The sequence below is a fragment of the Parasteatoda tepidariorum genome, chromosome 1 (genome assembly GCF_982258835.1).
Source record: "Parasteatoda tepidariorum strain Cologne lab strain chromosome 1, Ptep-v5.0, whole genome shotgun sequence".
NCBI lineage: Eukaryota > Metazoa > Arthropoda > Arachnida > Araneae > Theridiidae > Parasteatoda > Parasteatoda tepidariorum.
The window spans coordinates 106,873,445-107,017,623 of record NC_141755.1 but is presented as its reverse complement, the minus strand read 5'-3'; the positions used below and the strand labels follow the sequence as shown (position 1 = coordinate 107,017,623).

The 144,179-nt window shown below is 29.5% G+C and overlaps 6 protein-coding genes and 1 long non-coding RNA gene across 10 annotated transcripts in view; 5 read left to right on the top strand and 2 right to left on the bottom strand.

The window, feature by feature from the left end:
• The window catches only part of LOC107443922 (uncharacterized), a 6,451-nt gene extending 5,941 nt beyond the window's left edge, over positions 1-510 (top strand). The window contains exon 4 of the mRNA XM_087150243.1: positions 358-510. The gene's annotated coding sequence lies outside the window, so the exon portion shown is untranslated. The remainder of the gene's footprint in view (positions 1-357) is intronic.
• Positions 511-9,584: 9,074 nt separating this feature from the next.
• On the top strand, positions 9,585-17,745 carry LOC107444028 (uncharacterized). 2 transcript variants are annotated; one of them, XM_087150224.1, is made up of 3 exons: positions 9,585-9,712; positions 13,030-13,145; positions 15,750-17,550. In XM_087150224.1, the coding sequence occupies exon 3, from the start codon at positions 15,765-15,767 to the stop codon at positions 16,344-16,346; it is 582 nt and encodes a 193-aa protein (XP_087006350.1). In that variant the 5' UTR covers positions 9,585-9,712; positions 13,030-13,145; positions 15,750-15,764; the 3' UTR covers positions 16,347-17,550. The 2 variants fall into 2 exon arrangements, with proteins under 2 accessions (XP_087006350.1, XP_087006358.1); XM_087150232.1 differs by lacking the exon at positions 9,585-9,712 and adding an exon at positions 10,478-10,678 and having other exon boundaries at positions 15,750-17,745.
• Positions 17,746-22,407: 4,662 nt separating this feature from the next.
• Positions 22,408-34,912, bottom strand: LOC107444019 (astacin-like metalloprotease toxin 5). The gene is made up of 6 exons (XM_016058069.4): positions 34,757-34,912; positions 26,559-26,629; positions 25,783-25,870; positions 24,939-25,047; positions 24,064-24,239; positions 22,408-22,681 (listed from the first exon to the last, which is right to left on the bottom strand). The coding sequence occupies exons 1-6, from the start codon at positions 34,827-34,829 to the stop codon at positions 22,455-22,457; spliced, it is 744 nt and encodes a 247-aa protein (XP_015913555.1). The 5' UTR covers positions 34,830-34,912; the 3' UTR covers positions 22,408-22,454.
• LOC147816679 (uncharacterized) lies at positions 26,978-31,355 on the top strand. Its single transcript, XR_015428727.1, has 2 exons — positions 26,978-27,440; positions 28,807-31,355. It is a non-coding gene; the product is annotated as an uncharacterized LOC147816679 (long non-coding RNA).
• A 1,662-nt stretch (positions 34,913-36,574) lies between the features above and the next one.
• Positions 36,575-47,908, bottom strand: PheRS-m (Phenylalanyl-tRNA synthetase, mitochondrial). Its single transcript, XM_043041351.3, has 5 exons — positions 47,175-47,908; positions 46,304-46,463; positions 42,851-42,982; positions 41,899-42,059; positions 36,575-36,913 (listed from the first exon to the last, which is right to left on the bottom strand). The coding sequence occupies exons 1-5, from the start codon at positions 47,778-47,780 to the stop codon at positions 36,629-36,631; spliced, it is 1,344 nt and encodes a 447-aa protein (XP_042897285.2). The 5' UTR covers positions 47,781-47,908; the 3' UTR covers positions 36,575-36,628.
• A 171-nt stretch (positions 47,909-48,079) lies between these two features.
• bcn92 (LYR motif-containing protein bcn92) lies at positions 48,080-53,158 on the top strand. Its single transcript, XM_087150199.1, has 3 exons — positions 48,080-48,216; positions 50,151-50,271; positions 52,958-53,158. Exons 1-3 carry the CDS (start codon positions 48,134-48,136, stop codon positions 53,033-53,035), a joined length of 282 nt encoding a protein of 93 aa, XP_087006325.1. The 5' UTR covers positions 48,080-48,133; the 3' UTR covers positions 53,036-53,158.
• A 12,337-nt stretch (positions 53,159-65,495) lies between these two features.
• Positions 65,496-136,851, top strand: LOC107443975 (glycogen-binding subunit 76A). Of its 3 annotated transcripts, none has more exons than XM_087150210.1 (3): positions 65,496-65,812; positions 113,858-115,131; positions 134,598-136,279. In XM_087150210.1, the coding sequence occupies exons 1-2, from the start codon at positions 65,758-65,760 to the stop codon at positions 114,904-114,906; spliced, it is 1,104 nt and encodes a 367-aa protein (XP_087006336.1). In that variant the 5' UTR covers positions 65,496-65,757; the 3' UTR covers positions 114,907-115,131; positions 134,598-136,279. The 3 variants fall into 3 exon arrangements, with proteins under 3 accessions (XP_087006336.1, XP_015913493.1, XP_042897284.1); XM_016058007.5 differs by lacking the exon at positions 65,496-65,812 and adding an exon at positions 81,848-82,474 and having other exon boundaries at positions 134,598-136,851; XM_043041350.3 differs by lacking the exon at positions 65,496-65,812 and adding an exon at positions 108,276-108,424.
• The last annotated feature ends 7,328 nt before the right edge of the window (positions 136,852-144,179 follow it).

The following is a 144,179-nucleotide window of genomic DNA, read 5'->3' as shown; positions in this document are numbered from 1 at the left end:
TGATTTTAGTTTTCATTTCAACTAAAACTGAATCACCCATTTTAACGAAAAACGATCGTGGAAATCAACGCGGAGAAAAAGGTAAACGCGGAGATTCCTGATAGCCCAGATTGGCTGATGGAATTATTCAAACTCCAAATATTTAGGAGTGCTGATGAATCATTAAAGGCTTTAAAAGTTCGATCCCATGCATGTTAGAGCGTTCTTAACCATTCTTTGCTTTTTTGTTTATTTTTTACAAACCGCATAATAGAATATAAAGATTAGAAAAAAGTTTAGTAATAATTATTGTAAATATTATTTAAATTACTCTGTAATAATAAAAATTAATAATTAATTCTTAATTTTTTTTTACAGTCTAAGAAGACTTGCAGTCTGAGAAGACATTTGTATATATGTTGATTTTTATTATTATATTTATTCTTATATTTATTCTTATTTATTCATATATATCCTGAGTTGCACTGTGCGCCCAAAATTTTTTGTACATAATAAAACCCTTTCGGCCAATTGATTTTGTTTTTCTTAGAACTTGGTGTGATATTTGTTTTTTTCTACTTTTTTAAAGTAATTCATATTTCTTCCTCAAAGAGGGTTCGTATAATGTACCTGGAAAAAATTAAAAAGTGACAGTAATATTCATATACTTTATTTTAAATATTTTGTTTGCAGCTACCAGAATATTTTATTTTCTCTAAGTAAATATATATAGATCCGAAGGTGGCGGATCTGCAATTTTGATGCGACAGTCAAAGCTAATATTAAGAAATTTTTAGTTTTTCTGTAACGAAATTGATACCAGTTATTTATTTTTTCCAGGCAAGTACGAATCCTTTCAAATAGTATAACTTTCACAATTCCTAAAATAGATGGAAATGAAATATTGGCTTAAAAAAAAAATCGTAGTTTTATACTACAATTGTTGTGTCCGATTCATGACTTGCGTTTTTTGTGTCCGATTTCATAACTTAGGACATCGTCTGCACTAATTAATTAGCACATTTGAGATTACCTCTTTAAACCATTAAGATTGAGTACTAGGACTATCATTAGATCAAAAGTTCCTCAATGGCACGCTGTATAGATTTAACTTCAAAAATCTCAAGTTTCTGATCCTCACAATAGAATGTGGTCAGAGAAAAGGTCGAATGTTAAATTGTTAGCAATGGTTTTTATTCTAAATTTTAAGTTAATTTCAACCTATTGTACAGCCCCCGGTCAAATTATTAGATTCACTATCAGATTCTATACAAAATCTTAATTATCATGTGATACTCTATACAGCTTTATGATTTTGACGCGACTCTTTGCACTTGCTTACGTTCGTGTATCAATTGGTGAAATTAGACGATATATAATATAAATTTGACGATATATAATATAAATTTGACGATATATTACATAAATATAGAATATTTATTATATCAGGTATTATATTAGTATATTATAATAATTAGACAAAATTATTTGGAGTCCTGTAGTGTTTTAATAATGACGTGTTTTGCACGAGTTTATATGCAATACTTTAATATTTAAATATACGTGTAATGGGGTTTTATTCAGGAGATTTTTATATACTTCCCATTTGCATATATTTTTAACACATTGCATTACATTGTTAACCAACTGACACACGAACGTAAGCAAGTGCAAACCGGTTTCAGTCGCGTAAGAACAATAAAGCTGTATAGTACCACCTGATAATTAAGATTTTACATAGAATCTTAGAGTACGTCTAATATTTTGGCGAAGAACTGTATTGCAAAATTATTAAAAAAATTAAAATTTTAAATAAGTTCATAGTTTTTAAGAATATCTATTGATATTTTGAGCAATAGGATTACAAGGGGCCGGGATAGCCTAGTCGGTAGGGTGCTGGGCCCATATCCAAGAGGTCGTGGGTTCGATCCTCGCCGGCCAAAGACTCCCCGTGTAGTAAATGGTGACTGATGCACGTTAAATCTGTCGAGTCTCAAAGTCCTCCATGTTCCCACAACAAATCAATACCTCTGGGGGTACTGATCCAGGAGTTTCCTTGTCTTCTGGATTGGTTCAAAATTACAAGGCTACGGAGTTGAACGTTAGTAGTCGTAAACCCATGAACTTGGGTCGGCTGTTCAACGACGGTTATAAAATAAAATAAAATAGGATTACAAATTTAGGTTTTCGCTTCTAGCCAGTTTCAAAAATTAGCCTATAAATCGACGATTTATAAATCGCGTCATGCGTCTAGTACGCTGCGATACAGAGTACGAAATTTAAACTATCATAAAATTTTATTTTGAATCAATTTTTCTGAGTGTATGTTTCTCTTTTTCTCTTGTTGTTAAAGAAAAAATTCTAAATAAAAAAATGTAACATGTTTTTATATATCTTAATAAATAAAATTTCTGAGATGATTTTATTTATTCATTTTATGAATATTATTTCTTTTTCTGAGAAATGAATTTTCGTATTTTTCGAAGTTATAGAAGTTATTTCATTGCTATTAACCATGCAACATTTAATTTCCTTCCTTTAAATTTATTCATGGCGAGGAATATAGAGGAAAAAAATAAACGAGACTTTGTTAGTTTTAAAATGATACGAGTATCAAAGATTTTTGCTGTAAATTGTAATGAATATTACGGATTGAAAGATCTCTTCCACGCTCATCTGTGCTGTTCACTTTAATATTTCTGTTTTTTATTCAATTCCTTCTATTAGTTCACCCTTTCCCTATTATCTTGTTCACATTTTCAATCTTTAATAAAATATTTTTTATTCATTCACTCAAGGTCAAATACATTTTTTTTAAACTTGTAGTGAAGGACACTTGATGTTAATACAGTTTATCGAAATATTAATTCATTCATTAAATTTAATTAAATAATTTTTGTTTTATATGAGAGAAAAATTTTAATTATTTAATAAATAATAACTAAAATAAAATGTTTCTTTGTTGATTTAAGTAGAAATTGATTTAATTTTTTTTTTTTTTTTTTTACATTACTTGTTTTAACAACAGAAAATAATTAAAAGTAATTGTATATTTTAGTGATTGCCTTCCAAAGCATTAAAATTAACGAGTTAATATCTTTTTTTGTGTTAATTTCCGGATCGTCTATAACAGGGGTGGCGAACCTTTATACACCAACGTGCCATTTTCTCTAAAAAATTGCTTAATGAGGTCATAGACGTGCCGTCAAATAATTTTGACTTCGTGATTATTGGGAAAATGATAATACTAAATACTATCAACTCAAAACTCTTTATTTACATTGAAAAAAAAATACCTTTTGCAATGTTTCAGTTATACAAGTAATTCAACTGAAAGTAACATCAATGTGACTTCTGTTGTTGCAGATTAGATGACCAATAACTTATATTAGGTTCTAAGATGTTAGTTTAAGCAGGACTGTTGATTTTATTTGCTAGTTATTTCTTGTTAGCTTGTTTTTTACGGTTATTAATTGTTTTTTCGCATTAATTTTTTATTTTTTTTATTAATAATTGTTTAATATTTTGTTTGTTTTTTGTGAATTTTAATTTAATTGTTACACATGCTTCATAGCGTAATAACATTTGTGTAATAACAATTCATAGTGTAACAACAATTGTGATCAGTGGAGAGCCCAAAATATTGTGTCCCGTGCCATAAATGGCACGCGTGCCATGGGTTCGCCATCCCTGGTCTATAAGATAATTTTTTATGGATAAATATATTTTTTATAGAAAATTTAAGAAAAACTAAATTACTTTTTATCTGTTTTATTTTCGTAACAATGAAATCTTTACACCTATGCCACTTTTACACGCATAAACATATAATAATAATAATAATAATAAAGCAAATTAATTGATAGAACACAAAAAAATCTATACTTTAAGAGATATATAATTAAAAAAATATATAATTTATGACTCCTTTCCGCACATATTTAATATGATCCGCATATAAATTAATTTCTTATAAAATATCTAGTTGCAATTAAATAAATCTTTAATTACATTAAACTTGGGCTCAACGGCCTGAATGAAATTTTTCCTTAATTTTAAATTAATTTTTAAATCGAGTAACACATCACCACTTTATGTGCAAATTTTTGCAAGGAATTTTTCTTTCTTTTTTTACAACGTATGATTTTTTTGCACAATGTTTTATCTTCTGAAAATAATAATTTTCAAAAATTTCTAACTGTGAATATAACTATTTAACTCTAAGTAAGTTAGATTAACTCTTATCCGCCTTGGGGGGGGGGGGACGAGCGTTAATCTAACTTACTTAGATTAACTTACAAGCACCCTTACTCTTAAGTATGGGCTACCTTCATAAAAATTGTTTTAAAAAAGAGATCTCTGATATTACTGATGCATGAGCCTATAGTAATTTTTAAACCCATGATTACAAATCTATTTTATCAAAATTTATACAATTTTATAAAAATAATAAATTTTAAAAAAGTGGCATTGAAAAATTTTTGAAATGTCAAGAAAGATTCAGGACTCCATCTATGATTTTGAGAAATCTAAAAATCCATGAAACAAATTGAAAAAAAAATTAATAAAATTAAAACATAAAAAATAAATAAATAAAAAGATAAGCAAGAGTGAAAAATCCCTCTTTTTACATCAGAGCATTAATGCATAGCCACCGAGAGTCAAGGCCTCTCAGTAGATTTGTGACGTCATCCTCTGAGGGGCTAGTGAAGCATAAGATAACGCGGTATTCAGATTTGTATTGAGAGAAAACTAAAGTAAATACTTCAAACTTTTGAGCCACGTAATATATTTTTGCTTTAGCTAATTTAATAGCACTTAAAAAAAATGTAAGTGGTGAATTTTTAGCTTTTTAAGATATGTTTAAAGTTATAATTCTATAAAATGAACATGTAGGACTTCTTGATGCTTTTCAATAGAAATGAATGAATAGAAATGAAGAAATGAAATTTAATAAGAAATTTTATACTTTTAATTTTAAAATCTTGATTCCTCATAACTATTTTTAATATCAAAAGAATAAACCTTATTTAAGTATATAATTTATTATTTTCTAATGTGAAATTATACATTAGATTTAATCATATTTGAAAATAAGAAATGATACATTTTAATCATGAAACGGATGCGAGACAAATAAAAATATGTTATATCATGGCAGAAAAGAGACAAATAAAGAAATAATAGTTTTATTGGCACATTTATAAAATTTTTTATTTTACATACACTCTTCCAGACTTATAAAATAAACATAAAAATGGGAATAAAATGAGAATAGTACATATAATCTGGAGCAAACTCAAAATTTATTTATCCATAAGATTGCAAAAATCTAAATTTAAATTTTATTTTATTAATTATTTTTTTTTTTTTTAAAAAAAGAATGTTTTATGTTTAGTTTTAGTATAGATCATTATATGGTAGTTCAAAAAATTAAAAGGAAAATAATAACATAATAATTTAATAATATTTTTTTTGTTGCCAGATTTGTACAAAAATATATTACAAGGAGGAAATATTGATTGGATAATTATAGGGAAAAATAACATATTCTAAGAAAATAGAGAAGATTCTTTAATATGGACGAACTACATTGAATATTAATTAAAAAGTTGTCTCCTTATTATTTTTCAAAATATACACACTCGCAAGTAATGGCAGATTTTTAGGTTGGTTAGCTTCGTGGATAAAATTCAAATGTCCGGGTTATATATATATGTAATTAATATTTACCAAAATTTATACTAACTTTATACGTAAATTTATCAAAACATAATATATTTGAAGAAGAAAATTTTTTTTAGCATTTTTATGCATATCTTTATTGAATATTAGTCTTACTTCAAAGCACCTAGTTTTCTTTTTTTCTGTTTTTGCAAACGAAACTACTTTTTCATTTACATTACACACATAGTCAAATGAAAAATCAATTAATTTTCAAAAATTAACAATATTGCTCAAATGTTTTAAAAAATTAAAAAATTTTATACAATTTTCCCAATTTTTAAAATTGCAAGTTTCAGCAACATTTTAAAAAATTATTATCAGCACAATATTTACTACCGTAAATCTGTGCAATAAATCTGATCGAATCTATTAAAACGATTTCTACGGTTATGTGCAAAACCGAAAAAAAATATACATATATATATATATCGAATGCACGCATGTAACATGCTTTGAAAGGTTTAATAATTTTCAAAACGCCCTATTGTATAAAGTAAATTAGGCTGATACTAAAAAAAAACTATTACCTTAACAGAACTAGGATTCAAATAACATGCAAACACCAAAAAAGCATGTACGTGAAAAAGTTTTCGTTTTTGCTTTAAAAATTACAGTCTTTTTGTCAAAAAATGCACATTAATTTATAAAAATTGTAGTCAAGGATAAATATTTTTCAGAGTGTTATTTGAAAATTTTATTCAAGCAATAAATTATTTTTCAACACTTTTGGCAATCTTTGGGTAATGTGACGCATTAAAATTAAATTACAATATTTAATAACAAATTATAAAATAGTAAAAAAAAAATATGTAAGGCAACAGCATAAGATAACACGAAAACAATTCATCTGTATTCCAAAGATTCATAACATATTTAGCATGAACATACAAAACTTAAAATGGCTAACAATGAATTAAATTCCTTTTTTATTAATATAATCTAATGTATCGGAGTTTTTTTGCCTTCAAGTATGAATATTTATGAAATTTTACTCATGATCGTAAGCTATCGTTAAGAATAAATAAGCTTCAAATGCCAATCCACATTGTTATGAATTTTTCTTTATTTTAAAAGTATAACTAAAGCTTTTTTGCTGTTTTTTTTAAATAATACAAATGTTAACTCTTAATGACATCTTATATTTGTTTATATATACATTTAAATACGACAAATGATGTTTAAATTTGTTTTATTTCACGTCTAAGAGTTTTGCAAAAGTACGAATATATTGCTAGTTTCATATTCTAAATTTTGCTAACAATAAACAATACCTTAAGCAATATAATTCTTAAATACAACTTATTTCATTATTTAGTTAAAAAGCTTATTATTAAGTCTGCAAAAAGGAATATTAAAACATGAATGCTAAATAACACTTACTCGACTATTTACGGTTATTTGATAACTGTCTCGTTTGATGGAATTAATCCATTTTTTTTAAATTTCCTCACATTTTGGAAACCTAAATACGGATACTTTAGGCCCATTTTTGTAATTCCCTTTACATCTTGGAACTACACACGTAAGGTGCATTGTTAAAAGCTGTAAAATAATGCAACATATATTTTTTTTGAAATCGTTTAAAACGACACACCCGGCGAGCAAACGATACTGCTATTTAATGAAGAACAAATATTTGAAATTGGCGGCTAATCGCATATCCCCACAGTATGTGACGTCACTAAAAGACCTTGATGATCTCAGCGGCCTTATAGACAGGGACAGTGATGACGTATTTCATGACGTCAAACGACGCGTCCTTCCAATCTCCGTTCCAAACATTCTGTTGAACGATCCATTTAAATGGCATTTCCTATGTTAATTTAAGACGGCAAGATTTTTAATTGTTTATTGACATAAATAAAATTATTTAGCGCTTTTAAGAGACTTATTCCTAATTTATGTAGTTTTCTTTATACGGGGTATCAGTAGGTTTTACGAGTTAAGTGCATTAAATGCTATAAAAAAAGTTTCAAAATGGTCAAGTTATCTTTAATTTTGATGTATAAAAATTTAAGCGTCAATATTTTTAACTCTTGTTTCATGTTTATAATAATGTCTTATTTTATTTAGAATTTGTTACATATTCTTTATCTACATCTAATTTTTTTCTTTAGTTATGGATAGGCATGCATTGTTTTTAAAAACGTTTTGTAATTTTTAATCTATAATTAGATTGTATTTATCAATACTAATGTCTGTTTATTTAATTAAGTCTGATGATTAAATTTGTAGTTATTGTAAACTTTGTTTGCTTAAGATTTTCTGATTATTGCTGCTAATTCTCATTAGCTTTAGTTTTTAACTACTAAATAGGAATAAATTATGTTACTAACTTATTGTTAAATGTGCAGAGTTTTAGTTTAAACTGAGATTTATTTTGACTTGGGATTTTTTCTTGTTATATTTGTCAACATCATCATTAAATAGTTTTTAACAATAATTTTATGCATTAATTTTTTGAGAAAATTAAGATACCTTATTATTAGATAATTAATATTAGATTATTCTTAACGTTACTAGTGTAATGCTAAGTTAATGTGTAGTGTTATGATAGTGCAGTGTAGTGTTATGTTAAAAGGGTCAATACTATGTTTAGTTTCCAGAATTTTAATATATAGAATAGCTAAATTATTTTAAAATTTTTTTTAATTTTCATTTTAAAATGCGAGAGGAACAATTTTTGTAGGTGTTATATATGAATTTATCTTAAAATCTCAGATTCCTATTTTATTCGATAAGAAAGTGCAACATGAATTTTTTAGAATTCTTTAAAACATACTTATCCCATACATAAACTTTTATTTAACATTCATATTTATTAATCTATGTATTCACATAGGTGTTTAAATTTTACTTATATAATAATATTAATTTCGCATGCATTTCAAATAAATATAATTCAAATTTTTAAGAAATTTTTTAATTTAGAAACTTAACTCTTTAATGCATGTATACATATTTAGTTATACAGCTTTTATATTTGGCAAATGTTACTGTTATCACTTTTTAGAAAATAAAATTTGCATTTAACAGTCTAAATCAAAATTTTTTAAATTACCTTCATAGTAATATTTTATTTGTTACAGTGAACGTAATATTCAAGTCATCCAAATTTATTTCATAATTTGGTTGTAAATATGTTTTAAGATCTGTCAACGTCTGTGTTAAGATCTTGTTTACATAATTTTTTTTTTTTTTACTTCCTATCATTTTAGCTCAAATTTATTGGTAAATTTACTATTTTAAAAACGTGTATCTTAAATGCTTTATAATTTTCACTAACTTATCTGACTTTATTCATGCTCCTTACATAACTTTTTAATTTGTTTTTAAATTTTCATTATTATTTACAATTAATAAGTTGTCTCAATATTATAAAAAAAAAATTTATTTAATATAATATACATATTTTAAGAAAAATTAAACATAAATTAGAAATAACATTTTTCAAATAATAAGATTCACAAATTTCCGATTTCCAGATTATAACTACAATTTATATGGTAAATATTAAATACTAATTCTCCCAATCATACATACAAAAAGTTTTCACAATCATTTACAATTAATAAGCTACTCCAATTAATATCATAAAAGGAGATTAACGTAATATTAATATATGCAACACTTTTTCTTGCCCTTTCAGTGGTTAAATTCGACTCTATATTAATAAATTCAAAGATTTAGTTGACCCACTTTTAACTACATGAGAAACGCCATATTGTTTGCTCCGTTCGAAACTTTGTTTGGAACGGGGAGAGCTAGTGACGTCGTTGATGACGTAGGACTAACCCTGTCTATTTCTCGGTGGCTATGATTAATGACGTCAAGACAGAGCTATAATACGATTGGCTCCCAAGAGATAGAATTTCATTGGCCGAGATCGACATTGTGTTTACATCGCACACGGAGCCGCCGAGAGTCAAAACTTAATACAGGAGTTAGTGTCAAAAAACCTTAATTTTTGTTCAATTCTGTCTTTAATATCAAGAATCTTTCATCAGTAAGTAAATATTTTACAACTTTTATTTTATACGCCAAATTTGTATTTCATATACGTGTGTTGTAATTGAAAACTCAAATGTTAGTTACATACACGTGCTTGTTATCATATTGTCATAAAGTGTAATGTCGATTTTTTATCCGTAAACTATCGTTAAAGCTTTAATTATTTCAAGTATTTGATTGATCATGTCGTTTTATTTACATATTAATTTCATTTCTTGTTACTCAAATTAATGATTTAAGATTAAAGTTGGTAGCACGTGGATGATAATTTATTCACAACACATGTTGTGTATATTTATAATAAATACTTATAAATTGTTATACTCGTTTTCGAATTTTTCATTATATACTTATCATAAAACGATATGCATCAATGTTTTTCTACTATTTCTGTGATTTTCTTGTTACTGTCAACAGTACTTTAACGATAGATTTGACAGGTGTAAAAACGAAACCGGAAGTTTTGTTTTCATCTTGTCACTTAGCACGTGGTTAGTGTTGGAAATTATTAAATTAGTGTTGCTTTGTTAATTTATTTTAAATTCACTTGCGATTATATTTTTATGAGCTCAAATTCAACTGTTTCGCACTGAATTTCTAATCACGTTATAATTACGATTTTAATGAACTTAGCCATCTAATAGCTTTCTCCTGCTCTGTGTATTTTGGCGGTGAATTTGGCTATGGTAGCGTTTTGACTTGGCATCATCGCGTTAATTTCGGCAAACCTACTCGTTGCTGCTTGCTATCCTGTCTCTGAGCTTTTTTCTATTAAACTTGACAACTAGTTTGGAGTATTTTTCTACTTTTTTGGCGCAATTTTCGAGTTAAAATATTTTAATTTGTAGAAAAAAATTGGCTTTGTATATAATAAGAAATGAAGCTCTGTCAAATTCCTTACTCTTTTTTTTAATTGTAAATTTTATTCATTACTATTTGACTAAAATATTTATATTTCCTAGTAAGTATTCTTTTAAAATATAGAAATAAATTAAAATTTTACATGTTATAATGCATAAGTAATTAACTTTTCCATTTTGCATTGTGAAACGAAAATTGTAAAAATGAAATGAAAACAAGGTTTTATCTAAATATAAATGTGCTTTATTTTAATTTTCTTGTGTCAAACTATTTTGTACCTGATTGTGTTGTAAAATTTTGAATTGAATTATATTAGAATTTAGCTATTTGTTTATTAAACCGTTTTAATGTTTTTTACAAACTTAACTTGAAGGGCAATGAATGGTTTGAACTTATAAACACATTAAATAACTTACAATTTAGTTTATTCTCTCTTCCTGTCTACAATTTTGAATATATGGTAGTCATTTAGCTTATTTTTTATTTAATTTTTAATAAAATTGTCATAAAAGATAAGCTACATTAGCCTGATATATTTTCATACAAATTCAAATCGTATTAGAAATCGTTCAGTAAACCAAATTTTTTCACTCCTTCATAAAGCTTATGCTCTTTAATAAGTTGAAAAGGTTTATAAATTTTCTTTTTCAATTATTGTGAAATTGAGAAAATGTTTGAAAAGAAAATAAAGAAAAATGTTCTGTGGAAAATTAATAAGAAAAATTCGCATTTTGTTCATTTAACAGAGTTTTATCTTAAATTATATGTAGAGTCTGGACTGAAGAAATTTGGAAAATTTACTATAAAAATATTGCATACATTGAAGAATGACAATTTTAAACAAAGGAAATTTGGTTTTTGTATACGCTAAAAGACAGTTTAGTTTTGTATACACTGCAAAGCAATTTTATAACAGGTGGTTACGTGGAGTACTAAACAAATATAAATTTTTGCACTGATTTGTAAATTTTGGCATGTTCACCGGATTTTATTCTTTTAGAACCGGATTTTGTCTTTGCGATATACAAAGTTTGCTAAGTATAAAATTTTTTAAGCATAACCTTTATTAAAAAATTATATTTTTGTGGTATTCTATAATAGTGGTTTTATAACTTTATTTCAGCATGAACAAAGTTTATTGATTGAATTAAAAATTCAATAATTATTTAAAATTTATTCGGTCATTCACTGATTGACAGTTGCTATGTGATTTTGTTAATTTTTTGCATATTAATCGTGCTATTTTTAGCTATTCAGTAAAGTAATCTTATAATAATTTTTTTTTGGATATTTTATTTGTGTAATACACCAACTTATTTAAATTATTATTTAAAAAAGTAGTTATTGCTGAATTTCAAATATTCAGAAAAAGTTCAGCTTGGTAATATATTAAAATTGACTCCCATCCCTATGGCAGAATTTTTTCTGGCTTTCTGCATCAAACTTCCCAAGCATTAATATCTGTCTTTAAGATCTCTTTCTTTAAATTATAATAATTGTTAATATAAAGTAACAGAAATGTTTTATTTACAAAATGAAGTATAGAATAAAAGAATTTTTATTGTAAAAGTAATATTTTTAATTCTAATATTATAGGCGCTTTCTCGCATTTTGTAGGCGGAAAAATGCACTAATTATTTCCTCTTTTGAATTTTGTAAATCATTACAAAAATTAAAATTCGTAAACAAATGTAACGATAATAAATTGTAATTTGTGCAAAAATTAAAAAATCGTAAATCCGTGCAGTAACTCCAAAATAAAGATCAGTAACAAAATCACGTGAATATGATTCTTTAAAAGAATATACTCATATAAGTGTGTGTAAAACATAATGTTCTTTGTTTAAAAAATGAAAGAACATCATTTTTAGAGCGAACTATCTTTTTTCATAGTTTCTGAATTTTTTATTTTATATTATTAATTTGAAATTCCAGCTGAAGCTATTCATCGCGGATTTTATTTAAATCCCAAATGAGCCTAGAAAAATCATTTCCTCTTTGATGTGCGAGATAAACATCATTGAAAAAAAATTCTGCAGAAAAAAAGATTTTGCGGAAAATTATGCAGAAATTAAAACCCAAAATTTTTCCTTCCCAAATGAAAAATCTTTCTGCGAAAGACTTCGTAACGTTCTGCTACAGTGTCGCCGCAATTATGCCACGGGGGCGCCTGTCTGTTTGTCACTAGGTGGTTCTTCATCCCTGTACCTGCTATGACATCCGCAATCATACTTTAAAAGCATGTGAACAATTTAAATTTTACCATCAAGATCAAAACTCTTAAGAAGTAGATTAAGTATATAATTTATGATGTGTTTTTTTTATAAGACATATTGATGGTTTCGATTATATTGAGAAATAATTAAGTTATCAACTTTTGAATTTATATTTTTTTGTACTTTTCTATTATTTTAATGCTACTTCACTTTCATGTTAAATATTTGTTTATAGGTCAATCCATTATGCAAGAACTTGGTTGCTAGCTCAAAGTTTAGGCGTCAAAGCAATCAGAATCGGTGATTCAAGAAAGTTTTGAGATAAATATTTTATATTTACACCAGCTGCAGGTATATCAAATTTTAACTTACTACTTTATTCCTATTAAATTTTTTAGACTTTTTTTTTCATTCAATGCAATCAATTCCATTTTAATATCAATCATATAAAAATCAATATAAATTTTTTCTTCATATCAATGCGAATCTTTTACTGTCTGGTCCTGTTGGTAAATGTTAAATTAAAAATGCGTGATATGAATTAGGGATGTAACGGTCCTTTTGCCAAATATTCAGAAGTATTTTTTTATTTTTTTTCGGAAAAGTATTTGATAAAAGAAAAATTTTGGAATTTCATGAGTTTTGAGACATATCTGTTAAATAAGTTCTACAACTTGCTCACGTCTTGCAAATGTATGTTCTGAAAGGCAATTGAAAACACGAAATCTAAATAATTGTAACTACTAAACCACGTGTTTTGTACTGCTGATTATTTTTTTTTTAAATTATATTCAAACAAGTCAATTTACTCATTTTTTAACCATTTTTGAAAATTATGAATATTTTATTTTTGTTCTGTTTTTATTATAGTGCAGCTTTTTGACAGAACATTTCTAACTTTATTCTTTTCAAATTTTTTTTCTGTTTCTCTTTTGCTTTTTTTTATTAACTTTTCTTTTTATTTATTTTTTCTCATTTAAGATTGCTTTTTATTTTTTACCTTTGAGCATAATCTTATTTTTATGATAGCACTGCACTTTTAAAAGTTTTTCTGGCAGACTATATTTCTTTTAATGTTTTATGGATTCCTTTATTCTTGAATTTTTTTTTTTTAAATTTCTATTTCCATTCTTTCTATATTTTTATTTATTTATTTTTCCAGTTTTACAACTTCAGTTTTTCAATTTATCTAATGGATGACTATTATGGTTTTCTTTTCTTTTACCCCATACCAATAATATAACTTTTGATTAATTCTCACTAGTGACTAAACTTATTTATATATAAAAAAACATTTAAGAATAATTTGCTCTTAGGCAGTTGAATACTCGTCAGATTTTTTTTTGCGAAATATTTGGTGTTCAGCCAAATCGCTATTCCTTATATCCTTAGTGAAAATAGATGTTTTGATTGATTGATTTGTATTTACAAGTTTAGTGGTTAGGTTTTGTGTAGATTTTCGCATCTAAACTTCCATTCTTTCAAATGATATAATAGTTTGTATGGCTTAAAATTCGAAACTTTTAAGTAATAAATAATTTTTAAAAATTATATTTTTGCGTAATCGTTGATTGTGCATAATTTTATAATTTTGTGTAAAAAAAATTTCAAATCGCTTAAAAAGTTCTTAAGGTATGATGGACACAAAAGTAAAATTTACCTAAAGTAGTGCAAACATTTGACCTTTTTTCCTTATTTATCACAAGATGCCAAAAATTGGCGCCACTTATCTGTAGTATTTTCATCTGAATCATAATGTTTTCAAGGATATTTTCATCCCAATTTTCTGCTGTTATTAATACTATGAATTTGCCATCATTTGAAAATTTATCCATAAAAAGATTCATTTGAAATCTGCACGAATGTTATTTCTCATTGTCTGTCTTAGTTATTTGAATGCCAAATTTATTTCAACTTATTAATGATTTGAATATGTAATAAAATGATAGAATCTAAGGCAAAAGTTAGATTTTTAAAAAAGTTTGTGTTTTTAAAAAACCAATGCTGCGATTTATATTCACACGATTTTAGAATCCAATATAACGATTTAAGGAAAGAAAAAGTTTTTATTGAATTATTTACTATCAAGGTGTGATATTCTTCATTAGTAAGTAATTTATTTAAAAATGTTAATTCTAAAAATATGTTAAATGTGAAACATGTATGGCTCAGAAATTGGTATCGATTTTGTAGGCATACAATTTTCATGGTTTTTCACTTTGTGTCATGGTTACCCCTCATTGACTTATCCTGCTTTGTGCTCCAATCGCAGTTGGCAAGGTTTAGGACAGAATGGATTAATCCACGGTTGAAACCAAGGTTTAAACTGTCTTGTCCAAAACTTAAACTGTTGTATACCCTTTTATTCAAATTTTGTCACAATTTTAAAAAAAAATTTGGAAAAATAAAAGGTTAATTTTTGAACAAGAAACATCACAAGTTTTCATTTTATTAAAAAAGTTTATTTTTAATATTGCATTTATTTATCCTTATGCCAAAACATAATTTATCAGTATAAAAACATATTTATTCTTATTTAAGGGATAAGGTATTCACTTTTGTTGTTCAATGAATTATAGAGTACAAAAGTTATAAATCTTTTCTTATTATATCATATTATTTTCCTTTAAGAAGTTAAAACAAATTGAATAAAAATTATCAAATATTTATTAATATATGTAATTTGTATCTGTGCAATGGTTACACAAATAGAATTTTTGCCTTTTACCAATGCATTTGGTTTTGAACACTTTGAGACAGTTTTAGTCAGTTTCAGACAGTTAAACCCACACGTAATTGTCCAAAGCCAGTTTAGGACGTCCAAAACCCCAACCCTGGTTCCGATTTTTGTTTTTTACAAGTTGGCAGCTTTGTATTTATGGATTTAATAATAAATAAATATTTTGAACTGTTTTTCATCTGTAATTTAGTAATATGCTAATTTTTCATTTGCAGGATAACACGTAAACAATGTCATCAGCATCATCTAGTAGTGAAAATAGTGAATCCCCTAGTATGCGTCCTCGTAAAAGAAGATGCAATCACCCAAAAGCTACCACAGAATATTTGATACGCTGGGTGAGAGACCACATTGTAGAACCCTATCCAACTGAAGAGGAAAAGACCTCTTTAAGTCAAAAGGTCAATTTGACTCCAAAACAACTTGAAGATTGGTTTACCAACCTTCGTCGTCGTAAGCTGGAGAAAATAAGAAAAGATATGGGGATAGATCTATATTCAGTTGCTCATCAAATGCCTACAAAGAAACGCCATTCCGCAAGACAGTTTGAGAATTACTCCAGACCGCACATCAAAAAACATTCTCCGATTAAAAGACAAAGCACCTCCAGTGAGTACTTAGGGAATAACAGGACAGAATCATCACATATCGATGAAGTCGCATGTTCTAATCAACCCGGTGTATCTCTCATTAAGAGATCAAATTCCCTTTCAAGCCTTAATGAATCTTCAAATGATATGAATACAAGTTCCTTTGTGGAAAATGATAGTAACTTAAGGTTGCTGTGCTGGGTAGCTTTGAATAGTTCTTAATGCCATCTTTTAAATGGTGACGTGTCTTTCAAAAGATTCATCTCAGGGTTGCCACTCCACAGGGAAAACCTGGAAAATATTTTAAAATCTGCTAAAATAACGGGAAATGCAGGGAATTTTAAAATTTTCCTTACAAACTGAGGGGAAAGCAGGGAATTTTATTTCTTATTTTTGTCTTTTAAAAAGTGCAAATCTATAAATGGGATATTTAAGGATAATAGTCAGCTGTATTATATTATTTCATTTATTATAGCATTATTTGTTTTATGGTGAGCTGTTTCTTATTTCTCCCAAGTTTTTACAGCGACTAAAACTAGCATCTTTATCCTAAGATAGTTCACAAGAGCACAGTGAATGCTTAGTTGCCAACTCTACTGGATTTTGCCAGTTTCTCCTGGTCTACTGGTTTAATAAAAGTTTTCCTGGTTTTGTACATTTTAGAAAGTTCCCTAAAATTGTGTAAGTTCCTTAAAAAAATTCCCTTGCAGATTATTGCTTGTCTGAATATTTAAATACGTGGCACTGATACATGATAAAGCGAGCCTCCTTTATAAAATTCTGTTAACTATCTTTGATAAAATAAATACCTATTACTATTCAAAATAATGAGTAAACATAATACATAGCATTTCAAGATCATTTAATGTGAAATCATAGCTGGAAAATATTGCAGTTTTTCTATTTTGATGACTTTAAAAATCCCTAAATGTAAAATATTTAGTATATTTAGCAACAATTATCTTGACATTTATTTAATTTCGTAAAATCTACTGGATTTTTCCCTATCTGTGTTGGCAACTATGTGTATTGTGTATAATATGTGCAGGGAATTTTTTTTACAGATATGAGTGGCAACCCTGCATCTTCTTTTCGCATTGGAAGTCTTATTCATATCATTACATATCCAAGGTAGGAAGTTCAAATACGCCTGAAGTGTTCATTCTCAAAAGATTCGTCTTTTTAAACTGTACAAACTCATTACACATTAGTATTCCATTTGTTTTTAAATATTTCTTGATCATTTAAAGGATTTTGTGTAAAAGAATAGATTTTAAGGACAGTGTTTGCCAAGGCCTGTTACATGAGATTTCTCTTGACATCTCTTCTTGATGCAATTGCTCTGCAGTTTATATTATGTAGAATAAAAGATCAGTACAAAACGCAGAATAAGAACATCTAAATATTTTATAAAGCCAATTAAAAATAATTAACCTTAAAAACTGTTTAATTTTTATTTTGAAAATTAGGGCTCTTAAGGGTACTGAATTTTCAGTATCACTATAGTTCATAGAAGCAATTTTTCAGTTTTCAACTGAATAGATGGTGCATGTCGTCAACAATGAAGTATAAAAACTAGTTCTTCTAACTATTTTTTCAAAGTTTTTCCTAAATTTATTTAGGACAAATTTTTTATGTTTTAAAAACTTAATTTATTTAATATATATTTTAATTATGTTAAAAACAGAGAAAAAAATTCTAATGCTTACTCAATTTAATGTAATCATTAAAAATGGTATATGAATTACTTTCGTAGATGTTATTAACCCTTAACAATCTGGAATTATTTCCAGTTTTCTTCTCACGATTATAATATTTATTATTTTAAAACACTATAATTAAGTCTATTTTAAATAAGTTATTGATTTTTGCTATCATTAATGTGGCATAGGAAGCAGTAAATAAATATATAAAGTTAATTTATAAAATATATTTTAGAGTTCAATAAAATTTTCAAGATACATAAATAATTTCATTTCATGGAAACTGATAATTTTTCATAAATGAAGCAGTTTGATTTAAGTATAATGTAATTCACTGTAATTAGCCTAGATATTTTTTTTTTTTTTTAAAAATTTCGTATACGTAATGAAATTTTATTTATAAAATCTATAATAATAATTTAAATGAAAAAATATTCGTAAGAATTTAGGAGTCCCTCTATCAAGAACAGATGCTTCTCTTTTCCATAATTAAAGGCATGTCAGTGTGTTTTTTAAACAAGTTGAATGCATCAAGTTAAATTATCTTCCATTATTTGCAATTCTTGTTCAAAGGACAATAATTCAAATTTATTTTGATTTTGAACCAAAACTTATTGATAATAAATTTTGAAAGAAAAAAACCACTTTAGAAAAAGTAGGTTTCTTCATGTGGGCCCACCTGAAGATACCCGCCCAGGTTCGCTAAGTTGCCTGGGCCTACTTATGCGAACCCTGGATAAATACTGTTATATGAGTACTTGCATTATACTAGAAATTTTTTTTAGAGAAAAGTAAATAATTGTTTTTATGGGTGTATGTATATTGAGTGATAAACTGCTGTACTATTGAACCCTGAGTTAGATAGCCTTGATTCTGGTAACATGACAGAGACAATTTGTAGACTAGAAATATCTCTACTCTAGACAAAGTATTAACCTTTTTTTAATTTAATTTATAACACAATTGATTTTTTTTTATTGCAAAAAAGACTTTTATTACATATTTAATGAACAAATACTTGGCAAACTTTCATGCTATGACAATCGCTATCTGTCATTGTCTTTTAAGTGAAATATATATATATTTTATTATGCTGATTGAAAAAATGTAATCTCTTTTAACTTTTCATTTTATATGACTAATGTTTTTTCCTTTCTCTCTTTTTTTTAAATCTCTGTTTATTTTAATGTATTAAATTGAGTGTTTGATGTACTTTCACCTGTTCTTTCGTGCTATTCTGTGAGAAAGTTGTATGTTTTTAGGAAAGGTCAAAAAATGTAAACTTTTTTGTGGTAGTGTTGGAAAATAAACAGCTACCATCATTAAAGAGTATGCAGTTTCTTTATAACCATGAATCAATGTGACCAAAGTTATGATTTAAAAGATTAAGATTCAGAAAATTGTAGATTTTGCTGGTCAGCTCACGATAGGATATAAAACTTGCCATTGCTTAGCAGAAGTATCTGTACAAAATTTCTGATTTTCAACTTAATAGTACAGTAGGGAACCGATTATCCGGAACGATCGGGACCATCGATATTCCGGATAACTGATTTTTCCGGTTTTCTGAATCGCTACAAAATACCGTTTTTTTATAGTTAAATCCAACTAAAAAAAAAAAACAAATAATCTTAAAAAGAAGAAAAAACGATGAAGTAATGATTATTCCAAAATGATGGAAAGGTAAACATCTTTCAAAAAAGAACGAAAAATCCTAAAATCTGATGAGGAAAAAAAATAATTTTTTTTTAAAAATGGCGGGAAAACTAATCGAATTTCGTTCCGGTTTTTTGGTCTTCCGGTTTTCAGATTTCTGGATAACGGGTTCTGTACTGTATCTACTTCACGTCAATGATTGAAAAAGTACTAAAGTATCAAAATATAGTTTCCTTCGACATACTAGTTTTATTTAAACATGTGCTGCCAATTTCATCTAGTTTTCGACTGTCATATTTTAGGTTTTCTGAATCAATTTTGTTTCAAAATAGTCTTTAATTTCCGTATCAATATATTTACGTATTTGAAAATTGATTTGAATTTGTGATTGAAGTAAAAAAAATTATTTTTATTTTCTTAAAGGAATTTAAAAATTTATAATCAAAATATTTATTTACTACTGTTTCCGAATTGTAGGTTATGAGTCAAAACCCATTGTATTGTGATATTTTTTTATTGTGTGTAGATGTAGTCAGTATTATGTTTTATGTAAATAAAATTTATGCCATAAACATGTTTTCATTTTTGTCAGCAATAACAACGCCAAAGAGAAACTAAATTTCCATTTGATAAACACAATACACTTCTGAAATATAGGAGTGCACAACCCGCAGATGCCTCTGAATAAAAAATAAAAAAAAATTCCAATTAAAAACAATTTTGAATTCCACATTTGAGTCATTACTTATTGAGGCATACAATTTGCACTTTGTAAATCTATGTTTTTCGATCCTTTTTTCAACATTTTGTTATAAAATCCCTCATGGTTTAAAAAAAAAAATAATATTTTTATTACAATGCCCGAATTTTGTATTTGAGTAATCACTTTTTTCTGGAGCTCTTGCTTACTGACAACGTCAGCTTATTATTTTCATTTTTTAATTTTCTTTGTTTACAGTTTGTTATTGATTACAATTTTCTTGTGGAATTTCTGCTACATTGCGCAGAAATAGTGTAAAAAAGTTGTATTTAATAACTTTTTTTTTACATGAATTTTGATCTCTTTTTACTACCCGATATTACCCTATTTTCCCCTATGTAGTATATAGTTTAAGACTCTTTACTATCCCTCTCTATTATAATTCAATATTTCAAATTTTATGATAATGATTACACAAATATACTAAGATTTAATATACAACACAAACGTGCAAATAACTGGATAGAAAAAGATGTACAAATAATCGCATTTATTACAGCCCCCTTTTTTGCCTACACCACAAGTTATGAATCTTGCGAACAACCTGTTTCTATATTGCTCATTTTTTTACCAGGTAGCTGAATAATACAGAATTTTTGCTGAGTACATAAGGTGAATAATCTATAGCCTATTGTGTACACATATTAAATGAATTATATATTCAAATCTCTAAAAAAAGAAGGCTTATATTAACCGTGTAATCAGTTGAAATCTATTCCACAAAGACTGTATTTTAATAATTATTAAATTAGCTAAGAAAATGTAAAGAGTCATGTTACTAAGGCCTATTGATGTATAGAAAAATCTGACCCTTTGTAAGGTCAATCTAACAACCGTATAAAAGTTCTATACTAATATCAATTTCCGTGTATATCTTAACTTAAACTGCTGACTACAGTTAAAAATTAAACTGTCAATGACTTCAAAGTTTAGCGTGCACGGGGTGGACAAAATAATGGAAACACTTCTAGACTCATATTTCTGAAGAAATTACTAACAGAATCATTTTAAAACTGCTGAGGACATCAACACGTGGTTTCTCACGCAGGGTACGTAGCGGTTTTAAAAAGTGCTACTAAAAATTTTTTTTTTATTTGCTGTGTCGACTGTTGTTTGTTCTCAATTACAACAAATGCATGATTTCCACAAAGTTCTCTGCAATATTTTTCAGAAACTATGTATTTTATCATTTTTATGTAGCTCTTGAAAATTTTTTTGAATTTTATTGATTTTATGTTTATAAATTAAGAACTTTGAAAGACAGAGAAAAAAAATTTTTTATTAGTGCACAGATGCTAATTATGATTTTTTTTTTGTTTGAAAAGTTATTAATAATATTTTTAAAGTGCTTATTTTTTGTAGAAAAATATGGCTACGCACCCTGTCACAATTATCAATGAAGTTTTAAGCTTTTAGAGGTTTGAAGGACTGACACTAAGTTACGAACCGAAAATAGTACTATCGAACACTTTAGGCAAAAACATTTGTAACTTTTAACTATTATTTTGGTTATTCTATGCAATATTTGCACAACAGTTTTTTAGGCATAGGAAGCAACAATTTGCTAGACCTGAGGGTCCGGAGTTCGACCCCCATTAATGGTCAATGTTTTAAAAATTATATTTTATATATATATATTTTTTTAATATTGTAACGTAAATAAAATATTCCTTTTCCTTAAATTTTCTTTTCTTTTCTATAAGAACGATTAATTGCTCCCAATAGTTTACCCAGATGAGCTGTCTAAAGTTTGGATCCCTTAATGTTAATTTTATTTTTTGAGTATTTCGCCATATCTCGAAAACCTTTTTAGCGAATTGCAGAATTTTTACACACAATTACAAAATTTCTTTATCCAAACGTAGCTCTATTCTTTAAAAAAAAAATTTCTATTTATTATTAATTTATTTAAGGATAATCAAATAAACTTTAATTTGCAAATTTGTACATGATTTTAATGTATGTATTTTTAGATGAAAAAAAAAATTGAGTGCTATAGGTCGAATAGTTCGTGTGAAATCGAATTTTGAAAATATGACTCTTTTTAAAATACTATACGATTATTCAAAAAGTTATTCCAATCAGAACCTTTTTTATGCATATTTCATCATGTTTTGCTTTTAATGTCAGTTTTTCTTAAATTATATTGGAGAGTTTATTAGCATTTTTATTCTTTTGTAGTCATTTTTTATTCGATTACATTTGGAGAGTTTATTTGCACTTGTACAACATGTTTATTCTTTTGATGTCAGTCTTGCTTAGATTATACTTGACGACAACTTCTGGTAATAATCTTCCTCCTTTTCCTTCCATTGTCTTCAGATTCTTACGGTCTTTGGAGAAAGTGTACGAACCGTACAACATGATGGAATCGTAATCAAACTCAGTCAACAACTGATTCTCTTCAGGTTTTAGTTTGAAAAATTGATCTTCGAGTCCTGCAGAATAATAGGATGTAATTTAGTCATTATTTTATTTTATAACCGATCCAATTTTTTGAGTTTAACTACCAATGTGCAACCTTGTAATTTCGTACCCAATCCAGAAGGCAAGGCAACTCCTGGATCAAGCATTGGGAGAAATTTTGCCTTCGTGGCCGACTTTTTTGATGGAGCTAACCCGCATTTGCGTTACATGGAGAGGAAGACCACGAGAACATCCCACGGTTCGCCTCGTGACAAAGGGACTCTAACCCATGATCCGTCTACCACTGAGGATATTCACTGTGGTCGGTGCAAGCTGGATGCGGAATTCGTATCTACCAGCCATCGCTGGGATCAGACCCCGGTTCACCTCATTGGAAGGCGAACGCTCTATCCCCTGAGCCATCGCGACTCAATCAGTCATTATGTCAGATTTAAACAATCGGAAACGTACTTAAGTCCACATTCTCATGTCACAAGTCTCAAGACATAGAAAGACGACTCGAGACATAGAGTTCAAACGAAAACTCCCTGTACCCCACCCAATTTTCACTTTAAAATATATTTCGATATTTTGCGAATCCTCTTTTTTTTTTCATTTTTTAATCTTTTCTCGCAATAAACACAAATCTTAGAAATACGGAACTACTATTCTGCTTTTTTGGAACGGTGGAAAAAAAAAGCACGATTTATTATTACTTTATAATCTAAGTACGAAACGTCGGGTTTTAAAAAAAGCAGAGCTCAAAATACATATTTGGCGAATATCAGGAGAGAGCCACAAAGTTAAGAATTCAGACGCGGTTTTTATGTCTAAAAAATAGCACTTCGTCTATATATTATTATAATGAGCCACCAAGAGCCGGGATGGCTCAGGGGATAGTGCGTTCGTTTTCCAATGAGGTGATCCTGTTTCGAATCCCAGCGATGTCTGGTCGATACGAATTCCGCATCTGTCTTGCACCGACCACTGCTGATGTAAAATATCCTCAGTGGTAGACGGATCTTGGGTTAGAGCCCCTTGCCGTCAGGCTCACCGTGGGGAGTTTTCGTGGTTTCCCTCTCCATGTAACGCAAATGCGGGTTAGTTCCATCAAAAAGTCCTCCACGAAGAAAAATTTCTTCCGATACTTGATCCAGGAGTTCCCATGTCTTCTGGATTGGGTTCAAAATTACAAGGCTACGGAGTTGAACATTAGTACACGTAATCCCAAAAAATTGGGTCGGCTGCTCAACGACGGTTATAAAATAAAAATATAATTATACAATGAGCCACCAAGTGGTCATTTCATAAAAGATTTCTACCACTATGATTTGAACTTATATACACACTAAAAGTTGAATGATGTGTTTTAGCTCAAATATGCAAATGAATTAATAACAAACAGTGACTTGACCTTCTTTAATATTTTTCCAGTATATGACTAGATAGTCGTCTCTATCAGATCTGTTCTGTTCGTGGAAAAATCCTATAGCATGTCCTAGTTCATGAACAATGGTTGCCGTAAAGCCACATCCATGACCGAGAGAAAGAGGCTGAGCACCACCTGTTCTTCCAACGTGAGAATAACATCTGCAAAAGGAACCGTTAACTCAATAACATTTAACTTTCTTTCTACATAAAACGATTTTTAAAAAAATAAGTTTCCTTAACATAGCATAATCAACGCCTTTAATAATGTCCATTTCTATAATCCCTGGAAAATGAAGTCTAAAATTATACATAAATCAAAACTTTATGTTAAAACGAGTACGTAAAGAAAATGCTATCTAACAATAACTATAGTTTGTCTAAAACAAGAACTCCTCTAGACGTTCGTCTGAACCTGTGGCGGTGACTATGGTAACCAGGTATGACTATTTCAAGTAGGAGTGCGGGGTCACTGTTTTGGAGTGGTTTCGTTTTGGGGTGGCGATAGAGAAAGGGAATATCTTTCTTCGGTCTATTGTGTTAGTCCTAGAGTGCAGCTACCATCCCTAAAATGCACCATTCTTTTTTCCATAGCATCAGACTCTGTGACGGGAGGAGTTCTTAGCTTAGACAAACTATACTGTAACTTCCTTCAGTGAAATTTGTCTGCTTGCTGAAGGAATTAGAGATAAGTTGAAAGGCAAAGAGTTTATTCTGAATCTTACCTTCCTCAATAGGGATTTTTTAAAATTTTTATCTTGGTTTTGCTATATTATTTTTAACGTGGTAATGCATAATTTTTCATCAAAAATATCATTGTGTATCAGTGTTATCGCAAAGTAAGTAGAATAAAAAACTTACCCTTCTCCAGGGAATAGTCTTAGATAATCTTTCTCAGTTGTTCGTTTAATAAAACGAATGCAGGTATTTTTCTCATATTGTTCAATTGCACCTTCCAATCTCAGAAAAACTAAGGATAATTTAAAAAAAAAAAAAAAAGAAAGAAAAAATCAAGCTTAGAAGTAGTTGAAATTAATTCCGTGCTGCCTGTAGACTCCTTATTATACATTTTTAGAATTCTCGCAGAAAATTAAAATCACATCTGAGCTACAAATTAAAATTTAATCGTTCTAGAATCCTTACCGAAAATGAAAAACAAAAAATCATATTATAACTCCTTAAAAAATGAATTAAAATAAATAAATGAAAAATAAATCTCTATAAAAAATCACAATAGAGTTTTAGAATCCTCGCAGAAAATAAAAATGAATCAAAAATCACATTATAGACCAAAATTAATATTTTACCCATTTTTCGAAAATTTCATCTTCCTCAATTATCTTTTTAAAATCCTCGCCGAAAAATAAATTTAAAAAAAAACCTCACATTAGAACTCCAAATTAAAACTTAATCGTTTGAGAGTCCTTGCCTTAAAAGAAATTTAAAAAAAATCGCATCTTAACTCCAAAATAAAATTTAACTCAGAAGAAAGTCTTTCTCGAAATCAAACGAGTATCTATAAAGAAACAGAGAAGAGATGAAATTCGATTATTAAAAACAGTTCTTCAAGCTATAAAACAGTTTTTAAAGTTTTTCATCTCATCTTCCTCAATAATGATTCAACAGTTTTTTATAGCATTTGTGTTTCATCATAACTGACTATTTACTAAATATGTATATTTTGCTGTTTAATTAAATTACTTACACACTGTTTCTCTCAGACTTGGATCTTCAACATATGGCACAACGCCATTTGGCCACAAATATTCAGGATGTACAGTAGCGCTTCTATCCTAAAGGAAAAGTAAACAAATCTAGATTCAAACAACATAGTCGTTTTATTTAGTTATCAAATTACATGAATATGCTTTCAAAACAATCTAAAAGCTTTTAAACTCGCCTCACAGAAATTTAATCAGTGCTATCTCTTACGATATATAACATAGAATTATTAAACAAAAAGATTATAGTAGTTTCGCAGCCTTACTGGAACCCTAAACTTGGCGACATATTTCCATAAATAAAGAGAACATTCGTTCTTGAGAAAAAAAACAACTATATGACGACACTTGAGTATTGGATTTGATTGGATCTCTAAGAATGGCGCGTCTTATGGTGACATGCCGTTATCAAATCAAGAACGTGACCATTTGTCAGTTTGATATTTCACATATCTGTTAAGCGTATACACAATAATAAACAAAATTCTTTTCATTTTTTAAAAAAAAATAATGCATTTCATTTGTTACCTTTTATAAAAAATAATTTCTGAAACTACGGAGGTTCCGTAATAGTTGGAGGGTATTGCCAAGTGATTTTATAATTTAAATTCTTGTGGAAAAAAAACTTTATAAAACTAATGAAATAGTTAAGATAAGAAATTATTCATAAATTTTCCACCTCCTTCATATTTATTCTTTTCCTTCACCTTAAGATCGTCAGATCGAAATTAAAAAAAGTTCTTATTAAAAAGATTCTTACGAAGTCTGGAATTCCAAGGATATCACCACCCAACAAATCTGGATTTTCCAAAGGTAGGTTTCCAAGATGCGCTTCAAGAATAAAAGAAAAATCATTAGATTTCCGTTTCAGTAATAAAGTATTAGAAAGCAAGTTGTATATAATTTAAGAATTTATTGAGAGATAAGTTAAGCTACGTTTCTTGTAGAAAAAACCTACACCGCCTCTCAAAGATTTTTTTTAAAAAGTTAGTAGGGGAAAAATACGTCTTTATTATTACAATAGGAATAATTTTTCGTTTTTCTAAATTTGATAACAAATGAGATCTATGTATTTATCTTGCAATTGTTATACTCTCATGTTTATGCTTGTTTAAGAGAGCGTTTATAACGGAGTAGATAGAAGAGTGTTTTAACCTTACCCAATTATAAATGTTTACTGCTCTTCCCAGGTAGCAAAAAGATATGATCTAATATTAGAAAAATGCAATATAATACTGCCCTGCTAGAAAACGCAACGCTCTTGAATCCTATCTTCTAATTTTAGAACTAATATTATATAAAATTAAATATTATTCGATCTAACATTCGAACTTTCAAAATAATCATCTATTTCATTACTTTTGGTACAGCGTCACATTTTTGCGAAAGGTTATCCCATATTATTAATAAATAAACATTTATTTATGAAAGAAAACAATAAATTAAATATTACTTAAAATGTCATTTTTAGCCAATGCAAAGAAAGCGAAAAATAATATTAGTAGTAGTTTGCGAACGATTGAACTCAAAAAACTTTTTCAACTGTTGAATCTTGTCCCCCTTCTTCCTCGTTGGCTTCTTCTGTTCGTTTGTTTACGGCGCCATTGTTAGAACTTAGCTGCTTTCTTTTCAATTACATAAGGTATTTATAATTTAGTAATTATTTGAAAACTTTATACATTTCAATGATAGTTACATGAAACGTTAAAGAAGTATTGTAAGTAATGTTTTTGCTTTAGTTAAAAATCATGTATCAAATAAAGTCAGTTTATATTATGAATTGTGATCATTATTGTTCGCACATAGTAGTTGACTTCTGTGTTAAGTTATTGTTTAGCTATAAATAATAAGTAATGTAATTAGTTCAAAATATGCTTGTAAAAGAACGTTTGCTAAGTAATTCGACTGTAACAAAGTTTTTCTGCAACAGTGGAAAAGATAAAAATAATTGTCTGTAAACAAATTAGCCAAGTTAAAACAATTAGAAAATTAATGATCTGCTACTTTTAGCTCAGTTTAAACCATTACATTCTAGAATGTTTAACGTTCAATACAAGCAATATTGTTACCGTATTAAAATTTCATGTCTAAAATATTGTAAAACAAAGAATTAAACATTTTTATTTAAATTTCTTGGGGATATTTCAGTATCGTGATCTGTCCCGCCAAGTGCAATCACCAAATAGATTTTAAACTTGTAACTTTTTTAAACAAAAATATGTATATGTTTGCCTGGGGTTGTACCTTTCGAGTTTGTCCTATTCTGTAATGTTTCTTTTAGTTTAATAAATATTTATTAAATAATTATTATGATAATTAGTCTAATAAATAATTATTGTTTAATAAAGTTTTTAAATAAATTTCTATTGCATATAATCTGAGACTAAAAATTTAATTAAGCAATAAAAAAATAAGTGTTATGCATACTGACTTTTAAATGTAATGTAAATATATTTGGGGGGAGGGACAATATATATATATTACAACTTTGAAATATGTGAATTGTTAAAGAATTCTCCGAAATGGTTTTTTCAACCATAAATTGATGAATTTGAATTCTTATTGTATCTTTTTATATTGATGTACTTATACGAATTTTAAAATAAGCATTTGTTTATTTAATATTTTTCGGCACTCTTTTTGTTGATTTGCCACATAGCGAGTAGTTATTTTCTGGTATAATAAAAGAAGTTAAAAGGTTTTGCAATTTTATTTTATTTTTAAATATCTGAGAGTTTACTTGGGAGTGCTTATGAGCTAAATTCTTTTAGTTGATCTTCTTCCCTCTGTGTTATTTTTTGTGTGACACTAACGAAATTTTTTTTACGCTTGTATCGATACCGAAATTTATCATTTAATTTCATTGTAAAGGATATTTCAATTTCTTAAAATCATTTTCAAATTAAATAATTAAAGTTTCAAATAAATATTCAATGTTAAATAGTTTTAAATGTGTTTTTTTTTTTTTTTCATTTCAAAATCTAATTTCTTTTCTTTTTAAATTTCAGTATATATAGCTTTTCATCTTCAAGAAAATCTACTATTTTTAAAATAAGCAGTGGACGAAAGTAAGCAATTGTTTATTTCACACTTTTTTTGTTGATAGCTTGCCACATAGTGAGTATTTATTTTCAGGTCTAATAAAAGGGGTTAAAGAGTTTTGTAGTTTGAATTTTTTTTTATTTTTTTAAACATATGATAGTTTGCTTGAGAGTGTTTATGAGCTAAACTCTTTTGTTAATCTCCTTCCCACTATGTTACTTTCTGCTTTTCGTGTGGCTCTACCAAGATTTTTTGATGCAAGTATTGATACTGCAATTTACTCATTGAATTTCATTGTAAAAGATATTAAAAATTTTTAAAAACATTTTCAAATTGCATAATTTAAGTTTAAAATAAATATTCATTGTTTAAGAATTTTAAATTTGGTTTTTCCATTGTAAATTTAATTTTCCTTTACAATTTCAGATATAGCTCTTCATCTTCAAGAAATTTTAATTAAAATTTCATGTTTGAAATATTGTACAACAATGAATTAAACATTTTTATTTAAATATAGACTGATTTTTATTTGAATGTTTTTGATGCATCATTATTCATATTAATTTGTAAATGATTAAAAAATAAACAATAATATGGTCTATTCAAAATGGTGATTATGGTGAATGTAGAGCTTTGATTAAATTGTATTTTTTAAATAAATTCCTATTAGAAATAATCTAATGCTGTAAAAATTTGTTAAACTATAAGAAAAAAGATATTTGACAAATGTTGGGTATGCATACTGACTTTTAAAGAATGCTATGTAAAATATTTGGGGGAAGGGGCGAACTATATTTAATATATATTTACAACTTTGAAATATGTGAATTGTTAGAGAATTCTCCTTCTATATGATTTTTTCATCCATGAATTGATGATTTTAAATTCTCATAGTATCTTTTTACATTGATGTTCTTTTACATTAATCAAATTTTAAAATAAGCAATGGAAAAAATTAGCAATTGTTTATTTAACACTTTTCGCCACTTTTTTTGTTGGCTTGTCACAAAAGAGTTTTGCAGTTTGAATTTTTTTTCATTGCAACGATAAAGATAAAAATAAATTTTTTGTAAACAAGTTTGCCATGTTTAAATAATTATTAATTAATCAATTACTTTTTAGTTAAAACCATTGCATTTTAGAATGTTTGAAATTTTATTCACAAGTTGAACACTGTTGTTACATTTTTTGAATTTCCTGTTTATGTATTGTAAAATGGTGAGTTAAATATCTTTATTTTCATTTCATGAATTAGACAGATGTTTTTGATATGATTAATTATATTAATTTATAAATGATAGCAAATAGTTAAAAAATAAGCAACAATATGGTCTATTCAAAGTATGTTAACGTTAAATGAAGAACAGTGCTTAAAAGGTGTTAAAATTTTTATTTATGAAGTTCTTAAAAAAAATGTGAACATTTCCTATTGGCTCTATGAGCTTATACAATGTACAAAAATATTTTAACAGTTAAGTGTCATTGTACTTAATCTTTAAAAAAAATTAAAAAGTATTGAATTTGATATATTTTTGTATCTGTATATATACTTGAATATTCACTTCAATTGAAAAGAGCTTAAGCGTTTTGACCTATAATTTCTTCTTTTTTAAAAAAATAATAATTAAGAAAAAATAAAATTATTATTTGAAGGCCGTTATAAGTGAAATAATTTTCTATTCTTGCTTGGTGATACTGAGATTTTTTGGTGCAGGTATTGTTACGGAAATCTACCCATTAAATTGTAAACATTTTCAAATAAAATGATTTAAGTTTTAAAGAAATATTCAATGCTTAATAGTTTTAAATTTACTTTAACTAATTTAATGTTTTCAATATAAAGTAATATAGAGGTTTAAGTTTAGTGTTTTCAATGTAAAGTTAACTTTTTTCTCCTATAATTTTAGCTTCGTCTGCTGGATAAACAAGCTTATCTACCAGGAAGGAGCCATTCATTTTTGAGCTTGGGTGCTGTACAATGCAAATGGAAATTAATTTCTGGTAGAAAACTAGGAGCCATATGTCCGATCCTGACAGAAAACAAAACAAATGGAGGCTCTCTTTAAATCTGCCGGAGCTGAAAGTTTGAAGAAAGGTGCATCCCTGTGCGATTCGTTTGTGTGATATGCAAAGATGCTGCTGACCAATTTATAAAATCTTTCAGTAAAGCAAAGATTTTCAGTTTATTGCTCTGAAATATAGTTCAGTAGCACAAAAACAAAAAATTGAATTGAAGAAAAACTTTAAACTGCATGAAATGACTGTAATGTTTTGAAATTTTTTTAAATTTAAAAATAATAATAATTAAAATGATAACACATGGTCCTGCTGTTGCTTTTAGAAAAAAATTTTATTTTATTTAATTGCAAATACGTGTTCTTAACTTATATTTTAACAAAAGAATATTGATGAGCTTATATTAAACAATGATGGTAAGAATGTATTGCTTTTATTGTTTAGTGAAGTTATATTTATATTGTGTTTTGTTTTAAAATAAAACAATTAAGTAGTGAAATGTTTGTCATGATTTGATTTGATTTATTTTTTTATTCTTAACTACTGCATTGTGTAATTTATTCTAGTCATTATAGTTATTTTTAAGTATTATGAAAATTCGAGAAATTTTGAAGATATCAGAAGCAATTTTATTTTAACATCATTGTTAAACATTAACTCTAACTTATGAGCAAATATACTACTAGCATTGTATTTATTAACTTCAATTTTGCAGTTCAAATTTGAGATAAGAAGTGTATATAGATTTTTATGATTTTATAGATTTTTGCAAAGATTTAAATTAATGTAATTGTAAAATAATGATAATAGCAAAAAATTTCTTAGGCTTAATATTTAAAATTTAGCAGAACATTTATTCACATTATTGTAAAAACAGAAAATTTAAATCAACTTAAAGAAGAATCTTGTTTAAATTTTTATACATAAAATTCTTTGCAAAAGCAACTCTTTTAAATGCATAATATATGTTTTTTTTAGGCTAATTCTTCATAACGCATACTATATAATCAGAGAAAAACGATTTTGATCACTAATACTAAAGGCAACTTTTAAAAGATAATGCAAAAAAATTTATTATTTTTTCGTCTCATTCTTGTATGCAATTATATGTTTGTGCAAATTTAATTTAGATAACATGATATTTACTGACAGTTTTGAAATTAAAATGTTATGTTAATTTTTTGCAAAGATTGTTAGTTTAATAGAACATAACACCTTTAAATAATTATCGAATTGATGAAAATTCCTGAAGTTATTCTAACATTATTTTAAAAAAATATTAGCAATTTTCGTGATATTAGTTGCTTTCCTGGTTTCATTCCCTGGAAAAATTTCTACCTTGCGTTTGAGTTTTGTTTTTAGGTGTTTTGCTAAATAAAATTTCAAATACTAAAAGAATAAAGTTACGTAAGTATTTCTCCATTTAGCAATTCCAGTGAAAAAAGAAGGGGAAAAAATATGTGTAAATTTGTTGAAGTAAGTAATTTGAATATTTTTAAATTTTTTTCTTTATTGTGCCAATTATTACAAAAAATGTCCACTTAAAAATTGAACAATTGTAAGGGGAAAAAATTTTAAGTTTAAATTTCCACTCAGTTCAAATGTAAATATATAACTTTATAATTATATAGTGTGGTTTTTATTATATAATTTCAGAATATAAATAATGAATGATAATTGTGAAACCATTTAAAAAAAAATATATATTACAAACTAACAAATTAAACTAAGATTTTAATAAAATAAACCCAGTTTTTTTAAAAAGAAAATTAAGAGTACATTTTAAAATTAAAGACTTGAAAATTATTAATGATATAAAATTTGTCAGAAAACCCATTGTATGAATAAAAGAAAAAAATATCAATAAAAGTTGCAATAAAATATTTCCTAATTTAAATATTCGAAAAAATCAGCTGAACATAAGATATACTTTGGAGTAAGGAGGAGAAAAATGGAAGGTAGCAGAATTCGCTAATATAATTTTATTTAGTATTTCTGTATTGCTAAGTAAATAATGCATGGAATGACATAAAACTACTGTTCTATGTTTTACTGCTTCACAACAATACAGAAAATTAAGTAAAATTGTATCGTCGAATTATTCTACTACCATCCATATTTTCCTCTTGCTTACTCCAAAAAAATAAAAAGCAGAATAATAACAGAAAATACAAAATCTAATATTATATAGCATCAAAACTAACGCAAAAGAATATTATGGCGAACGCTAGATAATATTAGTTTGCATTGAATCTAATATTATAAAAGGCTGAGCAAACAGCGACCTTTTATATCTTTCTAATATTACAAGTTGTGTAATATAACGTTAGATTTTGCCGCTTTTCTGATATTATCTAATGTTATGTGCTACTTGGGTTGTTAACAATAAATCCTACATGAGCCGCGATGGCTCAGGGGATAGAGCGTTCGCCTGGGTTCGAATCCCAGTCGATACGAATTCCGGATCCGGTTTGCACCGACCACAGTGCTGACGTGAAATATCCTCAGTGGTAGACGGATCGTGGGTTTGATTACCGTCAGGCTAATCGCGGGAGGTTCTCATGGTCATCCTCTCCATGTAACGCAAATGCGGCTTAGCTCCATCAAAAAGTCCTCCACGAAGGCAAATTTCTCCCAATACTCGATCCAAGAGTTCCCTTTGTCTTCTGGATTGGGTTCAAAATTACAAGGCTACGTAGTTGAATATTAGTAGTCGTAAACCCATAAAATTGGGTGGTCGGCTGTACAACGACGGTTGTAAAGTAAAATAAAATAAATTCTACATTAAATGTGCAAAAGAATAATTATAATAACCTTGAATAACTTCATCTTCACGTTCTGCTTAGATTATCTTTGGAGAGTTTCATAGCCTTTGTAGAGAGCGCAAAAATAAATAAAAAAACGAACCACCATAAGTAACTTCTGATCTAATGATGGGATCTTCCTCTTCTAGCACTTCATCTTAATGGTTCGAGGGGTATGACCTCAAATATCTGAATTAATTAGGGAAAACGATATTTTAAGTTAAGGAATCAGACACAAAAACGTACTTTCTCTGAATAAGCAAACCTTTTTTTCGACGGATTTGGATTTCTGACTTCCAATTTATAGAGGCAGCCACAATCTGGGAAATAAGGTCCTAATAGTTTGGTCAGGAGAGCCGTCCAAAGTTTGGATCCCTTAATGTTATTTTTACTTTTTGCAATTTTCACCATATCTCGAAATCTTCTTTAGAAAATTGTAAAATTTCTGCACACAATTATAAAATTCGTTTATGTAAAGATAAATTTCTCTAAAAAAATAAATTTCAATAAATATTTATCATTTTATTTAAAACTAATCAAAAAAATTTATAATTATCAGGTGTGCAATTTTTTACGTAATTTTAAATCATCTAATTTCGCTTGGTAAGATACAAAATTTGAACGAAATTGGTTGAATTGTTCCTGAGAAATTGAATTTTAAATAATATAATTTTAGTGTTGGGGACACGGGCAGGTGTAGATAATAACGGGTATACTCAATTTTTATGTTTAAGAGTTCCATTGCCCGGTATTCACTACACTGATTTTCCCCCCTAATCTATTGGGTATCTATTAAAATATCTAATAAATGTTAAGATATTACAGAATAAATTAACATCAATTATATTAAAGGTTGGTTGCCTGTGTAAACCAAAATATGTCATGTTTCTAAGTGTTGATGAAATTGAGTACTAAATTTACTACTAAATTTGCATAAAAGATTGTAATACTTGTCCCTTAATGACAAAATAATAATAAATATTGTCACGTTAACGACAGGCAGTGAATGAGACAAAAACAATTTCAAAAAAATTGGCTTTTTACGTAACTATAAATGATTAAACAAACATTTTAACGCAACATTTTGAAAACTTACGGGATGGAAATCCAAAACTTCTACAGAATAAAGATAAGAAAATCGCCACTATTTTTGGAAAGAGCATTTTCATCAAACGGCTGGTATGGAAATCAATTGAAATGCAGTAGCATAATTATCACTACACTCTGATTTCATATTAAAAAATAACAGGTGCTATTTTTCTCAGAAAATCAAGAAGCATTAAAGACGATTACAAAAAATGTATATTGCGCAAAATAAAACGGAATAACTAAACAATTTCTTATTTAAGGACTGTGTTTTTAAATAATCAATTCTGCCCTTTAATACTAATTTTAATTTATATATATATATATATTCAAAGCAACTTTCTAACTCGCACATATTTGCATATGGTGATTGGCAACGCAATAGATGTTAAAAGAGTCTATTAAAAATTATTGTAAAATGAAAGATCAATACTATGATTTAGAGAGTTAACTTCAGAATGATTTTTTTTCTTTCTAATATTCTATTGATACAAAAATAATGGATAAGAATCTTTTAAAAATGAGAGTATTTAAGAAACCTTACCATATACCTACTACAAGTGAACTTCAAGGTCGGAATAGCCAGGGCGCTGGACTCACGTTCGTGAGAACGGGAGTTCGAATCCAACCAAGACTCCCCTTGTAGTAAATGGTGTACGTTAAATCTGTCGGGTTACACAGTCCTCCATGTTCCCAAAACAAATTATACCTCTGGGGGTACTGAATCGGAGATTAGTTGTTCTCTGGTTCAGGTCAAAATTACTATCTGTGGATCTATGAATAGGTCCACCCTATAAACGGGTGTGACAGAAGTCGAATTCTTGGCCACAGATGGCGCCACTGGAAAACAAGAACCCTCTGCCTTAAAGGCCGACGACAGCAACAACAAAAAGTGAACTACAGAGCAATGTGACAGAAGTAATTTCTTTCCTTGCAGCAACGATTATTGCTTTGTTTCATAAGAAGATTGATTGTGTGAAACAACTTACATTTTTTTCAAAAAAATTGAGCTGTTACAAGTTTAAGTTTTTCATCACAAGTTCAAGTTTTTTCATTTGAGTAAAGTTATATTGTTTGCATTATATCATCCATTGTGGCTACTGAAAACTTTTACTCATTATCTAAAGGTTAGAAGTCAAGCAGTGGTCAGGAAAGAAGGGGTCAAGCAGGCAACCAATCCAGGCTTTCGTTCAATAAGAGGTCATCCATTTCATGCAATTGAAAGACTTTAAAGTTATAATTATTCTTATTGTTTATCATTTTTTTTAATCAGATAGTATTATTTCCAAACAAAGTTTAATTTTTTTTAAGCAGATAGTATTATTTTCAAACAAAGTTTAATTTTTTTTAAGCAGATAGTATTATTTCCAAACAAAGTTAAAAAAAATTTTCTGGGAGGGGCCACAAATAATGCTTAATAAAATTGAAATGTTGTTTACATTTAAAGAAAGAAAATATAAATATTTTTTCATTAACAATTAGATTTTTACCATTTCCACTTGTAAAAAAAGCAATTTAACCGGTTTTTAACAATTGACTCCGGTTTTTATTTTTGTATATATATATATATATATATATATATATATATATATATAACTTTTTTTTATTTCATTTCATTAAAGAAAATTTTTGTCTCCTCAAGTGGTAACATTTCTTTTACAGGGGCATACGATTGCTCAATTTGCTTACAGAATACACCAAATTTTTTATGCCACTGCAGTAAAGAAACCACACGATGTGCTAATGGACTTAAAATATCATCTTATATTGTAATGAATAAAACTCGTTCAATGTTTATAAAGCTATTTAGTAAATGAACACAACCGTAAACAATATTAAAACACACTTTTATTAAACCTAAACATCAGTCGCTACAAATATTTCACCTTATTTCTACTTTCAATAATTTTACAGCGGCAACTTCAATTTCTTTGTGAATTGCATTCACTTCTTTCTGCGTAAGTGTGCGTTCCATGTGTCTGTATACAATGCGGTAGCAGAAACTCTGCCTCTTGTGTTTGGGGTGGAAGAACTCATCCACTTTGTAGACTTGTTCAATAATTTCTCCTCCGACGCTCCTCGCAATGTCATAAAAGTCATTCGGGTGATAGTCTTTAGGTACCCAAAATGATATGTCATTGGTGCATTGGGGGTATTTGCTGACTTCCTGCAACGAAATCATATTAAGTCTTTAAAAAAAGTTTAGGGAAGAAGAATAAAATTTTATAAATATGAAACATATTAAAGATAAATGAGAATGTCATATTGAAACCAGTGTGATTAACTTTTTTCTCTCCTTTAAATCTCACCTGAAGTTCCATTCATTAAAATCTGATAATTTGTGGGTTGCTAGTATTTTTAAACAATTTATATCAGATAATTTTGATGCCAATTTTACTTCTCTCAGAAATATATTATTATTTTATATTACAAAAATTTAGCCCAAAAATTAACTTAGAAATTATACAAACTTACCCAAAAATATAAATTTGGCAAAAAGCATAGTATTTTTTGGATCAATTTCAGACACAGCTAATTACATAAGTTTCAAATTACGTTCAAATGCTAATTAGCTGTTATAATTTGGTTTACACAGAGAAGCAGTCACATCGCTGTCATTTGTTCAAAACTAGTTTATTTATTTTTTGCTCCACAACTAACTTTTTATGGTGTAAAACATTTTATTTCATTTTATATCCGTTAGTTTAATAACATATGCTTGAATAAAAGAAAGTGAGAAGTTTAATGTTTCTTCTGCAAAATTTTTAAATATAGTTTAAACTGGTTTTGAAATAACTAGTATAGAAATTATACTAAAATTTAATTTTAATTTTGAATTAATTGATTTTAAATTGAATTTTCTTTATTTAGTTGAATTGAATATCTAGCATAAAATATAGGTGGGTAAATTTGACAATAAAAGTATGTTAAATTAACATAATGTAAATATGTATGTAAATTACATAAACATTATTTTTGTATATCAGTTAATAACTTACTTCTTTCTTATAGTTAAATTGAATACATAACATATTTTGTATTACTTTTTACTAATGCATGATTACCTATATACATATAAAAATATTACTAATTTGTTTATAAATTTTTTTAGTGAGAAGTCTATCATAAATTTGAACATATTTAACACAAAATTATATATATTTTTTTATTAAAACTAAAGCTTTGCTGTTTTATATAATAAAAAAATATTGCTATCATACATAGTTTAATATAATATTAAATCATGAATTAAATATGGTAAAAAGTGGTTAAAATTATTTTGGTATTATTTCAACTCAAGAAAATAACTATCCAAGAAAAAAGTAAGATCTGTGTAAGAGCATATTATTATTATTATTTTAAATCAGCAATGTTTGTTCAAACAATACTTAAAGTACATAGTTGAATATTTATTTAAAAATTAGTAATTCATATGTAAATTTAAATTATAATTCTTGGAATCATCAATTTTAGAGATTTATAAACTAGACCTGGAGGTAGCCAGAACTTTTTAATGTAAAAATTTTAGTGTGGAGGTACAAATTCAGAAAGAAAAAATTTCATGAGTTTCTAGATTAACTTTATCAAAGATGCAAGTTTTATTATTTTTGTACCTTGATGCATAGATTCCTTTTTAAAATTTTTAATCATGTCTTAATCTTACACATGAAATACATTATAAAACATTTAACTTACTACTGAACTTGAAAATTAATCTTTTTTGAAAAAAGAATGTGAAAGATTCAGGTAGATAGCTATACAGAGATATAGTGTACCACAAACAAATTTCACACTGCTGCTATTTATTGCAAATAATAAGAAATCTGTCGTAGCTATAAGTAATTTTTAGTCAGATGGGAAACATTTGGGGTCAGTTTGTATAAATGTCCATAACAATTTACTGTTTTCATTACACTGAAGACAAAGAGTTTTGATTAGTCAGTGTTGGAATAAATTTTCCTTAAAAAATATTGATAAAAATTTTATATTATTTTATAAATTCTAAAAATATAAATGCATTAATAAAACAAAAACTTTTAGTATAGATATCTATTTATTGATATAAATTAAGCAAAAATTTAACGTCAGAAAAAATCTTTCAAAATTTGCTGAATTGTTTAATTAAAACATTTTCTAATGTGTGTAACTTTTAGCTAAAAAAATTATTGATAAAATTTTTATATAATTTTATTAATACAATAAACACAAATGCTTAAATAAGTCAAATACTTTTAATAGTTATCTATCATTGATATAGATTAAACCTAAAATGAGCTCCAGAAAATATCTGCAGAATTTGTAAAATTTTTTGTTTGCAATGCTTTCAAATGAATGTTAAATTAACTTTTTGTTAAAGAAGTATTGATTATAATCTTATAAAATTTTATAAATGCATAATGCATTAATAAGACAAAAAAATGTTTTAGTAGGTATCTATTTATTGATATAGATTTAACTAAAATCGGGCATCAGAAAATATTTTTAATAATTTGCAACAACTTAGGCAACAAATAGGATTTTTAGGTACAATAGGCAACAAATATGATTTTTTTGCAACAAATAGGATTTTTAGGTACTTTTAACTCAAATTTGGGCATTTCAATTAAATTCCTTGTCATTTTTAAGTGTACAAATTTCGCCAATCCCTTTTCACTCCGATTTCCCTGTTCAGTGGTTAACCTGGATCATGGGTGCAAGTTTGATAAAAGGCCAAGACTGAAAATTTTTTGACTGAAATACCTAACATACACGATACCCCCTCGACATATGCAAACTATCTAAGAAAGCTTTACCATAATACATCAAGTTTAAATACTGCACAAAAAATATTTATTCATCTGTCTTTTGATAAAATAACAACAGGACATAAGAAAGTAGACCAATAACGTAGACCTAAAAAAATATTTTTATGGACAGAAAAAAAAAAAAATTCCGATTTCCGTCTTCGAGTCAGTCTTGTTTCCGTCTTACTTCCGTCCGCGGACATTTTCAAAAGACGGAAATCCGTCCTGGGGACGGAAGACTTGCACCCATGACCTGGATTTATTAACTTTATAATTTGCATTTATAAGTATCAGTTTTAAACATTTTATGCAGTTAAAATTGCTTTATACTTTACTAAAATTCTTGCTATGCATTATTTCTAATAAGTGAAACTCTAGTATAGGGAAACCAGAGTACAAATAGTTAAGACGATTAGCTTTATTTGTTTTTCTTTCTCTAAAAAGAAAGTAATGTCAGTGCAACTTCTTTTTTTTTTTTTTTAATCAAAGTTACTTTTAAATTAGGCTAGGAAATCTGACACAGTATCAAAATTTTAAATAATTAATTAACTAATTAAATAATGTTAATATTAATTAATTTTACAAATTTATAATGCTAATCAATTAAATTATGCTAATTAAATTAATTAACACTTTTTCCAAAGTAACTTTTGTATTTTATTGAACTTCACTCAATTCAATTCATTGAACTTTAATATTTTTTTCCTAAAGTACATACGTCCAAAGGAAATTCTTAAAATGTTATAATTAATTAATATATTTTTTAAAATTTTAAATAAATTATTTGAAAAATTTGATATTTATTAAATCATTTGATTAATACTATTTTTTTCATTTTTTTTTTGACAAATTTTATTTTCGTATCGCGAGTGTCCTTGAAATAAAGGCTCACATACCTGGTAGTGAACAAAATAAAAAGTCGGGACAAAATATTTTTAGAAACATCAGGTCATTTTTTGGAACATATACAAGTCTACTTATAAAAAGGCCAGAAAATAAAACAAAGAAAACATAAAGTTTGGTCTACTTAAGTATAATAAATACAAATTTTTCCTCAAAAGTATATTATTTTTCATTTCAGAATATATATTACTGTTTAATGGAGAAAATTTAAACACTTTCTAGAATAACTTTAATAATGTAGCACTAAACAATTCATAATAGTTTGAGATAAATATATAGAAAATTTTTATAGACCAGTTCATTAAATAACCATAAATTACTTAATATTTCCTCATACAAATATTTAAATTTTTTCAATTGAGTTTTTTAATTACATTATTTAAAAGTAGGGCTTCAATAATCTTGAAATAAAAATAACTGAAGCAAAAACATACTGAATATTTTACTAAACATTTTTTTAGAAAAGAAAATTAGTAGATAATCCATACATTCACAATTTAGAAATTTCATGATATATTCACTGTATTGTTGATTGAAATTTTTAAAAAAAAGAAGAATGAGATGAATCAATAATTGTGAAACTACAAAACTCTACCCTACTAGATTTGTTACTGCATTTACTGAAAATAGTAAATAAGCAGATGGTCCTTGAATTCATCAACATTAAAATTTGATAATGTAAAATTGTTAAATGAGTTTCTTGTTCATAAAATGTCTGAATTCCTAAAAAGTTGGAAAACAATGAATCTTGTGTAAATGTATGTCTGAGCTATGTATATAGTTAGTGGATCCTCAAATTTGAACTATCAAATATGGAGTTTTTCATATGGATTATTTTAAAATTCGCGATTGTGATCATGGAAAATGGGATATACTAAACACACACAATAATCAGAACAAAAAACTAAAATTCAGGATAAATAAGGTCAAAATATCTTTGATAAGGAAAATCATGGCAATTACAACCCCTAAACTCTTAATTGAAAATAAAATTGTTTTTTATTTCCCTAATTTAATACATAGATTATTTATGGAATTCCTAATTGTTGCACCACCTAATTCTAGGAATGATCAACATGTACGAAAAATAACAAATCTACTTGAACAATCAACCTGAACAACAAACCTATTTGAATTATATTACAAAATAATATTAAATAAGAAGTACACAATAAAAATTCCACAATGGATTATATCAGTAAAGTTTAAACATTAAACAAAAGTCTAAATAATTTTTCTATTCATAAACTAGAATATTTTATGAATAGAATATTTATAAGGGCAAATTATTATCTCATTAATAATTTTTATATCACAAAAACAATCAACTTTTTTATAACTAAAAAAGTAAACAATTTTTAAAATTTTCATTAAATTTTAAGTGTACATAAACTCAAATAAACTAAATATTAAAAAAGTAAAAATAAATTGAATAAAATTATAAGAAATTGAAACTTATTCTAACTTTGTACTGAATAGGAGTATCTATCTCTTTCACGTCAAATTGTGATAAAAATCCAGAATCTTGACTCCAGAAAAGTCTGACATCTGGTATGCCATACAGTCTCATGGCCAATCTTTCCAGACCGATTCCAAATGCCCATCCAATTTTTTCTGTTGCTCCGGCTAAAAATAATTAGTTGTTTATTATTTTTTCCTGTTAAAAAATATGTTGAAATTAAATTATGCTTAGTTAATTTAATGAATCTTTAACAGCAAACAATATATATAATAATACTATATTAAATAACTTATTGCAACAAACTAATAATTCAATAATTTATTGTAACAAGTTGATGGTAACACAAGGCTATAGGGCAAAAATAGGAAGTTTTGCTACAGGCCAGAGTTGGTCATTTTAACAGTGGCTACTTTTAAAAATATTTGGCCACTTCTAAAAAGAAGGAAAATTTTAAATGATTGAAAAAACTGTTGATAATAATTATCAGCAGTTTTTTAATGAATGTAAAGAACTTTAATAGTATTTCTAAAAATTAAGAAAATTGTTTAGAAACAAGCAGTTATAAAGTAATTTTCAGAATATTATAAAATGTTCGTAGTTTCACATTTATTAAAAAAAACAATAATAAAATGCACACTGAAATTGCATTTTCAATTTAAAAAAAAAGGGGTTAATCAAGTGGTGACTGACAGACAATTTGGTAATTACCATTTTTTATGTTTAGTCCCCTTGTGGTAGTTGCTAATTTTACTATTTACTAAGAAGACAAATTTTTTTACAGAAAAAAAATTATAACCTAGGATAATAAATTGAGTTAAGAACTATAAAAAAAATTTTGATATTAAAAATTGTGAGAAAACAACACTGTTTAACGGAATATTAAATCATAAAATAATATTAATAAAATAATAATATATTTAAAAGAAAGGACAGACTAACAAATGTAACTATGTACCCTTGTTCAGAATTTCTTGTTCCATTATTCCACAGCCAAGAATTTCTAGCCATTCCCCATCATGCAATATTTCAAGTTCCCAGGAAGGATGTGTAAAAGGGAAATATGACTCTGTCCATTTATACTCAATATCTGAAAATAAACAGTAATTTTCATATGAAATGAATAATCCTAAAAAAATAGAGCAAAAATTTAGTTTAAAGGTAAAAAAAAAAAAAAAAACTTTTGTGTTTTACATTTAATAATAATACAAACATTTAATATGATAAATTCCTAATCTTTTTTGGATCACAGTCTAATTTTCAAGACAAGAATTTTCAATCCTCTTCGAAATAAAACAATTAATTGTTCAACATTCTCAATAAGATCGATCAATATTAATCAATATATTAATCAAATATATTCATATTATTAATTTTTTTCCAGCAGTTTTTATAAAGATAACCAATATTTAAAAGTATTTGCACAAAAATAAACTCAACCTTGCAATTCAAATTAAACAATAAAACATTTTTATAAGATAAAAATAAATATTAATTAGAATAGAGTACCATGAGGATAAAGAATCATTATTACGTTTTAAATAGAAATGGGTAAGGAACAATTAGAAAGGGTATTATTTTATAAATGTAAAGAATTGAATACCTCTTAAGTAATCATTACACACTTTGAATTAAGTTAGAATAATAAGGTGATAATAATAACGTGAATATCTCTTAAGAAATCATTACAAATGGTCCAAACTATTGTAACACTATGGTAGTGGATCAAAAATTAAAATAACTTTAAATTAATTTATTAAAATATCTAAAATGGTAATTTGCATTTTAAAGTAAGTATTTGTAAGAAATTGGTTAACATTCTTTTTTCTCAAGAAACTGTAACATTAATAACTGCTTTAATTGCTTCTGATATGTGTGAAATTAAAAATGCAAATGATTTTCTTATAGAAAAAAAATTATATTAATTTTAAAGTATATACACTATGACATTTATTAGTTTGCATTATTTCAAGTTCTTATTGATATGATTGTATTGTCCATTACAACAAATGCTTCCTTACAAAAGCTGAAAGGAATCAGATACGTAACAGATAAGTATTACCTCCGCTTTTAAAACTGAAACACATATCATTAATCAGGGAGATATTAGAGTTAATGTACTAAATTTGGAATCATTCATTACTAATTCAATAATGAAATTTCCAACAATAATTCAGGAGGTTACTGCAGAGTTAAGAATCTTTTCTTTTACTCAAATGATTAAATTGGAGAGAAAACATTAAATGAAAATGCATCAAATTGATCTGAAGAGCCAGGATTATTCAAAACAAATTGCAAATAATTCAACTTTGTTTTTACAGTTGCACAAAAGTAAAATGTGAATCTTTATTTTTATACAGTTTTCTTTGAATCTTGATCAATATAATTTTAATGTATTATTAAGATTAAATAAATATTATGTATGTATTATTTTAAATAAATATTATGTATGTATTATTTTAAGTAAATAATATTTAGTTCAGAGCATTAGTTTTGTCAACTAACAAGTCCTGCTCTTAAACAGGCAAGTCTCCTATGCAAACAGCTTTCCAGTTGCACCAATGTAAAATGTCAATTTTTATTTTTATACAGTTTTCTTTGAATCTTAAACAATGCGACATTATGAATTAAGTATACATAAATATTATATAGTAGGTATTATTTTAAATAAATATTATGCAGTATTTTAAATAAATATTATGTAGTTTCAAGTATTAGTTTTGTCAATTAACATGTTCCGCCCTTAAGCAGACAACTTTTCAATGCATGTAACTTTCTTGGACATGAAGATGTCCGCTTACTAAAGTCTCACTTTATTTTGGAACTAGATGCATATTTTCCTGTAAATACGATTTGAGATCATACATATTATATAACATTTATACATAAAAATATAATGAATGTTTTTGAAATTTAAAAATTATAATTTTACTTTAAGTTTTAAATATGGCTGCAATAACTATTGAAACAAAAACAGTGTCTTCGTTTTAGACATTAAAAATATGTATTTTCATTCCTACCATACTTTAAAGCATTTCCCCCCGTGAAAATAGCTTACTTGATGAGGCATGCAATACTAAAATGTGAAGCAATATTTGAGGATGTAATATTTGAATCAGCATACAATACCAAATATATGATGATGTAATACTTGAATCGGCATACAATACTTTATTACACAATGCGTTTATACTCTATAATATTTGATGATACAATACTTGAATCATTACACTATATTTTGTTGTATGATGTTTTTATATTACATTTTTCTATTAAAACAGGCTAATCTTATTAAAAAAAATTAGCTCATATTTTAACATCTAAGATAGATAGTAAATATAATAGAATGGATAATAAATCTAGCCAAAATTGAAGAAACAATTTTAAATACCTAGTATGAATTTATATCTTCTCATAACATCATTGCTACAAAATTAACTAGAATTTTAAAAGATAAATGGTAATAATCAAAGTTAACAATAGCAGATTTCAAAATAACACTTTAGCAATGTATATTTATTTTATTATTACTAGAGTACAGATTTTTCATTTTAAATTTGTGTATATTTTATACACTATAACTAATATATAATGTATTATACTATTACTAGCACATATTCATTGTGTGCAAAGAGCTTATCATATTTTTTTGCTAATTGCAAAGTAATTTATTTTTAAATAATTAATTGAATCTGGGAGAACTAGAACAGTAATGAAAATTGAGATATAGTCACATTGTTTCCTTCTTAATATTTTGCCATTCTAGGATTTGGTTCTGTGAACAGAATTTTTCTAGCATTATCAAAATTATTTCCATAAACTAATAAAAAATAAAATATTTACTATCCGTTTGAATTTTTAGTAAAGCAGTTAATAAATCATAATTTAATGCAAACTTTAATTTTCAAAAAAGGAAAATAAAAAAATCCGATACATGGGAAATAGCTATAATTAATTAAAACAAGTTATGCCTTTAAAATCATGGAACAGTAAAATTTAAACAAAAGTCAAATTAAAAAAACAGTTGATGGTCCAATTGTTAGCGATAATTTATGTGTTTAAAATAAAAATATATTTCAAATCTGATACACTATAAAAGTTACTCTTCTAATTTAAGAATAATATTAATATTAATGTATGGTATTTTCAAAACTATAAAATAATTAAAAATAATCATGAAAGTTTTGTTCACATAAATTCCATACACACAGACAATCTTTTTAAAAGTTTACTATAAAAATTACATTTACAAATTCTGACAATAAATATAAGTGAAACTCAGACAGGCAAAAATTTTAAATAGCATATATTATAGTATACAAGCAAATTTTTTTTATTTTTTTTTATAAAAAACATAATTTATTGGTTGGAAATTTTAAACACATTGAAACACACAAAAAAGGATACAAACCTTTCCCAAAGAATTTTTTTACTAAGCCAGATAAACAGTCCTTCAGGTCTTTTTCCATTACTTTAACAGCTTCCAAAGTATGACACCCTTGTTTAATAGAATCTCTAGAAACATTTTCAAATATCTTTAATTGTTCACCACCAGGCACTTTATTGAATACCTGTTTTTAAGAAAAAATAATGAACATTACACGGAATTCATAAAGCTATAAAAATGCAAATAAATACATACAACAAATTTTATAAAATATTGACTATTTGAAAAATCAATTCATCTCAATAAATATTAAAAAGTCATGTGAATTTCAACAAAAGCAAGAACAAAAGCTAAATTATCTATTCAGAACTACAACAGTTATAAAAATAAAATATCAATACACAACTGACAAATCCTTTGAAAAAACATCCTTAAGCTATTTAAATTGTGAATTAAGATGTTAGAATAAAATAACAACAAAATTCATAATTTTTGGTATCTTAAATTCCTTATGTTACCTGCCTGCATTCCCCCCCCCCACTTAAGTTCTATCTTACACAATAAAAATATTGCCCAGTTTTTTATTGCAAAGCAAAACATAAATTGCTTCTAAAAATTAATAGTTTAAATATAACTTTAGGAACATTTCTGTATTGGTACCTGTTCAAGTCAACTACTTTCAAAGCTCTAAAGTTTTTTTTAGTTGGCAAAAATTAAAAATAAAATGGGAAGTGGTTTCCAAGGGGGTGGATTAAAAATATCATTCAAGTTTGTCCCCTTCTGTGATGTTTTTAAGGTGCCACATCTTGGTTGCTACAAAATTTCAGCGTAGGTACCCCTTACAGAAATCTTCCCATTAGTTTTCAAATTTAAAAAACAAAATTGATAACAAAACCTCATGAGATGATAATAGGCGAACACCTTCACATTGATGAAAAACAGGGTAATGTTTTGAGTCAATTTCATCTCTTCTATAAACATCTCCGATAACTAAAAAATGATCTAGTCCTGATTTTATTAACTCATGCTGGTGAGCAGACGTATGAGGTCGCAAAAGAAAATTAGAATTTAAATAATACGAATCACTTTTACTTCTACTTGGATGTCCTGGAGGAACTAACAATGAGTCAAAATTCTGTTCTATGGTGACGACTGGAAGCAGACGATCGTAAACAGAGAAAAGTGGAGTACCTCTCCAATTTACATAATTTCCGTACATATAACGAATTATTCTCTGTTTGATTAAATGCAAAGGATGGTTTTTAATATGATGCAAGTCTTTTGAAAGAAACGAAAGAATATGAGAAGTAACGTTTGTAAATTCATCTCCTTTATATGAGTTTCCGAACACAGATATAATATCGTTTTTTGCTGCTGTTGCAGTATTTGACAATTTGGTAGAATCGTTTGTAACATTTCTAATATTTAATTTTACTAATCGTAAGAGTAAAAATGAGTCCTTGTGAACTTTACAAAGTGAAGACACGAATGAAGACAACATAATTAATGACAGATTCTATCTTAAAATAGCTTACATCAGGAAAATTAATTAAAAGAAAACTTTCTTTTCTGTTTCAATCAACTACCGAACCATAGAATAAACAAAAACCAAAACACACAAATGAAAGTGAAAGTGACTTAGGAATTTTTGAAAGGAAATTATTTTTATAAATTATTTATTGGAAACTATAGATTGTGGTTGGTGATCAGAAGCATATTTTTATAAAAAATATTTAAAATTGAAAAAGATTTTTGGTGTAGAAACAAAAAAATATATATATATATATATAATATATACAACTATCAGCACTTTACAAATATGGCAACAAAATTTTTGTTTACAATTTGAATTGAATGGCGTCGCGCAGGATGGAAGTGTTACGATTATATAAAAATTTATTAAGAGAAGCCGGAAAATTTTCTAGTTATATGTATAGGTTTGACATAAATTTTTTTTATTTATTTGTAGTTGTAATATTATACTATTTTATCATTTCATTAATCCAACTGTTAGTGTGAAAATCATACCGAGATTTCTTCTGCGATTTAAGAATGAAATATTTATTGCCTATTGTTTCTTGTGTTTAATTTAATTTCTTTATTCTTGATTTATAGTTTGATACCATGAGCATCTTCTTTTTGACACCTTAATGATATTCTCAAATTAGACAAAAACAATCTTTTTGTAGCTAATATTTTGTTTATTTACCCGTGTTTTAAGTTGGAAAATAATTTTCTTACATATTATATACAAGTAAAAGTGTCAAATTACGTTACTTAAATGTTGAGATTTTGAAACATTTTATTCACTCTTTTTAAATTGAAAAATTTGGGCTATGATTTGATTTCAATAGCATTACTTTTTTATTCTTTTTATTTTAGCTACTTATTTCATTTCATTTCGTTGCTATCTTAATTAAGTAAATTTAAAGTTAAATTTTAATTATTTTTCATCACTTTTGCAGCATTTCTAAGGGATAGGAAAAATATAGACTTTTTTTCAATCATTATTAATATCTTTTGAAAAGTAAGATGGTAATATCTTGGTGATAAAATGAATTGTTTAAAGACTCTCATAATTTATGAGATTCTTTAAGCAATAGGAATGTTTTAAGACTCTGTTAAATATAAGAGACCTATTCATAAAGTACTCTTACTATAAGAATTATTAACTATGAATATTACTAGTATAAGAATTATTAGTTACAGAGCCAGGATAAATTTTGCCTGGCGCGTCAGTCTGTTTGAAACCTTCCAAATCATTTATGCATGTATCAGTCGTCTGTAATTAGCCATATTGTTTTCTTGAATTTTGTGTTATAATATATAGTCTTATTATAAACATTAATCACAGAAATCTGGGCATATTCTTTAAAAAAATATCAGGTATTTAATTTTTTTGGAAAAAGGAATTTAAATATTGCTTTAAAATAACTGAGCTTTATGGAAGGAGATAAAAATTTTAGGTACTTATCTATTAGCAGATACCAGATAAAACTGGGTGATTTTTCTTAAACTTTTCCAACATTAATTTGAGTTTATTGTTATAATATTTGTAACTAGAATACATTTAATGAATTTAAAGTTAAATTAGTAATAATATTCCTGGTTATATTTACTTAACTACCTTTTTTCGCAAAACTTTAAAACTTTTATGTCGTGCCTAAGATTTTTCATCTGGTATATAGCTAACTGAAAAGTACCAAATTAAGTTTAACGCATATTAAAAATATTTTTTTAAAGATCTTAAATTGTTCATTAAGCATTAATCAAACTATTAAAATGAAATAGTTTTGTTTTGAACCTTATAACTGAATAACGTACATTTTGCCAAAAATATTTCAAGATTTAAATATTTAGCTTACAATATGTTGTAGCATTTAGTGGTAAAGATATCTCTTCTATACCAAGGAGAATTTCAAATTTTATGGATACCTAACTGGAACCAATATTCTTTTAAAAAATACCTAAATAGATTATTATTTTCCAAAAATATCATGCTAATTCAATTTATGATTTGGGAGTAGCTAACAGAAAAGGATATTGTTTCCTTCATATTTTTTTTAACCTTTTCATTCAAGATTAATTTCCTTATGCCTAAGGGACAATGGAATAGAAATGATATTTTCTTTTTTGGTTAAAATTTTATAATTTATATTATAAAATATATAATGACTATTATAATGCTTGCATATTATAATGACTAACTTTATTTGTATAAATTTAATATTTATTTTCTTTTAAAATTATAATTTATTTGTTATTGATATTATTTTAGTTATTTTTCGCGCATAATCTTTATTGTGTTTAAATTTATTAAATATTAAGTTTAATAAGTTCAAGTACTTAAAAATGCATTATTCTTTTATAGAACTTACTCTTTACGTCGAATCAAAGATGCTTTCAAGGATTACAAAGATGTCACAGATCAAGAGAAATTAGCTGATTTAATTACATATGGCAAGAGTAATCTAGAAATAATTAAAAGACAGGTTTGTTTTCGTACTGCATTTTGTTTGTTTTTGATTTATGTTTGCCACTATAAAATTTTGATTCTACATTACTTAAGTAAATTATTTATTAGGGGTGCACAACCTGTGGCATATCAATGTTTTGATGGGTGAGTATCGGTCCCCTTAACTACACATGACTGAGTCTTGTGCCAGTGCATGGACTCTTCCTACAGAAGAATCTTTCATCGTAACTTTTACAAACAAATCGAGAGAGAGCGAAGTCTGACTAAGTCTCGACCTTTTAAACATTGAGATTCGGTGTCATTGAACTATTGAGAGTATAAAAACTGAGCCGTACGCGGAAGGTTAATGTGTTTTTCTTGTTTAATTTGATTCTATGAAATTGCGTCTTTCCTTGTGAGTATTTTTTAGATATTATGGATAAAAAAATTATTGTTATAAAAATAGAACATTTTCACAACAATCTCTGAATTTATGTCTTTAAAATAAAGTTGCAAAACAAATTGGTATGGTTCAAGTTCAGGCTTGCTCTGAAATAATCTGTAAGCAAATGAGCAGATGACCAGTATAAAAGTACTAGACAGCTTAACTTTCTGATGTAACAGTATTTTTTTTTCCCTCCAAGGTTAAAAAATAGAAAGATTTTTTTATTACTTTTAATGTTCTTCTTTAAATAACATTCTTATTTATTTAAGATTGTTCAGAAAACAAGTTAAAAGGCTACAAGTTCCTTTTTAGACCAAGTTTAGTTAATGTAAAGTGGCTTAATTTATATTTTCCATTTTTTTTAATTATTGGTTTGAATTGATTTTTTTATTGATTTTCATACACTTAATATTTATTGTAAGTATATCAGGATTTCTAAAAAGCATGATTTTTGTTAAGAAAAATAAAAACAGTTTGATTTTTTATAGTTTAAATCTGATTTCTTTATTTTTTATAAGACATCTAGTAATTTTTAAGAATATAAAATTTTTTCTGAGAGTGAAACATGTAGTTTAAATGTAAAATGTTAAATATGGATAAATAAATGTTATGTACTTAAGAATGTTAAATGTAATTGAAATAGTTGTGTACAATTTTAAATATTACTTAAAGTCCTTAGTATAAATATTTTTTCACATATGTATGCAATAAAACAATTTAAAAATCAAACTATTAAATTAACTATCTGGAAATATAAATTATTGTTCAATTTATGAAAATAAAATACACATTTATTCATTTACTGTTCATCACAAATTTAAGAATGCAAACATATTCAGAAAAGAAAAAAAAAAGTCATTAAGATGAGTTTAAACAACTAGAAAAGAGATTTTTCACAAAAAAATAAAAATAATATGAAAAAAGTTTACCGATTTACACATGCTTTTGTAATATTGATTAAACATAATGAAAACTTTAAAAAAAATAATAAAAATAGATGCTGTAGTAATACATTTAAAATTTTCTAAAAATAACTAAGGCAGGGACTTTCTATGCAACAACTTTACATTGCCAGTTAATTTCTAATATTAAATTAACTGATTTATGTGTAGAAAATAAAAAATAAATGTCTCATAAGGAGAGACATTTAGTAAAACTGCTGCTTTATTTTTTCTTCTGTTGCTTCATAAAAATAAGAATGTCAAATATGTCTTCTACCATTCCGAGGAAGATTTTTGAGATTCAACACCATCCTCAAATATATTCATGGAAAGGATCTTCACCAGCTATAAATTAATGTTATGAAATTACTAGAATATTACTTCTTACCACAGTCAAAAGCTTTCCTATCAGTTATGATATACAGTCGGACTTCTATTTAATGAACTTCCATTTTGCGATTTTATTCGAGGAACCAATAACATTTTGAAAATTTAGTCGTAAAATAGCTTCCAAATAGCGAAATGAATTTTCTATTTAACGAACTTTTCTTTTAAATCCACTTTCCCTATTTCCTACAATATTTCAGAGCATTTCAAACTTGTTAATGCATTTAATGGGGGAAATGACCTTGAATTGATTTTTGCAGCCACATAACTTTTAAGATAAGCTGTAAAATCCCTTTCCCTTTTTGTTTGCATTTCATACGGATATTCTTTTAATTCGTAGTTTTAAAACTTCAAAATTACAATTTATTTTAACATTGCAAGCATATTTCTCTATCTTAAGAATAGTTTTTTCCCTTTTTTTTTTTAAATAAATTAAGTTAGTTAAGTTTTTCTAATTTCTAAATCTAGAAATATTTGTAAACCTACAATAAAGTAAAGATGTAAGAAAACATTCTTTATTTTGTCTTTTCAAATTTAAAAAATTAAAATTTTTCTGTTGCAGTTGATACATTTCTATTGCATTTTCAATTCTCTTGAATCATGCATTTACATGAATTGTGTCTTACTGTAAAACAATTTGTAATGCAATAACTATGTTACTTGTTTTTATGTTAAAAATTTATTGTTATGTTTTATTTGTAATAATCTAATTATAATTGTGTTTATAAAATTTACCTATTTATGAACTTAAGTTTTCAAAATATCTTCAAAAAATTCAAAAATCCGATTCAAATCAAATGAATCAACAAAATATTTTTTTAAATTCGCGAAAACGCTACTAGTCTATGTATGACATTAGCGGCTTGATTAATGAATGCACTTTTTATCTAGATTTTGAAACCTATAAACATCTCATTATAACAGCTATCATTGTTATTTTCTTATTTTAGGTCATAATTAGTCAACTTTTCAAGGATCCTGAAAATGTAATTGAAAAACATTTGAAGGACAAGAAAACACAAACCTGATCGATTTTTGAAGACCTTTTCTCAAAATATTAATGTATATGAGTTAGTTTGTTGCAAAGATATGCATAATTTGTTTCACTCTTTCAAAAACTCTTATTAAATTTAATATTTTTAAAGTAGAGTCATCTACTGCGCCATGTCTTCCGCTTGCTGATCATTGTATATATGTGTGTATATATTTTATTTTAATTTAATCGTGTATGATGTATTTTCATTTGAAAATTCATTAAATGATTATATTTAATTTAATTATTGGTTTAAGCATTCAAAACGTGTATTTGTATTAATATTCATCTTATCTTTAGTGTTTTATCATCCCATATAAAACGTTTTAAGTATTTAAAAATTCATTAAAATATTTTAATCAAAAATATATTTCCTGATGTAAAAAATATTTCTCTGGTTATTCTAAGAATATTTATCTAGTTATTTGAGTACATATTTAATTTCACTTAAAATAACTGTTTTTTTTTTCTGTTGAAATATATATATATATATAAATGTATTAAAAAAGATATTTTACTCACTTAGTTATAATAATTCAAGATTTATTTCTTTTTAAAAGTTCAGGATTGTTTAGATTAATAATTAGATGAATATCTGGACAGGGCTACTTTAATTTGAGAGTGAAATTCGTACTATATTTTGTGTACAACAATTTAGAGTTTTTGCAATAAGAGTATTAAATTTTCTGACCTTTTTGATAATTTTTTTTGAAAGTTAATTGAAAATTTGTATTTTTTTTTTTTAAAGAAAAAGTTCTGATCATTTGTATATAGAACCATTAATAGATATCTTTTTTAAAATCTATGATCAGATGTTTCAAATTTAATATTAAGTGGAAGTTGAACAGCTTAAAGTTTCTTTGATGTTTTTACCCAACTTATTTAAGTTTTTTTTACATATTTTAGTTTAAAATAAACATTACATTCACTTGATTACAATTATTAAGGGAAAATATTTTGGTAAGAGAAAATTTAGCTGTAGTTTTTGTCTTATAATTTATAGCTTATACCTCCACACAAACATCTCCTCTGTCTAACACCAAAGGACTTTTCGTCCCCTGTAGCTGAAATCTTGTAATTTCAGTATTTTTTCTCTCCCCCTTCTTCTTGAAGAATGTTTCTCATTAAGTACTTCAGAATTCAGTTTACTATATCAAAATTAAACTAATTTTTTTTTAACAAAGTAAATTTAAATAAACATTAACAGTTTTTAAAATTGAAAAATGAAATTTTTGAGGAACTAAGAGATAACCAGATTGATAATAACCAGATAGTTTAACTGTGATAGGTTAAAACACACATTTACTCACCTTTACGTTTTTATGCATATCATTATACCACATTTAATAATTCCAACATTGTTATAATCTGTTTAAATTTTAGGAGGTTAGAACAATGATAACTGGTTAAAAAAAAATTTTATTAAAATCTAATAAAAATTACACAATAATATTTTCATTTTAATAGTTTTCTTTTGACTAGATTTAAAGAAGAAAATTAGATTTATGTAATATTGAATTTTGTTTTAGTTGCATACAAACTTTTGATGATAGTGTATTAAAATGTGGTGAATTAAGAGCTACTTAAAAAATCTTAACATGTCCAAGTTTTTATTTAAAATTAATGTTTTGTTAGAGAAGGAATTTTGTAGCCTATAAATAAAATGATAATTTTATGCATGCCTTTATAAAATAATAACAGTAATAAATATTTGATATGAAATAAAAATTTATACAAATATATTTTATATTTTTAAAATTATTCTTCCTAATGTTATGGGGATAATAATTGAAATTCCCTTGAGGGTTTATTTTTTCCACCTGCATAAAATAGAGTTTTGAAAATAACTTTTTTTTTCTTATAGAAACATTTAAAGATTTGCAATTGATCATTAACATTATAAGTTATTAAAACCAGGGTTCGTTGATTTAAATCAGCTTGATTTAAATCACGATTTAAATCATGATTTAAATCAAATGATTTTTTTTTTAAAAATCATTGATTTAAATCAACCGATTAATATCAATTTTAAAATCAATATATATATATTGATTTTTTAAATTAAAAAACAGTGTTTTAAATTATTGATACTTTTCTTTCTTTCTTTCCTTAGTTTTAAAATTTCTTTTAAATAAATTGCTACGTTAATTAATTTTAGTTAACGAAATTACTTTCTTTCTTGGTGTGTGTTAAATTCCAACACATATGAAATTACATTTTTAAAAATCTTTTGATTCTTGAGATTGAAAGTACAGATTAAAGTACACATTTAATGCTGTCTTATTATAGACTTGCATAGCTGTAGAAAGTAATTAATAGACATAAATTTTGAAAAAAAAATTCAAATCCTAATTAAAATTCTACCTTTTGATTGAAACAGCATGGAGTTAAAATCTACATTTTATTTCATTGGTGGAAAATGTATATTTCTAAAGCTTGAGGTCATATTAAAAAGAAATTACCCTAATATGCCAAAAATAGAAAAAAAAAGGCTAATGAATTCAGATATTTTTTCCTGATATAGTGTCATTCTTCCCTTTCAAAGTCTATTTGAGGCAGTAGAGTTATTAACTGGTAACTGGTATTTTTTTCTCATAATATGTTTACAGTATCTTTGACATTATCAGATTTTCTATTAAGAAATTTTGTGAAAAAAAAATTCCAATGAGTGCATAGATTTTTGAAAATTTTTTTTTAGCTGATCTATTTTGATATAGAATTAAAAATGAATATTTTAATATAAAAATATATCGATTAAATATTTATTTTTTGATGAATGACTACATTTATAAACACAATCAGTTACATTTATTTTGTCATATTAAAAATCAAGAGAGATAAAAAACACAATTTTAAATTACAATTATGGTTTGCTAAATGAAACTTTAATTTAATAAGCCAAATTTGCTACTGCTTAGGGTACCTTTACAAATTCAACTTTAGGAAAAATAATAGTTTCACAAAATACTTTTTTTTTTAAATTTTATATTTGTGTTTCGCAAGAAACGAATAAATCCATTTTATTGTGCTGATTTTTTAACATTATTTTTAATTTTCACAAATTATGTCTAAATTTTCACAAAATAAATGCCTCTCAGAAAAACTTAGACAGACCACTTTCATTAAATTCTCTATTTCATCTAGTCTTCAAATTTTAATTATGCATTTGTTTCAAAATGATTGCTATGCATTCAAAGCTATGTATTGTAATGAAAAATTATGTTAGTAGGTTAGAGCTTCTAAAATATTCTTATAATATTGTTTTATTATTAAGTTTATTTTGATTAAACATTTATAAAGTATTTTTAATCATAAATTAAAGTTCTTACAATGTGTTTGAATAAAAAAAAAAAAATCTGATTTAAATAAAAAAAATCACGAACCCTGACTAAAACTATACAATATCTTTCAGCTCAATTAAAGGCATTTAAACAAAGCTTATATAATGCCTCTTTCCAGAGGTAATATAAAGTCCAGAATATAAAGTCCCTGTAACCTCCCAAAGATTTACACCATTCAGCAAATTTTTCCTGACCTTTCGGCATGTTTATGAAAATTCATTTCTCTTATTTTATTTAGAAAACACAAATGAAATTATGAAGTACTACTCATTTGATTTTTTTGATGAAAACAAGAATTCATAAATATCGCTGTAGGTATCCATTTGTCAGTTTGGCTGTGGTAGCCCAATGGTTATAGAATCGGGCTTCGGTCCAAAGTGTCTTGGGTTCAATTATCGACTTCGCTTACACCCACTGAGTACATGCTCGTAAAATCTGTGGCATAGAAAGTCCTGTGGTTGGTCGCTGAGCAGTATTATGGATACAGGGGTCTGAAGAAAATTTCCTTCCCCTTCAGATCTATTTTTTTCCTGGGGAAAGGTCTGAGGACCAGAAAATACTGGATTCTTTGCTGGTTGTTTATACGAAAATTGGTAAACTCTACTAAAGATCGAATTGCAGTCACTCAAAAAGTAATAATTTCTACCATAAAATGAAAAAATTAATTCACTAATTTTTCTTTTATATACTTTATTTATAACATTCATTCAGCTAATAATCTCTTAAACAAATTCTGCATTTCCATATTCACTATTTCCAACAATGCTATTGTCATATGCTAAAAAATAATTTTTCAAAGAATTTGGATATAGTGAACTACTGTTTATAGTGAACTTGTTGCTGGATCCGCAGACAGTTCACTGCGACCATGTTTAACTGCATTAATTTGTGCACCCTTATGTGTATTTTCTTTTTCTTCATATTTGATTAGAATTTTAAAAGTATATATAAAAAGTAATCATTCCCAAAAAAATTTTACATATTAAGGGCAGTAATTAAGAAACATCATGTAAATATCTAGGTGACTCTGTGAGGTTTTTTAAAATTAAGTTTTGTGTCACCCTAATGAGTCTCAGAAAGAGACAACAGAGGAGACAATTGTCTTTGAACTAAAATCTGACCTCTTTTGTGAGAGGTGTGAGGGAAGCATTCAGGAACTTAACTCGGTGTCGATAGTAGTCTTGAAAATCTGAGAAAGCTCACCTTTTTTTAAAATATGTGATGTTTGTTCCACACTTTTGCAACATACATCACGATAGTGGTGATGTTACAATTTATTCCAATCGGTCTGAAGATAGAGCCCTAGTAAGGGGCTTGGTGTAATAAGAATCGTACCCCCACCCTCCACAGTGGCAGAACAATGTCCTACGTGTTCAATAATAATAATATAATTATGATTATAATTTTAGCACTTTTATTTGGGATTGTTTTGGCTCTCCGATCCCCCCTCCAAAAAAAATTAATAAATAAAGCATTGTAAAATAAAGATCTTTGATATATTTTAGAATTTTTGTTTTTGTATTCGATAACAAGAAGGATTTTTTTTTTTTTTTTACGGTGTCCTGGAATAAAACTTTAGTCGATTTTAAGTAGCCCAATAAGCGGACACAAAATCACCTCACTGGCGGTGGGGTTCTAGTATATATTTGAATTATAACTTTGAAAGTATTCAGCAAAATTTAACAATATTTTCGGAGCACTTTAAAATTATTTACAAAATTATTGTTTTAAAATTAGAAAAGCATTGTTAAATAAATGTGCAAGATATGAGTATTTAAAGTAATTATCTGGTACTGCTCCTGCACTAAACAAATTAAAAATTATTTCTTAATTTTGTAGTGAAATAGTATTTGGCAAAGTGAAGAAAGTCTGATTTGAATATCATACAAATTTAAAAAAGTTTCAAGCAATTTTCTAAGTAGTTTCTAAAAGAAGGCTGAAAACGATAAGGGTTTTTTCACAAATTATATTTTGTGCTATCAAACAAGATTGATTAAAAACGACACTGGCATTGAAGGGAGATCTTCCATCAGAAAATCATGTTTTTTTTCTTATCTTATACCACACATTTACGTGTACGGACAATTACTGTAAGGTATTATCATTTGTCATTAAATTTTGTCTTATGGTACACCGTGAAATATGTGAAAAACATCTTATCAATTAGAGCTTTCTTTTAAAAATTACAAAAACTACTTAGAAAACGCTTGCAACTTTTTAAATTTTAAGATATTCAAATCAGACTCTTTTAATTAGTTGCCAAATACGATTCACTTCAAAAAGATGAGAATAAAACATTTTTTTCATAATTTTTCTGCTCATGCGCATTATAAAAGAAGTACTATCTTACTCAGTTTTTGAAGAATATTTTTCAAATTTGAAAACAATGATTTTGTCCATAATTTAAAATTGTTCCAAAAATATTGTTAAATTATATTGAATATTTTGTTTGTATATTGAGTTGTTTAAAAAAAAAAAAAACGTAATAGGAAAAAATTAATTGTTTACAAAAATGTCTATATCTCCGTAAATATTTAAGCTAGGTTTACGAAATTTTATCCTGTTATTGTAACTAATCAAAGTAATCGATGCGAGTTACAAACTTATTGTTTGATTTTCTGGCATAGGTTGTTCAAAAATACTTGTTTTTTTTCGTAATTATTGTCGGTCCTTCAAATCTCTGAAAGTTTTGAACCTTATTGCTAAGTATGAAAAATCACATCACTCTAAAAATACAAATAAATTCTCTAAGTATAGCTTGAGAGATTTTAGAAAATGTCAAAAACTGAAAGTGTCTATTCTATTATTGTAGGGTAGTGTATTTTGTAAAATGTTCAGATCTCTACTTTAAAAAATTTAAAAGATCCCCCTCCCTCTCTTCCCCACTCCAAAAATATTAATACATAATTACCTCAAATTTCGTAAAATTACCAAATTAATTTAACGGTAATTGCTTATATTATAGAAATGTGTATTATTTAAATTGAATATAAATTTTCTTAAAAAATGTTTAAAAAAAATCGAATTTTATATGAAAAACAAAATTAATTAAATCCAAAAGACAATGTATCTTTAACAAAAAAAATTTAGAAAAAGAAGTGTGGCATAACTACCACTATAAATATTAAATACCAATTCACTAGTATAGCAGTAGTTATCAACTGGCGGCCCGCGAATTAAAATATATTAATTGTCATTTTTTGCGGATAATTTTCGTAAAAAATCTATATATCTTTAGAATACTTTTCTTTCGTTAAAAAAAAAAAAAAAAAAAACTATTTCTCCGTTTCTATGAAATTTAACATACCAACGGTGCAAAAAGAAATTTTATCAGGTTTTGCATCCAAGAAAATACTTATTCAAGTACAAAAATAATCGTGTTGCAAAATAACACTTTTGTTTTGTACAACTTGATAAAAATCTAACTGTAATATTTAATGTTCCTTCAAACTTAAAAAAGTCCTATATAAAATTTTGATAAAGTTGCGGCCCGCCTTTTGACCGGTGTTTTTAATTTCCGCCCCCGGCCTCATATAAGTTAGAAACCCCTGTTCTAGAGGTACCTTTGGATAGATGAAGGCTGACAAAGTCGATAATTAAATCTCCTCAATTGTGACCTGTGGACGTGATAAGATGTAGGATGTAATGTGGCGTAACTACCACTATAAATATTAAATACCAATTCACTAGTATATATGACATGTTAACTTGATTCCATCTAGAGGTACCTTTAAATAGATGAAGGTTGACATAATCGATAGTTAAATCCTCGTCGAAGGATGCATGATGTATGTATATGTCACGGGCAATGTAAATAATTGGGCATTGTTTATAATGCCCGGGCAATTTAAAAAGTGCGCAAATGGATATGACAAAAAGATAAATTATGTTGCAATTATTACATTGCCCGGTCATTATGTATAATGCTAAAAGTCAAGTGGGCAATTTGTGACACACACATCCACAGGGTGTCTTGAGATATTCATCCACTTTTAGATGCGCCTGGATAATTTTTTTCCCGCACATGCGCTGTATAAAGCAATTACTTCAATTACTCTTATCTGGCGCAGTTTTTATAGTTTTTTTTTAAATTTTAATGCAATAATTTCGGTATCATTTTAAAATTGATTCAAACGCTTTGTTTAATTTTTTTTAAATATTTAAGCTATAGCAAAAGTGGCACTAGACTTAGTATGTATTTCGGACATTTACCAAAGGTCTAGTCATACTAGGTCTGGTTAAGTGCCGTTGCCCGGTATATCCTACACTGATGTTTTTTTAAGACCAAGTGCCACTGCCCGGTATACCCTACACCAGGGGTGCCAAACTCAAAAGCTAACTTGGGCCAAATAAACAATGCTTAACTTTAGGTGGGCCGCAAAAAAAAAATCAATCTTCATAGACACAAATATTTTTATTTTGAATAGTACATTGTAATAAACATATATAAAGTTAAATTATTGTTTGATACTTGACATCTCTTCTCTGCTACTATCTCTCCTATGTCGGGAGAAATTTTATTGGCCGAGACTACTTTCGAAATTGACCCAACGTGAGCGTTATTAATACGGTTTCGGACAGGAGATTTATTTCCATTCATAACAGAAAATAATTGCTCACACTGATAAGTACTTCCAAACATGGAAATAATTTCATATGCGACTTTTCAAGTATTTTCTAACCTTGCCGGTAAATATTTGTAAAATTTAGGTACACCCACTTCAATGAATTTTGCCTTCAAATTTGAGTCGCACTGAATCTCAATCACTCCGTTTGCATACAACTGGGTACTGAGCCTATATTTACTGACAAAATCGAAGAGAACAAACAAAATTTGACTTCCAAAAATTAAAATCTTTAAACCTTGTTTCAAATTCTGTTCTAAGATTTGAATTCTTTTCTGCGCATTTTTGATACGATGCAGTATCCCTGGAAGGGCAGGTGCCGCAAGCCAATTAGAATTTTAAATTTTCGAGTGTACAATTTAAAATGATCCGAATAGTTTATAAATAAAGTATATTATAATTTTATATGCTAGTTTCCTTTCTAATTCACATTTCTATTTTATTTTGACTTTGCATCGGGTATATTGACTGGGCCACAAATATGTTCATCTCGGGTCGCGAGTTTGACACCCCTGCCCTACACTGATGTTTTTTTAAGGTTCAGTGCCACTGTCCGGTATACATTTGCCCGGTATACCCTACACTGATGTTTTTTTAAGGTCAAGTGCCACTGCCCGGCATACCCTACACTGATATTTTTTTAAAGTCAAGTGCCATTGCCCGGTATATATTTGCCCGATACTCCAAACACTGATGTTTGTTCTAATCTATCATCAGTAAGTATTAAAATATCGAATAAATGTAATTATATCCACGAATAATTTAGTATCAAATTGGATGTAATAAATATTTCGGACATTCACCAAAGCGACTAATTTGATTGTCAACATTCACCGGTGAACATTGGCCAGCCAGAATCACACCACACGCACGTGGTTGTCCCATTGCTGTCAAAGTGCCCAAAGAAATAATAGCGGTATTTATAATGACCGGGCAATGTGAGAAATTATCGTAAAGTAATTCAAATTTATCAAATTGCCCAATTTTAATGGTCATTATTCATAATAACTAAGCATTATGAATAATGACCTAAATAATTACATTGCCCGTAACATACAGATATAGAGAGAGAGAGTTGAGACGCAGAATTCTCTATAATCTTAAAATCTAAATATGTTGGCCATTCAATCGGAATCTACTGAAAAAATTAATTTTTAAAATGTCAGTAGTTTACAATGAAGAATCATACCGGCTGTCCACTTCCTTTCAGTTCAAGGACGTCTTATTACCTATTTTAATATTAATTAATTTTACCTTCCTTCATGATTCTCATAAAAGACTGATATATTGATGGGATTTCATTATATAATGAAAGCATTAAGGAATTTTCCATTACTTAATAATATATTTTTGCGCATTATTGAACATCAATTCATGATTCCAACTCATGATTTTCCTGTCATAATTTCTTAGTCAGCCTCCCTCCATAAGAAATAGTAATAGAATATAATAACTAATATAATAGAATAATAACTTATATTCTGATTCATAATGGTTAAACTTAAAAGTGCTAATGAAAGCCAACTGTTTAATATAGCAGTGAAATCAGTTCTAATATAGCAGTGAAATCAGCAGTGAGTACTTTCTCTAAATAAAATTTTTTCCCCTCCTCAGTTTAAGATTTTTAACCATTAAAATAAAAGGGGTGGGGGTGGAATTGTGACAATCTGAAATATTTTTTTTAAACGCAGACAGGAAGCTATCGAAAGTTTGGTCATCTTTAGCTTTATGTTAATTTCACTCTTTCTTTTTTGCGTATTTTGCCAATACATTAAATAAAAAACTTAGTTATCCAAAGAAAATTCGACGCAAAAATAATTTTTTTTATTAATTTATTCTAAAACAGTCGGGAAAAAAATTAAACTGGTAAGAATACGTATTTTTATAGAATTCTATAATAATTATATACCTCAAAAGTGGGAATTTAAATTTTATAATGAAGAAAATTTTTGACCAATTTCATTAAATTTTATTTTATTTAAAATCACCTGTTTTTTACGCACATTCCCATTTAAAACTTTTCTCGCCATTATTACATAAAATAATAAGTATAGTTATATTTAAAAAAAAAACATTTTTTTGTATGAAATAATCTTTGTATAAATGAGTTTTATAATTGTGCGCAAAATTCTTTTGATACGTTTAAATAGTTACAGAGATACAGTGTAAAACTCAAGCATTTAAATTAACATAAAAGGCACCAAACTTCAGACCACTCTCCTATTCCATATATTGGGATAAATAGCGATTGCTTCTCACATTTTAAATGTTGAAATTGTCAAATCTGTCGAAAACAGGGAGCGTTAAGAAACTATACGTTGTTTTGTCTAATTTTTGGAACTATATTAATCAATGGTTTGTATGTATTGTATAATTATGTTAGAATATTTGAGGTAAATTCTTTGGACCAAGATTGCCTATTAGTACATTGAAAATCCTATCACGAGAATTAAAGGTATTCTGCATGGTTTATTTTATTTTATTTATATTAATTTTTTGGTGAGAAACAGGGATAACTCTATACAATATATTCATTTTTTAAAATAGTATTTTACAGGTATTGCTTTATTCTCAATGCAAATTGAATCTCTAATTATGGATTCAAAATTTTTTTTTTAATAAAAATTAATAGGGTATCAAAATGCTGCATTTCGTCCTAGAGTAAAAAAATGCACTCCTAGGACGAATATGTTCATAAATGAAATGTTGGCAGTTAAAAAGAAATATTCAATTTCGGAAGCGAAAACATTTAAGAGTTATTTTTCAAGACTGAAATTGTAAAGCTTTCAAGAGTCCTAGAGTCCTTAAATCTTTTTCTCCTTTGATAAAAAATTAAAAGTAAACACAACATTAAGAATTTAGCATAAACCTGCTGATTTCTCCGGTTCTTTCTTTAAACTTATTTCTCTTGGGATCTATCTGACTACTTAACTCGAATTGTTCAACAAAAAAAAAATGTGAAAAAAAGACGCCATCTTTTGCATCGTGATTCAGAAGTGGCAAACGATATTTTTAGTCAAGTTTCAAGTCGAAAATGGCTCCCAAAGTCGTACGATGTTTCCAGACTTTTCTTTGTTTGTTGGCTTGCAATAAAGTTTTGTTATGCAATATCGTCAACTGGTGCTTAATGAAATGACTAAATCCCAACTCACCTCTTGGCGAATGTTTCATTTGCCTTAGTGGAGCCATGAATTAATTTAGAATTTTAGCTTCAGAGCAATAGAGATAAAAAAAAAACTGAAAAATTCTTTCCTTTGAGGAGAGATAAAAAAAAAAATTCCCATGTTTCAAAAAGTGTTGTGCTATGCCATTAGATTTCGATTGCATTTTTGTTTTATTTTAATTACTTATTTATTACTTTTATTCATTTAATTTACTTAATTGTTTATTTTACTTAATTATTTATTTATTTTACTTATTTATTTATTTTACTTATTTATTTATTCCATTTATTTATTTTACTTATTTATTTATTTATTGCTCATATTTGTACTAAAGTCTTAACATGAAAAAAACTACTGGAAGACTTCGATGTTAAATTCCTCGTTTTTGAAGACAAAGCGTTTTAAAGAAATTAAAATTAAAACGTTTATATTCCCCACTGTCTGTTAAAAAATAAAAAGCAATTGATGTCAATCAATTTTATTCTAAATGAATTGTTTTTATGTTGTACTATTGAATTAATGAAACAGTAAAATTCTCAAGTTTCTTACCTACTTTTGAGTTATTTTAAAAGGATAGTTCTCTTTTTCAAGAGCAAAAAGCGGTGAGTAAAGATTTTCAATGTTAGTATTTATTTTGCTAAGACAAGACAGTTTCACCGTCTATCACATTATATTAATTATGTACCTAAAGTAAACGGACAGTGTCTTTGTTAAAGGGCCGGATTACCCACTAGGCCAGGCCTGGGGCCCCCAATGATTAGGGACCACCTTAGAATGGATAAAAATTTAATCTAAGGGCCCCAAAAATTTGAATGGCCTAGGGTTCCGCGTCTTAATTCGGCCCTGCTTTGTAAGCTAAATAACTGAAAGTATAAACAAAATAATATATATGCTGCAAGAATACATGAGTTGTCTAATATTTGAAGACTGATTTTAACACATTTAAATTTTGTAAGTTTAAAGTTTGTTTAAGAGAACTTTAAAATTAGGGTAATTAATTAAAATGAATTTAGAATATTCTTCTTCTCGGACTCAAAGACGTGCCCTTGAATATCGTTAGAATATTTGTTAAAAATCTGCCCATTTAATATTTTTTTATTTATTTATTTTAAGTTACTAAGCAAATGCTTTCAAAGTAATTTTCAAGAAGTTCCAGAAGAATTTTCTTTTATTGTCTTGTCTTCGCTCTTTTCGAAATCTTATTTTAGATAGAAAGAAGTTGAGGAAAGTCAAGGCCGAGAACTCTTTAGGGTAGAATTCAAATTAGACAAGTAAACATCGATGCCAGGCACGTTCATTACTCCTGTTAAACACGTGGTCGAAACGAGTTCTTTTTAAAATGGAATCAAAAGATTGAAAAATTCTAATAATATCATCTGCTATCAAAATGATTAGTAAATTTGGAAAGTAGAATAAAATAGTCATGTTCATTGTTATCGCAAAAACATTAAATATTATCTAATCATCGCATTGTATCGGGGAATATAGTTTATTTATGATTTCATTAATGAGACGATGTGACAGTGCGTCGGGGAAATTTTTCTTTAAAATTTTCTTAAGAATGTGGTGACAACGCGAAATAATAGAATGATTCGTAAGCCTCTCATCCTCATCACGAAATGCAGTCATGACGCTACACATGGTAGGTTTGTTTCATCATCCATTTACATCTTTAAGAAATGGTAATAGAATTTTTTATTGATTTCGTCTTCAGATATAGAAGATGAACAGTTATATTTTTTCGTAAAATTTAGCTTCAATGCATATAATTTTTATTCCCATTTTAAACTGAAGTCTAAAAACTTATGGATTGAAAATTCTAAAATTGTCGTCTGCTATTAGAATTGGAAAGTAGAATAAAACAGTCACGGTCATTGTTATGGCTGAAACTTTAAAATATGAATCTCATTGTGTATAAGAAAGTGTTTTTACTTAACCTGGTTTGAAACCACTGAAATATAGTCTGATAGGTAATAAATTTTCAAAATATTTTTAAGAATATGGCGAAATAATAGAGTGATTGTCAAACCTCTAATTCTCATCTCAAAATGCAGTTGTGATGCAGTTTCGTCATCAATTTACATTTTTAAGAAATGCTACTTGGAATTATTTATCGATTTTGACATCAGAAATAGAAGATAGACAAGTTTTTCTTTTCTTTTCTTAATCTTCGGTTTCAATATAAGTTTTTTGCATCCCAGTTGAAAATGAATTTTAAAAATATTTAGATTGGAAATTCTAAAAATGTCGTCTGTAATCAGTATTATAAGTAAATTTGTTTTAAAAATATTGAACAAGACATCGTTTCCTAAATGCAATTACGTCAGCTTAAATTTTTTTTTTTCAATTTCGTTAACAGTTATGCATGAAACAAATTCAAGGTGAATTTCTCGAAATAAAAAAAAAGAATGCCAAGAAGATCCGTAGACATTCTTAAGTGCAGGTCATTCACACCTTTTGCTCTTTTAATTCAAGATCACGACATTCTCTCTACTTTGGTAGTTATATATAGCTCGTTCACCAAGAAACGAACGATGTGTTTTGTTGTTAACAGAAAAGTAAACGAACCTGAAAATGTTTTGCTATTTTTTGACAGGAATGTGTGTTTATAGATTAAAAAAATAACAGTAAAATCTAATCAACAAGGTAAATATGAGGAAAAATCTCTTAAATCCAGTAACCTAAAACCAGCGTTCCTTTCTCTTACGGGACAAAACTAGAAAATCTTGTGCCTGTCCGGTGGCCATTTGTAGCATTTATAACAGCGAACACTGTTTTTCAAAGTTAAAAATTTTAAACAGTTTTTTTAATTATAAATTTAAAAATTGTAGTAGTGACACATTAATTCGACCCTGTATGAAACGATTTGTAGCGATTATTTTCCGTTTTTATTTGATTCTTTGGATTTTTCTCTTTTCGCCAGTTATAGCGAATGAATTTTCGCTAAGTCATAGCAAATGAATTCTAAACAACAAATCAGTAGTTACCTATGATTAATTTTTCTCCGTTTACAAAGTCACAGCAAATGAATTCTAAACTGCAAATCATTAGTTACCCATGATTAATATTTTTCCATTCACTAAGTCATAGCAAATTAATTCTAAACAAAAAATCATTAATTACCTATGATTTATTTTTCCCCGTTTACAAAGTCATAGCAAATGAATTCTAAACTACAAATCATTAGTTACCTATGATTAATTTTTCTCCATTCACAAAGTCATAGCAAATAAATTCTAAACTGCAAATCATTAGTTACCTATGATTAATTTTTCTCCATTCACAAAGTCATAGCAAATGCATTCCATTCCATGAATCATTATGTATATTAAAAAAAAAAAAAAAAAGATATGAACAAAATATTAATTTTTCTTAATTCGCAAAAAGTCAAAACAAAAGATTTTTAATCTACGAATCTTCTCTTATTTATCAATTATTAATTTTTTCAAATAAATAACAGAAAATAAAAAATAGGTAAAAATTCTAAGTTAAAAAAAAAAAAAAAAAAGATATTCGAGAAAGAAACATAATACTATTGTCTAGAGCAGGGGTTGCCAAACTTTTTTGATCATCGACCCCTACATAATTTTTCGAAATCTCCATCGATCCTCATAAAAGTAGTTTTCTGTTAATTAAAATAAAACTCTATTAGATACTGTGTTTGTACATTTATTTTATGATTTTGAACATTTATTAAAGTAATAGTACATAGTGTAACAATAGTTTATGAAAAATATATTAATGTTGAAATATAAATATTTATGAAATAACAAGTAATTATAAGTAAGTAGAAATAATAAGTAAAGTAACTACGAATTTATTGCTTCTTAATCAATGATATTGCTTTTTATTTTTTAACAGACAGTGGGGAAGATAAACGTTTTGATTTTAATTTCTTTAAAACGCTTTGTCTTCAAAAACGAGGAATTTCACATCGAAGTCTTCCAGTAGTTTTTTTCATGTTAAGACTTTAGTACAAATATGAGCAATAATTATCAATGAGCAATGAATGGTGTGCCTGGGATTTTTTTTTTTTACAAGGTTCGTTATATTGGGTTCAAAATTGGTCAATTTTAATCTTAAATCCTCTCGAAATTCCACATTTAATTTATTTCTGTTCTTAGTTAAGATTGAATTTACGTGACTGAAACCGGCTTCAACCATATAGGAACTTGGAAATGCTATCATAAATGGCTGAGCTATTTCGTAAAGTCTTACACATTTTTGCATTAAATTTATTTTTGTCCAACATTTGCTTATTGTTAAATTTTTAAAAAGCGTCTTAGCTTCAAGATCCGATAATAATTCAGCAAACTCATCTTGCAGGTTGATGTCCACGTTTTCAATTTGAGCTGAAAATGGCACAATAATCCAATCAGGAATGTCAATGTTTTCCAAATCAACAAAACGCAGTTTAAAATCGTCGCTCAATTTTTGAAGATTACCTGTATAGATTTCCAAGTCTTCTTCTTTTATTTCTAATTGTCAAATATCAGAAAAATACTGATAATCTTTTGACCAATCGACCCTTCCGGTTCGGATCGACCCCCATTCGACCCCCTGGCTCAGATCGACCCCCGCTTATGTTAAATAGACCCCTGGGGGTCTATATAGACCACTTTGGCGACCTCTGGTCTAGAGAAAAGAGAGTTCTATAAAATAAATAAATAAAAAGCAAAGTTTGGAACTAAATAGTTAAAATCGTTCTATTTTTAGTGCATGCGTTTAACCAGGAAATTTTTTAAATGTAGTAGCAATAATAAGATGACTTTCTAAAATTTAATGCATTTGTGGCTATCACAACATATTACTTTTCAAATTAAATATATCTATATAAAAAAATCTTCCTTTTCAGATCTCTAAATGCTAAATTGGTTTCTTAAAAAAAGATAACTATAAACTTTATCTTAAGAAAAAACTGGAAATAGAACAGTTTTACGACTAATGCTTCCTTTTACGAGTAAATTATAATTTAAAAGAACTAAAATCTTCAAATCCTAAAAATGGCGAAGAGCTTCCAAATAGCTGATGTCCCTTTCAGGTTCAAACACTTTTAAAAGTCAATTAAAAAATTATAACGTCTTTAAATTTAGAAAGCACAAAGGATTTTTTTTATTATTATTTAAGTTCGATATAATATTTAATTCTTGAGAAATGCAGCGGTTAATTGATCTTTCAAAGTTAAAATCAAAAGATTTATTATTCTACTTCTCACCCAGCATTGTCATGTCAGACTTGACGTTGGACTGTAGAAGGTTGGCAAATTTTTTTGGGACATATACGACGTAAGCTAATTGGAAAAACCGGCTATTTGCTGTCAATTTTGAAAAAATTATTAAGTTAATTGGAAAAGTTTTAGAAACTAATTGGAAAAGTCTCAAGAATCTTTTTTTTTTCTTACTCAACCTAGCACTTTTCTGGCATATTGCAACGGAATTATATAATTTAGTCTAAACGGAAAATATATATCATTCCTTGCTTAATCAGTCTGATTAATTAAGGCCATTTGCTAATGAGTCCAGATATTTTTACGCTTATCAGAAAAAAATATCAATCAATCTTGAATTTATCTGATTCGCTAAACTCTTTTATTCAAAGCGTCAGTAATGATACGCATCACATTGTAATATGCAAAACTAATTCCAACTGATTGTGGAAATCTTCATAAATTTCTAATTAGCCTAAAGGCATCCTGGCTTATTGTAATAAGCATGATAATCAGGCTGAATAGAAAACTAATAGAGAATTTTCCAATTAGTTTGATGCACTAGAAAATGTCATCGATATTAGCAAGGAGTCCCGCAGTTGACTGATCATTAAGACACGGTTCCTAGCAGATCACCGAAGTCAAGTATCACTGGCTGCAGTCAGTGTGCGGGTGGGTGATCACTTGGATCAGTTTGCGTAGGGACCGAGGGTGTGCGGTGTTGGTCCTTGTTAAACTGTTCCACCGTGAAGTGCTCGACTTCGCGTGCAGGTCGTCGGGCTACCGAAGCGGGGGTGCCATCCCCTCTGCGGAGGATCAAAATTGTGATGGCATGTCTTCGGATCATCCCCAGGGAGGTTTCCCAGACCGTCGCCAATAGCCCATTGTGCAGCTGTAGTGCGACGCAAATGAACAAAACAAATAAAATATTTGCAAGGAGTCAGATTTTTCTATTAGATTGTGTCATACACGGTAAAATTATATTTAGAGGTGCCCCTTGGCGAAAACTGGCAATTTTTTAATAATTGGAGCCAAATAAAATGAAGCCAAGAGCAAAAATTAATTAAAATTTATATATATGGCAGAAATATGTATCAAAATGCATTTTATTTAATATGTGCAGTAAAATAGGAAATATCAATTTACCTTAAAGGTACTGTACAGGTTACCATAAATGAAACAAATTGCTCATCTAATTGACCAACTTGGCGAGAGTTCAAGAGGCTCGTCAAAATATAAATTAACAGTCTTACGCATTTCGAAAACGATGGGTAAAACTTTGGTAAAGTTAAGTTAAAATATTTTGCTGAACTTTTTCGAATGCGTTTCTAACCTTCAGTGTTTATTTCATGAGCCTATTTTTTTATTTGTTTAATGGAGGGAATTTATTTTTATAACTTTTCCTAATTTAAATCGTGAAAGTGGAGAGAAAAAAAATCCACCCTTGAGTCAAAACTGGCGATGTTAAGGGAAATTCTATTTCAGAGAGCTTCGGTGGTCATAACATCACCTGGAACGAAGCATGTAGAATAATTTTGAAATCAAAAAAGGACTGACTAATTAAAATTAGTATTATCTAAAAAAATACATGCGTTTAAATGTCTTTCTTAAGGAGTTTAACGCTTCGAATAGTGAACAAAACATGTAAGTTTTCATCATTTTTTACTATTGGTAATAATTGCCATTTTTAGTTATTGGCTAAAGTCTTCTATAGTTAACTTATAAACTCAAAAAACTAAAAATAACTTGAAAAATAAATTAAAAATGATTTTAATTGATTTTCTATAACGGGAGTTAAACATTACAAACAATTAAGGGGCCGTTCAAAAAGTACGTACACGAAAATCCCCCCCCCTTCGAACATTACCGAGAAATTCCCCCCCCCCTTCGTACATTACCGTAAATAAGGTCTTACTTCCCCCCTCTTAGAGTACGTACATTTTATTAGTCTACCCCCTTTTTCATAAAAATTAAAATAATTATGTTTTAAATAAAATTAAATATTTATTTAAAATAATTTATTCATCAAAGTCAAATTTAAATTTGGTGTATGCTTATAATGTACGTACTTTGTATAATGTCTCCCCCCTACCCATCGTACAAAACCGTACAAAAGAGTAAATCCCTCCCCCCCCCTTCGGGATGTGCGTACTTTTTGAACGGCCCCAGTACATAATGCAAGATTTAACTCTTATGGTTAGTAACAAAAACTAAAATTAATATTAGATAAAAAAAAATTACATCCTCAAATGTCTATTTAAAAATATTTCTTTTTATAAATATTGTACTAATTGTATAAGTTTTTTCATTAACGTAGTTAATGGAAAACCAGTGTGCTTAACCAGCATTGGTTAGTATAGCGTATGATAATATTAAATAATAAAAAAAATAGCATTAACTAGACGCAAAATGTGTGTTTAGATGTTTTTGTAAGGAATTCGCTACAAATAGTGATTGTCTTTGTTCAAGATTTTAACCCTTTATTTATTGATGACATTTTGACTCATGAACATCTAAATTTTCATGCTGCTCTGTTTTGTGAAAGGTGTAAGACATATTTAAAACGAAATGAATAATTTTTTTCTCTTTAGCTACTGCTTAAAGGATTTTTCGTATGATTTATATTAAATGTTTATTTCAAATATGTTGAAGTGGATACAATGCTTCACTCAACTAAGAGAAATAATAATAAGGGTACAATCAATCGGACTGGAAATTCATGATGGTCCGTTAAACCGAGTCATAAAATAATTATCAATGGTCTAGCAATCAATGTGAAGTATAATGTTATACTGTTTCAATTCCATATTTTGATCTGTGTTTTTGGTTGCGATATTACACCTTGATTCGGATTAAGTTCATTATACATTTGATTTCATAACCGTCGTTGAACAGCCGACTCAATTTTTGTGTTTATGGCTACTAATGTACAACTCCGTAGCCTTGTAATTTTGAACCCAATCCAGAAGACAAGGGAACTCCTGGATCGAGTATTGGGAGAAATTTGCCTTCGTTTAGTACTTTTTGATGGAACAAACCCTCATTCGCGTTACATGGAGAGGAAGACTACGAGATCTCCCACGGTTAGCCTGGCGTCGAGGGGAGTCTGACCCATGATTCGTCTTCCTCTGAGGATATTTCACTTCAGCACTGTGGTCCATGCAAGCCGGATGCGGAATTCGTATCGACCAACCATCACCGGGATCGAACCCCGGTTCACCTCATTGGAAGGCAAGCGCTCGATCCCCTGAGCCATCGCAGCTCGGATTAAGTTCATTAACATTTTTTTAAAGCCTTCTAATAGCGACATACACGGACAAGTAAAAATGTGTATAGTTTGTCTAAGGTAAGTACTCCCCAAGCCATTCGTCTGGATCCGTGGCGGTGACTATAGTAACGAGGTATAACTATTTCAAGTAGGAGTGTGGGATCATTGCTTAGGACAGGTTTTGGCTTCGGTTGGCGAGAGAAAGGGAATCTTTTTCTTCGGTCTATTGTGTGAGCCCTAGAGTGAAGAGAAGCTACCTTCCCTGAAATGCGATATTCTTGTTTCCATAGCAGCAGACGGCCTCAGACTTAGTGGCCGGGGGAGTTCCTACCGTAGACAAACTATACCGATTATAGACTTCTGACCAGAGAATGAGTTTTTAGTAATTTCTACCCCTGATGCCACTATTTAAATAAAAGAAAAGGAAACTTGTTTACTCTAAGATCTCCAAAAATTATTTTTCTTAGATATGTTTTATTCGTCGTCTTTTTAAATAAAAACAATTGAATGTATTTTTAACGCTCTGACGCAGAATTGTTTATTACACACAATTTTCATATTTTTTTTAATATTTTATTATTTTGTATTAATGTAGGTCAGAACAAAAGAAAATATATTTAACATTATAACAATTTATGTTTATGAAATACAGCATGAAACACCCCTGTCTTTTGTAAGCACGTATAGATTTTAAATTAAGAATGGCAACAGTGGTTATGTTTTGTTTGGTTTGCAATATAAAAATTTTTAGAACTTGGATACGAAACGTACGTGAATGTCGCACGTTACGAGTACGCTTATACTGTCAATAAATATTTGTTTCTGTTTCTAAAAAAATTTAATAAAGCTAAATTAATTACATAAAAAGCCAACACTTTTTCCTCGTTAATGGTAAAATCTTAACAACACGACTCACTTCCTAACAATAATTTTTCCGCACTTATTTGCGATTACTTAGATCTAAGAGAAAAACTTATTCATCAATGAAATTTCTTTAATTTATAAAATCAATTATTAAAAATTCTTTGATTGTTGTTGTTGTTTATTTACGTCGCACTAGAGCTGCACAATGGGCTATTGGCGAATGTCTGAAAACATTCCATGAGAATGATTCGAAAACATGCCATCACAATTTTGATCCTCTGCAGAGGGGATGGCACCCCCTCTTCGTTAGCCCAACGACCTGCAGGCGAAGTCGAGTACTTCACGGTCGAACAGTTTAACGAGGTTCAATACCCCACACCCTCGGTCCCTACGCAGACTTACCCAAGTGGTCACCCACCCGCACAGGTAAATTTTTGAATATCAATCAAAAAAAATTTCAAACTACTTTTTTGGATTTTATATTTCGGTATAAAGCTAATTTAAATATAATATTAGTACAAATATGATCTGGCAGATTTTATTAGTAATTATTAGACTGTTTTTTATTATTAATAAATACAAAAATATTTTTTTGCTTGTAATTAGAGTGTAAGATATATATATATATTTATCTATATTTACCAATCTATTTACCACAAACTTTTTCGTATCACTTTTCCGAAAATAAATACAAAACTTAAGTAGTAAGCAAGTTTAAGAACTTCCGCAATTCTTTTTTTCAGAATGTACTACATGAATATATAGGAGAGCATGTATAAAAATCAATAGAATAATTAGAAAACTGGCGTCTTATTTCTCCGCCTGACGGCGTGGTTGTAAACGATAAATCCATAGTATCTTCTATCAGAAAACATCTCTTTGCAATATGATTCTTTAGAAATGCTTAGTTTGTCTTTATTGCTACTCCAGAAAACATTTTAAGGAAAAGTGTTCTCTTTCCAGCAATTTAGCAATGAAATGACCAAAAATGCTTCTCTTCCTGGAGATTAAATCTTTCTAAATTTATTTTCCTCTCTGGTACAAACATTTTGATAAATTTTACTGATGTAAAGGAGCATCTATAAATTATGATACTTAGTTCTTTTCTTTTGATGTTTTCAATATTTTGAACAATATATGGTTTTTACTTTTTCCCCTTTTATGTTGTAAGATGAAATGTAATTTTAAATAAAACACCTCTAATCGAACATAAAAAAAATTTAATTAGTATCTAAGGGGGCTAGACCAATACCTCCTAGAAAAGAGAAGGCCTCAACACGGGTTACCATAAAGAAGAAATTTGATCCTTTAGTAGTCCAAACGTAATGATACCTTTCCCATTTACAACCACTGCGCAACTTAGTAGTTCGAACATAGTGACATCTTTCTTATTTTCATCCACTGCGCAGTTTATGTTCGTGAAGTCGAACTGCTAAATTAATCCTTCTGGAACAGGGACGGGCAAACAACGGCCGCGGGCCAACTGTGGCCCACCGGAAGGTTTTATCCGGCCCGGATTGAATTTTAACTTGCCGATCCGTGGTGAATATAAACAATATACATCCATTTTCTTGTCTACTTTGTTTAAAGCTATTTTTGTTCTTTCTTTTTTAACAAAGTGCTGATAACCTTTTTTATATAGAATAATTATATATTAGAAGATACAGAATGGCTTTCAGAGTTTGTATTTTTAACAGATCTTCTTTGTTACATGAACAACTTGAATGTTAAGCTGCAAGGGAAAAATTAATTCATGGATGATATTTGGGCCCATCTCAAAGCTTTTAAACTGAATTTTAATCTGTTTGCTGGCAGCTAGCTAATAACGACTTGTCTCATTTCTCGAGGTTAAATTCAATACCCTCAGTAAATAAGGAATCTCTTAAAATTATGAAGATGGCTTGAAAAAACTCCATTTTGAATTTGAACGCAGATTTCAAGATTTCAGCGCCATTCAATCAGAATTAGGTATTTTTTTACCATGCCTTTCAACGTAAATTGTGAAACAGTGAGGTCGGATTTGCAGCCTGAATTAATTGAGTTGCAATCTAACAATTATCTGAAGCAGTTGTTTCTAAATATGCCAAAGTTTGAGTTTTACAAACCACTACCAAAAGCTAGTTTCCTAAATTTAATATCTCATGCCCAGAAAAACAGTGCTATGTTTGCTTCAGTGATATGTTGCGTTCCTTAAAATAAGTAGGGGAGAGACGGGTAGCCCAGCTCACTTAAGGAGTATTGCTTATATTTCTGTATAATATTGAGTAATAATCAATATTTTTGTATGTTTATATTGTTTTATCATCTAATTAAATAATGCAAGAAGAATAAACCAAAAAAGAATAGTTTAACTTAAAAAAATAGAAATTAATTTTCAGCTCTCTTCAAAATGTGTCGGGTAGCCCCGCCCAGTTACAAAAATTATGTTTTTAACTGTTTTTTCAGGTGTAAATAAAAATGACCAATGTATTGACAATAGGCAAACCTCGTTTATCATTTTTATCCCAAAATTATTTTATTTATTACTTATTTATATACTTTTAGTGAATTCTATCATTTAAAAACAATCATTTAATAACAACAATATTTGTTGCTAAAAATGCATATAACATTCAAATTTGAAGCAATAAAATAATAATCTTTGCAACCGTACATTTATCGACGAAATAAAATTGGTCGTTGATACCCGACATTCATTTGAGCGGGACTACCCGAAATCCAATTTTTTTGTAAATTTGTAAATACTCGAACAATTTTTCACATATAGACTTCTTTCTTTGTGCAAATTAAACTTAAGACAACATACTTTAATGCTGTATGTATAGAAAAAATTATTTTTTTAGTATTAAAATGAAGTTTAATCGAAACATTCAACCAATTTTTCTTAATTTCATGACTACTGTATTCAACATATTTTCAAAACTATTGTTTACCATGTTAACAGCTGCATAAGTACTTGAAACTTTGAAAATAATCTTTTTTTAATATAACAATTAATGTCCGATGGCCCATTGACTTGAAAAAATATTCTATACATATGAAATTGACAGTGGGCGGGGCTACCCAACTCTACCCTACATCTCACTTCGAAGCTCAATGTATAATCAACTTTTAAAAATGAGATCGCAATTTCATTCAACTCATTAAATATTTAAAATAAAATTTGTACCTAATTTTTTTTTTATTTTACAAGTTTTTACTTGGCCCACCAAACTTTTTTTTCTTCGATTCTTTGCCCTCGACCAAAATAGTTTGCCCTTTCCTTTTCTAGGAGGTGTTAGAGCAGGCAGTTTTTATAAATTTACCAAGAAAGTTTAAAAATTCTTTTAAACATTATTGTTTTTTTTTAATTAAAATTTAACATTCGTCTATATTTTGAATGTTAGATAAGCTAACTTGGATGTACAGTTTTTAAATAATCTTTGTTTTTATTTGTTTCCGTCAGACTAACTCCTTGTCAATGGACTAGTGGGACACGTCTAAATCTATTATTTAATCCTTTGTAATTTATAAAAAAAGCAAATAAAACAAAAACTTAACTAATTCTAAAATTCGAAATTAAAGTCTGTGTAAATTATCTTAAAATTCTTTATAATAATTGTTACTGCTGGTAAAAGCATAAATACCAATTTCTCTTAATTTATCTGGGGATTTTTATTGAATATTTAAAGTGGTAGAAAATGTTACGCGACTGGCTGAGGGTGATTGTTGACAAGTTATCTTAAAGAGTCCTGTGATATTCTTATGAAATTAAAATCAGTTATATTAAAACGCATGGCTCAGGGGATAAAGCTTTCGCCTTCCAATGAGGTGAACTGGGTTCGAATCCCAGCACTGGTTGGTCGATACGAGTTCCGCACCCGGCTCGCCCCGACCACATTGCTGACGTAAAATATCCTCAGTGGTAGCTGGATCTTGGGTTAGGGGTCCTCTTGCCTTCAGTGGGAGGTTTTCGTGGTTTTCCTCTCCATGTAACGCAAATGCAAGTGAGTTGCGCCAAAAAAAGTCCTCCACGGAGGCAAACTTCTCCCAATACTTGATCCAGGAGTTCCTTTGTCTTCTGCATAGGGTTCGAAATTACAAGACTACGGAATTAGACATAGGTAGTCGTAAACCCAAAATAGAGTCGGCGGTTCATTGCCGGTTATAAAATCAATTATATTCTTCTTTCAAATAAACATGGCGCACAATTTCACCTTAATAAGTTTTATATACTCTTTTATTTAATTAATATATATATTTTTTTAAAAAAATAATAAAATAAATAACTAAACAAAATGTCATACTTTAAAGAGAATTAAGGTTAAAACTTTCTTCGCACCCTTTTCTTCCTTCCTATAAATATCAATTTTCCTACAGTTAAATTATAAATTAAAACTGCCTGAATTGATTGTTAAATATGTCTGACCTAGATGCCTGTACGTGACTGAAACATTGAAAGGTCACAGTTTTGCCCTATAATATTCATCATTTTCTCAAGACCTATAAAAAAATATGTAGTTCAATATTTAAATTGATAATATTTAGTTGATTACTTAATTAAAGCTGAAAGGTGATGTATTGAGTTCATTTACATGCAAAATACTAAAATTTTTACGTGGGAGCTACTTAGAAAAAAATGACTAAATAAAAGTAAAAATATAAATTCATTGGTTCGTAGGAATTTTCAATAAAATGATTATCTGATTAAAAGAGCATGATATCAAAATGTTTAGTTTTATTTTTCTTTAATTTCTTTTTTTTCCCTTTTTTTAAAAATTCTTTAATAAACTCTTTTAAAAGAAATTTTTGCATAGGGGGAGTTAAAAATTTTTTTGACTTGCTATGTGAATGGTGAGTTAATAAAAAAGGTTGGGAAACTTAGCCTAAAAACTATGCCATGGCATAAAAATCATTTATTCGGTTAAATTTTCTTTTCAGTTTTTCATTTTAGTTTATAACCGTCGTTGAACAGCCGACCCAATTTTGGGTTTACGACTTCTAATGTTAAACTCTGTAGTCTTGTAATTTTGAACCCAATCCAGAAGACAAAGGAACTCCCGGATCTGTACCCCCAGAGGTATGATTTGTTATAGGGACAGGGAGGACTTTGTGACCCGACAGATTTAACGTGCATCAGTCACCATTTACTACAAGGGGGAAGTCTGCGGGCGGCGAGATTGAACCCGCGACCTCTTGGACATGAACCCAGTGCCCTAATATCCAGGCTGTCCCGGCACCTTTTCAGTTTCGTATTTTTTACTAAATGCTAAATGTGTGGTCATAAGAACTATAATTTTGATTACTAAAATTTCTAGTGAACCGTTAAGATCTGAACGGGAAAATTACAAATGAAGGGTTTAAATATTTTGGTTTTTATTAACCAAAATTATGTGGTTTCCTTCCTTGCTTACCAGAAATGTCAAACGCATTTATGTTAAATGACTGAAGGGTGATTACAGTACGGTAATTTTAACTGAATTTTTTCCTACACGTTGTGTAAACGAAAACGCCATTTTATGAATTTTGGCCACCAATGAATGTTTATTTGTAAAGAAAAGATATCCCATTGAAAATATGTATAACAAGGCCTCTGAACTTTAAAATATGGTAGGAAACCTCTGCTAGCATTAACTTAAATTTACTAGCACAAAAAAACTCTATTACTATTCACTTGTCCTCTTTAACCACACAATTATGTGTCAACATTAGTACAGTGGAGTAATTAGTTCGTTTAAACTCATTATTGTTTAATTAATAAAATACAAATCAAGTGTAATAAATATAGGTAATAAGCATATTAAAGAGAAAGAAAGAAAGAAATGAATAAAGTTGTTGTTGTAATTCATTTACGTCGCACTAGAGCTGCACAATGGGCTATTGGCGACGGGCTGGGAAGTATTACTCATTATGATCCGAAGACATGCCATCACAATTTTGATCCTCTGCAGAGGTAGTGGCTCCCTTGTTTTGGTAGCCCGACGACCTACTTGCGAAGTAGAGCTCTTTACGGTAGAACACTTTAACGAGGACAGATACCGCACACCCTCGGTTCCTACGCAGACTGATTCAAGTGGTCACCCACCCGCACTCTGACCGCAGTCAATGATGCTTGACTTCGGTGATCAGCTGGGAACCGTGTCTTAATGATCAGTCCACTGCGGGACAAATGACTAAAGCAGGGAACCGTGTTTAATAAATTGAGTTTAACTAAGATTTTATTTAGTAATAAGATAAATATTTTCCTAGTATTCGGGGAAAATTTTGATGGGGCGACTTTCAAAAGCGTATGGATTTGGAGTCGAATGTTTAAACTACTGCAGCTCTTGATTAAACTAATAATAAAATAAAAAAAAGAAACATGAAACTTTTTATAAAGTTAAAATAAAAAGAGAAAGGCAGTATTTCTAAAAACGAAAAAAAGAAATGGAGATGAATAAAGTAAGGAACAATTGTTCACAGTTTAAATTATTTCATCCACTCACTACTGATTTCAAAAATGTTTCAACCTTTCGCCAATCCAACCAAGTGTTTAGTCCATAAATAAAGAAGCGACGGCGTAAGTAATGAACGACATAAGTATGTTTATGGCCTGAGCGTCTGCAAATTTTTGCTGTTTTGTCATAAGACATGTCACCTTTCCCATTATATTCAAAACTGCCAAGAACGAGAGAAGAATATGAACTCGATGAAGAATTCTAGAACAGAATTCTTTCTTCAGAATGGAGACCATAAAATAAATCCCGTTCGAGCGTTATGGTTGTAAATTGAAAATTTAGTATTCATAAGACGTACAGGAATTAAAGCCGGCAAATAATTTTTGATTAAAATGCCTTGGTGTGAAAGCACTGTTGAAATAATTAAGAATGGCGTGACACTAGTCTCGATTGCTGTCTTTGGCGACGACTTTTTAAATGAATAAATCAGGGCCCGCACTAAGGATTTCAAATTATTAGCCAGTAAATTAGCCAAATATCAAAAGTCTTAATTGCCAAATATTAAAAGCCAAATACAAATCTTAACAATTTTTCATGATAAATTTTTTTCCCATAGAAAATTATTTTAAGGTAGTTTGCTTCAGGCTTATATTATTTGGAGCCAATTCTAATTGGTTATGCAGTGCATCTATCGAAAATTACTGTAATCGAATAAAAAATACTGATTTGTTTAGAAAAATTCATTTTGTCGTAATTTTGAGGATCGAGTTAAATATATATTTTTCTTTCCAGTGGAAAAAATCATGCGCCAAAACGCAATTATATTCGTCAAATTTACGATTTTATCGCATTTGGCGAGGTGGCGAACAAATTAAAATAAGCTGTTTTCGCAGAAGAACTGATATAAAAATTGTCATCAGAGAAACATAGCTCTTTATTCCTGAATTTTTTTCAATATTTTTATTTAGATATTGCATTATTTTTCATAGTTAATGAAATACATTGTTATTGAAATTTTTTTTTTTAAACGAGCAAGCTCCTTTTTGCAAAACCCTGACTTTATCAGTAAAGTTTATTAGCACCAGCTATGAATATACCACCGAAAGAAAGATATTTATTGTTAAAAAAAATATTGCCATCTTTCTATGAATTAAAATTATGATTATACCTCATTATTACGGCTTAAAATTATGCCGCACTGTTAAATTCACTCTGAAATGACGTCTAAATTTGATGCTCTTGTTGTAAGCATAAGAACGAATTAAAATAAGCTAAATAATAGTTTTAAAAAAAGAATTGTTATAAACGTCAAAAATGGTTATCAGAGAAACGTAGCTAGCTCTCTGTTCTTGAATTTGGTTGTTTTTAGATAATTCATAGTTACTAAAATACATTGTTATTGAAGAAAAATATTTAAAAAAAAAGGAATTGTTATTTCTTTTATTATTGGCTTTTTATTTAATTTTAAACAAGTAACCAAAATATGAACTAAATATTTGGATATTATTGATTGGATACAACTATAATTACAGGTTAGAAAAAGAATAAAAATGACCCTTCCATGGTTCCCAAGGGTTCCACAGAACACCTTTTAAGAACAGCAAATTCAAACTATTTATTAAAAAAAAAAAATTTAAAAAAAATCCTTGCAAAGTATTTAAATTATTGTCTCATAGCAATTCGTTTGCCCATTTGTGAGTTATTGATTGGTGCAGTCCCTCATATTAGATAATAATTGATCAAACAATAAAGGATATTTTGCCTTTTCATTTATTATCAATTTGTGTAAAACCGTTTATCAACGATATGAATTATTCCCATACTTTAATAATGGAATTGATTCGCCCGCCTTTATTCGATTCCACTGCCACCAAAGAAGAACCTTTCGCGCAGTCCGAGAGAGGGCGCTGCCCTACCATCCAAGGACATTTGACGGTCACCCACATGGCTAGGACAGGAGAACCGCACCGATAGATCACGATGCCGTATCTGCGACGAAGAGATCGCCGGCACGTGTAAACAAAGTCGCACCGGTACTCTCGAGGAATGATGCTCGCTCTTCCTTTTTGTCAGCCTTGAAGGCGGCAAAAGAAGAGTTATCATGAGACTCTAATTATAGCCTAATTCTCATGCCCGTGCCGGGTTTCAGAGAGCATTGGGCTATGTCGTGTAGCCTGAATCTGGCTAGCTGCCGCCTGAGAGCTGAAGCTCTCGCCAGACAATTGCACTCTAACCTGTGGAGTCCCCGGTCCGCACACGGCTCCCCCGGTGACAGTGGTTGTGTGTCCCCGTGTTTTGGGTTGCCCCCCGCAGCCGCTGCTCTGGTCATCGACAGGGCACCCAATAAATTGCACCCCGATTGGAGGATGTCCAGTCTAGATGATGAAGAAGAGCAAGAGCAACTGATGTCCTCCCCCGCATCCCTGAAAGGGGATGTTGGAGGGAATAACGGGGGAATGGAGGCTTGTGCCTCCCCCTCTCATATATCTCCTCCTTATAGCCCCTTGGAAAAGATGGGCCTTTTGCCAAAAAATGGAGCAGGAATTTACGGTAATTAGTCACATGTTTAATCTTGTTTTGCATATTAACACAAACACATTGTTTTGATAGTTTATGTGTACTCAGATACGGTGATTTAGTCGCATGTTTATCTAGTTTGCTTGCACATGCACGTACAATGTTTGATTGTTAATGCGAATACATATTCGATAATAGTCACACATGTTCATCTAGTTTGCATGCTTTTGCACAAACATGACTTGTAATACACATATACGATAATTAGCCTCACTCATAGATAGCGATTTATTAATCAATTAACGAGAGTATGTAAACTTTTTGAGGAAGATTTTTTTTTCTCATTAATAGTTAAACTTATTCTTTACCATTTTGTATTTGGAGAACTTTAAATTTACCAGTTAAATTAAGTTTCAGTTAAAAAGTTTAAAATACATAATTCTATCCTCGTTACCTAAAGCCACCATCCTTCATAGCTGATTTTTGTGGAGGTGTAAAATAAGTTCTTACTACTTTCAATTATAAACTATTCATCTCTCATTATTTATGGAACAACCCTATATATATATATATATATATATATATCATAACTGTTTAAGAAAAAACTTGGTAGTCATGGATGTTGTAAACTTTCTCCGAGCAATCCAGAGGAAAATATTTTTTTAATTGTTTTTTTCTTCTTTGTCCGGGAATGCATATATTTATTATCAGTTCTATATATATTTAATTATCTCAGAAATTTACATAAAACGTAATTTTTGAAACAAATTAAAGTAACAACTAAAAAAAGTTCATAAAAATCAATGATACATCTGCTATTATTTTGTTTTTCTTCAAAAATTGAAAATATCTTGCAAAAACTAAAATTTTCTGACGGAAAATAAATAAATAAAAAATGTCAAAAAATTTGATAATAAGCCTGACGAAAGCTTAATAATGATTTGCATCAATATGCATGGATGTTTTATATACGAATTCATTTATATATACGAATATATTTATGTATACGAATAATTTTACAAATCTATATTTTTCTCAATTTTACTACCACTAAATATTTTTTTCCAGATCGTGACAGCTCTTTTGTTTAACAACTTAGAATAAATGTTTATGGTCAGTTGCTGCGATTTTTTTTAAAACATAAAAGCCGTAAAATCCATTTTGCTTGATCATACACTATGAACCAATTTATATTTAATAATGATAAACTATAAAAACAAATTTTATCATGAAGTATGTGAGATAATGTAAAATGAGATGCAAAGTTTCTAAATACAAACAGTATATGTATTTCATTTTTTTCTGGTATATTTACAAACTTTTGTCTCGTGTATATAATACTAAGCTTGTCAAAGAATAAGTTTTGTTCTTAGTTATTTTTTGTTCATTTATTTTTATTAAGTTATTTTCATTTAGTTATTTATTGTATTTTTATTACGTTAATTTGCTTACAAAATGAAAAAAATACTGTATATTATCAAATAATTACATGACTGTAAGATATTATGTATTATTACAGGATACTATTTAATAACTATATTATATATACATAGCACAATATAGACAAAAAAGTTGAAAACTTTTTTCTTTTTCTCTTTTAAAAAAATCTTTGTATTTTTTCCCCCATGTTTTCTTTACATTTTTAATGTGTATATGTTACCGAGAATGTCCGAAATCGGGAGAATGATGACTTTTGCCGGTGAATGTCAACAATCACATAGTCGCTTTGGTGAATGTCCGAAATATTTATTACATCCGATTTGATATTAATTTATTCGTTTATTTGCAGTTTTATTGTTATCCTTCATCTATAAATATACATACTTCTAATGGTAAAAAAATTCTGACTCTTAAGCCTGCTTTTTTTTTCTGTTTCGTATTTTCTTTGATAGCTGTTTTAAAGAAAAATCCTTTTTGTTTTATTTGATTGTTAAAATTTATTTGAATAAATTTCATCTGTTTAATCATTTACTTAGGATTTGCGTATTCTAAATGAATACCTAAAAAGAGACACTAAGTGTGAGTTTGCACAATTTTGTGCTAAGTACAAAATGTACGAAGTACTAACTTTTGTGCAAAGGGCAAATTACAAAGTTTCGTGCATAGTGCAATTTTGTATAAAAAGAAAATCATTACTTATTTATTGTTTATACTCTTTTTCAAAATTTATTTGAAATTTTTTAGGTGAGTTATTCATATTTTAGATATTTTAAATAAGTCATGCCTTCTGAATTGTTTTGTGTGATATAATTTTGCAAAATATAAGATGTTTTATTATTTTTTATATTTATTTTAAAGATTTTTAACCATTTAATTATTCAAATTAGGTATTTCACATGAAATTACAACTAACAGATGTGATGCATTTAAGATTATACTATATAGTGCGATTTTATGAGACGTAAGGTTGTTTTTTTCTTGTTTATTGAATTTTGAAAGAATTATTTGAATTATTTTTAAATGTATGATCATGTGATTTAAGTGACTAATTTAAAATATCCTAGGTGTATTAAAAGACGCCCGATGGCTGAGCGGTAGCGATTCGCGCTGTCGTGCCACAGACTCCTGGTTCTATCCTCGGGCCGGGCAAGGTTGACTCAGCCTTTCATCCCTTCAGTGGGTCGATAAATGAGTACCAAGCATGCTTGGGAACTAAACACTGGGGATTCCACGTTCGGCTGACCACCTGACCGGAACATTTGCTCCAGCACCCCAGAGCCCAAGGTCAAGAAAACTGAGATGGGCACAGTTGGCCTTGGCCCTCTATGGGCTGTCGCGCCACTGAGTTTAGTTTAGGTGTATTAAAAACTAGTCATAAGAGACTCTGTGTATTTGCAATTAATCTATACGGTACAATTATTTAGAAAGTTGAAATCCATTATAACAGATTTAAAGTAAGGTCATATATAATTATTGTATATTTGATCGCATATTGTATATACATACCCTCCAACTTATGAGGAAACTTTTCATTGCTGTCCTGCCTAAATTGTTGAAATTCTATTTCCGAAATGGCGACTATAATACAATATATTTTAATAACCAAAAATCCAAATTAAAAAAAAGCAAATAAAAAGAAGAGAAGAAGAAAAAAAGATTTGTACAATTTTAGAAAATTTGTTTTGTGTTTGATTTTGTAACTTGAAATATTATCTGCTGTAAAAATAGAATACTTCAGTTTAAGTCTTCGAAACGTTAATATTTCATCTTAGTAGTTGACAAATTCGATCACTAAATCCAAAATTATTAAGTCTTTTGAAAAATAAATAATCTTTTGAAAAATTTTATCGGATATAATTTTGTTATTATTTTTTGAGCCTGGTGCATTTAGTACTATGATCAAAATGAAGAAACAATAAATAAGTAACAGTTTACATCATTTATATATATAATCATATTGTTACTTATTTATTGTTCTAATTATTTCTATACATAATATAGTGTATTTCTATACATTTTATAATTTTTAAAGAATTCCAAAAATAAAAATTTATTATTTTAAGCAGTCACTAAAAATAAATAAGAAAAAATAATTAAGTTTAGTCAATTGAAATAAATATTGCACTTATGAGCCAAATTATATATTTCTAAGTAAAAATCGCTTTCTGTCATGAATTAAAGAGCGGGTCACACGAGGTTAAGAGCCAGTTTTTTAAGCGGTGATATTTTTGATTCTATTCAAATTTTCAGTGAAAAACTATTGGAACTGAATATTTATTTATTTATTTTTTTTAAAAAAAGAAATTTTTTCCCCTCGAAGTTTTAAGAGGTCAACCTTTCAGATCCTGTTAAATTTTGAGAAAAACACTTCCATTTACTAGCGGCAATACTTCTTGGGAAGTGAGTAAGTCACGACATAGACCACTATTTTATGTTCTACTACGTTCGCATTAACTGTTAAGAGATAAATACTTTCAGTAGACTTTTTACATCGAAGGTCAAAAGGACCGAGGTTCCGAAAAAAGGCTAGTTTCTTAGACTTCGGCCTTCAAAATCTACTAGCACTAACAGTGAACCACAGAGCTATACATTTCTGTGAATGCATATCAATGAGCAGTATCTAAAAAAAAAAATAAACATTTGTGAGGTACACATTTGGTATAACTTTAAAATTGACCTTAAATTTTCAAAAAACTGAAATTTTCCTCAACTTTTAAGGTCATTGACTGCCTTGCTAATCAACAGACCAATTGTTATTGATTCAACTTTTATAAAATGGTCCTAAAGTTTGAGACTCGTACCTGAGTAATTGCATTCATGCAAATTTTCACTGAAAATATTTGCGTCTTAATAGTTAATGTGAGCGTAGTAGAAAATAGAAAAGAATAACGTAGTAGAAAATAACGGTCAGTACCGTGATTCTCTGGTTTTACAAAAAGTATTGCCACTTGTAAATTGATGTGTTTTTTTCAAAATTCTAGTGGATCTTCAGTTTTAACCCTCCAAAAAAACTACGAAATTTTTTCTTTTTGTTGAAAGAATGAAGGCACGTGTTTAATAGTTCTCAACCAAGAGCATATTCAGAAATTTTAAAGAAAATAAAAAATATCAAGTATCCAAATCTGCCTGATTCGCCGACTTTAAAAAAAAGAAGGCTCTTAACCGTGCAAAAATATGATCAATAGAAGTCAATAAAAATGTATGGAACACTGATAGATCAATGACTGGTAGATCAATGCGATGTATCTGTAAATGTTTTTTTAAGGATGGGGGTCATAGTCTTTAAAATTTTATACGTGCGATAATTTTTTCATTACTAATAAGAAAAAAATTTTGCGTATGTTTTGGACATAATTGGAAGCGTTTACGATTGTTCTATTTGAAGATAGTTTCTTCCGTCCACAATTTGTTTGAGTCTACATTTTTCATGTATGTTTTGTCTAATTTCGTACACCGTTTTAAAGTTAATTTAAAAATAGCTCGTTAAAATGAAACTAGTTTGTATCTCAAGAAATACGTGTAAATATTTTTCGACGAAAAGTTGCATGTTATTTTTTTTTAAGAAATTAATAATCATGTTTTTGAACATGCAATGTTTCAAAGAAAAGCACTTCTTTTAGTCATGGTATATTTCTGAAGTATTTACTGTAAAACAGTAATAAGTCAAAACATTGAAGAAGAAAAAAGAATGATAATAATAACGTTTATACAGAAACCTATAATTGTTTTTATTCAATATTTATTTTATTATCTACGAAGCCACTTTTGCAATTAAAGAAAATCAAGATGTCTTTTGATTGTATGTTCCCTTTAGGTTTTTGTAAAGCACCGTCAGTTGCAAATTGTTGTCAATTTAGCAATTGTTTTTTTCTTTAGTAGATTTAATGGCTACATCTTCATTCATTTTTATTAAGTTATTAAAAAAGTGTTTGGAACAAGAACTAAACATTTTAGAGTTATTATTATTGGTATTTTATTATTAATGTATTATTATTGATAATTATATTTATTTTTCAATTGTTAATAATAACTATACTATACTACTCAGTTCTAATTAACATTTTTTCGTAATGTTGCGCAGTTATAATTATTTTACATAGTATTCACATAATATTCATAACGTGTTTAATTAATATTTTTTGTTTATCAAAAAAGCTTTGTTATCATTATATCAAAATTGATATCATATCAAAATATCTATATCGTTTTCATGTCGTTATCGTTTTCATATCGTATCGTATGCATATTGTTATTATCACATTAAAATAAAAGTTAGGCTAACTGTTAATATATACATATAGCCAGAGCTAGTATGAAAAAAAAAACGTTTTAATAGCTAACAGATTGAAATAGTGGAATGCCAAATAGCATTTAATAAGAAACGAGTACACGCAAACAAATAAGAAGACTTGCATTTATTTTTCAAAATACTTTTTGAATAATAATTTCTATTGAACAAACCAACTGAGCAGTTTGTATGAACGCCCCTCTCTTTTATGTGGCTGTGTGATCTTATTTATGTTAGAAATTAAAATTAAACTAGTTTATGAAGAAATATTTTATTTATAATAAACATTTTATGTATGATAAACAATATCTTTTGTATTTGAACTAATAATAAAATAAAAACTTAAAACACTAAAATAGTTTTTTTTAAGTGGATTCAAAAGGAGAAAATTATTCTGTTTTTGAAAGACGAAAAAAACGAAAAACGTATATGGTGCAGAACTTTTGCAATAAGTTTCGATTAACTCCGAAAATTCTTCACGTCTGAGCCCTTTGGCTAGTCGAAATTTTGATGAACGATAAATTTGAATTGGTGATAATATGACGATACATTCTGTTTTTAGTGATTAGAAAATGTTTGTAACGTGAAATGTCATTCTGAGATCTTCGGTTCAAATTTTAGCGTACTAGCTAATCTTTAAGTGGTAGGAATTTTGATTATTCGTAAATTTGATATTCCTATAACATGAAGATAAATTCTGATTGTATCGGCCAGGAAACAGTTGGGGCTACATGGTGCAATATGGTTAAAATTTGAGAATTCTAAGCTATTAAGAAAATGGTAGAAATTACGATCGTAAGATTCCGTTGTTCATTCAGACACGAAAGCGACTTAATCAAAACGAAATAAAATTTAAAGCATTTTCCTTAAGTCACGTTACTTTTTTGAACATGAATAAAAAAAATTATAAAAAAATAACCGTTAGTTAATATGTAGTCTATGATTTATTGATTTGTTAAATATTTTTAGGTAAGGCTGATTTAAGTTATATAAGGTTAAAATATTATGCAATGTACGCATTTTTGTACTTTTAGTAGAATTGAAAATTTCTCAAATTATGTGATTTCGCTGTGAATACTTTAAAAGTAATCTGATAGAATAAAGCATAGTTAAAACCAGCGTACTATATAAAATTTATTTTTATATTGCTTGATGCTTTAATATTGTTTGTTTTTATTTATCTTTATTTTAAAACAAAAAGAAAAACACAAATTTATAAATTTAGAGCGAAAAATCAAGATTGGGAAAAAAATGAAAGAAAAAAAAATTATGAAAACGATTCAGAATTGAATCGATAATTTAATATTGTTTGTTTTTATTTATCTTTATTTTAAAATAAAAAAGAACAAAATAGAATTTTTTTAAATTTAGAGAGAGAAATATAGCTCCGAAGAGCTTAGAAACTTTGCCAGAGATAAAGGGGAAAAAATGAAAGAAAAAAGAAATCAAAACGATTAAAAATTGATTCCATACTTTAATATCGTTTGTTTTTGTTTATCTTTATTTTAAAATAAGAAAGAACAAAATATAAATTTATAAATTCTGAGCGAAAAATCAAGCCCCGAAGAGCTTAGAAACTTTGCCAAAGATGAAGGGGAAAAAATTTATAAAAACGATTCAAAATTGAATCAATACTTTAATTTTGTTTGTTTTTATTTATCTTTATCTTTCTTTCGAAATAAAAAAGAACAAAATAAAAATTAATAAATTTAGAGCGAAAAATCAAGCTCGGAAGAACTTAGAACAAGGAAGAGCTTAGAACTTTGTCAGAGATGAAGGAGGAAAAAAAAACAAATCAAAACGATTCAAAATTGAATCGAAATCATTTTCTTCTGCTACCTGCGTAGTTTATATTCGTCTGTCAGGGTCAGCGTGTTTAAAAACATCCAGCGTAGTAGTGAAAGTTTACCAAGGCGACTAATTATCTACCTAGACCCAAATTTCCCTTTCATTCAACTTTTTTCTTTGATCGGCATGTTGCCAAGTTATTTGCAGGTAAAAAATTAATCAAAATCTTTTGAGCAAACGATCTTGATACATTCCATTTGCATAATGCAAAGACTTAATAAATATCGTTTAATGACTCTCATATATTGTTTGATTTAGTTATTCTGATTATCAAAATTTTTCAATCCTGCAAATAAGGTTTTTTTAAACATTTATTATTTAAAAAAAATCAAGATTGTTTTGAATAATTGCGAAATACTGGATCTATTTTAGAAAGATTCTTAAGGATGCTGTGGCCTTTGTCTAACGCTCGTATTTCTGAGGCTCTGGATGGATAGTTTATGTATAATAAAACTATTTAATAGTTATTAAAATTTAAAAGTTTTTCAGCATTGGAGAATTAGGAAATTATATTTGCTATTTTAATAACACTCAAGATATTAACCTAAGATCTAGGCTTTGAACTCAGTCGCCATATTGTTATTAAGACAATCTGCACAAGAAAACTGTTCATAGAAATCAAGAACACAAAATTTGAAATAAAAATTATTTAAACATTTTTAGATGATTCTTGATTTGATTGTAAAGCTTACTATCAAATCATCACAAATATTAACAGCCTTTAACTAAATTTAGAACTTTATTATTGTAAGATAGTGAGTTACTTTCTCGCAAGATAAATTTCCTTTTAAAGTGGTAAGGGTATTGCAGTACCTTTTCTGAATTCTGTCTTTTTATTGCAATTATGATTTTCATTATCTTAAGTTGGAATATAAAATTAACCCGAATTAATAATAATTCTAAATACCCGGAAGTTTCTTTACTGAAGTATTTTTTCTTCATATTATAATTTTACATCATTTGTGTTAAGTCTGAAATGAGGGACACTTATAAATCTTGCATGGGGTGACACAGCTTAAATCTATGTACACCACTGGGCTGTTCTTAGGAATGGCGTTCATAAGCTTAAACCAGAGAGAGTTTTGAAGTCGGAAATGTTTGTTTCAGCTCCGGGCATTTTGAGAGCTCGACTTCAGCATATACTTTAATGTAAGTTAATTAAATGGACTATGGAAATGGTACTAGGTCTAGTTAAGTGCCACTGCTGGTTATACATTTGCCCGGTATGCCCTACATCAATGTTTTTTTAAGGCCAAGTGCCACTTCCCAGTATGCAATTAACAGGTACTCCGAACACTGATGTTTCTCCTAATCAATCCTCTGCAGATATTAAAATATCGAATAATTATAATGATATCAACGAATAAATTAATATCAAACCGGATATAACAAATATTTCGGACATCCACCAAAGTGACTATGTGATTGTTGACATTCACAAGTGAAAGTGGACATTCTCTTGATTTCGGTCATTTCTCTATTTGCCTTCATAAAATTAATACCAAAAACTTCCGTGTTCATTTACAATCAATTAACGTGACAAAAACCTATACCTAGAACTGAAATCGTATCGTGAAAATAGGCTTTGTTTAAACTTAGGTGCTATTTTTACTTCAGCTATTTAATCTCATTCGATATTATTCGAGATGACATATCAGAGTTAGTATCTAACATTGGGTTTGGCTCTGAGTTAAACGATTTATTTTTATCAACACATTCATCATTTCTAACGCATGGAACAATTAGTATCTGACTCAGAATTTTGGTTTCTAATGATTCTTATCTCAAGTTTTTATACCATTTCAAAAAAGAACAAAAAAAACTGCAAAAGGAGTAAAGAAAAATAAATTAATTGCTCTTAATAGATTCATATATTCTTTTTTTGAATTAATTATTTTATTAGCTCTTATGCCACTAACTAACTTTTAATTAATGTCTATAATTAATTATTAATTGACATGACAAATTTATTTTATTTTATAATCAGCGTTGCTCAACCGACCCAATTTCCGGTTTACGATTAACAATGTTCAATAACTCCGTAGCCTTGTAATTTTGAGCCCAACCCAGAAGGCAAAAGAGATCTTAATTCTAGCATCGGGACAAACTAGTTTTCGCGGAACACTTTCTGAAAGAACTAATCCGCATTTAAGTTACATGACGAGGAAAACCTCGAAAATTACTTATGGTTAGAGCGACGGCAAGGAGATATTAACTTATTTATGGGTATTTTAAGTCAGCACCATGATAGGTGCGATCTAAGAGCAGAATTTATATAGGACGATTTGATATCGCTACGATTTGAGCCTGGATCATCTCAATGCGTGGCGAGTGCTCGATCCCATGAGTCATTGCGACTCTACCATAGGCTAATTGAAAAATCCGATTACAATGAGTCCACTCATTCTCAGATTATTTAGAGTATCTATCATACATTGCTCAATCAGCCTGATTTATTGCTTTCTGTGAATAATGGAGATTATAAAGGTCAGTGTGCGGGTGGATGACCACTTGGATCAGTCTGCGTAGGGACAGAGGGTGTGCGGTATTGGTCCTCGTTAAAACTGTTCTACCGTAAAGTGCTTGACCTCGCTTGCAGGTCTTCGGGATACTGAACTGGGGTTGCCATCACCTCTGCAGAGGATCGAAATTGTGATGCCATGTCTTCGGATCATCCTCAGGGATGTTTCCCAGACCGTCGCCAATAGCCCATTGTGCTGCTCTAGTGCGACGTAAATGAACTACAACCACAACAAGAGATTATAAAATAAAATAAATAAAAGCTTTTTAAAAAAATCTTAGCAATCTGCTAAAATTACGAACAGTTCGGGTAAATTGAGCCCTTAAAATTTATGTTTACAAAATAAAGATTAAATAACATTCTGTAATTGTTTGTTATTTAACAACCATTGTTACAACTTTTAAGCCTCCGTAAAAATAAGCATTGTTCGGTAGCAAATATAGTTTAATTTTTTAACATGTTATGTTCGAAGTTGTGTGCTCAATACAGTTTAACGGCTAATAAATCAATGACAATGCAAGACACGGAACAGATAGTATACATTAGAAAAAGAAAATACAAAAATGCATCAAGGATTAGGATAAGATTCGAACCCACTACCCTAATGTTTCGAAATTGTGGATAGCTATACCACTACATTATTAACATAAACCAAAATAAATATAAAATTCTTATAATGCGGCCAGCATTTATTTAGATTGCTTTAAAACTTTATTACACATTAAAATATCAATAAAATGGTTTTATTAAGATAAACAACAGTGCACATAAATAAAGATTTAAAAACATTGTTTATATTTTCCAAATAAATACTGTGGCAAAATTATAAGAAAAAAGTTCCTGGTCTTGAATAATTTATTATTGATTTATAATAATAATAATAATAATAAACATGAGTTGATTCATTAAATGTGTCTCGATTCAGAGCACTGGCAGAGGGATATCATTGCAATAATTTACGCAAATCCAGTCTGATTCAGTAAAATTTCTCGTACTTACTAATTAGTCTAAAGGCTCGCAGACTGATTGTAAAAAGCCTAAAAATATCAGGCTAAATAAAAAATACTGCAGACTTTTCCTATTAGTCCAGCGTTTTGGAAAATGACGACAACATTTGCAAAGAGCGGGCTGTTTCTTTGACAAATATTTCACGAAATTTATTAGTTTCTGGCAAATTTATTCGAAACACGAAGTTGATCGTATGTAACTAAGTACAGTTTTTAGCTATAGCCAGAGATTCGCTATAGTATATTATGACATAAATATTTTTGTATGTTTGTATGTATGACATAAATATGTATGTATTCTAATAAACCAAAATGTTTATTGGTTTATTGGAATTACATACATTTGCACTTGTGTGCTCAATTTTAGGTTTATAAACCTTTGTCAAATAGAAGGACAGATAGCACAATACCGAGAAGAACAGCGCGAAGATACATCCATTGTAACAGTGGGATTCGAACCCGCTACCTCCACGTTTTACACAGCGTTTGGCTGGCGATACCGCTTGGCCCCCCAAAATGTTTATTGTTTATTATTGTTTTATTGAAATTACATACATTTGTAGACTTGTGTGCCCAATTGTGGCTTATAAGCCTTTGTCAAGTAGAAGGACACATAGAACAATTCAGAGAAGGACATCACGAAGAATTACATCCTGGGTTACCTCCACGCTTCGCACAGCGTTTGGCGGGCGATACCGCTTGGCCAGGGAGCCCCTCCCCCCAAAATGTCTATAGCTTTTTCTATGAAGTCTTAATGTAGAGCTTAGTCAATAGTTAATTTAATGTTCAAATCATCAGCACGTAATCTGTATTGAGTAATCTAGGTAAGGTATATAATGGTGTTATAAACTAAATATCACTTAATAAGAAGAGGCGTATTAAAGGTACATTAAGAGTACTTTAAGGGGTGTCGTTAGGGGTACAACTTAATAAACTAAATACGATTGATGCGTTTACTTACAGCAGGGAAATTCTTGAAAAGGAATACTTTCATTTACTGATCCTTATTTAATAAAGCGTTAGTAAGCTATTACTTTGGATTTTTTGACAAACTTCAGCGACTTTGGAGCATGAACCTACAACCAAGCTCCTAAATTGTTGGTCAAAAAAAATTTTTTTTGTACAAATTATGTCATAATTTAATCATGCTTGTGAAATTAAATTTCCGAACAATAAGGATTTTGTGGACAGATTTGTTAAAAACTCTATTAGTTCCAGATTGCGATAGTCATAGGTTCGTGCTCCTAAATTTTTGGTGAACCTGATTTGTAGTAATGTAGTTCGCCAGTATTGTCTTCGGATCATTATTAAGGATGAATCTCAAACCGTCACTAACAGCCAAATAATAATAAGCACGTAAGCTTAATAACCAAACCAAACACCAATAAGCAATAAGCCTAGTAACCAAACAAAACATCACTAACATCCAATTCAACAGCAACAAATCATGCAACTCCAACATCGCTACAATTAATGAAGTTTTCTGCTGATATAACTATTTACTTTCCTTTTTCATCAAACTTAGTAATGCAGCTAATATGCATGATAACTTTGCATGAGTTATAAGCTGGCTGAGTAAAATAATAAAAAAAAAAATGATCTTGATTGGTTTTTACACGTCTGATTACTGATATAATTTTCTTTGTGTACAAAGCACTCGGGTATTAACTTTCGTCACTGATGATCGCGAATATATTTTTTAATTGTATTGCTTTTATAATCAATCATCAAATGTTCATAATTCAAAAACTAATTGCAAGTCAATCAATCAATGAAAGAAAACAAACGTTGTTTTCTAACAGTTTTATTATTGTCTTTCACTTTTTAGGGAGTTGCATGTTTTAAATTAAATAAATTTACTAAAAGCTTTTTATAATAATTTATTTATTACTTTAAGATAACTTATGCCAAGAATATTAATATAATTGCCAAGAATTGTGTGGAAATTTAGCGTAACAACGAAAATGGACCGTAAGCATTTTTATTTTCATGTATTACGTTAGAGGATTTAAAGTGAATATTTACTTTTATACTTTGGTTTTCATTATTGATCGATAATTTATAAACATCTTTGCTTTTATACCTGAATATTTGTTTCTACAGAAGAATATTTTGATTCTAGTTTATGCAAGAATATTTAAAAATTATATTTGATTCTAGCTAGAAAAATGCGATTTTCTTACTTGAAATCTTTGACGTGACTAGGTTTTAACATCATAATATAAATTTTAATAAGTTCTTTTCTATGAGATATTAACATTATGCATTCGGCGTCTAAATTGTCACGGTTTTATATTAGATTCAGATAATGATGTCGTGCACATTTCGCAATATTTTTTCTTGTAAATGTTATTGTACAGTTCTTGAAATGTCTTAGTACATTTCTAATAACATAATTTTAATTCAACACTTTAATGAATGCTCTTAATTTGTCGAATGGAACCTGTTGAACCATATAATCCTCAACATTTGCTGGATCCTTAATCTGATTTCAATCTGAACCACATTATCACCCTTCTTAACATTTTTACATGATTCTATAGTTCAGTTTGAAAGAAAATATGGTTCAATTTCAAACCTTATCCAAGTTGAGAATGTTGTGCAACTTGATAATCTCCTCAAGCCACATTATGGTTTAAATGAGCGTTTTATGGTTCAACATTCAACCGATTTTTTTCGAATTAAACTAATAAACTTTTAAGTAAATAATTTCAAAAAGTTGAAGCTGTAAGATTTTATTTGATTGAAAACTTTATTCGTTTCAAAAATATACAAATATGAAATAACAGTCGACATGATTCAAGTGCTTCAAAAATAGGCGCCATTTTCAACATTCTTGATTCTTTCAAGTTTTGAAAATGGACGCCTATTTTTGAAGGGCTTGAAACATGTTGACTGGTATTTTACATCTGTACATGCACACTATTTTTCCACGCTATTAAAAATTTATTTATCCAAAAATAACTCTGAGCAAAGAATAAGTTTTAATAAATATTTATTATTTTTAATTATTTTATTTCATAGACGTTGAAAACATTTTGAATTGTAAGGTATACACTTTTTTACACAACCTAAAAGTGGCACATCTTTTTACATGGCAAAATACAAAATTTTATGGGCTTACGACTACTAATATTCAACTCCGTAGCCGTGTAATTTTGAACCCAATCCAGAAGACAAGGGAACTCCTTGGTCGAGTATTGGGAGAAATTTGCCTTCGTGGAGGACTTTTTGATGGAGCTAACCCGTATTTGCGTTATATGGAAAGGAAGACCAAGAGAACCTCCCACAGTTAGCCTGACGGCAAGGCATGATCCGTCTACCACTGAGGATAACCCGGTTCACCACTGTGGAAGACGAACGCTCTATCCCCTGAGCCATCGCGGCTCAAAATACAAAATTTGAGCGAAACCGGTTGAATAATTCCTGACAAATCGAATTTTAAATATACGAACTTTTCAACCGTTTTGGCCCAAATTTTGTATTTTGCTATGTAAAATTACGTACTTTAAATGTTAAAAATTGTATACCTTACCTTACAGTTCAAACATTTTCACTATTATTAAAATTAGAAAAAATGACAAATAATTATTAAAATGTTTTTTTTTTTTGCATAGAATTTCTTTGGGTAAACGAATTTTGTAATTGCGTACAGAATTTTTCAATTCACTTAAAAGCCGTGAAGGTGCAAGCCGTATGCGCTATTAGTATCGACTGGGATTCGAACCCGGTTCGCCGCATTGGAAGCGGCAACTTGAGCCATTGCGGCTCCTGTTGGCTTATTTCTTTTATAATGCCTAATGCAAAACTATTTGAAAAATTGAAACTACCTTTTTACAGACATGATTGGCATTAAAAATTTAAATATTCTCCCATTTGAAATAAATGTTGTTTTATCACACTACATATTATATGAATCTTGTTCATAATGCCTCGTAAACCGAAAGTATTTACTTTAAAATCAATCTCGTAGAAAAACGGTCCCCAATACTTAAATGTACAATACCTTCAGTATTGGCAAAAGTTTAAGCAGAGTTAATACAATTTAAGAGCCAATTTAATATTGTTCCGCAGTCCCCCCCCCCCAAATAAAGGAGAGCGAATTTGCAAATTTTACAATTGCAGAAATACGAAGAGAGAACTGCCCTGCAATAACGGTGACTCTACTATAAATATAGCTGGATCAAAAAACTTATTGATTTGCTTATGTTGAGCTGAACTTATCAAACTTCCACTTTATTATAACCTGTTACCCTCAGTGGGTCGGTTGTAAGGCATTGTTCCCTTGAAATCACCGAAGTAAAGCTTCATTGGCTGCGGACAATAAGAGGGAGGATGACCAATTTGAATTGCGAAAGAACTGAGGGTGTGTTGTATCGGTCCTCGTTAAGCTGTTCTACCGTCGAGCTACCAAAGCGTGGGAGCCCAACACTCTGCAGAGGATCAAAATTGTGCTTGCATGCCTTCGGATCATCCTCAGGGATGTTCCCCACACTGGACCCCTTATAGAGCTCTAGTGCAATATAAATAAAGTACTACTACTACTATTACTACATAACCTCTTAGCCATTGTGATGAAAGAATCGGTCCTTATAATGCCTCTTTCTAATCGCAATGTTGCCCAGGGAACGCCAACGTGGAGGCGAGGTTATTTTATTTTGACTACAAAAACAGTAAGATCAATATTTGATGTTGAATGTATCTACCATATTGTAAATTTCATCATAGAATGCAGAGCTAAATTTTACATTTATGTACAAATATAGAGAAAAAATAGCCAGTTCTACTTCTTTTTAAAAAGAACTGTGATATAAAGCACAGCACAAGTTGCCGTTGTTGCAAGTTGCCGCTGTTGCAAGTTGCCGCAGTGTCTTATTATCTCTGCTTATGATCTTAGTTTTTAGCAATCAAAATAGTTCCCCAAGAGGGCTGTCATATACATTTATAAGTAGCCAGAACATGAGCAACAGCCCTCCGAGGAGTAAAAGAATCGTTGATTCCGTACATTCCATGAAAATATATTCTTACAGGGTAGATCTATGAATTCTGCCACATTCAAATAACAATGTAAATAAAAATAACAAAATAAATACAGTAGCATGAATAACTACTGAACGCAGAATTTTGATAACCAGAATGCCAAATGAAACTTAGATATTTTAATGCAAAACAATATGAAATAAAAGCCAAAATGATGTCAGGGTAAATTTTGCTTAGATACTATGCTTATAATGGTAAACTTATCTAGATACTTAAAACTACACATGCATATATGCAAGTTGTTCTTTCCAAGAATTTTGAATTCAAAAGTGCCAAAGGAAGAATTGCATAAATAAACTCCGAAGAGACATAATGACACGGAATGAGCAGAATCGACATTTTTTTCCCATACTCCTCTAAATATTTTTGAAAGGGTGGAATAGTAAAGTTGACTAAAATATTAATTTAATATCTATTAATTTAAATATTCGTTCAATATAAATTTATTTATTTTTCTGAATGTACGTTTGATCTACGAATTAAAGCTCTTACTTCATTTTAAGTTAAATAAAAATCATGTACATTTTTGTAGAATTTGATTACAAGTATTAAACATTTAGTTCATTTACAAGTGCGATAAATTCATCATAAAATAGGAGGAAGGTATAAAATAAAAAGATGACGAAATGATTTGTCTTGTAATTTTTGAGAAACGGCATAAGCACGTCAGGTAAGCATCTAATACAAGCCACTTAAAAAATTAAAATGGGGCATTATATTTTATTCAGATTTTAATAAGGCTTTCATAGCTAGGAATACACAATTATTTTAATTGAAAATAATGTGGTACTACATAAGTATATAATACTTTTGGCAAGGTTAGCTACGATATGAACTTTTAGATTAGTAAATAGATTTACCATAAAATGTTCTAGTAATAATTTTAAGTGAAAATAATGTTTTACTACTATGGCATACAATTCTTTTGGAAAGTTTAGCTACGATGTGACCTTTTTGGTTACTAAGTAGGATTAACGAAAAGTGTACAAGCAACAAAGAAAATAATTTTTATTGAAAATAATGTACTACTGTGGCATAGAATTCCTTCGCAAGTTTAGCTAAGATATGAACTTTTTGGTTACTAAGTAGGATTACCGAAAAGTGTACAAGCAGCAAAGCCAATAATTTTTATTGAAAATAATGTTGTACTACTATGGCATAGAATTCTTTTGCAAGTTTAGCTAAGATATGAACTTTATGGTTACTAAGTAGGCTTACCGAAAAGTAGACAAGCAACAAAGCCAATAATTTTTATTAAAAATAATGTTGTACTACTATGGCATAGAATTCTTTTGCAAGTTTAGCTAAGATACGAACTTTTTGGCTACTAAGTAGGCTTACCAAAAAGTGCACAAGCAACAAAGCCAATAATTTTATTGAAAATAATGTTGTTTTACTGTGGCATACAATCCTTTTGGAAAATTTTGTTAAGATATGAACTTTTTGGTTACAAAGTAGGCTTACCGAAAAGTGTACAGGCAACAAAGCCAATAATTGTTTTTGAAAATAATGTTGTCCTACTGTGAAATAGAAACTTTTTGGCTAGTTTAGTGATATGAACGATTTGGTATCAAAAACGCTTGACGTAAAGTGTACAAGCAATAATTTTAATTGAAAATATGTGGTACCACTGTGGTATGCAATATTTTTGGTAAGTTTAACTACGCTGTGAAATATTTGGTTACTAAATCAGCTTGTCGTAAAACGTACTATTAACAATTATAATCTGATAACGACTACTTTTATACATAATACTTTCAGAAAGTTTTAAAACGATAATTGTTTTTGGTTATGAAAGTTTTGGTTACAAAATTGCCGTACCATACAAGACACATTTTTCAACGAAGAGAGATAAAATAAAGTATAAAAAAATTATAACAAAAATTTAAAAATGCACAATATTAAACTACAACCCGAGCAACACTATATCAAAATTAATCTAATTGCTATTTAGCAATTTTAAATATATGAAATCATGTTTAGAGTAAAACAAATCGCGAGACACTAAGATTTATTCTTTCTTATAACTTCATTTTAAGAACTAATTTTTTAACATTAACATAAGAATGAAAATCTAAAGGCAACTGTATTTTATCTACTGTAGTTTAGACTAAAGATGTTTACAAATACTTTTTTTTTTGAGTTTGTTTGTTTTTTAGTTTCTTGATTCTATTAGTGGAAAGTTTTAAAGGTACATACCGATTTATAAATAAAATTTTTACTACATGAGGGACTTTACTATTCCAGTTCGAGATAATTTTCATTTTTGTTTAAATGTTACCTAAAAAGAAAATACTCATTAAACATACATAATCAGAAAAACATTAGTTTTCAAAAACTTGAAAAAGAAACCGTTGGAAAATTTCGAAAAAAAAAATGCAAGATTCATTTAATTGCTTGAAAGCTATTAACTTTAAAATGAGCTAATCCAATTTATTGGTAACGGCCCATGAACTTGTCCAAATAATTAAGGATTTAATGAAAATAACATTCAGTTACCGAAAAATGAATTAATGATTTATAAGAATACAAATTGTATCTATGATTTGTGAATAGTTTTGTACTAAATAGAAGGAAGGAATTTATTCTGAAGAAGAAGTTGGAAAAATGAACATTTGAGATTCATTTAATTGCTTAAAAGCTTACAAACTTTCGAATAAGAAAATCTAATAGATCCGCAAAAGCTTTTACAGGATTCTGAATATTTTAAGAATTAATAGAAATATTGAGCCATCGAAAAATTAATTGATTATAATAAATTCGAATTGAACTATTGCAGTAACAAAACATTGAACAAAAATATTTAAGGAACAAAGTAGGAACAGAAATCCAGAGCAGTGTAGAGTTCATAAAAGGACATTAAAATGTCCCAAAAACAGGAAACTGAGTAGACTTTGTAAACAAGGTGAAGAAACCAGTAAAAAACCTTCAACTGGTAAAAGATCAAATTCAACCTTTGAAATAAGTCCATCTCAGGCTTAAAACCATTCAACTTCCAAGAGTACCTAGTAAAAACGTAAATCCAGAAGAAGAGATTGTAAAAGAATTTTAGCTGAAAGACTAAATCATCGTCACAAAAAGATGAATACTTTAACCTGAGGAGAGAGTAAGAAAGCATGAAAACAAAGAACAGAGTGTTGAAAACCATCGTGGAAAAAGCAATTTTTAAACAACTTTGAGTCACAATAAAACTTGTAAAGTTTCAATGGCAGTGTCTCAAGTTGAAAAGAAAGAATCTGTAATATTAGAATTCAATCATGTGATCAGTTTCTAACATTTTCATTGGTCAAGGCAAATGATGTGATTTTACAATATTCTCATTGGTCAAGATGAATCAGATGATATTTTGATATAGACGAAAGAAATATTTAATTACAAGTGGTTAGCATGAGCACAAAATTATTAATTCTTCATAAGCTAAGTTTTTACCCTATTGTTCTTATTGTAATGTTTGATGATAGGGAATTTTCGAATGACGTTTGACGAATTTTTCGAATATCTATATTTTTTGTAGTTCAATTAAATCTGAGATTTTATTATGCTGCAATGTGGATAAAATAAATATAATTTCTTCTTACAATAGTTTACGTAAAATTATACCCAGTTATTAGTCGTCATTAGTGTTAGATAATGTTTTAAAATCCTAATTAGGGTAAGATTTGTGAAATGGTTAATTGCATTTAGTCTTATAAAATATCTTAATTCCTGAAAATGAAATATGATTATTTATAATTAGATTTGCTTACTAAATGGCTCTTTGGTGTTTCAGATGTTGTTACTCCAGAGAGGGATAAACCAATATTAATTTATAATCCAGCTAAATTGCTAGATACTTTTTACGGCTGCGGGACATTTTTTTTCTCGTTTTTGGAGTTCAGTTTGAATAACTTTGTTTCATTATTTACACAACCAAACCTAAATAATTATTAACTGATTATTTAAATAGTGATCATGATAGTGATGAAATAAATAGGTACTGCTTTTTTTCGGGGATTCTGAAAAATCGTTTAAGTATAGTTGATGCCAGTGATGCTTAATTGCGATAATAGATATTACTAGTATTGTGGAATTAGGCACCTAATATATTAAAACACCTACTGTGGTAATAGGTTTCTTATGGTCCGTAAACGGAGAAGTAAGTAAATAATCAAAAAGATAAAAATGACTTAGAATATATTTATACTAATGATTTGAGTTTATTACATATTAAGATACCAGAGACGTGGTGGCTCACGGATAGAGCGTCCGGCCTTCCAAAGAGGTGAACCGGTTTCGAATCCAAGCAAAGTCTGGTCGATACGAATTCTGCATCCGGCTTGCACCGACCACAGTACTGACACAAAATATCCTCAGTGGTAGACGGATCATGTGTGAGAGTCCCCTAGCCGTCAGGCCAACCGTGGGAGGTTTTCGTGTTTTCCTCTCCGTGTGACTCAAATGCGGGTTAATTCCATCAAAAATAGTCCGCTACGAAGACAAATGTTCTCCCAATACTCGATCTAGGAATTTCCTTGTCTTCTGGATAGGGTTCAAAATTACAAGGCTACGGAGTTGAACATTAGTAATAGAAAAAAACCCCGAAATTGGGCCAGGTTTTCAACGACTGTTATAAAATAAAATATTAAGATACCAATATATTACCATAACATGCACTTGCATATGCATGGTAGGAATACCTTTCCTTGTAATAATTGCATTTGCATGTACTAGGTTACAGTCTTCAGGGTTTGAAGTTCAATGCTTTTGCTATACATAAGGAACTATGAAAGTAAATAGAAATATAAGCATCAATAAATAATGAAATAAATAGTTTTATGTGAATTATTTGCAAAGTGTGGCGATACAGTTTTCGAAAAGTAGCAGTTTAAAAAAAACGTACTATGTCTAGGGTACTTTTCCATTTCACCGGCGCAAGTCAATTCAGATATTTTTTTCATTCTTTTTTAAACAGACATCACCAAAAAAAATTTTTTTTTAAAAAAAGTTGCATTTACAGAGACATGGTGACTTTTCATTGGCCACTTTATCGCTTGCACCGGAATGGAGTAGAAACCGAAATGGAAAAGAACCGAATTGCATTTTTTTTTTAGATAAACGAGGGACTTATACCCTTACTTATACCGGGACTTATACCGAGTGACTTATACCCTTGACCTTTCATCTATTTTTTCCTTCCCGTCAGCTTTAATATTGCTTTCTTAATTAATCTAAAAGTAAAGCACTACCACTACAGCCAGTTGCAAGCCAAGAGGACCCCCTTGGTAGAGATAACTAGTACTGCAACTGGTATCTGTAGATATAACTGGTCATATAAGTCAAGGCTCCACAATTTCGAACTAACAGCGTGATGATTGTGACGTGATCGACGTTGCGTTCCGGCCTGTTTTACTACCCAGACCAGATGGTACCCATCTAGTGCTGTGGTACTATGCAACCCAGACATGAAGCTGGGTTGCATAGAGCTCCAGTTCTTCACAATGTGAACTAATTTATCTCAATACCGAAATGATGTTTGAGATTGGCCCCGTGTAACAGATGCCACTTTTATAGTTTTAAACTCGAAATGCAACATATTTTTCAACATACTGCCTATTTACTAGATGAGGGGAGATGGAAGGGTCATACAATAACCTAGTAGGAGCTCATTATCTTTCAATGATGTAGCATATTATTCAAAGGTAAGACTGTTTGCCGTGAAAAAATGTTGAAATATTGTTTTATCGTCATTTTCATTATTATTTTTGAATATACATTTTTCGATACAAAATGGTGTTTAATTTTTATTTCCTTACTTTTGAACCTGTATAAAAATTGTTAAAGAAATGATCAATGCGTACAAAAGACATAACTATATACAATAAAAATAATGTATTAAAAATTTAATTAAAAAAAGAGAATGCGTGTTGCAATCGTTAAGGTTCGTAAATTTTCTAAATTTTTTATCGTTTAAAATACTAAGCTCAAGCTATGGAAGAATTAATCTTCTAAATTGCACTTTTATCGCTTAGAGTTAAATTTAAAACTGCATCATTAATTTTATCCTAAGTGCTTCATTTTAAACTAGCGGAATTTCTTAAAAACAAATCGGATACTTTATTTGGTGGTATTATGAGCTGTACTATATTTAATGTCATGCATAATGCGAAGTTAATGATTTTACAGTAGTTCTATGAAATATTTGTGAAATAATGAATAATTTTATTGAAAAAAAAATTATGGTTTAAAATTATTAAGAATAAATAACTTTATTCGTTTTTACCGAATTCCAAGAGAATTATCGTTCTAAAGACTATTAAATGGTTTCATGGTACGGAAACTTTTTTTTAACTTGAACTTTTACCTTAGAAAGGAAGGAAGCTCGGAAAATTAAATGAACTTAACCACAACATCCTGTAAAATAATTCATACTAACAGAACGTGGTCTAATATACTTCTACTATCTAACTATAAACTTTGCATTCGATCATCTAGTAGTAAGCTATACTTTTTGTAAATAATTTGTGCTTCTCAAGGATACGCGATTTCACCATTCTGCACACTTTTTTTCGCTCTTTTACCATGGTTTCGTCAAATCATGCTATTTTACGTTTCAGTAAAAAGTTGGAGAAGTGGTGCAACCCCGGAGATCGAACATTTGCCTTCCAATGAGGTGAACCAGGTTCGAATCCCAGCGATGACTGGTCGCTGTTGACCTCAGTGCTGACGGGAAATATCCTCAGTGGTAGACGGATCATGGGTTAGAGTCCCCTTGTAGTCAGGCTAACAGCGGGAAATTTTGATGGTTTTCCTCTCCATGTAACGTTAATGCTGGTTAGTTCCATAAAAAAAGTCCTCCACGAAGGCAAATTTCTCCCAATACTTGATCCAGAAGTTCCCATTGTCTTCTGGATGGGTTAAAAATTACAACGCTACGAAGTTAAACATTAGTAGTCGCGTAAATCAAAAAAAATTGGGTCGGCTGTACAACGACGGATATATATATATATATATATATATATATATATATATATATATATATATATATATATATATATATATATATATATATATATATATATATATATATATATATATATATATATATATATATATATATATATATATATATATATATATATATATATATATATATATATATATATATATATATATATATATATATATATATATATATATATATATATATATATAAGAGTTGGAATGTAATTTAGTGGGAGGAGGAAAGCAGAAGTTTCAATAACCTTGGTAACGGAGAAGTGTGAAGAGTGGAGAAATCGTGAAACCTTGAGAAACTCATTCTATTTATAAAGAGCACAGTGTTTCCTTTTTACCATCTAGTATACAGTATTGCTTTTGCTATAATATTTCCCTACCCAGGATTTTCTTTCTTTAGGCAAACATGGTTTGTGATGTAACTCCTTAATAGTACCTTTTTGTTTTTTGAACTTTCTTTGGCTCAGTTTTTCCTGTTTCGACTCTTGCCATTAAACTCTACATTTTGATGCTTATAATTCTTTTACACATCTGTCAGGGCAGTGATTATATTCTGAGCTTTACTTACCAGTAGGCATAAGAGGCCTGTCAAAAGTGGAGAAGTCAAAAGTAAAATGTCAAATGTGTCCCTCAAATTTTCTTAAGTCCCGTAACTACACTTAAATAACTTTTAAATAAAATAAAAAATATATAAGTCTCATAAAATAAATTAATATATTTTTAGACTAAAGCAAATATCAATTTGGAATTGAAGCTTGCTGTAATTCAACATGCATAAGGCCTTTCAGTTCAATTGTGCCAAAAGCTAAACCTGGAAATTTTAAACTTTCAGTTAGTAGCTACTGGCCGGTAGAATCTAATAACTTAGTTGCCACTTTTTCCTCGAATCCAATGAGTCGAGGACCGATAACTATAGGTTCATTTTTCATTTAATTGTCACTTTTTACAAAAATTTTTTTGTTGTTACTTGGATTGAAATATATTTAAAAAAAAAATCATTTTAGAAATAATCTACGCCTATGAAATATTAATTAAACAATAAAGATTATTTAAATATATAGCAAAATTTACTTGACATTTTCATACATTTAATGTATACGTTACAACTTTGAAATATGTGAAATGTTAAAAAAAAATAAAAATAAATAAACAAATAAAAACTCTCTTTCCACGTGAATCTTTTATTTAATTATGGATTCTGAATTTTCTTTTTTATTTAAATATGGATTCTGAAGAATCAAAATTTTAAATGGAAACATTGGACATTTTAATGAAAATTCTGTTTTTCAGAGTCTTTCTGCATTGACGTATCTTTATCATTAAAGGATTAAAAAAAATTGGAAAAAGCGACCGATTGTTTATCAAATTTTAGTCGCCATTTTTTTGTTCACCCGCCATGAAGCTAAAGACGAGAGCAGCTTCTTGGCTATTTTATTTATGCTTTTCGCATTATTTTCTATGATATTAGAATTTTTTCAATCACATTCATTTTGTATTTGGTATTGAAATGCAGTGCTTAAATTGCTACCATTAATTAGCTGACAACTTGTTCGGTCGCCGGGAAAGATTTTACAAGGTGATGTAAAGTAATTAAAGTTCGAAGAGTTTTCTAATCAAATAAGCTATTGACACGTATATCTGCTTAGCTTATACACCTAATGATATACATATATTTTAAATTAATTTCTCTTGGTTAGTTAAGCAATGTTTTTTTTTAAACTGTACAAATCAAAAGTTTTAAGTTAAAACATAAGTATTGTATTGGTGTTGCTGCTGAAGGTGATCCGTTGCTAAAAAACTGCTCCATTTATCAAATTAAATCGATAATCTGCAAATTACCTAGTTGCCGTAATCAAACAATCAGCTTATTAGTTTATAGAATCATTCATTAAACTTAAACGATTTGGAAACCGTTCATACGAACATTATATCTAGGTTAATTGATTCTGCCGTTAATCGGCAGATTAGCTAGGTAATGTGCATATCAATGTTCCTATCTGCAACGGTAAAATATTGCTACCGATACGGAAACCGTTCATGCTCGCATTATATCTAGGTTAATTGATTCATTCGTTAATCGGCAGATTTGCTAGGTACCGTGCATATCAAAGGGTTTCTATCTGCAACGGGAACATTGCTACAGATACGGAAAGCGTTCATGCTCACATTGTATCTAGGTTAATTGATTCATACGTTAATCGGCAGATTAGCTAGGTAATGTGCATATCAAAGGTTTCCTATCTGCAACGGTAACATTGCTATCGATACGGAAACCGTTCATGCTCGTATTATATCTAGGTTAATTGATTCCTCCGTTAATCGGCAGATTTGCTAGGTAATGTGCATATCAACAGGTTTCTATCTGCAACGGTAATATTGCTACCACAACGAAAATTTTACAATAGCCTTTGACTAGTAGATCATTTTTTTATCTTTTATTTTTGTCTTGTTTTATGATCCTGAAATAATGATAGTATTATGATTCATAAAAGCAGCATATAACCCTTAGAAATCTAACTATATCTATGTTAATTAACACAATACGTAATAAATAAGCAATTGAGATCAGTCATAAATATATCTAGTCTTTCTCAAGCGCGGAAGGAAATAAAAATGTTTTTGATGCTCCCACAACGGATACGAGGATGCCAACTGTTCTGTAATTGTTTTGGATCTAGTCCAGAATATATCCTCTGATTTCATCAGGTGGAAAATCGTTCTTTATTTACCAAATCTTCAGAAGAAGAATGAAAAAAAGTTCGTCACAAATAATTCTATAGAACTTCTGTAACATTCTGGATAGTTATTGAAAATGTCGCTTAGTTATTTGATATCATCTTTAACAGGTAATTTACGATAGTATTCTTTATAATTGAAGGTGTAGTGTTTAAATCATCTATATCTTATATGATAGGTTTTAAATCATCTATATCTTATATGATGACTATATGATAGGTTTTTTAACTTTATTCCATTTTTTAATAGATTGGCAGAAAATCGTGTAATAGACCAAAAAGTCGCATGTTTAAAATTTGATTTTTCGAGAGCTGTTTGACCCATTTCGTTCAAATTTTTTAATTTGTCATTTAAAATTATGTTCTTTAAAATGATGTACAAAAATTTGCATACTTTACAGATCAAAATTTTTTTCGACTGTTATTAAATAGAATCTAATAAAAAATGATTGAAAATTATTTTTCTCATGGAATTTTCTTTGAGTAGATGAATTTTATAATAATGTGCAAAAAGTTTTCAATTTCGCTTAAAAAGTTCTTGAGATATGGTGAAATACGCTAAAAGGTAAAATTTAGGGATACAAACTTTCGACCGCTCTCTGGACCATTTTTCCCCAATTATGGCTTACCCCTATATTTTGAGGATCAGGAAAAAAAAAGTATATTTATTCAGAGAAAGTACGTTTTTCTGTCTAATTTCGTAACTTAAAATATCGTCTTTACTAATTAATAAGCATATTTAAGAGCTATTTAGATTTGAGTCTTAGTGCGTGAAAACTTGATCATTAGACCATAAGTTATTTAGGGTGTTTTTTATTTTTGCGCACTGTACGTTACTGTTTTTTGAAAAGAATTTTCTTTAACTTAAATTTGGTACTTGTCAAGAAAAGTAGTATGCATTCAGAATTAAATATTTTTTGATATTGGACAAGCTAAAATGATACTTGTTAAGATCTGTATGCTTTTTGCTATGCTTTTTAGTTTTATATATTGCAGCACAAAGACGATATAACTCGTAGCTTTACAAATATCATATTTATTTGAAATTTAATGTTGACTTTATTAAATCTGAGGAGTTGTTAATTTTTGTAACTTTCAAACTTTGCTTTAAATCTGAATAGAATCTCTTGAATGTAATTAAGATCTAAGAAGATAAGTATTGTCTGATCTTCTTAGTTGTCCGATTTTAGTCATTATTTATTGTTAAATAAAATTTCATTTATCTATGCATAACGAAAGATTTATTATGGTTGCCCCTTATCTTTTCTGGTGTCAAGAATACTCATATTAACGCTCCACTAATTTGTAATGAGTTCAGAAAACTCCAAAGTTTCCATCACAAAATATATAATAATGCTTTAATTTAGAAAGGGGGGCCTCAGAGGTGTTTCAGATCCAAATTTTCAATTTTTTGAAAATATGCATATTTTGTTATTAAATTTATTCTGATCAATTTGACAAAGTTTAGTTGATACTTCAAAACATTATGGAGTTATTGTTTTCTGAAGCACGAATATGTGCTGAAGGTAATCAATCGCCAACTTTGAACTCATTTTTCTCAAAATCAATATATTAAGCTTCCGCACAAGATATTTGCTGTGTTATAGCAGCTAGACTTTAAAATTTTGTATTATATACTTATTTATAAAAGGTTTACTTGATTAAAGGTAAGGGATTGATTGTTAAGACAAGCTTCCCAATTAAATACCGAAGTAAAGCATCGAAAGCTGCTGTCAGTGGGTAGGTGGATGAGCACTTTAATCAATCAGCAAATGGATCGAGAATGAGCGGTATCGGTCCTAGTTAAACTGTTCTACGGTAAAGTGCTCGAATTTGCGCGCAGGTCGTCAGGCTACCGAAATCGGGGTGCCATCCTCTCTGCAGAGGATCAAAATTATGATGGCATAGCTTCAGATCATCCTCAGGGATGTTTCTCAGACAATCGCCAATTATGCAGCTCTATGGTGACGTAAATCAACCACAACAACTTACGTGATTAAAGTAAAAATTTACTAAATAGTTATATTTTATTAAAAAAAATTAGCTGAATACTCGTACGGAGTAAGAAAAAAGAATCAATACTGAATGACATCGCAAAATCAATCTCAAAACTGAAAGCAATGTTCAAACACAATTAATAAAGCTAATTAATTACAATACATTTTACATTTTGCCCTTACAGGTGGCTTTACGTTATTTGATTAAGCGAAACACGTTTTTAGTAGTTCATCCTATCAAAATAAAGTATATGTATTCAGTGTCATTTGGCACTATGTTATTGCTCTGGGCCAAATCATGAGAGTTAAAATTTACCAAACCCAAGCAATTTTCTCGAGTACTTATCTCTTTCGAGGGGCCATAAAAAACTCTTTCCGCAATATCTATATTAAAATTTTCCTTTGTTAATGCAATTTTAATGTGTACAAAATGTACTAATATAGTTCATTGTATTTATTTTACTACTTTTGGTACCTATTAAAACTGCACTAATTACCAGAATACCAGTTTTTCCCACAACCAAAATTAACCTTGACGATTTCTTGCATTTTTCCTGAACAAATTAGTACCATTTCACCATTAATTCTGCTTTTTAGTCCGTAATTTATTCAATTTACGTTTCAATAGTAATTATAACCAATATTAAGGCGTCAAAAATCGTATGTAGATTTTTTACTTTTCTCCTAAATGAATTAATTTCATTAAGCCGTTAATTATGCTTTTTATTACGTAGTTTATTTTATTTTTTATTCAATTAGTACCTGCAACCAAATGGAAATTTTTATGCTTATTTTTAATAACTTAGTAAACTCTCTAAATAGCCTAACTGTATCAAGGGTCCATTAATTTTGCTTGTCAGTGCACTGCTTATTTTTTAAAAAATTTCAATTAGTACCCAATACAGAAACTAATCCAGCATCATTGGCATCAATCATAGTATGGCAATTTTTTCACGTCTCTCCTGAACGAATTAGTTCTATTTCTCCATTCATTTTGCTGTTCAGTACACTTTTTTAAATACCAAATGCAGTTGTCTTTAAATTGTTTAATTTTATATAAACACCTTTTTCAAGCATATTTATAAACAAAATTAAATACGTGGCTTTAGATAACTTTAAGAATACTAATTTGTTGACGTAGCCCGCCTATACTGCCACGTTCGGGTGGATCATAAGGTTTATGGGTCATAAAGAATAATAAAATAATTAAATACTGAAAACGTGCAATAAACTGCATTTTAAGTGAGGACTATAAGCAAGAAAACATCGTTGATGTTATCTTAATAAGCTAAATTATTTACGATGTAATAAAATGTATTAAATTATGTACGATGTAATAAAATTTAGGCGAAATTATCTACGATTTAAAGTTTATCAATGGTTAGTTGACGTGGCTACCAATCATTTTTTTAAACGTCTTTCCTGAACGATATAGTTAAAATTTTTGAATGATTTTCAGAAACTAGGGGCGAAAATTGTCCCTTTCTCTCAATTTCAGGACTCGAGTACAAACGATTCTGGAGTTATAAGAGTGACATACAAACACGCATTCATTTTATTATTATAGACGGTTGAAAATTTTTTTTTGAAATTTGAAAAGTAAATTATTTTTTTACTTAAGTTTACCTGTGAGTTTTGTTCAATCACAAAAGCTTTGTTGCTAGTAGTTTTTAATGATTTTCGGACCTTTAACTAGATGCGAAATGGCGTTTTTATTGAAAAAAAGTAGATTTATTTAAAAATTTTAAACTTTTAAAAAATAACTAATTATTAAAGATTTTAAAAACTGTGATTACGTTTATGCACCTTATAGATATTTTATACATATTTCTGAAAAAATGTCTGGATTCTAATAAAAGTTTTAAACGAACTATGTCCGGTCGAAAAATGATATTTTCTTCTTTTTATGTAAACACCCCTGATATCCTTTTTAATGCTAACAATTAAAATAGCGATAAACATGGATTATGTTTGCAAAATTAATGTTTTAATTAAAATATTAATTATAAATAAATAACTATTGATTTAACTATTGTAATTAAGAGCAGCAATGGCACAGGGGATAGAGCAATTCGCCTTCCAATGAGGTGAACCGGGTTCGAATCCCGGTGATGGTTGGTCGATACGAATCCGCATCCGGCTTGCACCGACCACAGTGCTGACGTGAAATACCCTCAGTGGTAGACGGATCATGGGTTAGAGTCTCTTTGCCGCCAGGCTAACCGTGGGTGGTTCTCGTGGTCTTCTTGTCCATGTAACGCAAATTCGGGTGAGTTCCATCAAAAAGTCCTTCACGAAGTCAAATTTCTACCAATATTTGATCCAGGAGTTCTCTTGTCTTCTGGTTTTGGTTCAAAATTACGAGACTATGGAGTTAAACCTTAGAAGTCGTAAACCCGAAAATTCGGTCGGCTGTTCAACGGCGGTTATAAAATAAAATTACTGATATTAGTTAAATTAATACTTTTACTTTGTAATTACTTTACTGTTATTAATACTTTTATTGTTTTTAATATTTTTACTGTTATTAGAAAAATTTATAATGATGTTAATCTAAGAGCCATGAAAACAAAATATGCTCTAAATTTTTAACTAAGTCTTTCAACTTGTTTAACATAAAAAAAAATAGTAAAATATCCAATGCTATGTTTGTCCCTTGCGATTTAAGTTTATGAAATATGAATATAAATATTCTTTTTCTGGATGTTTCTCATTAACTAATGGGTTGGTGCGAAAACAAGAGCGATTAATATGTAAATACAACTAATGAATCTCTAAATAATTTTGTATCACTAATCGAATATCTTATCGTGTCCATTTGTCTTTGATAATTCAGTATTTTAAAGAAAATATAGGCCATTTCCTAAAAATAATAATAATAGAAAATAGGCCAGACCTTATATTAAATAGGCTAATAGGATAATAGGCTAATAGAAAAATAGGCCAGACCTTAGAGCCACACATCACCTTTAGGTTTGAGAGTAATAAATTTAAGAATATTATTAAAAATTTATTCTAACGATTAATTTAGATTGTTTTAAAAGTTAATGAATTCCGCTTTAACTTTTAATTACGAATTTTTCCATATTGTGTAATAGATTTCACATATTGTGCTTGAATCTTAGATCATTTTTTTGAATTTGGTCTATATATATGCAAATATAATTCAAAATATAAAGAAAACATCATCGAAAAAATTATTTAAAAAAAATTAATGAAAGTCCGGAAAAAAGATATAATCTCCTCATCAGCAACGATTATTATTATTTTTTTAAAATAATTTTCATCTTCTCTTTTTTCATTGCAAAATAATGAAAAAGAAGAAGAAAAAAAGTATTTTTTAGAAAAATAAATTAATAAAAAATAATTAAAATCTAAGGTAAAAAAATAAATAGAAAAGTTTTCTCGCTTTTCTTATATATATAAGAAAAAGTGCAGAATTACTTGTTTACATTGTTTGTTGTGATGATACGCCTGTAGTTTCCGCATAGATATTAATCTATACAGTTTTGATTGTTTTAAATTAATTTTTAATTATCTTTTTCAGGTAACTATAGGGACGAAAATCATGTTTGGAGACCCGATTCTCCCCCTGAATCTTTTGCCTCCGAATCGGAATTGCAATCCGACTCCCCCGCACTGACGATCGAAACCGAAGAACCGAGCAGCACGACATCGAACAGCACAGAGACTGTTTCTGAGTTGGCTAGTCCAACCTTTGACTACCGAGACGAAGGTAGTCCACTGGCAGACGAGCTTCGAAGTCGTTTGCAGCTTATAGAATCATGCCAAAGCAATAGGAATTGCGTGACTAGTCCCATAGAAGAATTATCCGAAAATAGCGTCTCATCCACGTTATCTTCCGAGACAACCTCTAGAGATCTTCTGTCACCTCCTGATGTGCCACGACTAGTAAGAAGCACATCTCTAAAAACTGGAAAGACGCCTCCCGGGACTCCTAGTCGGAAGAAGATAGTTCGATTTGCTGATGTCCTTGGTCTTGATCTAGAAGCCATCCGCCATTTTGTGAAAGATGACGACGCTCCCATAGTTCCTCAATCTGCATTTGCAGATTTAAAAGTACCCTCATCAACGAGCGCTCCGCTGTTCATGCCTTGGAGCACCAGTTCTCCAGGACTGTCACAGGCAGGTTGCAAGTTCGTCTCGCAATTCGAGCAACCCGGTTCCGATCCACACTTCTTAGATAAAGTCCGACAGCAGAAAGTGTGCCTGGAAAACGCTGTCCTCAACGACCTTCGAGTGACGGGCGTTATTCGAGTGTTAAATTTAGGCTTCGAAAAACTGGTTGTGGTTCGATATACAACGACGGAGTGGGCAGCTTTCACGGACTTAACGGCAGACTATGTTCCGTCGTCTTGTGACGGATTTTCAGACAAATTCAGCTTCAATCTCCATCTTCCTCACCTCTCACCCGGTCAGAGGTTAGTCTTTGCCATGAAGTATGTGGCTAACGGTCAGGAATTCTGGGACAATAATTCTGGCGAAAACTACGTACTGAAGTGCCAAGCAAAGATTACTGATCAAGACTCTAGCAGTGGACTGAACGGTCCACGGTGGCTGCACCATTTCATGTGATGTCCTTATACAATGCCTTTTTTGTCCACTAGTAAAAATCATATATAGATGAATACATTTCAATGGTGCTTTTTTGGGGTTGTGCTGCTAATAGTGAAAATAACTATAGTTGCCCTACCTGTTTCCACGTTAGTAATTTATATACATAATTATTTGACTGACTATTTTTTTATAACTAATGCGTGTGTTTGGTAGTTCTCCGAACTTCTCATCTTGACTTAACAAGTGAGTTGTTTTTATTTTTAATTTATAAGTAATAAAATGTCATTATATATTGCATGCACATATTTTTTTAGCTTATTATAAAAGTATGTATACATGCATGCATTTATTAATCTTATTTATCAACAGAAAGTCTAAATGGATATACAAATCCTTGAAGATAAATACAAATTTAAACGATTAAAACTATTTTTAGTGACTATAAAATGAACGTAATTACCTAGTACATAACCTTGTACATAATTACAAAATTTATGCAAGTTAGATATTATTAAAACTAAAATACAATAAATAGATAAATATTAAGTTTTTTTTTCAAAGCGTAGACGTGATTTCAATTACTTTTAACAATATTAATGTTGTGATAATAGTACTATATTCTTAAACGCTTATGGTTTTCACTGTTAACTGTCAATGCCTATTACTTATTTCCAGACCAGTGTATAAGAGGAACGTGCCAATTAATGTCAATTCCTATTAAATGCTGTGGTACAGGCTTGAACTGTTACTTCTTTTTCCAATATCTTTTTCAACACTAACTGGTGGATATTCAGAAACAGTAACATCCAACAGTAATAACTTAAAATCACTAAAGAGTTTACAAAGCTTTATATTAGAGCGAACTAAACCTTTTTTCATCTCTAAATAATTAGCACATAGGTTTATAAGCTTGCGTCAGCCCCCGTCCATCATCAGACGAGGATCGTTGAGGTGGAAACTTTCTGGTCCTAGTAGCCTAGAAATAAGAGAATGAATTAATGGTGGGCACATTACCCGAGTAATTATCATCCTGTGAGATGAAGTCAGAGACCGATCAAGACAAATTCAAGCCCAAGGCCCACAAAAGTTTCAGGGCTCCTAACAAAATATTTTGAAGTTAAATTTCTGAAGAATAGTCCTAACAATAAAAAGAATCTGTTGAACTGCATGATTCAAGAGAAACATTCTAAAAATTTTTGAAAGCAGACAATTGAAGATTATTTTTCTAAGATATATTTTACGCATTTAAATATTAAAGCAAAATATAAAATGTTGTGTGAAAATAAAAGTAGTTTGATGGCCATAAACAAGTGAAATCAGTGATTTTTGCTAAAAGTCTCTGATTAGTTGAATTATTTCAGAGATTGTAGCTTTCCATCTACAGCTTTACATATTCGTTAAGAATAAGCTTTTGGTTCTTGATGACACCAATAAGAGACTTTGCGAATATGCATTTTCGTTGCATTTGCTTAAGCTGTTGGAGCAAAAATTGCACCCATTAAAATTCAGCTGTACTTTCGAATTTGATAAGTGCAATGCTTACACGAGTTTGGTTTATCACAATATAAAGAAAATTTGAAATAGAGAATAGCCTTTTTGAGAAAAACTGTTTCTTTCAGTATTTAAAAAAAAAATTTATATTGTGGACTGTTTACTAATTGAGACCCCCCAGAAAGTGTGGGCCCTAGGTCCGTGCCTATTGGGCCTAGGCGATAATCAGGACCTAGATGAACTTTGAAAATACATTAATATAGCAAGTAATTATAGTTACGAAATAAAGATGAAAATAAGAATACATAGATATATAAATAATAAAAAATTATGAGGTATTGTATGAGGTTTTATTCTTCCGTCCACCAATCTAGGACCTAGGCCATAGTGAGTTCATTCTAAATACAGTAAGGTTAGACTGTATTGAAGTTTCGTGGTTACGTCGTAGGTGTTTCTCCCCAAAGTTTTTTCGTTATATCGTCTCTTGATTTTTTTTTCCAACTCCGTGAGGACATCGTTCACCATAAGAAGACGTTTGTAAGCCAATTTAAAGTACGACATTCCGCACATACTATTTTATTTTATAATCGTCGTTGAACAGCCTACCCAATTTTATGGGTTTACGACTACTAATGTTCAACTCCATAGCCTTGTCATTTTGAACCCAATCCAGAAGACAAGGAAACTCCTGGATCAAGTATTGGGAGAAATTTTTGCCTTCGTGGAGGACTTTTTGGATGGAACTAACCCGCATTTGCATTACCTCTCACGGTTAGCCTGACTGCAAGGGGACTCTAACCCATGATCCTTCTACCACTGAGGATATTTCACGCCAGCACTGTGGTCGGTGCAAGCCGGATGCGGAATTCGTATCGACCAGCCATCGCTGGGATTCGATCCCGGTGCACCTCATTGGAAGGCGAAAGCTCTAAGCCCTGAGTCATCGCGGCTCCCATAAATAAGTATTAAAATAAGGAAAAATACAGAAAAGTAGTTTATGGTAGGCGGATATAAAGCAATAATGATGATGATTTCATAGCACTATGACATCAACGAGTCAAATTGAACTCTCCGATATGCAAATATCTTCTTACGGTGCTTCCATAGAGTCATCTTAATATTTTTTTATGACTACGAGGCTCCGTTCCTTTCCCCCTCCTCTCACCACACCCTCCCTCCTACGTTAATCTTAACCAGATGAACGATTACTTAGATTTGGGAGAAAAAAAGGAAACCGTTCTTGAAATAAAATATTTAAACTTTGAAGTCAAACCTTCGTTTCAAAGCAAAAAATATTTAACACGTTGAATGCCCTGGGGGTTTACCGGTGACCGGCTCTGAGTGTGTTCGTAACACCACCAGGTCACCGGTAACCGGCAAAGCCAAGATTATTTGAAACACATAATTCGTGAAAATTTTTAATATTTTTATATTATAATCGTTACAAAAATGGTTTGAAGAAATTAATGCAATATAGAGCACACAAAAATAGTTTTATTTAATGTTATACAGAGATGCCAACTTGCTCCGGATAGCGAATAAATATTTTCAAGTGGTAGTTTATTAATTGACGCCCGGTGGCTGAGCGGTAGCACTTCGCGCTGTCGTGCCACAGATCCCTGGTTCTATCCTCGGGCCCGGCAAGGTTGACTCAGCCTTTCATCCCTTCAGTGGGTCGATAAATGAGTACCAAGCATGCTTGGGAACTAAACACTGGGGGTTTCGCGTTCGGCTGACCACCTAACCGGAACATCTGCTCCTGCACCTCAGAGCCCAAAGGTCAAGAAAACTGAGATGGGCACAGTAGGCCTTGGCCCTCTTTGGACTGTCGCTCCGCTGAGTTTAGTTTATTAATTGTGATTCTTGGTTTAAGAAATTCAATTTAGTAGATTTTTATCCACCACTATTTCTAAACAATTCGTAGGCTTATATAATTCACCACTTTTTTCAGATATGTCATGCTAAACCTTTTAAAAAAAACTAGCAAAATCTGTCAAATTTGCAAATTTAGTTTGTAGTTATTTACCGTTTGGCCAGACGGGCAAGCCCTGTAAAATTAGCGTGGCATTCATCATGTAAAAAACAAAACAAAAAAGTGAGAAAATTTAAAACAAAATAAAGATTTTAAATTTTAATAACTTTCAAACTAATTTCAATTTCAAAAAAAAATAAATAAATTAAAGCTCGTGCTAAATTTAAAAGCAAAAATGATCCCTTTATTATGTCTAATTTCTACTCTTTAGTTGCATTCTTGAGGCCTGTATAGCATTCCGTATGGTGTTTTTTTTTACAAGTTTAACAGTTAATAATTCTCAAATATATCATATATTATTTCATATATCAAATGACAAAAAAAAGTTCTTACTTCGAGTAAATGTTTTGAAGTTTTTAGAAAGTTGTTTTGCAATGATTAGATAATTGGTTTATCGAACAGTCATCAAACAATCACCGATTTTCTTATCGATATATATAATCTTCAATTAAGTGTTTGTTGATCTTTTAAATCGAAAGAAGTTGTTAGGAAATTTTTATCATTCCATTTCTATGAAGAAGGCATCATTTTTTTTTGTATAAAGCTTTAAAATTTAGGTTTATTATTTGTTTATGATTTGTCACGCGGGTTTGTTGTTGACAAGATTGCGCTTAACGATAAACTTGTCTTCTATGAATATTATTTTAGTTGACAATCGCAGTTTTTTTAATTTTAAAATTTTAAGATCACTTCAAATGAGGCTTCGTTATTTGTAAGATTTATTATTAAACTCTTAAATTAAATTTCTATCTTGAATTTCCATAATGAATATAAAAACGTCGGAAAGATTGAGTAATAACTTCTCATATTTTGATTTTATTTACGGATTTAATCAAAATGTTTGTATGCATGCAAAAAGGGATTGTAATATAGTCAGACTTCTATTTAACGAACTTCCATTTTGCGAATTTCTCTATTTCGCGATTTTTTTTTGTGAGGAACCAGGAACATTTTGGAAATGTTTTCTTAAAATAACTTCCAAATAATGAAGGAAATTTTCTATTTAACGAACTTGAGTTCCACTGTTTCTATTTCCCAAAATATTTCAGAATATTTCAAATTTGTTAACGCATTTTTTGAGGAAAATGACCTTTAATTGATTTTCGCAGCCACTTAACTTTTAGAGAAAGCAGTAAAATCCCTTTCTTTTTTCGTTTGAATACAGAAATCATCATACAGGAATCCATGCCACAAATCAATATACGAGAAAGCATAACAGTAATTTCTAAAGCATAGAACTATGATGTTACAGATCGTACTATTCGTAACAGTTTTGCTAAAGCTGGATTCGTAGTCAGTGCGAAAGACGAGTATGATATTCCATTTGAAAAAGTGGGTACAGCTAAGAGAGAACATCGAAATGAACGATGAGGTACTGATTAATGATTTTCTTTTTATTGATTCTGAAGCTGCAACCACAAACACATTGACTGAATCGGATATTTTAGACAGAGTGAAAAATAAAAACAATGCAGCCATAAATTGTGAGGAAGATGAAGAAGACAGAAATGATGAAGAAGTCACCAAACCTTCATACGATAAAATAATTTGAAACAATTCGATATTTGATAATAATTTACAAGATAAAGGTGTATCAATTGCTATTTTAACTATATCTAGTACTTATGAATTAAAGACCTGTTTTGTCTTGTTTGAGTAATTTCAAATGGTGATTTTCTCTTTAATGAATTTATTTTCCATATAGCGAACTTCTTACCGGGACCTAGCGACTTCGTCAAGCGGAGGTCCGACGGTAAATTGTTTTAGAAGTGTGAAAAGGCCTTTTTTTCATGCATTTTCCATTCAGTCCGGCATTTTTCGTAAAAATATTCAGTGATTGACATTAGGAAATTGAGGTTTGGATTATTTTCAAAACTGTCTAACAGTCATATATGTGATTAATACCTATACCTCATGTGTGTGATCGACTATCGCGCGATATAAGGCGAAATTTTCTAAAATTAGAATGTTCATAAATGACGAGAATAATTAGAGAGGTCATTTAGGGTGGAGTATTCTTAAGAGGGTCTTCCATTGACCCATTTATATTTAAAATGCAATGATCAGTAGAGGATTAACTGATTGTATAGGTTAGCAAACCTTATTAAAATATCGATTCTTTATTTTATTCTGTTTGTTAACCAATATTTTTAAGCCATATTTTCAATCGATACCAAACTGCATACCTGTAGGGGTAGACTATTCCATATTTTTCGCAGGTGGAGGAAGGAACATTCATGAAACAGATACAGCAGACGTAATTTATTTTATATTTTGGAAATCTAAAATAAAATGTTACCCCTTTAATAACAGAATGTTTTTAAATGCATCAGAGTTTTCTCAACTCTCTAATAATTTTTATTTTATATTCATTTTATTTTTCTTCAACATTTAAGATAACTTTTTTTGCCTTATGGTGGCTATGAACTTCACACAGTTTAAATTAGAAAAAAAAAATCAGGGCAGGAAATACCGGACAATAGCTCTTGCATTTGAAAACGCTTTAGTGTGTGGAATCCCGGGAAAGCATGCGCCGGGCAAAGGTACTTAGCTTTAGAGCATCTATGCAGGGAACATTGGGAAAGAGCACACCGAGCAATGGCCATTAAACTGGAAAACATCAGTGTAAGGACTACAGAGCCGTGGTGGCTCAGGGGATAGAGAAATTCGCCTTCCAATGAGGTGAACCGGGTTCGAATCCCGGCGGTGGCTAGTCGATACGAATTCTGCACCTGGCTCGCACCGACCAAAATACTGACGTAAAATATCCTCAGTGGCAGACGGATCATGGGTTAGAATCCCTTTGCCGTTAGGCTAACCATGGGAACCTTTCGCGGTTTTCATCGCTTTGCAACACAAACGCGGAAAAGTTCCATTAAAAAGTTCTCCACGACGGCAAATTTCTACCAAAACCGGATCCAGGAGTTCCCTTGTCTTCTGGTTTGGGTTCAAAATTACAAGGCTTTGGAGTTGAACTAAGAAGTCGTAAGCCCCAAATTGGGTCGACTATTCAATGACGTTTGTAAGTGTAAGGAATACTGGTCAATGGCACTTTTCATTAAAAAAAGACAGCTTTCGCGGCAATACTGTGTATTTCCTACTTTTCTAAACCTACAAAAGGAAGGCAACAATCCACTTCCCATAGGAAAGCTGCTTGGAATTGAAGGGCTAGTACTGAAGACGTTTGTTGTTTCGTAATCTTACTACCAGTCCTACCTAGATGAATACTAAATTTAACTAAACTCAGTAGCGCGACAGCCCATGGAGGGCCAAGGCCTACTGTGCCCATCTCAGTTTCCTTGACCTTGGGTTCTGGGGTGCATGATCAGGTTCTGGTTGGGTGGTCAGCCCAACACGGAACAGTGTTTAGCGCCCAAGCATGCTTGATATTCATTTTATCGACCCACTGAAGGGATGAAAGGCTGAGTCAACCTTGCCCGGCCAGTGCATCGAATCAAGGACCTGTGGCAAATGAACACTCCCAAACCATGATTTCACCTTCAAAAATGGGCAAGGGCTATCTAAATATATTTTTTCTGTGGAAAATGCATCTCAGAATTATTATCGATCATATTTAAACAAAAGACTAATTTTTAATAAATTATTAAATTATTTTATGAAAAATTTAAGTGATCAATTTGTTTGTCTTATGCAAGAGAATGTCGTTTGCATTTCAAGTAAATCCAACAAATATTCTCGCTTTCGATGTTTTTAATTCTACCTTCACTGTGACAAACCTCAATGATGATTTGTTTTCCGTTGAGTTAATTTACTGCTGACAGTTCTGCTTAGGAGTAATTTACATGATAATGGAATGAACCAAAATTGCAGAACACCAAACAATGAAAACAAACAACAAATAAATAATGCTAACGTAACATTTTACCTTTCCATTATAATAAATTGTTGTCTTATTAGATGAACTAAGAAAGTACTGTTGTAAATATAAAGCTATCGTATATCCCACCTGCCGATTTACTTCATTTAGAATTCAACAATTGCAGTGAATTTTCGAGTAAAAACATATTAGTAATTAATCATTGTCTTCATAAATCGAACAAAAGCATTGCATATTTTATTAAGCAATAAACTTTTTATAATCATTTATTCGTGACTATAGATTAGTTGTTTTCTCGGAAAAACATTAAAAAAACATATTCATTTCTGGGAAAGTACACATGCCAAGAGAATATGAACTTTGTATGCACCTTCGCGAAAAGGCTCGTAAACTTTAGCGTTAAGATCAATTTTAGAAATTGGAAGATTTCTTTTACCTCATAACATTTTAGATGATGAAGTGGCGGGAACTTCTTTTTTCATTTATAAATTATCCCGAAATTTTTAATTTTTTTTAGTTATGACTGGAATCAGAAACTTTAATCATATATAATAAAAGACAATGAGCCGTGATGGCTCAGGGGATAGAGCTTACTCCCTCCAATGAGGCGAACCGGGTTCAAATTCCAGTCGATACGAATTCCGCATCCGGCTTGCACCGACCACAGTGTTGACGTGAACTATCCTCAGTGGTAGACGGATCATGGGTTAGATTCCCCTTGACGTCAGCCTAATCTTGTTCTTCCGCTCCATGTAACGCAAATGCGGGTTAGCTCCATCAAAAAGTCCTCCACGAAGGCAAAATTTCTCCCAATAGTCGATCCAGGAGTTCCCTTGTCTTCTGTATTGGGTTCAAAATTACAAGGCTACGGAGTTGCACATGGGTAGTCATAAACACATTAAATTGGGTCGGCTGTTCAACGACGGTTATAAAAAAGGACAATGAGCCGTGATGGCTCAAGGTATCGAGCGTTCGCCTTGAGGTGAACTGGGTTCGAATCCCAGCGATGGCTGGTCAATACGAAGTTCGCATCTGGCTTGCACAGACCTCAGTGCTGACGTAAAATATCCTCAGTGGTAGACGGATCATGGGCTAGAATCCCCTTGCCACCAGGTTAACCGTGGGAGGTTTTCTTGGTTTTCCTCTCCGTGTAACGCAAATGCGGGTTAGTTCCACTGAAAAATCTTCCAGGAAGGCATATTTCTCCTAATACTTGATCCAGGAGTCTTCTGGATCGGGTTCAAAATTTTTGTCTACCTAGTTTAACATTAGTAGTCGTGAACCCAAGAAATTGGATCTGCTGTTCAATGACGGTTATAAAATGAAATAAAAGACAATTACGAGTAAAGTAGATATTAACTAATTCGATGCCTGGAAGAGACGTCATCGTGCTTAAATCATGGCATTCGTTTAAGCTACGAAGCCGATCATGTTTTGAAATCTGTCCAACTATCGAAGTTTTTGGTCACCAAATGAAGATGATATACTTTGAGCTACGATTGAATACAACAAAACAGTTGGCCTAAAGCACAAATACAGGTTCAGAAATTGGCAGCAATTAGTATGTTCACTTTTGTGCCTCTATTTGTATTTTACTCGCTTTCTTTTGCTTTTCCGTTGGGTTATGTTTCAAAATCTCGTGTGTTGGTCAAGTTATATCTTAAATTTTAACACAATCCATTTGACACAATCCAAGATTCATAGGTCATTACTGGACACGTAATAGTTTTTTGTCTTTTTTTTCACATATTCTAAGATGTTTGTTGATACTTCACAACTTCTATTCATTACTACTATAGTTATTTAGTATGACAAAAGGTGCTTTCATTTCTTTTAAAATAAAGCGTGTTGATCCTTGCAAGATAAATGTATCGTAGTTCAAAGCAAATGGAATTGGGAGTATGACTTTGGAATATAAATAAATGAAACTTATTTGATAAGTAATGAAATCAGATAATGAATTAGAATTAGATGTTGCTTATTACAAATAGTTTATTCAACTAGAGTACAGTTATTTGAACGAATGAATTTTAAAATAAAATATCATTATATTCGACACATTTGTGAGAAAGTTATTACTTTATTGTTGTAAAAACAACAACGACATTGATTTTAAGAGCTTCTTGAGGAAATTAAATTAAAAACCATTGTTACATCTATATTCCGAATGTTCCGATTATTCGAAGTAAGCCTAATTCCAAATTCTTCGAATAATCGAGATATTTCTATGTTTGTTTGATAAATACACATTAGAAAATTCTCATCAAGCTTTTTGGAATTTATCTCAAAAAAAAAATGGAGATGAGTTTTTCGGAAATCTTATTTCAAATATTCCATATTTATTCTAGATATGAATGGAAAATCATATTACCCTCAAAATGATTTTTTTTTTAGTTTTCTTTTATGTAAGAGGAAATGAAACCAATCTTCCTTCCTCTGTTTTGTAAATTGATAATCAACGTCTAGAAGTTTACTTTTGTGTCATACGTTGCTTTGTTTTCTGAGAAAGAAAAACGGTTTCATTAGATGTCATTTTATTCGTTTTTTGAAAACAATGAGAAGAGTAAAAGTAAGAATGTTATGTTCGTATTCCTAGCAGAAATCGAGACATTTTTTTATACTTTAAAGTATATATAATATTTACCGACAATAATTCTAAAACTGGGAGCAAATGAATTTTAAAAAAACATGTATTTTAAAGAATAGAGACAAATGAGTTGGATTAAAAAAATTGCTTTTCCTTTTGACATTACAACATTCTTGATATTAAGATTCGACTGTATAATTTTTTTAAGAAATAGGTTTCATTATACCTTAATTCTCCTTAAATAAAAAACCCACTCTATATGGCCAATACGACTCTATATGGTCTATGCGCAGAGAAGATTTATTAAATCATAGGTTTCTTTCTGGAAAATCGAAGTTGTTAATTTACAAAACTCTTGTGAGGCCGGTGTTGATATATGCTTATGAAGAACGAACAATGACAAAACTGAAGGAAAATTTGTATCACAATATTTAAGAGAAAGATTTAGCGTAGTGTACTTTGTGGTGTAAATGTAAACAATAACTGGAGAAGGAGATTTAACTTTGAACTGTAACCGTTGTTATAAACAACCTGATATTAAATAAATAAAATAAATAGAATGCATTGCATGGGTCATGTGATTCGAATGAGTGATGACAATACGATAAAAAAGATATTGCTTTTTAGACCCATTGGAATAAGAAAACGGGAAAAACAGCTGTTGAGATGGGTTGATTCGGTGGAATCTGAATTTCTTGCAATTAATGAAAAGAATTCAAAGATAAAATAGGAAGTCGTTGAGGAGAAATCTTCAGAATAAGGCATTGCCCCCACATTGGGCTGTCTGGCGAACAATGATGATGATAACTTAATTCAAAAACCACTGAATCGGGTTTGTTTTTCTCAAAAAAATACACCTGTGCCGCGATGGTTCAGAGGATAGAGTGTTCGCCTTCCAATGAGTTGAACCTGGTTCGAATCCCTGTAAATACGAATTCCGCTTCCAGCTTGCACCGACCACAGTGCTGACGTGAAATATCCTCAGTGGTAGACGGATCATGGGTTAGAGTCCCTTTGCTGTCAAGCTAACCGTGGGAGATTCTCGTGGTGTTCCTCTTCATGTAACGCAAATGCGCGTTAGTTCCCTCATGCGGGTTAGTTGCATAATTAATTTTTATTTCTTCAAGCAGAATTTTAAAGAGTTTGTCCTTGAAGTCTTTCAAAATATCTGTATTAGTTTTATTTGAGAAATTCAAATACCTTCATGATGCAATAAACATTAATTATTAGGTCGCTGTTGTTGACGTAGGTCATTAAAGCAATAGGGGTGGGATTGTTCTTGTTTTTCAGTGGCGCCATCTATGGCTAAGAATTCGACTTCTGTCACACCGATACGTCACACCCGTTTATAGGGATAACTATCAACCTCTAATTCTGTACACCCACAGGTATAATTTGTTATAAGAACCTGGAGGACTTTGTGACCCGATAAATTTATTGTGAACTAGTTACCATTTACTACACGGGGAGTCTTCGGCCGGCTTGATTCGAATTCCTGTTCGTCCAGCGCCCTACCAACCAACTATCCCGGCACCAAAAAACTATTAGGTAAATTGAATGAGTTAGGCCGGGACTCTTATTCAATTTATCTATTCAATTTACCGGGTTGGTAGGGCACTGGGCTCATGTCTAAGAGTTGGTGGTTTCGATCCCTGCCGGCCGAATACTCACGGTGTAGTAAATGGTGACTGATGCACGTAAATCTGTCGAGTCGCAAAGTCCTCCGTGTTCCCATAACAAATCATTACTTCTGGGGGTACTGATCCAGGAGTTTATTTGTTTTCTGGATTGGTTCAGAATTACAAGGCTACGGAGTTGAACATTAGTAGTCGTAAACCCAAAATTGGGTTGGCTGTTAAGCGATGGCTATCTATATATGAAAAAATGAATAAGATATTGAGCTTTATTTTCTTTTTAAAAAAAGCAAAATACTATTTGCGAAAATGTCATAACTCCTTCAATTAGTATTCACCTTCCTCTGGAAAAATTTCGCCGAACAAAAGTTTTAATTTCTAGTTAAGGCACAATAAAAGCATAAACCAACTACAAGTTCATTTAGTTAAGCCGCTCAGAAATATTCAAGTTTGTATTCGCACTTATCAGATAGAGTTTCCGAAGGATGTAGTATTTCCTCCCCAACACTGTCAGATGGAGCGAAGAACTTCCCATTATCGATTTCCTAAAAGTGGGACATAATTTTGTTCTTACTGAAGCTAAGAACAAGATTCTTCTGACCAAAGAATTCTAGATTCGTTTTTCCGATGTCGTGCATATGGCAGTTACAGGGCAAAAACATTAGCTATGATCTGCCAATTCGAATATATGAGATTACGTGACCTATGTCATGCATGGACATATATAATAGCTGCAAACATCGAACAACACGGGCCTGCAAAATTATTCGATGGAATATCCGGTGTCGTAATTTTTAACTTTTTTATATGTGAAAAATAAGCGTTTTAATAAGAATATCACATGAATGGCGATACATATTATATCTATATGTTTTTTTTTTATTTTAAAAAAAGGTAAAGAATGTTTTGTTTTTAAAAAAATATGATAAAATATTCAATTATTTTAACCATTTATGCACATAGCGCTCATTTCATAACTTAAAATATTGCCTGTACTTAACTAATATTTAGCATATTTTATTTTATTTCTATAACTGTCTTTGAACCCAATTTCCTGACCCAATTTTGGGCTTACGACCACTAATGTTCAACTCCATAGCCTTGTAATTTTGAACCCAATTAAGAGGACAAGGGAACTCCTGGATCAAGTATTCGGAGAGATTTGCCTTCGTGGAGGGCTTTTTGATGAAACAAACCCGCATTTGCGTTGCATGTAGAGGAAAACCACGAAAACTTCCAATGGTTAGACTGACGACAATGGCTAGCCTCCAATCCATGATGCGTCTATCACCGAGGATATTTGACGTCAACACGGTGGTTGGTGAAAGCCGTTTGCGGAATTCGTATCGACCATCCATGTCTGAGATTCGAACCCGGTCACCTCATTGGAAGGCGAATGCTCTATCTCTTGAGCCGCCACGGCTCTCTAGCATATTTCAGGTCATTCCCTCGAAGAATTGAGTTTTAGTACGTGAAAATTCGATCATTATAATCAGAGTGATTCGTTTTCTTCTTTTTTTGCTCACTGTACCTAGCATAAATGCAATTTCTGAAAATAATAAGTAATTTAAACATAAATTTTTAAATTTAATATTTTTCGTAATTACATTTTTGATTTACTGTTCTCTGGTTTATTTTACCTCCTACAAAAGTAGCATTTTTCAGAAAATGACTTTAGAAGTGTTTATCACTAGAAAACATCATACATAGAACCTATAAATCTAAAAATAGTCCTAGAAATTTTTTTCCGTTTCCCACCTCATTGTTCATGGCTAGAATTTTAAAATTGAACGAAGTAACTCCTGTGGACTGTACTTTTAAGCAGCGTTTTCCAAAAGGTGTTCCGAGGAGACCTGGGGTTGTATAGAAGATGACAGGAGTTGCGGGATTAGGAGTTACTGACAGGAGTTGCCGCCTGCTAGGACAAGAAAATGGCCGGGGAAAAAATGGGAACCGCTTCTTCAAAAAGCAGCATTTTTAAATAATTTTAGATTTCATAAAAGTATAATAAGTAATATGCATTCAGTTAATCAAAGAAATTACGCTTATATGATGAAATTATCGTTTGAAGAGATTTCAAACGGATGTTCTATTCACAAATCGGACCTTCGTTAGTCTACAGCAGGGGTTGCCAAACTTTTTTGATCATCGACCCCTACATAATTTTTCGAAATCTCCATCGACCCCCATAAAAATAATTTTCTGTTAATTAAAATAAAACTCTATTAGATACTGTGTTTGTACATTTATTTTATGATTTTGAACATTTATTAAAGTAATAGTACATTGTGTAACAATAGTTTTATGAAAAATATATTAATGCTGAAATTTAAATACCTTAATATTTATGAAATAATAAGTAATTATAAGTAAGTAGAAATAATAAGTAAAGTAACTACGGATTTATTGCATCTTAATCAATGACATGGGTGTGCTTGGTGTTTTTTTTTCCTGAAAGGTTCGTTATATTGGGTTCAAAATTGGCCAATTTTAATCTTAAATCCCCTCGAAACTCCACAATTAATTTATTTCTGTTCTTAGTTAAGATTGAATTTACGTGACTGAAACCGGCTTCAACCATATAGGAACTTGGAAATGCTATCATAAATGGCTGAGCTATTTCGTAAAGTCTTACATATTTTTGCATTATATTTATATTTGTCCAAAATTTGCTTATTGTTAAATTTTTAAAAAGCGTCTTTGCTTCAAATCCCCATAATAATTCAGCAAGCTCATCTTGCAGGTTGATGTCCACGTTTTCAATTTGAGCAGAAAATGGCACAATAATCCAATCAGTGATGTCAATGTTTTCCAAATCAACAAAACGCAGTTTAAAATCGTCGCTCAATTTTTGAAGATTACCTGTATATATTTCCAAGTCTTCTTCTTTTATTTCTAATTGTCACATATCTGAAAAATACTGATAATCCTTCGACCAATCGACCCCCATTCGACCCCCTGGCTCAGATCGACCCCCGCTTATGCTAAATAGACCCCTGGGGGTCTATATAGACCACTTTGGCGACCTCTGGTCTACAGTCAATGTTTTATTATTCTTATCACTATTGAGTCTGTGATCAATGATGGACCACTATTGAATGACAAAAAAATTCCTGCTCCATCCAAGAAATTCTAAAAATAGATGAATCAGAATATATTTATCCTGATTACGTATGGTTTAGAAATTATACCTGATAACTAGCTGGTGGGTTCAATTTATTAGTTAATATCTTACATAATATATGAAAATTATAGCTTTTGCGTAACTTGATAAAATTCCAGAAATATCTAATTTTATAGTCTTATCAGTTTTACGAGTCTTATCAGTTTCATAAAATGGACTTTTTATTGTCGACGATGGCCGGGTATCTCTATTAAAAAAATTGTTATGCCGTATTCTGTCCTTTGCTTTTTAAAAATATTGTCATATGATGAAATTGAATAAGTTTATTGTTGTCAATTGTGATTTCGATATTTTTAAAATAGCGAAATCTTTTTTTAAAATTTAGTTTCTAGAAATAGTAGAGCTAAAATATTTTCCTGATAACCGCAAAGTTCTTTAAATGAAAACATTTAATTTCCAAAAAAATATTGAAAAAAAAACAAGCATTTAAATTAAACAATTAATTTAATTCTTCATGCTTTTGTAAAAATAAAATTCGCTTGATTCATATAACAAGAACAAAAATGTCCATCACGTACCGATTTTGTAGGGAAAAAGCCGTTAAGTTCTTTAGAATTCTTTTTTTTTTATTACCGTCGTTGAACAGCAGACACAATTTCTGGGTTTGAGATTACTATATGTTCAACTTCGTAGCCTTGTGATTGTGAACCCAATCCAGAAGACAAGGGAACTCCTGGATCAAGTATTGGGAGAAATTTGCTTTCCTGGAGGACTTTTTAACGGAACTAACCCTCATTTGCGTTACATGGAGATCAAGATCACGAGAACCTCCCACGGTTGACCAGACTGCAAAGGGATTCTAACCCATGATCCGTCTACTACTGAGAATATTTCGCGTCAGCACTGTCGTCAGTGCAAACCGGATGCGGGTTCGTATCGAACAGCCATAGCTGGGATTCTAACCTGGTTCACCTCATTGGAAGGCGAACGCTCTATCCCCTGAGCCATCGCGACTCCTTTAGAATTCTTGTATATTCCACTTGGTTATGCATTTAGAGCCTCGAAACTTCGGGAAGGTAGATAAATTTTTTGCCACCAAGATCGCTAAAATGGTCGCTACGTTGGTGAGAGCCCCACTGTTAAGGAGAGCGTATTACCTTTACCTGTAAAATTAGTTAAATGGAAGTTCAGAAAGGACCACCTAAAAATTACATTTCAACCGAATGCTCACTATATCCCAGATTCATTATAGCGGGGTTCGACTGTGTATTTATTACACTTTTTAATAAATACTAACATTTAATGCATTGTTTAATCACACTTTTAATAAACATGTACACAATCCAGTCTTAACTACTGTCGTGCAAATGAATTTATTGAATTTCAAATGGAACTTATTTTATTTATGATCATAATGTTGCCATCGTACTCTTTGTTATTCTTAGATGCTTTCGTGGAATTAATTGCGTTTCAACATTATTTAGAATCTATTGTTCCGCTAAAATCAATTATGAATTGAAGCAATGAAATCCATTTCGAAACCCCAGCTTTTAATTATAAATAATTGTCTTGGAAATAAGTGGGAGCAAGAGTTTAATTGGTAAAAAAAAAAGCATTTAAACGTAGAAGATATAACTAGGTCTTAACTCATTGTGCAAATAGATGACTATATTTTAATGAATGATTATATCATTCCGAAATTTAAAGAATCGTTCTTTATTAATTTTGTAATGTAGTTCGTACATTATAGAAAATAAATAGAATTTTTTTTTGTGTATTATACTTTGTGTATTATAGAAACTTTTTAATTTAAATCTAATCACTTTTATGCATATGGCTTGATTATATGCTTGATTTTATGCATGGGACTTGTGCTGAAACTATATGGATTATATAACTATTGTGCTTGGACTATATGTGCTGAAACTTATATCACACTTGGCGGGGAGAGAGGGTTCGTAATATTTTAACAGTTTGTGGCAAGGGAAAGGAAGAGGATATAGCAAGAGGTGTAATATCACAAATTTTATTTTATATTTTGTAACTGTCTTTGAAGAGCCGACCCATTATTATGGGTTTAAGACTATTAATGTTCAACTCCGTAGCCTTGAAATTTTGAACCCAATCCAGAAGACAAGGGAACTCCTGGATCGAGTATTGGGAGAAATTTGCCTTCATGGAGGACTTTTTGATGGAGCTAACCAACACCTCCTAGAAGTAGAAAGGCCTCAGCACGGATCAATTTAGTAGTCCGATGTGACGCAGTTAACTGCGCAGTAGACGAAAGGGGTACTAAACTGCGCAGTGGTTGGAAATACAAAATATGTTATTATGTTTGGACTACTAAGGGATATTTATGGTAACCCGTGCTGAGGTCTGTTCTTTCTAGGAGGTGATGAGCTAACCCGCATTTGCGTTACATGGAGAGGAAGACCACGAGAACCTCCCATGGTTAGCCTGACGGCAAGGGGCCTCTAACCCATGATCCGTCAACCACTGAGGATATTACATGGCAGCTCTGCGGTCGTTGCAAGCCGGATGCGGAATTCGCATCGACCTGGGATTCGAACCCAGTTCGCCGCATTGGAAGGCGAACGCTCTATACCCTAAGCCATCGCGGCTCAATATCACACATTTTAGTCAAAATAAAAAAAAACAATAGTAATCAGCTGATTTATAGTTACTTGTTTTTCCATTTTCTCATCTTTTTGATCAAAATAAGAGTCAAACAAAATTTTGTCACGCACACAATTATCATTAAAACACATAATAGAAAAAAGTTAATTCAGTTACAGTTTAACTACAAATTTTAACAGTTACAGTTAACAGTTAAGTTTTCAGTTACAGTTTAACTTCAAAATTTTAAGGATATTTATTTGTTCTCTCAGGATATTTGTTCTCTGTTTGATATCCGTTCCCGGCTCAGACTGACCACAATGATGACGTAAAATATTCTCAGTGACGTGAAATATCCAAAAATCCTTTTGGCGACGGTCTAACCGTGGGAGGTCTTCGTGGTTTTCCTATCCATGTAACGCAAATCTGTGTTAGTTCCATCAAATAGTCCTCCACGAAAACTAGTTTGTCTCAATGCCTAATTCGGGCGCTTCCTTGTCTTCTGGGTTGGGTTCAAAATTACAAAGATCCGGAGTGAAACATTGATAGACTTGAATCCAAAAATAAATAGGTTGCCGATTTAATGCCGGTTATGAAATAAGATGTTAGCCAGCGACATTCGCACTAAAAATATTTGACTCAGGTTGAAGGTTGAGGTTAGAATATACATTTTTCATACGAAATAGATATTGATATAAATATTGTGTACGTGAGACAGGAGATAATTCCTAAATTATTTTTCAAAACAGGTGTCGTCATCAACTCTTTAACCACCAAGCTACCAAAATATTTGGCGTCGTTTTAACGGAAAGAAACAAAAAAAAAAGTATCCCAGCGTTCTAAAATAAATAGTATCTCACGCTGAGAAAGAGAATTTACGAACTGAAGTCAGATTATTTTTAGAAACTCAAGTGATCTTCTGAAGTTATTTCAAGTTCTTTGTTGAAAAAAAAAAGCAGCAACCAGTTTCGTTTTGGCAATTATATATTTTAACATTCTACAGTATGTAGGCGTAATAAACAGTGCAATGTTTGATTTAGTTCGGCAGCTGCGTGAAGTATATTTTACATAAAAAAATTTAATACAAAAGATTTAAACTAATTAAATAAAAAGATTGAATTGAAAAATTGTTAGTATGGTGTTTAGTGGAAGGTTCATTCACTCCTTGCGCTCAAAAAAGAGATTGCAAAATTATCCTAAATTTTTTATTCATTTCTAATAAAGTAAAGCTACATAAGGTAACTAGGCTATTCCAAGTTTTCAAAATAAACCTTGCCGTCAGGCTAACCGTGGGAGGTTCTCGTGGTCTTCATCTCCATGTAAAGCAAATGCTGGTTACTTCCTTCAAAAAGCCCTCCATGAAGGCAAATTTCTCATGGAGGACTTTGCGACTCGACAGATTCAACGTGCATCAGTCACCATTTTACTACACGAGGAGTTTTTAAGTTATGAAATTGGACAACAGAAACATTTCTTTATATTAACATGGCTTTTTTTAACCGACAGATTCGGCTTCCTGAGCCCTTATGGCTCAGGGAATAGAGGATTCGCCTTCCAATGAGCTGAACAGTGTTCGAGTACCAGCGAAGGTTGGTCAATGCAAATTCCGCATCCGTCTTGCACCGACCACAGTGCTGACGTAAAATATCCTCAGTGGTAGACGGATCATGGGTTAGAGTCTCTTTGCTTTCAGACTAACCGGGTTAGATTTTCGTGGTTTCCCTCTGCATGTAACGCAAATGCCATCAAAAAGTCTTTCATGAAGGCAAATTTCTCCTAATACGCGATCCAGGAGTTCCCTTGTCTTCTGGATTGGGTTCAAAATTACAAGATTACGCAGCTGAGCATAATCAGTCGAAAACCCAAAAATTGTGTCGGCTGTTCTACGACGGTTAAAAAAGCTATAAAAAAAGTTTTCAAAATACCAAAAGGCAAACAAATTATTTCTGGATTTCGCAAAAGGGAAGATTAATCTTGCAATAATTTTTTTTTTCGAAATACATTTGAATCCTTTTAAAAATGCTCAAAGTACCAAAAGGCAAGCAAATTATTGCAGGATTACACAGAGGGGAAGAGCAATCCTGCAATAATTTGTTTGCATTTTGATATTTTGCAAATATTTTATTTAGCAATTGAAACTTCATGGTTTGATCAAAGTTTTCCTTAACTCACTTTTTTCTAAACTTTAAATTCTAAAATTTCAATGGAAATAAAACAGAATTTTCTAAGAGAAGTTTATGCTATAGTATAGCGTCCTTTTATGTGGTAGTTAAAACATAGAAACTTTTGTGCTATACTTCCGGTAATTGATGTTGAGCTTATGCTTTCTGTATTTATTAATTTAATAAAAATTAAGATAAATATAGCAATCATTTATTTTATTTCAGTGTGTTCAAGCAATCCTCGGCGGATGACCATTTACGGAGGCTACCAGCAACAACGAAATACCCAGAAGACGAGGACAAAATGATTCAGATAATGAAAACATTTTAAAGGAACATTTTGGAATTCTCAAGTATGAAATGTAACCTGAAAGCGAGCGCTTTTGTTCTTTCAATTACTAAAATTTTTAGTACCATGCAATACATCAATACTCTGAATCTGTGCCTTCAATTAATTTAGTTAGACCACCATAAAATAACCTAATTAGTTTGATTAGCAACTGTATGAATGATAAGTTAGGGAAAGTAATTTAATATATAGCTTCAAAAACTTCATGGAATAAAATTTTTCTAGATGATATTTTGCTTTTGTACTGCGGTAATGTTTTCAAGAAAGGAAGGGACGCAAGAATGACGCATACAACTTAAAATATGTTAAAAATAAATTATTGTATTTCAGTTTATATTCAGTGATATTTTATTACGTCATTTCACTAGTTTTTGCACTCCGTCCTAAAAAAATTTTTTCGTGGTTTTAATTTTTTTGTGTGTATTTCACTTTCCATAACATGCTTGTTAAAGAACAATATAAAAAACTTTAAACACATACGACAGAGTTATTACATTGAGTGTTATTTTGTAAGTACATGCTACAATTGTTTGAAGCAATATTAAAATTGGCCAGTGGTCAGTTGAGGCATTTTTAACCGTGGTCACTTTTTAAAACATGTGATCTGTTTTCCAAAAATTGAAAATTATAAGCGATTTTTTTTTAAAAGAACTGTTGATAGTAATAATGGAATATGGTAAACTCTACGAAGTCCATTTCTAAAAGGAAAAAATATGTAAATAAATTAATTTTAAAAATATTTTAAATATTCATAACAGTTCCACGACTATTAATAATTATAATGAAATGTGTATTTTCGACGAAGAAAAGTGGCAATTGGTAGAGGCAATGTTTTAATTGCCATGTAGCCGGACGTCATAGTTAACTAATACATAAAATGTCGCAAAAACACATTAAATTTATTTTTTATGTCTATTTAAATGTTTTTTAACTAGATTTTTTTTTAAATGTATATACGTGGTGTTCTATTTTGTCCTACACTTAATATATAGTTTTAAAATTGTTGTCGAAAATGGAGAAGACACAATAGGGCTCGCAACTTAATATTTAGGCAAAAAGCAATAACGCTATCGAAATATGATGGATCATTATTGTGGAAGCAGGTTTTAAAATGTTAACGCATGCTAAATTACAATAAAAAGAAAATGATTAACATTTTCAAATGCTATGAAGGAATCAAATTTATTTTGATCATTTTTGCCCCGTCTTCCTCAGTAGTGATTCGTCAGATTTTGCGAAAGTATTTTGTTCTTCCTCGCTTTAATATTAATTTGTGAGACCTAGTGCTTCTACACATCTCTTAACTCATTTTTTACAAGGATACTAAAAATATATATTACGGAAGGTTATTATGGAACACTTCGCATGTATAACACTCATTTTAAAACAGTGTAAATTACTATAATTTATCGATATTATCCTAAATATTACTGTTTAACTTATTGGAGTTCATATCCTGAGATTATGAAATTGTTTGAACTCAAAATAGTTCATGTTTTTCTTTCTGATGAAGCAAAAGCGTGAAAGTAATAATAATACAAACTAAAAGCAATAAAAACGAAAACAATGAAATAAACTGAGCAAGATTTTTACAGTCATTTATTTCTTTAAGTAAAACTGATTTCCTAATGACTTTATTGTGTGTCATTTTTTTTCCCAACAGTTAATTTTTAAGAACTGCACGAACTATTTAAGTTATCGATTGACTACTTTTACATTACATTGATCTACTTCACTACATCGATTGCGAACTGCTGAGAATGACTGGTGCAAGTGAAAGAGTTGTATAAAAACAAAAAAAGTATCAATAAAATATATTTTACATTTTAAATAATTTTGTAAACAAATATTTTACTCAAAAAATAATATATTATTGAATTAACACAAAGCAATAAGTATTTGCGTATTTTCGAACTTGTAAATATATTTATAAAATGCAACTTTGAAACAGTTCAATCAAGAGTGTAAGAAAATAGTAAAAAAAAATTTAAAAAAATTTTAGATTAAAAATATTTGTTTCTTACAAAATGTCTACTTGAGTCTGACTAATGCCTACTTGAGTCACCCTTTTAACTTTAAAATGCTTCAGTAATAGTCATAAAAGTGGTGTCTAGGTATAGTAAAGTGGCTGGTGCGCAAAAGCAAAAAAAAAAAACAAAAAAAAAAAAAAAAACAAAAAAAAAATGGTGCAGTTTCACGCATAGAACCTGATCGGAAACGGTGATGTTCGTGTTTCTACTTATAAAACGTTACGAGATAGAAAAAAAACGAAAAGTAGTTTACCCATCATTGTTTCAGATTGATTAGTTGTAGAATATCATTAATTATGCTCTTTCTAATTAGAATAAATGTCTTGAGGTTACACATTTTCCTCACTGTCCACACTTTTATTCTGTTCGTTACCTTAGTTTTCAGCAAATTTTGCTTTTTCTCCACACAAGCTTATTCTTAATTCAAGCTTATATATAAATTCTTACTGAAACGTATAGCTGTGAGAAAAAAGCAAGACCCAAACTATGGTAACGGTAAGGGGAAAATTGTGGAGAGTGGGTTAATCTTGCAACTTTGAGATTCCTATTCGATTGACAAAACGTATAGTTTGTATTGTTACTAAACAAATAGTGCTCAACAACTGTGCTATTTATTTTTTTCTCCTATCTGGAATTATTTTCGAGATTAGAACATCGACTCCGTAGAATTCCGCCAGGACGTGCTGTAAAGGTTTCAACCTTGTATCACAGATAGCCTCTTTATGCCTATATAAGATAGACGTCACTTTCATAGCTATAGCTGCTACTATTTTACAGCTAATAGGGTGGTTTTGTACTTTGGTGTATTTATAAAATAATAAAAAAAAAGCTTTTAAGTTATATATTTTTAAAAACGAGTATTTTAGAGAGAAATTAATATTTTTTGGATTTATGCTGTAGACTTCGTTGCTTTTCCGAGTAAAGTAAACATTTAAATGTTAAGTATAAATGTTGATATATGATGATTAAAATTTAATGCTTGTTGATAATATTTACTAGATTGTGAAACGCTCCTATATGATAGAGTATTTAAATATTGGTAGAGTTATTATTATAAAGATGAGTGAAACTAGTCACGTGTTAGCGTTGTGAAGTATATGCATATGTTGACTGATAGAAACAGTTTATATAAGAGTTTAATACAAACGTGTATTTAAAACGCTAAAAGATTTTCACTATTAAACAAATCACGTTTAGTGTTGTTTTTTTTATATATTTTGACAACAGAAATAAACCTGTGTGAAAAAGTCGTTAAGGAGCCTCTGTATTTATTAACATACTAACACTTTTCGTGAAATGAAATTTTGATGAGCACACTCGAAAAACTCAATTTTTTTATTAATATTTATTTAAATTTTTTCGTAAACATACGAATTTTGATTCATGCACTTTTTCGTCAACACGAAGTTTTGATTCATGGTAGGAAATATTTTTGTAAACGTATGAAATTTTCATACTGGAACTTTTTGTAAACACATGAAATTTATTTCAACAACAAACTGTAATATCTTTTAAGAGAGCAAAGCTCTTTGGTTATTTTCACCTAAATCTACACACATTTACTATTGGTTTATTTTACTATTTCATTTTTTAGTACGTAGAATACACAAGTTATTATTGTTTTATGTAACCTAAAAATATAAATTTATTATTATGGTTTTCGCTGGTGTGCATGCATTTCTCTTAAATTCTTTTTTTTAAATGATTTTAAAATATTTTTCTCATACAAAGTACATTTCAGTCTAAGTATTCTAACAATTTCTGATCGAAATTTAACTTTAAATGTACTTTTATTAGAATATTTGCACAAAAAACATTAAAAATTTTTTTCAACAAGATTCATAATATTGTGTGCAAAACATTACAAATTTTTTGTAATGTTTTGCACACAGCAATTCAAAAGCGCAAATTCAAAACTAACGCAAATAATAAAATAATAATTTTATAAAAAAAAGCCTATCTCGGTCTTATTTGTTTTGTTAAAAAATTTTGCCTAATAAAAGTTTATATAGTTATGTTATGAGGCCCCTTAAATGACTTTAAATTAACTTCTACAATGTATAGTTAAGAAATATTTTTTTAAATAATTTTAAGGACTGTATTATGGAAAAATGCTTTGAAAATATTATTTTTTCTGACAAAAGCGTTTATATAGTTGCCAAGTTCTTCCCAATACACTAAGTTTGCTAAATGCGTTTGCCCTGTTGCTAACATCTTAGCTATATATCAAGTTTACATTAGATCTGAGTTCTCTTTGTTAAACACCCAGGTTTATAGAATTTCTTTAAAACTAACATATAAGATATTGATATTGAGTAATTTTTCTTAAATCGTTCTCTTTAAACTCTGGCCAAAAATTTAAGCTCAATCTGTCATCTTTTATTTTTGATTGATGAGACTAACATTAATAAGTTTCTCATTATAAGAGGGTGAAGTAGAAAAGGATAACCTAATAAAGGTGGATAAAAGTTAGAATGTATATAAACTGTTGCAAGTTAAAAAAAAAGGACCATTTGCAATACAGGATTTAAGTAATCGTCCGCGACTGCATATAGTTCCGTTTTATTTCGTTATCAAACTACACAGATATGCCTTCAAAATAATATAACAGCTTTTAAAAGTTAAACACATCAGATAGAAATTAAATTCATGCTATTTTTTACGATATATATCATAGAATTATTAAAAAAAGATTATACTTTCATAATTTTACTGGAATTCTAGACTAGGCGACATATTTCTATAAACAACGACTAGTTAGCTCTTGAAAAAGAAACAACTATATGACGTTTCAAGAGCATTGTATTTGATTGGACCACTGAAAATGACGTGTCTTATGCTGACATGCTCTTACGAATCAAATGCAGAAAAGCAGAAGAGAATGAGAGAATCAAATGCAGAAAAAAAAATTTACACGCTGTAGAAGAAAATCGTCAGCAAGGAACAACATTTATTATTTTTTTACTTCAGTTTCTTTAAATGCGAACAGAAAGACGAGTATTTGTTACGATTTTTAGATTACATTTGTATTAATTCGTATTTCTTGTTAATTGTTTATTGTTAATAAGAATGCAAACAAACTGTAGGCTATACAACGGCATTTCAAGAGTTGACGATGTTGATACGCGTTCACGCCGGGAGCCTGACATCCATTTGGCGAGCACTTATCTGCAAACAGACTCTCTCTGTAGGGTTAATGGTTTTTTCTTAACTTGCAACAGAGTATAGATTAAAATTTGAATAGATTAATGCATTAAATTCAAAGGTAAGCAATTTTGCAAATGCATTTTATGGTTAAATAATGTGTGGTCAGAGAATAGCATCATAAGTGTGTATCACTTGAATATTTCATTTCTTGTGTGTTTTTTTCCTGTAGATATCCTTTTGTAGATATTTGTTTTCATAGGTAAACCTTCTTAAAATGCTGTAAATATTGATATATTTTTGACTATATGAAATCAAATCGAAATGAATGCTGTGAAGTTTTGATAAATGTTTCTGAAATTTCTTCAATCAATAATATTAAATTATAAAAATAAATAGAAATAAAATAAATTGCTTTCAGTAAAGAATTTATTGATAAAATTAGGTTATATTATATATATATATATATATATATATATATATATATATATATAGTCTGTTAATTGTCTTAATAGTATAAAGAAAACACGGATCATTTAGTGAATCGACTAAATTACTTAATTTTTTACTTTATGTTTTTAAAAGATTCAATTTGAAGAAATTAAATTATAAAACTATCATCGTGGTTGTAATATTTTGATTCTAAAAAGAAATAAGTTGACGGTATTTTTTTTTCTTTCAAAATATCTCTTCTGGTTTAGAGACGTTTTCAAAATTTTTAAAGGAATAACATTAAAAATAAGTTAAAGAATAGTAATAGTATGTTTTTTATTTTCTTACTCACAAAACTTACAGTCTTACATAAACAAAAACTTTTAATTTTAATTAAACCAAACATATACAGTTTTTATCATTATTATTTTTAAAGCAGATACATAAATTATAAAAAGTATATAAATTTCAAAATATTAAAAAATTAAACGCAATTTTGAAATAAAATATAATAAACTGAGTTTATAAATTTAATTAATTTGAATAAGTGAAAACAATGATAATTGAAACTCAATTTCATGCTACTTTTCTAAATTTTATGAAACAAACTGCACAATCTTGAAATGCTAATTTAAATTTTTCGTATGAATAAAGTAATTTTTTTAAAAAAAGTATCAATTTTATGAGAATACATTTTATAATTTGATAGTTCGTTTAGATGTGAAAAAAATTTCAATCGGTAGAAGACACAAATTTTATGAGGATACATTTTTAAAATTCGAAATCGATTAAAAGTCATGAAAGATTGTCATAGCTTTGTAACTCGTTTCGGTTTTGAAGACTTTAATTAATATAAGATAAAAAGTTACGACACACTGGCTAAGAGCTTTTTATTCTAAATGTTTTGGATAAACTCAATATTTATCTGTAAATATAAATATATTTATTTTATCCTGGTTCTAATTCAACAGTGCCGGATGGTTCCCAAACGAAACTATCTATTAATAATATTGTATTTTTATGGATGCTAATTACTGCGCAAGTTGATATATTAATTTATATTTGTTCATCTGATATCGAAGAGATTATTTGTTCTCAAGAGACATTTTTAATGCACATCTATGTGTGTTACTGTATAAATAATTTATGTATTATTGTTAAATAAATGTATAAATTTTATGATCTAATTTGTGCATTTTTTTTTCAATTATTGTGCATACCGAAAATATCTCAACACCAAAATTTGGCGATTGAAATGGGCTACAGGTGGCTTAGTGTAAAACTCTCTACCTATATTGCAACAATTCCCCATTAGCGTGTGGAGAGTCATAGGAGTAGAAAGTATGTTAGTTTCTGTCTTGATTTTTAAATAGATTAAAAACTTTTTAAGTTAGGAAACTATATGGAATTAAAAATTACATAGTTCTTAAATAAAACTTCGAAGAAATTTTGAAAAAAAAAAATTTTTGAGAAGTAAAGGGGAAAAATATTGAGAAATGCGAAAATATCGTAGTACATTCCTATACAACTGAGAAGCGGAGGAAAGAGAAGGGGGGAGGGTCAAGACATGGAACTGGTCTTCTCCCCAGATGGCGCTTACGAGCGTTGTGATAGTGAATGGTGGCAATTACTTTATGGAGTGAAATGTAACTCCTGGTATCTTTACTAATGTAACTCATGCGTAACTCTTGGATTTAGATTTTTTACTACAAAGTAGAGGCGTTACGTAGCCGCCACCATTTTTGTCATTTACTAAAGCTAAAACTTACAATAACTATAAGTTATGATACACATAAGAGTCTGTTGTAAAGTTATTTTTACGATACAATATTAAGTTAGAATCATTAATGTAGGATTAAAAATAGGATGAGGATAAAAAAAAAATTGGATAAAAAATAAATTATTGCTTAATTGGGATGATGAAGATATTGGTGCCGGAAAATAATATAGTAAAATGTTTGTTTGTAATTTGAACATTGAAATGAAAACACGGGTATCGGCCCTAAGGATTGGATGATGTGATAAACTATTGATTAGTACGAAGTAATATTTGACTATTCAGGCTCCGTGCTAAGGATTTCAAATTATTTAGCCAGTAAATTAGACAAATATCAAAAGTCGTCGCAAATTTTAGAAAGTCTTCGCCAAACGTATATCTTGATAATTTTTAATGATTAATTTTCTTTACTCCCATAGAAAACTATTTTACAGTAGTTTGTTTCAGGCTTATATTATTTGGACCTAATTCTATGGTTATGCGGCGCATCTACAGAAAATTACTGTAATCGAATAAAAAATACTGATTTGTTTTGAAAAATTTATTTTTAGGATGGAATTAAATATATTTTTTTCTTTCCAATGGAAAAAAAATCATTCGCCAATATTTTCGCCAAAAACAATTTTATTCGCCAAATTTACAATTTGATGAGGTGGCGAATACTTAGCACGGGCCCTAGATATTGAATATTGTCAGTCATTAATAGGAGAATAAAAAATCCTTTTTAAAGTAAATAAGAAAAAAATGAAATGAAATTAAAGTCGCAAAAGAATTGTAAGTAATTAATGAAAATTAAGGGGTAACATTGCTCTAAAAGTATAAATGTGGCGCAATTTACTTCTCTTGCCGAATGTTCATCATCGAACCAGGCGAAAACAAATCTTCACCTCCTCGTGCTTAAATTGCAAACAATCTACCGTTGTTGCTTGACAATTTCTAAACTTACGCCAAAATTGGTGAAAATAAATCATGAATAAAGTAAATGTTTTTAAGCTTGGTGTAAGCTTATTGGAGTTTAGATTTAACAACATCCCTTAAAGTGTGCATAAATGCTCAACATGGCATGAAATAACACAAAATCTTTAGATTTTCAACACCTCATTCGAATAGGCATTACTCCACAGTTTCTACAGAGTAAAATAATCTTAGTCGAAAATAAATGAGTGCGCACAATAAAAAAAGATATCACCTTAAATATTTTATGTTATTTACCTTAGATTTTCACAGACTAAGAGACAATATTAATGGCTCTCAAAAGTGACTTCAGTAATGCTTAATTAATTACTAACAGAAACAAACACAAAAGCTCCTTTTCTCTGGATGAACATGTCTTTTTTTTAAATAAAAAAAAGCATTCGGACTTTTGATTATCAAAATATGTTTTGATATCAAAATAAGAACGTTTGGCCACGATTGTTTACTAAGAAGATCTGTCGTCGTATGGTTTGTCTATGCTAAGAACTCCTCCCGCCACGAAGTCTGAGACCGTCTGGTGCTATGGAAACAAGAATGGTGCATTTTAGGGAGGGTAGCTTCACTCTAAGACACAGTATAGTAATTTTTATTATCGCAATTAAGCATCACTGGCATCAACTATAGTTAGACGATTTTTCAGAATCCCCGAAAAAAAGCAGTACCAATTTATTTCATCACAATTATTATCACTATTTAAATAATTAGATAATAATTATTTAGGTTTGGTACTGTAAATAATGAAACAAAGTTATTCAAACTGAACTTCAAAAACGAGAAAAAAATGTCGAGCAGACGTAAAAAGTATCAGGCAATTTAACTGGATTATAAATTAATATTGTTTTCTTTCTCTGGAGTAACAACGACTGAGTCATTTAGTAAACAAATCTAATTATAAATAATCATATTTCATTATCAAAAGGAATTAAGACATTTTATTCGCGATCGCAACGAACTATAGGGGGCGTTGTTGTATGAGGCGCTTACCTGCGATTTCTATATGAACCGTCATTCAGTTACTCTGGAGACGTCGTTAATGTAGCGTGTAGCATTGCAACGTTCCTTCTTTAATGTGGCTTATTAAATTTAAAAAAGAAAAATGC

Coding starts and splice junctions, on each gene's coding strand:
- bcn92 (XM_087150199.1), top strand. CDS start 48,134: ATGGCGTCGCGCAGGATGGAAGTGTTACGATTATATAAAAATTTATTA. Junction 48,217..50,150: donor TTTTCTAGTTATATGTATAG/GTTTGACATAAA, acceptor ATTCTTTTATAG/AACTTACTCTTTACGTCGAA. Junction 50,272..52,957: donor TAGAAATAATTAAAAGACAG/GTTTGTTTTCGT, acceptor TTCTTATTTTAG/GTCATAATTAGTCAACTTTT.
- LOC107444028 (XM_087150232.1), top strand. CDS start 15,765: ATGTCATCAGCATCATCTAGTAGTGAAAATAGTGAATCCCCTAGTATG.
- LOC107443975 (XM_016058007.5), top strand. CDS start 82,054: ATGCCCGTGCCGGGTTTCAGAGAGCATTGGGCTATGTCGTGTAGCCTG. Junction 82,475..113,857: donor AAATGGAGCAGGAATTTACG/GTAATTAGTCAC, acceptor TATCTTTTTCAG/GTAACTATAGGGACGAAAAT.
- PheRS-m (XM_043041351.3), bottom strand. CDS start 47,780: ATGTTGTCTTCATTCGTGTCTTCACTTTGTAAAGTTCACAAGGACTCA. Junction 46,464..47,174: donor GCCTATTATCATCTCATGAG/GTTTTGTTATCA, acceptor TCTTAAAAACAG/GTATTCAATAAAGTGCCTGG. Junction 42,060..42,850: donor ACAAGAAATTCTGAACAAGG/GTACATAGTTAC, acceptor AATTATTTTTAG/CCGGAGCAACAGAAAAAATT.
- LOC107444019 (XM_016058069.4), bottom strand. CDS start 34,829: ATGAAAATGCTCTTTCCAAAAATAGTGGCGATTTTCTTATCTTTATTC. Junction 26,630..34,756: donor AAGTTTTGGATTTCCATCCC/GTAAGTTTTCAA, acceptor TTATTCTTGAAG/CGCATCTTGGAAACCTACCT. Junction 24,240..24,938: donor AGACTATTCCCTGGAGAAGG/GTAAGTTTTTTA, acceptor TTCCTTTTGCAG/ATGTTATTCTCACGTTGGAA.